At 39.9% G+C, this 121,896-nt stretch overlaps 2 protein-coding genes across 4 annotated transcripts; both read right to left on the bottom strand.

Annotated features, from left to right (window-relative positions):
- Positions 1-5,180: 5,180 nt before the first annotated feature.
- Positions 5,181-23,767, bottom strand: ctcf (CCCTC-binding factor (zinc finger protein)). 2 transcript variants are annotated; one of them, XM_022198625.2, is made up of 17 exons: positions 23,592-23,767; positions 18,821-18,852; positions 17,186-17,366; positions 16,898-17,043; positions 16,697-16,816; positions 16,325-16,504; positions 15,239-15,454; positions 14,981-15,143; positions 14,018-14,188; positions 12,449-12,582; positions 12,238-12,358; positions 11,806-11,955; positions 11,551-11,711; positions 10,968-11,150; positions 10,684-10,816; positions 10,346-10,585; positions 5,181-8,541 (listed from the first exon to the last, which is right to left on the bottom strand). In XM_022198625.2, the coding sequence occupies exons 3-17, from the start codon at positions 17,352-17,354 to the stop codon at positions 8,294-8,296; spliced, it is 2,535 nt and encodes an 844-aa protein (XP_022054317.1). In that variant the 5' UTR covers positions 17,355-17,366; positions 18,821-18,852; positions 23,592-23,767; the 3' UTR covers positions 5,181-8,293. The 2 variants fall into 2 exon arrangements, with proteins under 2 accessions (XP_022054317.1, XP_022054318.1); XM_022198626.2 differs by lacking the exon at positions 18,821-18,852.
- Positions 23,768-24,386: 619 nt separating this feature from the next.
- On the bottom strand, positions 24,387-86,230 carry ripor1 (RHO family interacting cell polarization regulator 1). Of its 2 annotated transcripts, none has more exons than XM_022198623.2 (24): positions 85,769-86,230; positions 55,494-55,617; positions 52,730-52,882; positions 52,029-52,107; positions 51,918-51,941; positions 51,625-51,678; positions 49,341-49,490; positions 49,171-49,234; positions 47,275-47,318; positions 46,768-46,893; positions 46,248-46,396; positions 45,931-46,063; positions 42,326-42,451; positions 41,008-41,171; positions 40,122-40,821; positions 39,247-39,383; positions 35,756-35,876; positions 35,439-35,574; positions 33,110-33,259; positions 32,874-33,032; positions 32,572-32,768; positions 31,942-32,025; positions 31,630-31,720; positions 24,387-29,205 (listed from the first exon to the last, which is right to left on the bottom strand). In XM_022198623.2, the coding sequence occupies exons 2-24, from the start codon at positions 55,589-55,591 to the stop codon at positions 29,108-29,110; spliced, it is 3,237 nt and encodes a 1,078-aa protein (XP_022054315.2). In that variant the 5' UTR covers positions 55,592-55,617; positions 85,769-86,230; the 3' UTR covers positions 24,387-29,107. The 2 variants fall into 2 exon arrangements, with proteins under 2 accessions (XP_022054315.2, XP_022054314.2); XM_022198622.2 differs by lacking the exon at positions 85,769-86,230 and adding an exon at positions 66,307-66,611.
- Positions 86,231-121,896: the final 35,666 nt, after the last annotated feature.

Here is a 121,896-nt window from a genome sequence, read left to right as displayed (position 1 = left end):
ACTGTGCTTCTCAATAAAGATGCAATATGCTCTGCAGTCAGTTGTGAAATTAGTCAGAAGTAATAATAAGCTCTAGGCAGCACCTATTTTTGTGGAATGAAAATCCTACTTTTGAAACATTTAGCTTATTTTTGAACAGTTGTCCAATACTGGATCTTCTTTCTGTGGTTTTGGCCATTGGAAGACAAAGCAGTGAAGGTACCCACCTTTACTGGAGCTGAAAATGGAAAGAAAACACACCAGAGGGCTGTGCTATGAAACAGGATAAACACAGCCAGGCTTTCTGTGGGGAGGGCAGTTTGACTAAACTTAAAGGCTCAGTCAGAGATAATGGGAGGTTATGAGCTTTCTCTATTAACTCAGGCTTACTGCTTCAAAATCTGTGCTAGTTCACATAAAAGAGTGTTCAACGTGTCCAAGACTCTTCTTTTGCATGAAATAGACCAATTATGTGCATAGACTGCAGAAGACAGATGGACAGTAACTGGTCATGAAAAATCAAGAAAACCTGGAAATGTTGAAAAGCTCCAAAAGCTCTGGCTCCAACACACATCAATTCAAAACCAAGTCATGAGAGGTCACGGAAAGACATTTTTTTCCACAGAATATGTGGATTCTTTTTTGCTATTTTCTTGGCCAAAACCAGAGATGTGGTGGTCCATCTGAAAATAATTCTATAAGGAATTTGACAAAAGGCGTCAAAGTTTGTGATGCTCGGGGGTGTGGCTGCTTGATTGACAGTCTGGTCTGGAGTGACTGACAGGTAGCCACATACAATCACTCACTCAGTGTGAGCTTAAGAACTAATAAACATGAGCTCTGACTTCAAGTACTTTGATTTGAACTGACAGGTTGAACGGATGTACAGTTGTCATTGCATGTTCAATTAGAATGTGGCTGTTTCTTTTCCTTTGATGAACTCACCACGATGGTCAGTGTTTCATTTTGGCTTCTGTGTGTTTATTTCAGATGTCCATGGGAGCAACCTGACATGTTGTCACTGCACTGACAAATGAAGGGAAAACTCCTAACAATGAGCCATTCTGTTTATAATGACTGTCCAGTTTACTTTAACATCATACGTTGATTTAACTTGTCTTCCCCAGTTAGTTTTCCATTTCCTGATTTAATCACACAACCTTTTAGTAACCAATAAAGTAATAATGGCCAATAATGCAATAAATCTGGCCATTTTAAATGTAACAGAGCCAATAATGTAATAACTTGCCAAAAATCTAATAAAGTTTTTGCGACAATAAAGTAACAACAATTTGTCAATAATAGAAAAAGTTAGTGAACTAGATAATCATATATATTGTTGGATCCACAAAGGATTTCTGTATGGTGAAGCTGAACTTCCTGAAATACTTTGCTCCCAACCTTATTTATAGATTTAACTGGATATTTTACCAATAAGCTACAACATAATAATAATGTGAAAAAAGCCTGACTTTTCTGATCTCATGCTGATCAGTTTAGAAAATTGCTAACCGCAGACTGAGTTGTTTCCTTCTCTTTGTTCTTTGGAGTTTCTGACTGTTTAAGTGGAAACACGGCCGCTTGCCAAAAGCAGAGTGACTAACCTTGACCAAAAAATGCTCACATTTTGTAATGGAGAAAAGTGAGCCTGGTTCAGCTCTGTGGACAGTTTAACTGGTATTTGAGAAGCCAGGCTTCAGTTCAGTGAAGGGGAAATCAGTGACATTAAATAAAGCATGAATTACTCCAACAAAAAAACCCAGAACACTGTGAAAAATGTGCTTGTTTTCATAATTCAAATAAGAAAGACTTTCATATATTCTATACTCAGTGAAATATTTAAAATCTTTTTTTTAAACTGTATTTTGATGATTGCAGCTTTGAGCTCATAAAAATCAGACATCCAGTGTCTCAAATTAATTGAATGTTTTCTAAAATCAATCAAAAAAAGATTTACAATACAGAAATTCTTCATCTGAAAAGTGCCGGTATGCTCATTTCTGCACTCAGTACGTGGTGAAGGCTCCTTTATCACCAGTTACTGCATTGATGCATATCAGCCCGTGGCTCTGCTGAGGTGTTACTGAGGCCCAGGCTGCTGCGATAGAGGCCTTCAACTCGTCTGTATTTCTAGGTCGACTGTTTCTCATCTTCCTCTTGACAAACCACCACATGGGGTCCGATGGGGTTCAGGTCAGGTGAGCTGGTTGGCCAGTCAAGCACAGTAACAACACAGCCAGCAAACCATTAGGTAGTAGTTTTGGTAATGTGGCCAGGTGACTGGCATCTCCAGCCTATTAAAGCATGAGGGGCTCTAAAATCTGCTGGTAGATGGTGCTTTGACTTTGGACTTGAGTTGGACCAACATCAGCAGATGACATGACACCCAACATCACCAGAGACTGTGGAAACTTCACGCTGGGCTTCAGACACCCGAGATTCTTTCTCTCTCCACTGTTTCTCCAGATTTAAGGACCTTGATTTCTAAATGAAATGCAAAAAGTATTTCATCTGAAAAGAGGACTTCAGAGCACTGAGCAACTGTCCTTTTTCTCCTCAGCCCAGGTAGGACCTTCTGATGTCGTCTCCGGTTTAGGAGCGTCTCGATATTAGGAACATGACAGTTGTGCACTGAACAAGACTGAGAGATACAAAGTATTTAAAATGTAATTTACTCAAACTCAAACTGAAATGCTCTAATATATTGAAATAGAGGATTTTTCAGCTGTGAGCCATAAACACCAAAATTAAACAAAAGGGCTTGAAATATGTCACTCTACGTGAAATGAGCCTACAATATATTTCACTTTCACTTTCCTATGAATAACTTAAGGTAAATATTTAACTTTTTCTAAACATAGTATTAGTGTTCCAGTATTTACAGATTTATTCTACAATAAATTAACCATTATCCCCCTTTCAAATGATTATGTCTCAAAAGTTTTTACATACTAAGATGAAAAACTCTCCCACTTGCATTTTTGGTACGGACATTGTAACTTTTAGGATCATATCAGTACATCTCCATGTTTTACACTATAAACTATCAAACAAATATAGTTCTAAAACCCGCTCTACCCTCACTAACAGAAACAGGGGGTAGAAACACCTTTCAGCATAACAGTACAACAAACTACAGTCTGAAAATGTGCAGAAAGTTAAGTGAGCACCCCTCGCAAGGTCGAACAAAAACTGGATTGGTAGCTTTCTATTTAAATACATTCCAACTGCCACCAACATGAAGGAGACCGTGACTGACTGTACTGCTGAAATCGGTTTGTCTTACCTTGTAGGTTCTGAGAGACGGAGTCCATATTGTAGAATTTAGTGAAACATTTGAATTAATGAAAAGATGCGCAAATAGTCAAGCGGTAATCCTCTTTTGCTCTTCCTGTTTGCACATTATCTATACAAAGGGAATAAATAATAAAGAGAAACATGGATGTAAGTATTTGACTACAGCTAATAAAAATATTAAGACAGACTGTTTATAAATTAGACAACTGCCGCAAATTCTCCAGTGCCGGCTGAAAAGTAGAGACAGGTAGACACAGACCATCACCGTCATAGATCATCATAGATCATATCTATACAAAACCCACTCTCTCTTTTCCAATGCGCCTGTGTGCACACACTCTGCTCGCTTACCATGCACACAGTTTTTGCTCATGAACTTTAGCACACACATCCTGTTCTGAGTTGTAAGTCATTGTTAGAGTGAACACAGAACATGAAGCAGGCAGGAACCTCATCTAACCTCCTACACTGACACACAAACCACGATGAGGAAATCTGCTGTTTCACACGGTTGAGCATCGAACCGTATGCGAAGACAAAGCATTTGTCAAAATGTTCATTGCTTTTTGGGGATTTCACGATAGACGAATCAAAGCTAGCAAAATGCTACACCTGTACACCACAGAATCCTATTTTAGGACAAACAAATCTTCAAACTGCACAGGCATCAATGATGTTGCAGCCACTGCACAGCTGATTTATTAACCTCTAACCACCAGGGGGCACCTAAAAATGACACATTACTATAGAATGAAGCATGTCATACAATTTGTTGGCACCAGTCAGGGATGTACTGAGTTGACCAAGCAAACATCAAAATCTACAATTTAAAACTCCTCGATTACAAGTCAAAGCCCTGCATACTGCATTGCTACCAGCATTCTGATGTAGATGTTGATGGACTATATAGTACATGTGTACTTTTCAGCTTTATAAATATTAAAAAAACCCAAAACAAAACATGACATCATACAGATTGTATGATGATTGTATGTATTGTTTTCTTGCTTTATGCCATAAACAAAAATCTGTTTTTAAACACAGAGAATAATTTAGGGTTGTACATATGTTTAAGTTTTTCTTATTGCTCTTTTGCTCAAAGGTTTTACCAGCATTATACAGAATGTTGTCACTATATTACCTCATTTACCAGCTAAAGCAGGCAACTTTGTCTACCAACTTCACAGTAGCTAGTTAAGGTGTCCGGCATATTTCTTTACACAACTTAATGAAACAGTTTGTGTCCTCAAGACTGTGAATGCATCTGCGGATGTTTCAAAGAGCCACGAATGGAGCCACTCTGAGATGAGAATACCAGAGGAACATGTCAGTGTGCATGCTGTGTGCTGCTGGTAACAGTGTGGCATTACTAACTGTAAACAACACTTAAAGCTTAGCACATTGTCACAAATGTATTCCCATGAAGCAAATACACCTTTAACCATCACATTTGAGCAAAGTGATAGTATTAGCATAAAATACTTACTTGTGGTCCTTGATTTGAATGATCTATGCTTGACAGTGATCTACTGACATCACAGTCCATAAAGGATGCTGTAGTAAAGAAAAAAAAAAGCCACTGGATTCCCTCTTCTCCTCTTAATGGTCAGCCAAATGTGTCAAATATATGCGGCTATTACAGGAAATAAATAGGACACTGGTCTATGAATATATTAAGTTAAATTCACAGAAGGACCAGGAGAGTGGGATCAGCTGATCTGCACTCAAGAAGGGGCTGTTTGAGAGATGGCAGGGTTTGAGGGACAAAATTGTGGAATTTGATACCTCCTTAGCAATGGTGCTAATTACACAGGATTCATGCTTGTTTAGACGTCCCCCTCAGACCATAACGCCACTCCACCATTAAATAACTCGCTAACAGAAAGAATACAAGGATACACGGGTACATTAAGATGATTTTATTTTTCCATCAGCTGTACAGTGTCACCTTCCAAAAATGACGTGGCAATGGTTTCTTCTGTTTTCTTGGTCTTAAAACAGGGATGTGCTCAAAACGATCTTAAACCATTTCCTTCAATTCTTCTTCCAAACAAACAGGCAATATGCAGAAGTAAAAACAATGCTGTTGCTATTAGAATAGTCAAACATCCGTCTTCCAACCAGCCGTCTGCAGAACAATAACATGGTAGACTGATAATGAACAGTTTTCTTGTTTTACAGAAGGAGTTCTCAGACCACAGCTGTACAGTCACAGAACTGATTGGTTTTACAACACTGGGCGTCTAACCACTGTTATATTACAGAATTGGTGGTTCCATCTAGTAGTAATAGGTCTTGCTGCAATAAAAGCAAGGTTACAGTTGTCATAACCTGTGATTTAACGGTCACTGAGAAGTCAGCTCCCTTCAGAACTTGAAACCCTAGTCTATTAACATCTTCAAAACACTCAAACATTGGTTGAGATTAGGACCATAAAGACTCCTGGAATACGGCCTAGGTTAGGGTGCAGACAGACAATGACTGAAAGCTCAGGTCTTATCAAACTGCAACTAGCAAGGCCTCAGTCCAGAGGTTGCTTAATAGGGTTTTTCCACTGTGGTGCGTTCAGCTGCCCTAAACCTTGTACGGCTCAGGCTCAGTCCAGTCACCCCGGCTGGTGCGAGCACCTTTCCAATACACTGCACAGACAGGTAGTGCAGCTTAGTGGAAGCACAAATGAAGCTCTGCCAACTCTGTAACATTTGCAGTGCATTTCCTGTAACTTCACCAGTGGAACATTTTTAGAGTAAAGCACATGTTCAGTTCGCATTAGCAGTAGTTTCACACAGCTTTCAAATGGCCAAAAGCCGTCAATAAACAGTAAAATAAGGCGGATATGTGAAAGTACACACAAGGACACAGGAGCAAAAGTCAACTCCAGAACACAGATACTCAGGTAAAACTCTAAACTTTTAGAGCAGAACACAGAGAGACTCTTAAAAGTAGCTTATACTCAGAGAGGGGAGGAGAACGACACAGGCTGGCCATGTTCAGCCCATTTCTCATCCGGCCTCACAGCGGTGCAGCTACACACTGCTGTGAGGCCGGATGGAAATGCATGCAATCGTATCATTGCTCAGCAGAGCACGACTAACAGGAACCAAGCTGAGCTAATGGAAAAACCCTATTAAGTATTAAACAAAACACAAAGCTTCCAAAACCCCAAATGCTTTCAAAATGATGAGAAAATTCGTCAAAAGAGAAAAATGTTTTAAGACGGCTGCCCAACAGACACTCAAAAACCTCTTGTTCCTTTTTAGGTGAACTAGCCTAACACCTAGAAGGAGACACTGAACTCATTCAACCGCATACAAACGCCGTAGGAACTACCAAACCCCAGAAATAAAAACAGTAAGACAGCATCAAAGCAGACTATGTCTATCAACAACAGAAAAGGACAGTGGTTAAAAATGCATTCGCTTCAATTTGTTGGGTTGGGTATGACTGATCTGTGGAAGGAATGCACGAGGATGTTGCTTTACGAACCAACTACAGGCTCAGGACATTGTGTACCAAGACCGGCACCACTATATTTAACAAAGAAATTCAAACATTGAATCTTTTAACAGAAATCTCTCCAAATCATCTATTCAAAAACATTAAAAAGGCTCACATAAAACCAAAAAGCCAAGGGATTAAAACGTGTATTTACATGCAACCCACCTGCCACAGTCTGCAATTACTGATAAATTGTATAGGGGGTGTTTGAGTGGCACACTTGATTCACAATCTGGTCTTTGATGACTGTTGACGGAAACATATTTAAAGGAAAATATAAAGTAGGTGTTTTACCTGACAAAACTCAGTGAAATGATACACGTGCATAGTCATAATTCCATACTGACGCATTTGGAATGTTCAAAAATCACAACTACAGTAACACCTTTTCCAATCAGGAGGATTTATTTTCTCCAATCATTAGGGACCTTTCACTTATGTGATGTATACCGACTACTTTGTCTTTTAAAACGTGGAATCGGAAGAGGAGGAATCCCAAACATATTTCATCAGTGATAAGTGAGAGACAACAGGAAAAAGTCAAAGTATAATTGCAGCTCAACATATGTTGGTGCTGGAAAACACATTAGCAGCTCATTTAACCATTTCATTTACATGAACTGAACCAAGGCTAGTTTCAGTTCAGAACAAGGATGGGTGCTGGCGGTTTGGATGTCACACAGCTGAACTAGAGAGCTGACTGACAATACTGACTTTGAGTGCTTTGAATGCATCCCTATGTATAAAGAAATCCTCCGGCGACGACGTCATATAAAAGCAGATTCCCCACTGTGGGAGGAATAAAGGGTTACCTTATCTTATCTTCTCTTGAAAGGCTTAACGCACAAACTGAATAAAAACATAACCAAGTGGACCATGAATTTACACGGGCCAAGAACGGGCATAATTACAAGAACAGCTAGCAGGCCAGCATAAAAAATCAAAGTGACTCCAAGTTAAATTAAAAATGTCTTCATAAGGTCGGGCAACAGGGAGAAAAAACGTTTCCGGCCAAATGTGTGTGGGTGGAGACTGACACAGGATGTGGCTTTGGGTAGGAACATACAGCGAAACACTCATTCAGAAGACATTCAGACTGAAAAAAAAATACATATTTAAGAGCAGAGAGCAGTCTTGGATGATATCTGATTATGATGAGACGGATGACACAAGCATGTGCTGCAGGATCTTGTATGTTGCGTGTGTGTGAGACTCACAAACATCAGTTTGCAGGCTGATGTCCATGAGTGTGAAGATAAGCATCTACTTATGTGTGTTTGTAAGTATCTACATGCAGCTTCAACTCTTTGTGCATGGTTGTTAATGCTGTCACCGTTTTTGAAGCCATTTCGGTTGAGGCAAAATGGCCACCACTATACACACACGCGCGCGCACGCACACACACACACACACACAAACAGACTGAACATCAGGTGAAGGCCAAGTATGTGGAAATATTAATGTGTATTTGCAAATTTTAGTCTTAGTCCAGCTACATGTGTGATGCTGTGTGTTGTGTTCACCGGTCCATCATGCTGAGGATCATCTCTGGTGTGAGATCTCCATTAGCAGTCGCTGCTGCAGTTTCATCATTCACAGCCAGCTCAACAGTCTCCACCCCTTCATCATCTAGCCCCACCCCCTCCACAGTCAGGGCCACTCCCTGTTCCAGAGGAGTTGCTGCAGAGGCATCACCCTCCTCCTTCTTCACTATGATGTTCTCCACTGCTCCGGTGCTTTCATCCTCCACCTGAATGATGGCAGCAGCTAGAAAACCAAACAAAGGCACACTTTAGCACAGCATGTAGGGGTTATGGGAAATAAAAAACTGGCCTTATTATGTAGGGCACCAGACTAACTTTTACACTGATGGCACAAATGCTACCTTTTTCAGCTGGTCATATGATTTAGTATGGTATCAGTGGCATTCATCAACCTTGAATGCATGCTTAGTATTTGTCTCTGCATACCCTAGTGTTGTAGATGTAAAGATCGATAATGACTGAGAAATCAAACGCATGCAAAATATTTTCATCTGAAAATATATGAATTTTGCCACTGATCTATCGCGAGATGGTCTGAAATCCCTCCTATAAACTGGGCACAGGCAAAACTCCTGACTTGCTGAACATATGCTTACTGACAGAAACTACACAGCTTATGCAGCTGAAGGCCATGCTGACATTCACGGATTTTCTGGCTGCTTTACCACGGTTTCAGCTCTTCCAGCAACTGGAAGAAAAAACTAACCTGGGAAACTATTTTGCTGACAGTTCAGACAGCTCTACTGATTAACAAAAGCCTACATAAGTTAGAAGCGCGTGTCTACATAAATGAGAAACTGTTCCTGATTTAATTGGCTGCCATTCCCATCAAAGTACTTTCATTGTGCAGGAATACAGCATTGCCAGTGTTTCTACAACACGCATAACCTTCCCCTGAAGTCCTGTTATGTAAACATGTCACGTGCCACCTGTGATGAGCAATGAATCTTATAATGGGACTTCATTATAAGAGAAAAGAAAGAAGTCTAATCTGGTGAGTAGGGTTGGTACGGAGAGGTAATCGGCCGTTATCTGTCCGACTGATTGTTACGCAGGATACTGATTCTTGGTATCGTCGTCATTACCTACGAGTGCCAATCTCCAACGCATTTATTGTTTGTCAAATGTATTGTTGCCCATTCTCCATCTGTTAGCCCCACCTCAAGCATTCCCCCATCCTGATTGATCGAGGCAGACAACCAATGTTAACATTTAGTTAAACTTCCCTTGAATTTTCAGTTTTATGTAGAAATTTGGGTTTATCAAATTTTCCAAGTATCATGGTTTCTTAACTTTTTGCAAGTGATTACGATTGACTACAGCTGCTGATTGCTCTGACCCAGCTTAAATAGGGTCTTTGTGACACACTCAGACTCAGCCACAAACACTACAGTGGGAAAATCTGAGCAGCTTACAAAAGAGATTTGAAAAAGAAAATCAGGTGTTCCAACAAGACAATGACCCAAAACACACATTAAAAGTGGTAAGGAAATGTCTAAATCAGCCTCCAGTTCCCATTGTAGACTGGCCTCCCAAAAGCCCGGACTAGAACCCCACTAAGACCATACAGACTGTGAAGAAACAAGCATGTGTGAGAAAGCCAACAAATTTAGTTTAGGTGCTCCAATTCTGTAAAGACGGTCAACAGAACAACCAGAAGCTTGTGGACGGCTACCAAAAGTGCCTAATTGAGGTGAAAATGCCCAAGGGAAGTTTCACCAAATATTAACATTGCTGTGTGTATATTTTCAACCCAGCAGCTTTTGTCATATATTCAGAAGACCAACAATAAATCCATGGAAAACCAAAATTTTCTGGTCAGAGATGCATGCTTCACTGATTCCATCATAAAAAAAAAAAAAAAAAAAAAATCAGTCACAGGAGTCATTGGAAACTCAAGTTTGCCATGCTACACGTGGTCCTTTCAGGTATGAAAAATTAAATATATTCCATTTTATCCCCCATCATTATTCTTAAACGTTGACTGATCTGATTTTTCATCTAATAAATCCTGTCAGTCTTCTCACCAGAAGCAGTTGTTTTGGCAGCCACTCTGACTGACTTGCTTGGTGTTGGAGGCTTAGGGGCATTTTTCGGGGGTCGGCCTCGTTTTCTCTTGACTGGTGGCTCATCAGGAGCTGGTAGTGGAATGGCAGCGGGGGCCTGGTCCAGTTCCATACTTTCTGGCTCCTCTTCTTCCTGTAGCAGTGATGCATCTTCTTCACCCTCGCCTTCCTCATCCATGTCCTGTTCAACGTTGTCCTCCTCTGAATGACAGATAAAACCACGAAGCATTAGACAATCTAACCAGAAGTGACCAAACATAGCGTCATGCCTACATTTGAATGCAAAGTCAAATTCTCACCACTATCATCATCATCTCGTCGGCTCCTCATCTTCCTCTTTCTTCCTCTCCTTCCTTTCTTTGGGGTTGGAGCTCCATTCTCAGCATCGTCCATCTCACCGCTGCAGTTTTCAGCGTGGCGAGCCATGGTGTTCTAACAAGAACACACCATCAGATATTCTATTAACGCCAAGAAACTATTAGTAAGTAGCTGGCTCAAGTGTCGAACCACCTAAGCCAGCTACTTACTGGCTTTGCTAAGTTCACCTCAGCTGTGTGTGAACCAGAAAGAGAAGTGTCCTTACTCTGCGAGTGAACGTCTTGCTACACTTGGGGCAGACAAAGGCGGTGGGGACAAAGTTGGGGTCATGGTAGCGTTTGAAGTGCATGTCTAGGAGCTGCTTCTGTCTGAAGGTCTTTTCACATTGACTGCAGGCATACGGCTTCTCTCCAGTGTGGGTTCGACGATGCATTACCATGTGTCGCTCCTGAACACAACCGCATGGGACACAGTTTGAGAAGAAAACAAAAACTAAAATTAAAGTAACAGCACTTTAGTTCAGCAGGAAAAATCTCAACTGCATGATGGATTACGATTTTAATTCATTATTCCCAGAGAATAAACAAAGTGACTTGTCCTTTAATGCCGAGAGGTTAAAACCTTTCACTCATGGGTCACATTAGTTAACACCTTTCAGCTAGCAGTATAAACAGCTAGAATGGCAGTGAACTGTACACTCTTGTTAATAATAATTAATAACATAATGATTTTTTTTTATTTTCATAGCACTCTCTTGAGTGAGCCAAACCCGGAATTAAAACGAAATTAACTATTTGTTAGAAGTATGGTAGTCATACATATTACAAGATATTAGTGTGCACACAGACCTGGCGACAACAGTAGTCACACATGTCGCATTTGAACCTCTTTTCATTCTTATGAGACTTCTGATGCTGGATCAGAGCATATCGCTCATGAAAAACGGCATCACAGTAACGACACTTCTTTCCAGTCTCAATGAAGGAGTGCTGTTTGCGAAGATGGACACCTGGAAATATGCACAGAGGAGAAGAGAAAATATATTAAGGGTGTGATACAGCATTGCAGAGTATACACTCTGTGTGAGTGTGTGTGTGTGTTACCTAAGTCACTCTTGCGTGCAATGACAGTGTCACAGTGTGGACAGTGGAACTTGGCCACATTCTCAGTGTGTTTCTGCAAAATGTGCATCTTCATTGTGCCGCTCTGGGTGAATCGGGCATGGCAGATATAGCACTCATAAGGTTTCTCTCCTAGGAAGAATATTGGAAATGCATAAACACTGTTGAATGGTCTTAGTATTGTTTCTAATGTAGCAGAACTACAAAAGAATACAAAACAGGCCTAAGAGATAATAATGGCTTAGGAAATACAATTTTAACAATACTTTATCAATCAGTACAGCCTAATCTCCCCAAAATAAAACCAAAAAATTATACAAGTCTCTAAAAACATATCTGTGAAGCCTGACACACTACCCTTTCCTACTTCAATACTTAAAACAAGCAGCAAGGTAGTTAAAGTGTCAGTTTTACCTGAGTGTGTCCTCATGTGTCTCTTTAGCTTATATGTGTCTCTGCTAGCGTAGCTGCAAAGACTGCACTGGAATGGACGCTCGCCAGTGTGGGAACGGATGTGACGCTTAAGTTTGCTCACCTGTTCAACAGAAAAAGTCACACACAGTAAGTATGAGCTTTAATTTTTGAAAGACTGCAAGAACATAGTGCAGACAAAAGTTTGTAATACCTCAACACTGGCATAGTCACACATCGAGCATTTGAAGGGTTTCTCGTGCGTGTGTTTGTATCGACGATGACGAACCAGCTCTCCACTTGTCACAAAAGCCATATCACAGTCTGTGCACTTATGTGGACGAGTTCCTGCATAAACAAAAATAAGAAACATGTGAGCAACCCATGTGTTAAAAACTGTCTTTTGGCTTCTCAAACTGCTGCAATTGTGCTATAAAGTTTGTGAATCCTTGAGAAATGTAAATTTTTTGCATGCATAAATGTGGACTAAAAGATCATCAGATTTTCATACAATTGCTAAAAGTGAAACCAAGAGACCCCCATTTAGCAAATTAAACATTACACACTTAGCTATTGGAGTGGTCTCACTTGGGGAGGTAACGATCGTCCTTAGTATCCTCCATTTGTTTGTAGTGGCAAAGCCTCTTTCTTTTTCCAGCCATGATACACTTCCATAACAGCGTACTATAAAGATCTGGCATTTAACGATCCCAGAGTTTCAGAATGCAACCGTTATCATTTTTGATCACGACTGCAGTCTGCATTCTGAGTGAGTACTGTATTTCAATGTGGCCCATCCATTGCAGAGAACTCTAAACATGTGGCGGGGTTAACACCATTTATGTTTTAAATTCTGAAGAATTAAGAAACACAAAACCTTCAGGGATCAATGAGTCACGCAAAACTCCATTATAATATAAAATGTTCATCAAGCTCAACACAAACTATAACAAAGCAATTGATGACAAAAATACAAATATTATCAAATTAAAATGTTTTGTAACATCAAGTTTCGAGTCACTGTGAATCTTGACCATTAATTCAAAACAAAGAAATGCAAATTAAGCAAAAAATAATCATCAGGAAATCATTTCCTGTGTACCAGTTACCAGTGCCACCAGTGGAAAAACGAGCTTGAAGCTCTGGAACCCTGGTCCTGTAATGAAACGGCAACAATTCACACCTGACTGTCACGCCACTGGTTGAGAACATACTGCTGCCACTTACAGACAGGTAATTAGGGGTGGGGGCAATTGCTGATTTTTCGATGCATCGCGATTCGGACGTGGACGAATCTGAATCGATTCACAAACGTCCAAATTTTTATTATTTAAATCTGTTAATTCAAATAATACAGAAGGTTCAAAATAATGTGGAGCAAAGAAGCACGGTACGTTTTATCTCCGGGACACTTTGGGATACGCACCCGGAGCGGATGTGCCAACACGCACACCCACCTCGCCATGAGATGTGAACAGCTCCTTCTAGTTTAAAAGCAGACGTGTGGAAACACTTCAGTTTCTACAACATTGACGATGGAAGCGAACTGGACAAGAGCCTCATTATATGTAATCTATGCACTGCTGCATACATTGGAGCCCAGATACACCATCCCATCCCAACGCTATTTCACCGACACCTGATCTGATGATGTTTATAGTTATATTTATGCAAAAATCTAGAAATGTCTATAGGGATCACAAACTTTCAAGCACTATTGTTACGTTATTTTTCCATCTGGAGTCTAAATTTTTTTTTAATGAAAATGTGGATGCGTGTATACCTGTGTGTGTGTTGAGATGGTTTCTTAGCAGGGTCACTGTCCTGAAGGCTCTTCCACACAAGTGACATTTGTGAGGTCTTTCGTCGGTGTGGCTCTTCATGTGCCTATCCAGGTTGGAGCGTCGAGGGCAGGTGTAGCTACACAGCTCACACTGAAACGTCTTCTTTACTCCTGAAACACAATAATGACATCCGTAGACCTCACATTTAGGAATAATATTTGGATCTCAAAGCAACAGACTCAGTGTCAGCCTTGGTGCAAAACAATGAAACACTACAGCTGGGGCACAATTTCAAACTAAATTCTTCATGCATGTAAAACAGAAACGTGATTATTCATAAGTGTTGTAGATTTTTTTCTCTTCAGTTACAATTTCAGTTAAATCATTAATTCAGACAACAGTCATAAAAACAATACGAACTTTTAATCACACCAGAATTCCACTTGAACTTGACTGTTTTTCTATTCTTTGCAGCCTGTACGCTAGTTGATGAATAAAGCAGATAATATTGGAAGTAGCATTATAATTAAATGTTTTGATACAGTATAACATTGTAGAACATGTTTCATATAATTCTGTATCTTTGACCATCAGTGTTTTTTACATTGTCACTCTGTACAAAACTCTCATGTGGACCACAGAAAGAAAGCCAAAGCCATGGGAGAACAAACCAAAAATGTATGGCAATGTATTGTGTGTCAGCAGTGTGCTTTGCAGTTTTTAATCACAGCCTGCTGCGGTACTTTACCTATAGTTAGGCGTGATGAGGAGAATCCAGTGGACAGCAGATGCAGCTTATGTTGTACTTTGACAAAAACTTTATTTTTTTTTGAGGCCAAAAAATCCTGGCCATATTCAAAGCCAAACCAACTTCAACGAGAGGATCTATATCAACTTTCACAAACCATAACTGACATTGTGACTCATATATGCAGTAGGGCCATTCAACAGTCCTGTCTTACCTTTCTTCTTGATCTTTGTTGGTTTGGGTGGTTTCATGTTGCCAACCACTTTCTCAGCATTGACCTCAGACAGAAGGCCCTCCTGCTGTTCCTCTTCAAAGTCATAGACACTGACATCCATATCTTTGTCTCCTTCAGCGTATCGCAGACGACTCTTTTTACCCTGGACAAACCGCAATTTCAGTTCCTTTACTGAAAGGGGTCTCATATCCACCCCCCAAAAGAGAGCAGTATCACACACCTACTTACTTATCTTACCTTTTTTGTTTTCTTAATGATTCCAGATGGGGGCTGATAGTCTGGGTCTTTAGCCCAGTTTGTGTCGTCATTTTGAGGCTGAATGGGCTCATCTTCCCCTTCTTCCAGTAACTGGTTCCCCACCTCTTCATCTTCCTCTTCTTCAGGGTGAGCTACTGCTCCCTCCTCCTCCTGCTCGACGGTCTCCACCTCTCCATTAGCACCAACCTTCACTACCTAAACATCAAATATATTAACTGTTTAGTCGGTTCACCAAAACAGTCAGTATCAGTTTACCGCCACCTGACACGTGTAAGCCATTTGGCTGTTATGGTGTTCAAAAGATGTAGCTTAATAATTTAAAAAAAAATGTGGAGAGAAGTCTGACTCAGTTAAACAGAAAAAGCAGCCCACTACGCTCAATCACGGTGGCTAAAGACGTGCTAGGGCAGAAAGGTGAAACTAATACTAACAGAAATGAACGCGATCGAATGCAGCACTGACGTTCAAAATGTGGTCAGCTTGTATAAAAGTCAGCCATGTACATAAAATCACTTCAAGTCAGACAAATCAGAGTTGAAAACATTATTTCATTCTTTTTCAACTAATACTTGCTCTCAGTGAGGTGTGTGAGGTGTAACCACCTGGCTAGTATGTACCACAGCTTGAAGGAGACATTTAAGGAACATTGGTAAATAGTAGTGTCCATCAATAAGCAGATGACATCAGAAGTTTAGCCTGACCAGTTTATAGGACTGTTATCAGGAAGAGAGGGGTGGAAAAATTAATTTATTTTTAAATTAAAATATTTCATAAACTTCAAGTCTCAAATCACTGACAATCTTTACATCATTGCAAAACTAGGTTGTGCAAAGATACGTGTTCATCCGCATGCAAGTTAGATTAATAGTTGTGGTGATGTATCAAAACAAGGGAATGGGGGTGACTAAATCATGTGCTGGTGTGACCAACTAAGTTACTAGTGAAAAAGTTCATCTGGAGCTCAGATGCAAATTATGCCAAACGCAAAAAAACCACACGAGGCAACAGGAGCTGCTTACAGATCGGGTTGTAGCACTGTGGCAGTGTCAGAGTATGGATCTGTACCTGAAAGCCCTCAGGCAGTGGCAGGGTGTGGCAGATAACTGGGTCTCCATCCTTTGGCATTGCAGTTGTGTCTACAAAGGTGCCTTGCTGCAGGGCCTCAACAGTGGTGGCAGAAACAGGGACCTGAACCAGTTGGAGCTCTCCAAGGCCCAAAGCTGCTTGTTCCTCCATGTTTACCACCTGAGGACAGAGGAAAAGACAGAGGGTAGCTACTACAACCAACTGAATAGTTATTAATAAATCCAAAATGTATTACTATATAACTTAATAGAAGCCTACAGATATCTTGTAAATCCAGATTTTCTGAATACTCCAAGAGAACCAAACATTAAATAACTGTTAAAACATGGAATGGCTTTAAAGAGTACTTACCTGTAAGGTGATGATTTGTGTCTGGTCCACTGTCGTCACAGTAGCTTGATGTGCAGCACCTGCTACTCCTCCAACTACACCCACAGTAGCAGATGACCCCCCCACTGCAGCATCAATCACCTGCAAATTAACTTCCTTTTAATGGCCATTTTGTGTGACATCACATACTCTAGCAGGCATGTTCCTGAACAGTGGGATTACCTCAGTCTTCATCTGTAACAGAGTGGGATCCAGTGAGTCCATAACCATCATTTCAACTCCTGCTCCTCCTTCCACACCAACCTCCACTCCAGCTTCCATCAGCTGCTGCTGGGACTGGGCGGCTGCTACCATTCCTTCCCCATGACCTGAAAAACAACATCACCAGGGAATAGCACACATGACCACACTCTCCACTAAAACACTCTTGGTTGCAAAACAAATTTGTACTACACTGTGCGCTTTTTACAGATCAATACTTGGATAATTTTATAACCAAGAAGCAAAAACCTTGTTCCAAGACAATTCCTCCTTGTCCCTCAACCACACCTCCGGCCTCTGCTGCTTGCTGAAGGAGGTCAGCTACCATGGCGTCCTGGCTGTGAACAGCCTGGATGGATGGGAAGTCTTTAGTGGGGACCTCCACGACCCCTACACCCTCTGAAGGCCCACCGTCCATGTCAGGTAGGAACTGAAATGTGGTATTGCAGAAAGAAACATTATCTAGGCGTGTACTGTGCAATCCCTGCACTTGTTCAACCATCCACTAGAACCATGTATGCGTAATGACAGAGGTGGCATCTTATATTATAGTAGAGTATGCAGATTGTCCCTACAGCTCAACACAAAAGAGTCGACCTTCTAGGGTTTAAAAAACATCAAAGAACTAAAGTGTTTGCTTTTTTTTTTATTTCCATCACATTAAATTGCATACCAGCATGCTACACTCCTAACTCAAAATGTGGAATTGACCCTCAACACATACAGTAAGCCTCTGTCAGACACACAGACATTTCAGCTGGAAATACCTCTTGGTCAGATGGACAGTTCCATATCATTTTCATGCACAAGTCTGAACTAAACAGCGTATAGACGTGCACAAACAGGGGTACTGTGAGGTCTGTGAAGCGATTTAGGGAAAGCTTTTTTTTTTTTTCATATTTAATACAGTCTGTGTGCCAAAATCACAACACACCTTTTCTATGCACTTGGCTCTGCAATCTGAAATCTACTGGGCAACAAAATGAAATGTCCACCATTATAAAACTGTACTGAGATAAAACGGATGCCAAATAGCGCTAAGATTAATGACATTCACCAACGATAAATGCAATCTGTTTTTTTTTTTCAACAGCTTAAGTCCTGAGCTTTCAGTTTCACTGTTTAAGAAACTATTCACGGTTTAAACTTTCTCTGGCACTGTGGGAGGCACGTCTAAAAGCAGCTGTAAGAACATTAACAGAAAAGTGGCCTACGTCTGAATGATTAGAAAGCCACCACTTTATGGACTGTTTAAGCAGCAATGTTCAATGTCTGAAAGTGGCTTATGCGTCTAACTCAAAGTTCTCCCATTTCTTATTGCTGCTAAGGGCTATTGTGAGTTAAAAATAAACAAGACAAAACAGTTTGTGCTCTAATACATGTTTACACTGGCTCTTCCTCAAAGCTAACGCATGTTACAACAAACACAGCACTGAATAATTCCATTGCACTGGCTGGTGGACTTGGTCCTAATCACTGTGAAAGAAAATCAAAATGTGACCACCATAGTGCCAATAATCTGCAATTCTGCATTTTCCAGGATTTTGTTTGAACAATGTGAAAGAGCTACAAACTTGTTAGCAGTGAACAATACTGCTGTTACCTGGAATAGCATGGAAAAATTGACTTTTGGCATGATTTCTGTCGACTGGGCTGCAGTCAGCAGGGCTCTGGTACTGATGATCTCCCTTTGCCTTGCCTGTGAAAGCTCTGAGCTTTGCTCAATCAACTGTCTGCTATCTGACTTTCCCTGCCAATCTGAGGGGAGGGAAAAGGTACATGTTACACAGCTTCACTTCTAACAATTCAGAAAGGGACTTCAACACTAACAGACTACACATCTGTGACAATGTTAATTGTTGTTTTCAAAACACTTAGGCTCACCTGAAGCACCAAGCAGCTACCTTACTTGATACCTGCCAAAAGGGAGAAGGAAACATCATCAAAATATGTTGACGAGATTCAGTCATTCTATCACTGAGTTCTTCCATGACAGTGACTCTTCTCTGCTTTAATATTCAAGCTCAGAAGCAAAAATTCTGAGTTGTTTTGAGTATGAAATTATGATCAATTTATAGTAAATAAAGTGAATTTGTAAATGGGCCACTCAATATACCAATCCCCACAAAGACCCTGTGAAAATGAACTGTTTAATAAACATCTGAAAGCTCCAGTACATTATTTAGCTCCACTAACAAATGTTCACTGCATCTTTTGGTGCTGAACAATGTGTTTTTAAGTGCTACCCATGGTGATTCTAATACATAGGGTGTAAACTGTTTAAATGCCACATGATTGATAAGCTATGATGATAAGGGTTTGCTATTGGTACTTTAGAAAGTAAGAAGAACAATGTGTTGCACATTCCATCTCATGTCCATAAGACGATGTCTACGATGCAAATTTGCTTTGCAAATGTTATTTGTGTCAGAGCCTGTCGCACTGACAGAACAACTGGTGTGTGTGGGGAGCAAAGCAGTTCTGTCATTAACCTGTAGCTTCCTGCAGCAAAAAACAAAGGTGACGAGGAGGAGAGAAGTGAACGTTCAACAAATGACTGATGGAATATGCAAAATACTAAAGGCATGGAACTCAGTCTCCAAGTCCTGTGATGAGGAGACATTGAGAACAGCGCAAGCCAACTTGAACCATGCCGCCAGGCTAGAAAAGCATGCTCATAGTCAAAAAAATCCAGGACTTTCCCCATGACACCACAAACACCAGGAATATATGCATACGGGCTATCACAAACTACAGGACAGCCCTTCCTGCATGTGATGATGAAACAGACTTCCTCAATGAAGTTAATAACTTCTTTGGGACACTTGAAGCCTGAAACAGCACTCCTGCAGAGAAAGCTGTTACCCACCAGGATGAAAAGGCACTTGACATCGCTGACATGCGGAGGACTCTGAAGAGAGTCAATACACAGAAAGCCCCGGGTCCTGATAACATACCTGGGTGGGTGCTCAGAGATTGAGCAGACCAGCTGGCTTATGTTCTAACGGACATTTTCAACACCTCACTGGATCAAGCTAAAATCCCATTTTGTTTCAAGACTGCCACCACTATTCCAGTGCCAAAAAAATACTCAAATAACATCACTAAACGACTACCAGCCGGTCGCACTCATTCCCATTGTGATGAGAGGCTGGCAAAAAAAACAGATGACCTCGAGACTCCCTGCCACATTTGACCCCTTCCAGTTTGCCCCTGGCCAAACCGCTCCACTGATAACGCCAGCTCCTCTGCTCTTCACCTGAGCCTTGCACATCTGGAGGAGAAGAACACGTGTGTGGATGCTATTCCTGGACTTCAGTTCAGTGTTCAATACCACCAACTGGTACTGTGTGCACTGCTGTATACTGAATGACAATAAAGTCTGCTTAAGTCTAAGTCAGTGATCATCAACTGGCGGCCCGCGGGCCGAATACGGCCCACCGAACCGTCCAATCCAGCCCGCGACTGGATTCCAAAATTGTGAGGATCAAAGAGAAAATATCATGTGGTCCACACTATTAAAGCAGTCAGTCCAGTCATTATTAAAGGATCTGTTTTCCACATCAACTTTTCGTTTGGTGGCCTTAGAGAGTGCCATTTTACCCGTGTTAAGAGGCCCTTTCCTGTCACTTCTGCGGTGCTTCTTTTTCAAGTGCTCTGTGAATAAAGTTGACTTGAGATGAGGCAAAATATCTCTATCACTCCTAGTGGCTGACTGTGGTACAGGTGATAGGAGCACTGACTCATAAAGGCTAAAAATGCCTTCAGTTTTGTAATGAAATGGAAAAAATATAAAAAATAAACATCAAATAATAATGTTATGCCAAAATTCAATTTTTATTTAATTTTTGTTTGAGGGTCCGGCCCCCAAAGTGACTGTCCGGTAAAATTCTGGCCCTCTGGCAAATATAGTTGGTGACCCCTGGTCTAAGTTATGATTACACTCACTACAGATAACGCAGAAAATGTTTGCTGTCACAAAAGTAACTGGTTGTTTGCACTTGAGAGCAGAAACATGATCAATCTGTTGAAACATTCAGCTACGGTTGTTCATATATAGATGAAGCAATGCAGTTTAACTGATGGGCTTCTAGTTTATCCCCAACTAACCAGATATGTTACGTATGCGAGTAGCAGAGCCAAGGAGAATTCTACAAACATGGGTTAATGGCTAAAAATTTGTATTCTCGGGCCATTTGTTTAACTGTGGCAGCATCCATAAACTCAAAGGATCATCTAAAGTGCTGTGCTGTATTTCAGATTCACTTTCAGAGCACAGAGCAGCAGGACCTAGTGATTTGTGGGCAGCAGACAAACTCTGCCTTACTTTCCTTTCACTATTTGTCAGACAGAATTGATGGTGTAAAGTTTACTTCAACTGTTTTCTTCATTAAAGTACTGATATCACACAATAACGATACTACCAAAGAAAAAGCCCTGCATACATTTTACATTAAAAAGTGAAAAATGAAAGATGTTTTATCAGCACAATGTACTGGCATTTACCTAATATCTGTTCAAGGTGAAGCTTTTAATTCTGATACAATGCTGGAAAGCTTAATGAAACAGATTACACAACATTAGATTTTGTGAGTAAAACCTGTGATGCTGTCCACAGCGCTCCTTTGATTCCTCCCACCACAACATTAGTGTCCAAACAGTGAAAGGCTCGAAATGCTGTACATAGTTGTATGTATTTTACATTTCAATTACCACATTTTTAATAGCAGGGCCTGGTTCAAAGAATGTTTTTGCAGAGTTCTACTCAAAAATATTATTTTATCTACAGTACACATAAGAAAATCTTCATCTTAATTCTGTTCTAGTTTTTTTTCCTCATACCCATCACTACACACACCAGACCGTCAATGTGTATCACTTATGGGAATATTCCCAAAAACTACAGTTAACTTCCTTAACATTACTATACTGAAGAGCTTTTTCCACTTGTGTAGAAAGGGTGACAGCCAACCACAGGCTTAGACATAATTTCTTCACGTCACACATTCAAAATCTCCTTGATTCCACAAATACTCTGGCGATTTTGGTTGCTAAAATGCAACATCTTAACTCTTGTCCAAGAAACTAAATGTTCAGATACCATCTTGGTCAGTGTTCAAAACCAACTGAGTATTTAGTCAAACTGTGATCACTGTCTTTGACTTTGTCGATGTCATCTGCAAGGATGCAGGATTCGGCAGCTCTTTATATTAACATCCTGAGTACCTCATAAGACAGACTCTTGAGTGCATGTACTTGATATAAACAAATGACTTGTATGCACTCTGCTCATTTTAATAACATCAATGCTACATTCTGCTTTTGATTGACTTAAAAAACAGCTTGGCTATAAACTATGTTTGACACCACTGACGATTACTATTCCAGCTACATGATCATAGACAGTTTGTGCGTTAAACGTCTTTGTAATCATCCCAGTCCATTTGTGTCCATGTTGCTAAATGCTTAGAGGCTGGGAAGGTTCTGGTAAAGGCCTTCGTAGATCCTTTAACTCATGGTAGAACAAATTTACCAAAACATGGCAATAATATGGACCAGGGCAGCTGTCGCCTCCTTGCACTGCTTTTATATAGCGGTATTTTTGTAGCTCTCCAAGCCGAGTCGTAGAGGGAGCTCTCTGCTGTAATATATATCTGTGGCTATGAGGCTCTAGGTGGGCTTAGAATAAGAGACAAGCGGGCGACGGGTGCAACAACAGCTGCCAATTCAGACCACGTCGCGATGACCTAAAAAGAGAAGAGAAGCGCAGTACTTGATAATGGAAGACAGCTGATTTTGGGAGAACACAAATCGTGTATTTGATCTTTGTGAATCCGTGGCCCGTGATCACTGAGGATCATTTTGCTGGAAATGCCTCGTCATTCTTTTTCCGCGCTGGCTTCAACGTTCTCGTTTACGTGTGTATGCTTTGTTACCAACAAGTCTAACTAAACTTTGATTTCAGCAATGGCAGATGCGACAGTCGCCCATACGGCCAGACGAAAAGACCAAGGCAAACGGGCTACTTTTGAAACTACCAGACGTACTAAGGGCGTTGGGTAGGGAGGGCCTTAAACCCGAGCTAGGTTAACTTAGCTAATACTACCGATAACTAGCTAGCGCCAGTTGCTACATTGCTTTCTCCAAAAAAAAGCTACCATTATGTAACACGCTAAAACGCAAAGGAAAACCAGTTTGATCTAATACGGCCTTGATATTTTTTATGAAACCCAGTTACAATGTTTTCATGCCTGCAACAATCTTAGTGTTGCACGTACATAAATGCAAACAAGCTAATGTCAGCTATGGACGATAACTTGAACCCGCCAGTTCCATGTCGTCAAGGCAGTAAAGACGGGAAACAAAGAAGCGAGAAAATGGACGCCTTGGCCTAAACTCTCCAACCAAATTTACGAAGTATTCGCAACATATCCAAAACCACATTTTCATAGATACATGTGAAATACAATTGATTGCGTATACATATATTCGGACTTCGGTTATTTAAACGTATTTAGACAGGGTTTTCAATAACGATAGAGGGAGACAAACACTCTCCCACGAGCTGCCCGGACCCGAGCCCCATCGTGACACCTAGAGGCCGACTAAAGATCCTGCAAACTCCCCCCTTACCAGAAAAGTAGTGATACTTTACCTATTTTAGTGTGTTTCTCCTCCCGTTTAACTCGACGGAAAGCACAGAGTCTGTGCTACAAAGTTTGAGCGGCTAGTAAAAAATGCAGTGTTCTTCCCAGTTTGTTTTAATCCCTCTCCCGCTTTAGCAGACTAGCTTCTGCCACAAAATGGCAGTTGGGCGCTCAGTGCGCCTGTGCGACCGCTGGGGGGTGGTGTCGAAGCTGCTGCAGACACCCTGATTGGCCAGGAGGGGCGCCCCGTTGGAATACATTGAAACCCATTTATCACGCTGTTCAGGATAGGGATGCTTTCACAACCCTCGGATATAAGAGGTTTACTGTGAGATAATAAAGAAAAATCAAAATCGATTTCGAAAGTGGGAATAATGCCATTGCATAGTAGGAATACGCCACTTATGAAAACTAATCCAGAAATTTAAGACCCCCTAAAACCTTATTCACTGCCTTTATAAAACACAAAATTGTCGAATGTACAGTTGTGTATCTTCATCAATTACTACTCTGTGCATAATTGTAATGACTTAAGTCATCATCCTCAGAATTTACCCGAACATCTGAGGTGTCACAGGCGTTCTTTGCCTTCAATGATTTCTAAACTTCCGTACATGCCCTGAATGCAGCACACATGTCATTCAGTGTTCTCTGGGTAAAATCATTCACTAAATGTCATCAAATTCTATCTCAAAAATTGTAAATTAAGGAAGGTGCACGAAGCGTCTCACCCAGAATATGTTTTTTGCATGTGTATGAGCAGATCCTCAATTAATTGTCAAAATGAATCGCACATTAAACACTTCTTTTAAAACATATTTTAATAGTTTGCATATATTTGACACAGGAATGCCTGAAAATACATTTTAGAAAAGAAAAAGCAAAACAAAAAACAAGTTTCCAAAGTTGCACAATTCTCAAGCTTGTGGGAATTTTTTTTATATATATACTGTGTTGCAGTGATTTTTCGCTGCTTCACTGTTCTTCATTCTTAAAGTATCTCATCGAAGTCTTATTGCATCTGTTATCACACCTTGAGGCACTTAAAAACTGTGAGATTTTCGATGAATGCAGAGGTATAGGTGCTAATTTGTCTTGTCCTATAGAAGTGGTGTGGTAAATACAGTGAATACAGTGGTAGTCTCCATCTACATAAAACAAGAAGTCCCAACATAACACCAGTCCTAAATTATGATTCTAGTAACACTGCATCCTGTTTCTTTTTATATTATATTATATAGCAAAAATCCAAAAAGAAAACACTATACAATTGTTACATTTTCTCATCTCTTCTTACCTTTCATGGCGGAAATAATATAAAAATGTGAGTTCTTTTCAGCACACAATAGTACATGAATGATTAATTATTGACTTCAATAAATATGCATCAGTGATGCATATGAGAGAATTAGGGCTATGTGGAAAAAATACTTCTGAGATGAATACCTGAGTACTAAAATCTGAGATTAAGCTCATTGAGTTCATTGAGTAAAAAGGTTAGAATTCTTTAACCTCAGATTTCAGAACTTACTTTCGACTATGTCTGTCCAAGTTTTGATGATTTAATTCCTATTTCTGACATTTAATCTTATACATTGCTTTTTATTCACATAAAGGGTGAGTTCAAATAAAGGTTTTGAACCATGGTCTAAATCTCTGCAAAGATGAAGAGATACTTTTAAGCGCAGCTAATCTTGATTTGTCTGTCGGAACGGTCTAAGAAGCAGCTTCTTGGTACACTTGTGTGATGTTAAGAACATCCAAGTAATTTTAAGAGACGTAAACATGATTGGAATATTAGACACATTAGGAACATGATCCCTCCTGTTGAAGACAAAACCCCTTGGCGTACTCAACATTAATTCTAACTACTGTTTACGGTATGTGACCAGGTTCACACATCTGGAAAAAAAAAGTAGTGTGTTAAAACTTGTCAGTCTTAAATTGCTGCATGTTGTAGGATGTCGGTGAAATTGGTGTTATGCTAAAAGTGATTGGAGATAGTGGTATGAAAGCTCACACAACAAAAGAACAAGACGAAGGCACTGCAGCGGTTGGACCTTGATGCTACCAACAGTTTGCTAACATGCTGACATTTAGTAGGTATAATATTACCAACTTCATTCAATGTGTTAGCATGCAAACATTTGACAAATACAAAGTAGAGAGCCGATGGAAGTGTCAATAGCTTTACAGATACGTGGTCATAAATGGAAACATTGAGGTTATGATGTCCCCTTACTGAACTTATTGTGAGTGAGGGATGAATGCCTCAACTATATGTCACTGGTCTATCAGTTTTGAGCTATGTCAGCTGAAACCATAGGGGAAGACTAAGTGACAAAATCTGCCATCACAAGAGCCCAGTCAATACAGTTGCCTTCCCTTACAGAGTGCTTCCTGTCAGTATACATTTCTTTTCTTTTTACAGCCAGAGCAGAGCACTGTCAACACTGATACATCTGGTCTTTATCATAGTATTAGCATACATTCTGACACTGGAACACATCTATATAACCCTAACTCTACAGGAATATTGGACACATTTGCATTTTCACAGACACTGGTCAAAGTCGTTGCAGGATTGCAGGATTTTTTTTAATATGTTGTGTGAATCTGTTCACTTCTTTAGAAATCTTGCCACTGATGAAAAACACACATAACTTGATATTGTACAGTTTTTAAGGTGCAGAGTATGAATGTCAAGTTACATAAAAGTGAAATTTGATTGTTTTTGGTAATCTGTGCAGTGAATATCTGCTCTGTATTTAGATTTTGGTATATTATTGTTTCAGATGTTGTAAATGACAGCATGATCAAGTATGAAAGTAGGAAATCCTGTTTTGCTATTATTGGGAAACCTTGTAATACAAAGTTGCCACATCATAATTGCAGATCTTACAATTGTGACTTACTGGTTCGTCAGTGCAAGACACTCATCTTTCAATTCTAAGATACCAAGTCATAATTATAAAACACTCATTTTGCAGATATAAGGTGAGCAAGTACAAAGCGAACTTAATAAACAGAGTGTACTTACTTTAGGAAAAGGACAGCAGCAGTATTATGGTAGCACTAGTAAACGGCATCATATGTATGGCCCTTTATTGATTTATGATCTCATGTCTGGGGCAAGTTTACAAAAAATTCACTCAAGTTATAACTGAAATCATATTCACTAATATAATTATTTTGGTTCAAACATTGAGGGATGTCACAGTTAAACAACAGAGATGAATGAAACTTCTTTTTAAAATTAATGTAAAATTGAAAGTGAAGTGATGTCAGACCTGGACTGACTACTTTATCTCTACACAATCCTCTGGCAGAATGATACATAAAACACAGTATAGACTGATGAATTGAGACTCTGCTCAATTGATATTGTTTAAAATCACAGAATACTGAAAATAGTTACATATATTTCAGTAAAAATAAGATACAAATTAGAACCATAAAGAGTAATGGCACTGAATTGCTCAAATCATTCTCTATACAGAAACAACTTAAGTTGTCAAAAAACTCAAACTAGTGTGTTAGATATTCTTTTTTATGGTGGCTGAAACATTGACATCATCAAATATAAAGGCCTGATTTAGAAGACATTCTGCAGTCAATTAACAAGTAGCAGGGCTGTTGCAGATCGGGGGGTAAAAAAAAAAAGGCATATGTTTTTTTCATTATATCTGTAGGTCTGTCATATTCTATTGGCTGTGGACTGCAGCTGTTTGAGCTGTTGGGTCTACAGTATCCATGGTCCCCTTTCTGTACCAGCCACCATACATCATCCTGAGCAGCACAGTGAAGCCCTACCTGCTCACCTCTTACAAGTTCTTTTAAAAAACTATTAGCTGAAGTACTCCAGCTCCGCTGACGTATCGAACCCATCTCTTCCCATTACATTAACCAGAAGAATGAAAAAAACGTTCCCCGCTTTGCTTCCTATGGTTTGCCTCTCACACAGTCATGTGACTCAGAGTCAGCTCAGTGAGAACAAGTACAGATTTACGCTAAAAAAAAGATCTTTCAAATTCCAAATTTGTTTCTGCATTTCTTTGGCGATGTTGGAACAAATTGCATTTGCTGTGCACCGAAGGCTTATACTGACCTAACAATGCATTGTACACCGTTTTTCTGTTCTTTTACCTCCGGGCAAGTTCACAGTCCTAACAATCTTGTGGTTGTTCTAGCAATTAAAGAAGAAATATATATGAAGAAAGTTAAAGTCACAGTTTCCATACACCACTGCATCGTGGGCTTGATGACTTCCTCTACATATCTTAGTCAGCTGCTCTTACATGCTCTGCAGCGTTGCAAGTCAAAGCTGTAGAGTCTGAGTATCCTTCCAACCTTTAAACATGTTTTTGGTTATTTCTCAAAGTCGGGCACTTGGCCCATATTTTTAACTATTCTTGCTAGAGCAACAGAGTCAGTCAACTGTCACCTCTCCTTCAGGTCACTGCATTTTAAATCAAGTGCTAATTTTCCAAACTATGTCTTTGCCATGTAACAACCAAGCATCCTCATTTTAAACATGTAGGTAAGTGCATACAAGTGTAGCCAGACATGACACTTTCATAATTAAATAGGAGCAATGTGCAAGAATATTTCAAAATTGATTTGTTTCTAAGAGTGGCTTTTAAAATAATGATGAGCAAGTTAATGCAACATTAAGGCAGATTTATACCAGCTAAAAAAGTACGGAATGGTTACAGTTTCATTTTTTGAGGTCTTGATTTGATATCAGTGGACTTAGCTGTCTCAAAACTGCCTACAGTGGTCTTAACTACAGCTTAGGTTCAAGTACTGCATACAGGTGACCACAGGTAAATGGCAAAAAAAATTAAAAAATTAATCAACAAGCTGCAGAAGAGCATATAACGGTAGTGGAAGCAGAACTGCAAGAATAAGGCCAGTAGTTGTTATTAATGCTCAGTTTTCATCCATGTCAACTCGCAGAACAGGCTGTCCATCTGGAGCGGGACTGTTTCACCAGCCTTTGTCTCTAAACTAGTGACAGCAGGATCTTTTGAGAAAAGCAGTATAATGTAATGGAAGGGGTAGCAAAACTGTGGAAAATAGAATATTTACTCTCTGTATGTCTTCTGGCTCATCATGTAGCCAGTCAAAACTAGTCTGCAAGAGATTCAAATGATATCAAAAATACAAGAAGCTACATTTTGTAAAGTTTTCACCCTTAGTAGTCTATGGAAATGGAAATGATTTAACAATGCAACTTTCAATAGCTTTCTAAACGTGCCTTATTTTGGAGTGATGTGTCTGTGTACTGGGACATGGTAGAATCTTCTGAACATATTTACAACCCATTGGTTTTCTGAACAGTAGTTAACACACATTTAATAAACCTTTGTGTTTGCAGCTTATTAATTTTAAATATTTGACAGTGCATGTGCTGTAGGTCATATATTAGATCTGTCTTTGCACATTTTAGTCGTAGCAATGGGGTATTCAAACTGTGTTTTGTTCCCATCCAGTGTAGACGTGTCTGTGTGTGTGTGCAGTGTTAGAAAGCTGTGCTGGCCATGCTTCCAGGAGCAAAGAGTCTCGGTAGGCTGTCCTGAGACGTCTCCACATGTCTGTAGGCCATCTTCCCTTCCTCCCCTGCTCCACACAATGAATGGAAGAACAAGAAAAAAATTGAAGAAGTGAATGAAAGAATGAAGAAATTAACAAATACATTAATCCTCTGGAAAGACATCTGTGTTAGACAAAGTCAACCGGCAGAAAACAAGAAGTTGGTGTTTAGATTTCTTATATCTTACTTAGTTCTTGTCCATTATCACAAATGTATGAAAGAATGGAAAAAGAAATTAATGAAAGAAATGAGCGATACTTTAGAAACCATAGTTAGAGTAGATACATGAGCATGTTGCATATGGGTACACTAAAACACATCAAAGCTTGGATCAACCCGTCCAGTGTCATCCGGTTATGTCTTTACATCTATCCATTATCTAAACACAGCTTATTCCTCTGTAGGGTCGAAGAGGGGGCTGAACAAGAGACATTACATGGAAAAGTCTAACGTGAAATATTGCTATGCACACTCAAAAGGTTTGCAGCCATCAGAGCAGTGTTTTATCCTTGTAGCACCCAATAATGCATTCATTGACTGGAAAATATTGAAATTAAGTTGATTGAAAATGTAATAAAACATAATAATGTAATAGCTTAACTAATGATTCAATTAAATACCCTGACTGATGCTGTAAATACATTTCTATTGTGCTGTTGCAGCTTTCAAGTAGGTCAGGTGTTGCAAAAAGTTAGCAACAACAAGAATTAAAGTCAACTTCTAAGTAGCATGTCACACATGACTGGTGGAAAAAAAACCAAGCCTTAACCCTCATCAGTACACGTGGCAAAACCTACTTCATCCGCACACTCGAGGTCCAGCTGGAACCCAACAGTATTTCATCTGTTTCACATTTCTGTACCTGTCCACATACTCTCAATGTACATTTTCCTAAAGCATGCGTCGTCTATAGGTACAAAGACGAAAGAAACAATGAAATTACTATTGATGTTTACTGAAGTGTATTGTTTACAATATCAGTATAAGAACTCCTGAACTGAGATGAAACACAATGGAACTGAAACAGTCACAAGAGCAACATAACACAAACATACATAATTATAAGATGCAGAGTCCAGCTGGGGTCAAGCTGGGGTCCCCATGGACTCCAAATGATTTTTCTATATAAATATACCACAAACCTGTTTGGAATCAAGTAAGCTTTGGTGTATGTGATGGAAACCATGGGGGTGACAACGACTTAAAAGGACAGAAAAATCCAACTTACAGTTAAAAAAAAAAGACATTTTTATACCCCTGGGGTCTGCATGGACCCTGGGTGCACTGATGAGGGTTACGTTGACCAGTTTATCCTCATATTCTATCAACATTTTTTTGGTTTTGCACTGAAACTGCTGAAACCAGCTGCTATGACATTTTCTACTGTACCTGCCAACTGATTATAACACCCACATTCTCACTCTTCTCTAAATTAGCACATTATTAGGTGCTCCAATCCATGTAATATTTGTTTTCAGATTCATTACTGCGTCATTACTACAAAATGTGTTACTGTAAGTTTTATTCGGAGTTTTCAGATTGTATAACGACTGCTCAGGATTTAAAACAATTCAGTGTATCGAAACCAGCGTTACGTGTTAAGTATAAAAAGTTATCACAACTGACAACAACGAAAGCACTCAGAGCGCGCAGTGCACCGCCAAGGCTGCTCAGTCATTGTATCATTTCCGAAGGATGAAATCTTTCATAAAAAATTACCTTGAGGTGAGCACAGGTGTGTGTTATGGATGTGTACATTATGTACAGATACTGAATTGCATGACCTAAATATGTAGTGGGTGGTGGGAATTGATGCAACTCGGAAGCATGCCCACAATTTAATCAACTGTTCCTTCTATCATTTCCATAAGTTTCAATAATAAGTCCACAGCAGTGGATTTGTAGTGGGATCGCGATCATGTGATCATCAGTAGGCAGCTGACGTAGTGTTCACTTGTTGTCATAGTTACAGTGACGCTGTGCTGCTATCTCGTAATGATACAGAAATCTTTAGCAAATCAGCGGATCCAGACTATAAGCTGCATCACTGCCAAAGTCTAATCACTTGGACCTTGTGTCATTTCTGATCTTTCCTGAAAATTTCATCCAAATCCATTGATTCGTTTTTGAGTAATGCTAACAGACAAACAGACATACAGCGATCATCACAAAACTCTGCCGCTTTCCTTGGCAGAACAAAAATAAAATACAACAATCAGGTTAGAATAAAACAACATATACCCCTTAATCTTCCGTAAATAAGAAATTTGATGCCATAAAGCCTGAGATGCAAGCTCCACATTGCTGTGTTATTCTTTTCCTTTAAATACTTATAAACAGGTAGTAGGATGATAACATCCATTTATTCTAATCGCTGTTACTTCTGTCCAACTTGACAGAGATGAGTTGTCTTGCTGTTCTACTCAAAGTAATATGAAGGTTATTATTACCAAGCACAAGCAGTGTTTGTTTGGCAGCCTCTCGGACTTCCTCCTTGTCTGTCCGGCAAAGATACACTAACTGATCGATGCTTTCTTTGGCCTGGAATAACAATGGATGGAATACAGTGGTCAGTATGACAGAGAAATACTGTATTATAAAGTACAAACAAGACGCATACACACATACATAAGATTCTTCTGACAAGGGCTCACATTTTACCACTTTCATGCTATAAATTAGATCCATATTGGCCTAAAAACAGTATTTTGACATGATGGAGGAGCTTCATATAGGTGCACAAATTTTGCATCAGTTTGTACCTTGAGACATGCTAGGGCCTTGCAGCCACAGACTCTGGTGTCCACGCTCTCATCTTCTAGGAGCTCCAGACAGCTGACCAAAGCCTGGGGAGGAAGACAAACTACATCGTGTTTATCATTTCTAATACACAAAGTACAAAATTGCTGACTTGCGCGGTAACATGTACTCACTGACCTGATAATGAAGGCCTGCTTTACTTTTAGCACTGATGTAATATGTTTGCACAACGAATGCCTTATGATTAAAGCCAATCTTAACACTCGGCTACATGCAGTACATGTTGATATTAGGTAATGTCAGTGTAGACAAGAAAAAATTGTGCATTTATAAAGTTTAGAAACCATGTCAGAATTACATTGTAAAATGCTGCATTAACTACATATCCTAATTACATGTTGCCCATTTTGTTATAATTGATTTTGTCACACTAAAATATTCAAATATCATCAAAATGCTACTCTAATCATTTATGAAAAACAAATACCAACAATGAATACCAAATTTCCCCCAACTGACACTCTCAGTATCTCAAAATTCTTCAATTCAATTTTGTAATGAATTAACAAGATATGTTCTTTGTACTAATTTGGTTAAACTATGGTTGTTTGATGCATACTGTGTACTCTCACCTGCTCTCTCTGTCTGGGCTGAGCAACCAGGCTTCTCAGTACAGAGCTTGCAGAGGCTAACACTTTGCCCCGTGGGTCTTTCAGTAATTTGGCCACAGCGTGGAGACCTTCTCTCTTCAGGCTGCACTCTGCAGGACGGCGCAGAGCGTGGACGATCACATCCTGATCATACGATGCCAGGCTCTGCACCAACCACACTAGGAGACACAGGCAGATTATTTATAGTTATTGTCACAAATCAGAAGTTTTTTCTGCATTTATTTAGTTACGTTTTGTATCTGTGTGTGTGTACATGTACGTACCCTCTTCTGCCAGCTCAGTGATGTGTGATTCCATGTCATTAATGCAATTGGACTCAAGATAACTCCATAGCTGGAACAATGTCACCATCACTCTGTCTCTGTTGCTGCCTCTCCTTGGTAACCTCTGATCTAGGATACGCTCAACCAGGGAAAAGAACACTGGACAAACAGGCACACAAGTGTTAACTACGGCACACACACTAACATGTACTGCACACACACTGCTCTTGTTGTACCTGTGTCGGCCCTCTCAGGCAGTATGCTGGAGTAGACTGTGGACAGTGTGGCCAGGAAACTGTCAGCAGGGACACTGTATAGGCTGCCATGCTCCACACACTGTTGCCATAGTGACACAGCACTTGGACACTGACCCAGCTGTGGTATCACTGTAATAGGGAGAAAATAGGACATCACAGAGAAAAAGCAGCAGAAGAAATTACTCTTATGTTTAATAACATTTTTCTTTTTTGTTTGAGCAAGAACTTAATTTTTGACCTTGTGTGAGAAACATCTCAACACAAAGGTGCACTTGATAGTTTTTTCAAAGCTAATGACGCGGTTGGAAGCTTAGAAAAAAAAAAGAACTTCCTTAGCATTTACTGAATCTCTTAGTGATTTTCCCACACAGTGTTACGAACAAAGAAATAACCTTTTGCTGACTGAGACTTGACAACAGAGACACTAAAACCAGTCTACATCATGCAGACAAAAGATGCCTAACCAACAAATTCAAACTTTCTAGCAAACATTGTTTAACATGAGATGAAAACCGCTTTGTGAAGATTCATTTTGACTGTGACAAAGCAGAGTTGACTTAAAAGCATAACATTTCAAGGATGTGTCAACTCATTTGGCATTTTCACTTAAAGACAAGTGTTGCTACAGCAATGATAAATAACTCCAACTCCATGGTCTGGGTTGCTTAAAATGATGCAAAATTCATCACTTTACAAAGATCAAGTATTCTCTGTATAGATAATTGTCTATCATGATGACCTAATTGTTCACCCAAATGTATATTTTTGAAACTTCTGAACATTTACAGAAAATTTATAACATCTTCTTATAGTAATAGCACATTTAGACAAATTAGCCTTGGTGGACGTAGGAGCTAAGTCAAACATGCGGTCCGTGGGTCAAAACCAGCCCAACTCTGTCCCGTGGGACGAGTTTATAAAGAGTAAAAATGACAGAGAAGACATTAACTGCAAATTGTAAATTTGTAAAACAATACATTTAAAATAATTTCTAGACCAAAATTGGTTTGATCATAAAGTTAAATGCTAGGTTGCTCATTGTTCTTTTGTCATTTTGTGTCTCATTTTTGTGATATTTTGTCTTTTTTTGTTGCTGTTTCACTTTTGTCATTTGTCTCATGTTTTTGTCATTTTGTGTTTCCTATTTGTCTCGCTTGTGTTGTTTGTCTAATTTTTTTTGACATTTTGTTTCTCCCTTTATCATTTTGGTCTCATGTGTGTCATTTTTTAATCTCGTTTTTGTCGTTGGTCCATTTTCTTGTCGCTTTGTAACTTTTCTCTCAAATTTTTTGCCTCTTTTGTATCGTTTGTCTCATTTTTTGTCATTTTGTGTGTCATTTTTCTAATATTTTGTCTTGTTTTTTGTCTTATTTTTTTTCCGACTTCTCTTATTTTGATCATAAAGCAAAATACTTTGTCATTCAGTTCCAGATAGCTGGGATTAAATGTGTTGTGTTCTTGTAGAAACTCTGTCATCTGTAAATTGTAATGCGTAAATAATAAACTGAAGCAGAAAGTTGTTGAAATTGAACTTATTTTTCTTAAGAAATTTCAAGTTGTTTATTATGTTTTGTAAAAAGATAACTCCTTAAATATGAACATTTTTTGCACTAAAACAAAGGGTTTTATGTTTATTTAAGGTTATTATGCTGTGATTTTACTAGTCAGGCCCACTTGAGATCAAACTGGACTGAATGTGGCCTCTGAACTAAATAAGTTTGATGCAACTGATCGAAGTGCTGTAGTTTCTACAAGAGATTACTGTTTTTGATTGGTTTGAGGGCTCAGTTCCCACAGTTTATATTCGTAATGCTATTAAAAAGAGGCTAATACGACCTAATATAATAGCTTCATCAATTTGTGTCAAGTCGGCTTTAAATGGTTGCCATGTAGAAGTCAATCTACTACTTTGACTTTCTTGACTGAGTAGATGACATCTGAACCCTAAATTTGTTGATATTTAGTATAATCCTTTCTTCCATGTATCCGTGCAATCCCTCCTGTGCTACCAGCTGCCACACAGCCTGCAAAATCAGAATATTCGCAAAGTGAAATAATGCAAAACTACTCCTGTTTTAGCTGAAACCCCTGCAGCTCTTTAGAGTCATCTGCAGACTTTACATTGCTTTATAGCCCAGCAGGAATTGTCTTCTCCTTCCCAATGTTATATTGGTTTCCGCAGTCCCAACACTAACATCATCGTGCATTATCTTTATGATGATCTCCTTTGCATTTGGCAGTGCTTTCTGCATGTTCAGAATAAACAGGCACAAGAGGCCTAGATAGACGTACATACACCATAACTCACCTTCAGCAGGCTGTTTGAGGCATTGTGGGTTGTCCTTGGTGATACGTCGCATGATTTCAAGGACACGGGCCTCTCTCAGTAGTCTGTCTAAGGCATACATCTCTCCACACCGCAGAGGACCAAACATGCCCAGACGCTACAAACACAATGGCGTACGTGACTTGGCACAAACCAGATGTATTCATGTACAGTCATCATCAGAACAACAGCATTGGCACAACAATAAACCTTCCCAACTGTAAAATTAATTCAGTCCACTGCTGATAATCTGGATATGATACAGTCTAAACAAACCCCTAGCGTCACAGATCTCTTACCAACAGTTGTGCACTGCAGTTCTTCAGGTGGGCCACCAGGCAGCAGTCTAGCACGGGGCAACCTGTAGTGAGGGGGGAGGCGGGGAAAGCAGGGCTGTCCAAACCTCTGTCCTGCAGAGACCTACACACATACAGAAACATTAAACTTAAACTTTATTTATTTGTATAGCACTTTTCATGTAAGAACAACACAAAGTGCTTCACAAGCAATTAAAAACAAAGACAATAAATAAATACAATTAGAAATAGGAATAAAAATAAAAAAAACAACTCTCCACCCTCCTTAATATAGACAGCCATTCACATGCACACACATATACAGACTCGCACACCCACACAGGTCCACATCCAAAAGGGATCAACATGACGTCATCATGACATGGCAAGGCACTGAGGCTAGAAGAAAAGAAGGAAGACGCTACCTTGAAGAGGGGGGCAGCCACACTGAGAGGGTCGCATTCAGAGTGGCATGACAGGCTTGTACTAATTATAATTAATTTGGCTAAATGCAACTATATTTAGGACAGCTTATTATACATTTTTTGTGTTCCTCCATTTAAAAAATGGAGAGAAAAAAGGCTCTCCACATTGCTGTCCACATTCTCATAGGACAACAAAGCAAAACAGGGAACACATGATCAATAACCCCAAACAATTAATCACAAGACAGCAAGTGGAATACAGTGGTGGTATAATTAGCACAATCAGGATATTGAGGCACATATAAACATAATCAATGTGGAAGAGACTTGATTGAACTGCTGCCAATCATATGTTTAGTGCTTAACGTATTTCTGATGTTCAACACAAGGAGCATCAGGGCATCAACTGTTAACATTAAAACTAATGACATATGGAGGCATACTATATTATAAACAACATCAGGTGATGTTTGAACTGAGAGACTTTGGAACCTTTAACCAAGAAAACGAAATGTTATTTCAGTCAAGCTATGTGAGTATTTGGTTCTTTCAGCCTGCTTGAAACTGTTACTGTGATTGTAGCCTACCTCCACCAGGTGGCAGCAGCACACAACAGCAACAATCAGACTCCTCAACAGTAACAAGAGTGCCTGTATAACCAGAGTGGCAACATGAGGGGTCCAAAAAATTTTGGTCACATGATCTATGGCGCCATTTTGTTTCCAATTCATGAACGCCGGGTTTTCCTGTTAACATTGTTTACACCACAGAGAGTAATTCTAGGTCCTTCGCGCTTCATAAATACCTGAAAAATGACGGGCTGTTGTGCCTTTGGGTGCACAAATCGATTGGAGACGGGATTCCACATGTTTAGATTTCCCAGCAATAGTGAAAGAAGGAAAAGGGGGAAAATAAAGTCTGGAGAGTGGGATGGAAACCGACTTCATCATTGTTTTTGTGCCAGGTTAGTCCCATATATGTACTTTCATGTTATGATGTATGGGTGAATGACAGATAGAAATGTTTTTATGTGATTTTAGGCAGTTGTGGTTATTTTGACTTTGACCATTTTCATGCATGGAGATGCATGAAATACGGGCCGCTGAAGTTTAACGGTTTACCCCGTTAAACTTCAGCGGCCCGTATGTGCAAACGTATTTTACTAAATTGACCGAAGCTGCAAACTCGATGATAGAAACATTATACACCCATGGAAAGCTTAGATTCTCATGAATCCGCCGGTATAAACCACTTTCAGACGTGATTACCACAGCGGATAATATAAACACATTTGTCCAACAAACAGCAAATAACGTAAACAGCACAACTCACCTTTGAAGGCTCAAAACTAGTCACAGATGAAAATATTCCACTAAAAACGGCCATAATCCAACCTTGGACATCCAGACAAAACAAGCCAGTAAAATATTTTGTCCAAAACATGTCTTGAAATCAGTAAACAATCCATAGTTTTCATGAATGTGCACCTCGCGCTGCGCGTCCCATATTGAGTGAATGGAAACAAAATGGCGTCAAATCCCCAGTTGTCGCCACTCTGATTATACAGGCACTCTAACAGTAACAATCAGACTCCTCAACAGTAATTATATGTTATTTGATGATTGCTATGTCCTCTCCTCACAAATTAAGCTTTGCAATAACGGGACGTATACTAAAAATAGGAATGTGTCTTCTGGCATTATCACAGTCCACAACAGAAGTCAGTAAAACCTCATGGAACACCATTTAACACTGAAGTAATTCAAAAATCTCTAATCTCTCAATAACATTATTTTGAAGTTAAACAGTGGAGTATTCCCTCTTATAAATAAAAAATGAAGTAGATATATTAGACAAACTATATTAAAAATACAGGAACTCAGTACCAAAAATTAATACAACTGTGATCACTAACACACAAGTCAGAAAAGCCACAAACATTACAATAAAAATTGAGAGTACACTAGTGATGTCAATTAGCATGACTGCATGAACATGGATATAAAGTAACTGGAATGAAAGTCTGATGCACAAGTTTCAATGAATGCAACTACAGTGTCTGAATGCAAGTAAAAGTACCAGTACATGAAAGTACCGGCAGTACTTTCTCAGATAGCTGAGCTGTCACAGACTGAGCCTCTGTTAATCAGCTGTAGGCCAATCATTAGTTATACAGTTGAATCCTGAGTGCCATCATGGTCAGAATAAATGCTACTGTAAAAGTCTGCTCCAAATACCTAAGTCAAGATATTTTTTCTGTCATATCAAGTCTTGTTTATTAGCAAGATTTTTCCATTTCACAGCAGGGTATTTGCAGGAGTGTTGTTACTGTGCGTGCATTAGAGAACGTGACCTCTCAAATCAATACAGTGATGAGTTGTCCAATACCAATGAAACCCATCTTCCTGGATCATAATTTATTGTAGTGTGATAAATTATCTTCATGCATGCATAGATATTTTTTGTGTGAAAATGATCTTGTCAGTGTATAAACCTTTGCCCTTCAAATACACAACAGAACCAAATGCTAACAGCACCTGTGCTAACCTGTTTACATCACATAATTACTGACAGTAACTATACAAGAAAAAATATATCAGAATGCAGTTTCTAGCTTAACCACAAAAGAGTCATGGAATTCCTGAAATTCAGTAACGCTATTAGCTTGTGTGCACCACCTGAATATTCATTGTGGCCCTATTTGGCCTCCTCTATGAAGAATTTAGGGCAGCACCAACTGGTTCTTACTGTAGGACCTATATTTTTAACATAATGCATGATCCCGTGAGTTTAGAATTATCCATACGAGCAAAAATTACACCATTTAACTCAGAGGTGATGGAGTGACGATGCTGAACAGGGATGCATTCGTTTCTTTTGTACGCAATAAATCATATCAATTATGTTTAGCTCTTTCCATTGCGTTTACAGACTGATGAAGATTGTACTCAATGTGCTACTATGTGTTCATGACAAATCATAAACCATGAAAACAGTGGGAAGTGGGAAACATTTGTTCTCAACGTGAAGAGTGCAAAATTAGCTTTATTCCAATGTGTCTGCGCTGACCTGACATTTCGATTCCTCCTGTCACCCTTCTCCTCCTCCTCATCCTCCCATTCAGATGTGTTGAGGAAATCAAAGCTGCCCAGAGCCGTTTCCACTGTGAGGCTGGCCACGCTGGGTGAACGGCTGTGCCTGCCACCCTACACGCACACACATATGCAAACATTAGCCAGTAAAAACACACACAAACACACGGTACCAGCCAAAAGTTTAGACACACCTTCTCTTTCCATGGTTTTTACCCATTTTATTCATTTTCTACATTGTAGATTAACACTGAAGACAAAACTTTGAATGAACACGTATGAAATTATGTTGGGAAAAAAGTGTTAAACAAACCAGAATATGTTATATATTTTAGATTCTTCAAGCAGCCCGCTTTTGCTTTGACATTCTCAATAAAGTGACAATAAAGTGATTCTGATTCTCTCAGTCTTGCCTACAGGTCACCAGTCTGTCATAGGGTCACACAGACAACCAAGCACACTCACGTTCACACTTACAATTTAGAATCACTAATCAACCTCGGCATGCCTTTGGATTGTGGGAGGAAGCCAGACAACCTGGTGAGAACCCATACAGGGAGAACATGCAAACTTCACACAGAAAGATACCAGGCTGAGATTCCAGTCCCAGGACCTTCCAGCAGTGAAATGGCAGTGCTAACCTTGTGCTAAATACTGTATAATCAGTGGGGTTCATATAGAAACATAAAAAAGAATTTGTCACAGTCACAGCTATTTAAAATTAAAGAAGTGGAAAGTAAACTTGATGGTCTGTTTCTAAAAAGTAAGTACTTTTATTTGAGCTCAGTTTTTGGTTAATCTAACAACCCCAGGAAACAATTTTCTTGTTTCTCCCACAGCCCTCAATCTCACCTTCAGTGTAACCTGCAGCAGCTTCAGCTCTTGTTCCAGTAGCTGTAACTCAGGGAATTGTCCTCTGTAATCATCCAGAGAGGAAACTACAGTTCCCAGGGCATCCTCTAGCTGATTGTCCACCACACTATCACCGTTTCTGGACAGACAATCTGCTCCTGCACCCAGCATATCCTCTTCCACGGGCACTCGCCTGGCTATATACGTCCCCTCCCCGCTCTCTAGGAGGTGAAGCATGTTCATTTGTGTCATAGTGTCAGGATCCTCTCCTTCAGCGCTGGGAGAGGAGGACGTAGGGACCGAGGTAGAGGTATCAGGTTTCTGTCTGATTAGTTTTTGATCTGTGACATCATCAGCTGTGTTTGCTTCCAAGACACAGGGCCTCCTCGGTGACATGTCAGTGTCTGTGGCAGCAGAGCAGGGTGGCTCAGGAGTTCTGCTGGGCATCTCCATTTCAATGTCACTGATGGAGATGCCAGAGGCCGCAGACATCACCTCTCCTGATTCATCAGCTGACTTGTCTGTCAACACAACACCATCAGCGCTGCTTTCACTAATATGGCTCAGAGAGCGCGAGTAAGGGTGTGAGGTAAGGCTGCTGGTCACCGCATCTGCTGCTGCTATGGGAGACGGTTTCCTAGCAGCCTCTTTCTCAGTGTCAGGTGGGGATGCCACAGTGGTCGTCTCCTTTTCCTGGTCTCTGCAAATTAGTCCATGTAACGGTTAAAACACACAGCATACCAGTCATTTAATGGAAATTGTGCTCTAATGAGCAAATGTCATAAGTAATCAGCTTATACATCTGATTTGGATAAAATGCTAACTTCTTAAAATGTAGAGTATAATTCAGATGAATGCTACTAAAAGCACCAAACTCGAACACTACCTGCTGCTCTCTTCTTGGTGTTTTGCTGTGCTGGGAACTTCAGTGACAGTGGTGGTTTTGTGATTGGAGTTTGGTGATGAGGAGAAGGAGTATCTCGAAATGTCAAGCTGTGGGGAGATGGTTCTTGTTACACCTGGGGGGTTCTCAGGTGTCATCAACATTGCCTGGAGAGAAAGAGAAAGACATGGACGCTATAGATAGGACATTGGACATGTTGCTTTTAGTTGTTGCTTAGCAGGTCAGCTGTACAGTGGTAGAGGTTGTGAACAATGATGGCAACTCAGCATTGATTGACGGCAAAATAATGAAAGTATTGCAATATTTACATATTTGCAATATAATAAATCAGTTATCCGAGGTGACATTCCCAGAAAAACACTGGCTTAAGCTAGTAGCACACAACTCTATGGATGTACTCTACTGCAGATAGCTGTTGCAAACAGAACATTTCCTACTATTGCAGCTGTGACTGGTGAAGCACGAGCGGACTTTAATTATGGAAAATGTGTTTGTGAGTACACTTCCCCCTTGCTAGTGGTATGATTCACTAAAAATATGTCTACGAAAAAAAGACAGTGCCTTTCCGCATTCTTTAGGGGCAGCAGATCAGTTTGAAACATTGCAGGACGTAATGGAACAAGAAGAAACAGCCAGTGAGCTGTTAGATGAAGAGCTGAAGGTGACAGGCTACATACTTCTAATTTCTCAGTGAGCAAACAAAGTTCTTTCACTTTGCTTTGTTGTTTACAGACTTATGCCTTTTGCAGCATGAAAACAAATTACGGGTGTTCACAGCATGGCTTCCTGACTTTTTTTTTAATTAAAGCAGTAATAGTTTTGCTGAACTCAGAATTCTGTTTTGCTTCTTTAATAATTATTAAACAGAAAGGCTTTGCAATACAAAAATCAATTGAGAGGACAACCATAGACTCTGCATTCAAAACATGTTTTAATGGAAATACACGAAACCTGCTAAGGTGTTCACCCTGGTTCCACACTCCCTCGATCCAAATCTTATTGAGCATGCGCCAGGATAAGCCTCATCTAGGTAGGTCCCACCCTGCAACCCACACGACCCACAGAATTCACTGTCACAGGATATCCCCAGAGGTATCATGCTTCACTTGGTCAGAGGAGCTTTAGCAGTATAAAAGAGACCAACACAATATTAGGCAGGTGGTCATAATGTTATGCCTGATATGTGTGTATCTAATCGTGTAAATACCCCGAGAGATAGATAGAGTCATTAATGTAATCAGAACTATACAAAAAAGAAATGCAGGGTGTAAATAACAGCAAAGTTTCTGCTGTGGCTCACCTTTTGGTGTTTAGTGTTGCGCAACCCTTGCACAGATAGCTGTGGGCTGGAGGAGTCGTCAGAAGATTCAGAGGAATTCGACCAGGCTGTTCCATTCTCCAACTCCTCACGGTGCCGGAGCATGTTCTAATAAGAGGACAGCATTGTTTAAAAGACTGGAATGATGCAAAATGATTTGCATGGGGACAGAGATCTGATATAGAGCCATCCATTATCTTTACACTACTTAATCCTCATTAGGGTCATGGGGGGCTGGAGTCTATCCCAGTCTATCACAGGGCTACAGACAGAGACAAACAATCACACTCGCATTCACACCTACAGACAATTTAGAATCACCAATTAACTTCAGCATGCTTTTGGACTGTGGGAAGAAGCCAGAGTGCCTGAGGAAAACCCACGCACGCACAGGGAGAACATGCAAACTCCATGCAGAACGATCCCAAGAAGGCGGGGATGCGAACAGGGATCTTCTATCTGCATAGCCTAGCTTAGCTAGACTGTATTCCCGTTATAAGGGATATACGGGAATACGGTCTAGCCCTCCTCCATTGACACATTTTGACAGGTTTTCAAGCTCCGAGCAGATCAAACCGAACCAATCAGAGCACGAGAGGCGGGAGTTAACGATGCGACCGCAACAGAGCGAGGTTTCTCTCGTGCGCTTTCCTCTGTTTTGCACGGGCTGAATTCGTCCTAAAAACCTCAACAAGAAGCAGCTCTTAAAGCTTTTCTTTTTAAAAAGGATGTATTTTTATTTCCGGCAGGCTGTACGATAGAATGCGTAATGCTGCCCTCCACTGTTGAAAGGGAGAGCTTAGATTTTCCTCAGGACCCCTGTACGGCAAAGGAAGCTGTTAAAACTACAAAACATCATGGCGGAAAGGCAATTGTTAGGTCGCTTAGTGATTGCGTCACACATGTGTTACGGTGATTGGCTCTCTCCAATTCAAGCTGTGATCGGTAGTCCCGCCTCTGGGCTAGATTTGGTTCAATGGAGCAGTTCCAGACTGACTTTATGGGTATTTGTAATACACAATATAAAGGCTGTCTGGTCCCCAGGCAACTATCTGCAAGGCCACCAAGCTACTGAGCAGCCCCAGAGAGATCTGATATCTGTTAGAAAAAAAAACTGCACAAAGCTGAACTGCATGCAGTAAAACTCATGGACTCACAAAAGATGGTACTGTGAGTTGTGTGCAGTGATTCACAGTTTACAAGCTGCCGTTCAAAGTTTTTCGTCAGAGTCCTGAGCTCTGTCACGGTTGTCGGGATATTTCTATTTTACTGTACATAAAGTAGGAGTTAGACTATCATCACATGTAGACAGACATTTCAGTGTTTAGAATATAAGAAATAAACTAGGCTATTCATTATTTTCACACTTTGATATGCTTGCTGTTAGGTTAGATGTAGTCTTTAGTTTATAAGTGCATTATTATTGATGTACTGTCCAATCTCAAATGTATGACAAATACTGCATGTACTGCGACTCCTTCTGTCACTGCAGTGGGTCCATCTGATTGAAGCTGTGAAGAACGTTAATGCAAAAGTGAAATTTGTCTAAATGACACACTGCCATCACTTTAACAGACAGATGAGGAAGCAATGGATCAAGTGGCATGTCCAAAGAGGGCTCAACAGGCCAGCTAGCTGCTTAACACAGCTCACACACTTCATCCGTCGAGATTATTTTCACTGTGTATGAAGATGGATTCTGTCACTTGGCTGTCAGTTACTTATTCCAGACTGTTTGCATTTGTTCAGATGATTTGTTCTGCACATGATGGCTTTTGAATTGTCATTGTTTATCAGATTCAACAATCTGGAAAGCTCAGATACAAGCCCTTAACCCCCATTTATAATAAAATAAAAACTTTTTTGTGTGTGTTTTTGCTTTCCAGCTGAGGCTAAAATAAGTGGAGAGTGTTAATTTATCTATTCCACATAGAAAAGATGTATCATAATAATAATCACAGATATATAATAATTAGGTCCCACTCTGACTGGTCCTATGAGAAACCAGTGCTTACTAAAGGTTCCGAGGTACGTACTGAATATGCGCAAACCAGCACTGGTGGAGTGGATACACTATCTCAGCTGTAGTCTGAATGAAAGTGGTATGTTGTGAATTTGCGACAATAGGAATCAAGGGATAACAGTAGAGTCCAACGCTGCTTGGTTCCTCTCTGTTCTGCTTCAGTGATCTTATTTGTGGAACACTGGACACACTGTGCAAGGTCCAGTGGCAGATAACTGATATGTCAGCAGTGATGATGCCACGTGGACAAACTGACATGTACAGCAAGGTTACGTTTCAGAGAGTATGCCGCCCGTTTATTATCTTTTTATTTTTGTCATTGCTAGCAGATGTGGCAGCACATATGTCATTCAGCCATGAGTGTCATATGAGTGCAGAGCTGCAGCGTGACCAAATACGATTCGAGCAGATTTCTTGTCCCTGCTGTTGAATGGGAGCCAACAAAGGATTTAACTGTAGCTCAACAATTGCAGCTCTACATGTAGCAGCTCACCTGTGTGAGGTGAAGTAAAGCACAAGGTGTGAGTTGCCATTAGCTCATGATTGATCCTGTCTCCATGTCAGGGAGAGTTTAAGGCTACAAGTAATTCATGAAGTTACTGCTGTGTTCCACATATGTAAATGTGTGCAGTTCTCTCACTTTGGTGATATTCACATAGATCCTATCTAATATAGACTTCTAAACCTGGATTGCACTAATTGTTGGTGAGTGTAATTATAGGAATTAAGTTACTGAAATGTAGAATCAATTTTCCCCAAATTGCTTCACACAACTCAAAGTACTGTCACTTTTGTGTGCCAGTCTGTTACATGATGCACGATGTTCAAACTGTCAATAAGTTCCATATCACTGAAAACGGCAGCCATCACATTACTGGAAAAAAGACCAGGGTGCTCATTCAGACACGAAGATCTCAGTTGTTGTCCTACTAATGGAGAGGAGGGCTTGTTCTACTCTACCATCACTAATACACTAGTGGGCTCAAGGTTTCTAGTCTTCGGGGTTCTATGTCATCATGACTTACTGCAGTGGACTCTCTTGTTGGTGAGTTGTCACTACAGGAGCAGCTCTGGCTAAGTGTGCCTCTGAAAAAGCCCGGCAGCGGCCAGGGCTGCCGTCTGGCCAGACTCCGAGGCAGAGACTTTACACCAAAAAGGCGACAATTAAAACAGAGGGCATCAGAATGGATAGTAGCTCATGGCTGTTGGCTAAATTAAAATGCTTTACTCAGGATGAGCTGTAAATCATTAGATCTGAACTCAGACCAGAAATGTGTTGAGGTCAGGAAATTCTTTAATGAGAAATAGGGTAAGTTTTTGCTTCTCCTGGTTGTTTTAGATCAGTTAGCTTTTATCAGAATCTACACAAACTCTACCAGATCAGACAAGGCCAGAATGTAAATTCATTAGCGTGTAGGACAAAAAAGGTCTACTTCCTCTTCAGTTGTCTGCTAGGTACACATTTAGATAATATTCAGTATTCCAGTGTTACTGCCTTAGAAAGATTCAAGCAAATGTTTTGTTTTTTCTGATCAGAACACAAACAGAATAAAGAAGAACTCACATAGAAGGCTTGTTCACGTAGAGACGGTGTGTCTGGTGGACTCTGGTTGAAGATTGTTGAAAATCTCTTACTGACGGACGGTGCTTTATTGACACTGCTTGAAACAGACCCTTGGTCATCTTTATCAAATGGACTATTAAAGGGAAAAAGGAACAGACGATAGGAAAGACAGAGACAAGCAATAAGATAAACACCAAAATATAAAATTTCAGTCAAGTTCTGAATAAGTCTTCACTGACTCAATTAACCAAAATTCCAGCACATTTAAAGATCAGTGCAATTTTCAGCACACTACCAGGATAGCTGGCAAAGCTTACTTCCAGGTGACCTCAAGGCTTAGCTTAATAGTCCCAAGGTCATTAATATCCACAGCAACTGTCCGGGGTAGTGCAGCAAACAGGTCCTTGGTTTCACAGGAAACACTTCCAACAACCACGTGATTGGCTAAGCTCTTCACCTCTGTCACCTGGGAAAACACAGACATATTATTTGAGTTATTTGATCATGCTACCATTGTTTTGCTGCCGTCAATGGGTCAATCACTGTTTTACTGGTGTCTTTTGCAGAGTAATAATATTGTCCCCATGAAGACACTGCAGTACAGGATACTTAATTCATGGAGCACAAAAAGTGAAAGATAAGCTAGACTGTCTAGAATGCTGAAGGATGCACATAGCCCTAAAAAAAAAGCCAGTAAAGTGCAATGTTGTGTGTCCGGTTACCAGAAGCAGGATTTCAGGGCTGAATGATTTTACTGAGCAAAATCCCAGCAAAACATGAACAGAAATAAATCCAACACAATCAAAAAGGTAACCAAAGACACTGGGAGGGACAGACCTTCACAGAGAGGAAGTCATTAATGAGTGGCAAAAACACCATCTCTTCACTGTCCCACACTTGTTTGGCATTGAGCTCCATTCTCCCCCGGAGCTTCCACCGCTGTCGACCATACTTCATAAAGATCTGGACGGACACACACACACACACACACACACACACACACACACACACACACACACACACACACACACACACACACACACACACACACACACACACACACACACACACACACACACACACACACACACACACACACACACACACACACACACACACACACACACACACACAGTGATACACTAAACAAATAGAATTACAGTATATACATATCCTAATGTTGCAATGATGTTCATATTGATATCGTATATCGTCCAAATATCTGGACAAATGTCCCTTTATCTAAACTGTTCCTGAAATGTTCATGCAAATACAAGCCCTATGATCTGAACTGACTTGAATTCAACTGAACTGAACTGGACTGAGAAAGACTGGCAGACAAACCTCATACTGGTCACCAGCACACAGTCGAGCAAATCCAGCCAGACCTGAAAGACAAGAAACAGATTTACCAATCAGCTGTTCACAAATATTAATATATTATGGCACAAATAAGAAGTGCAATGTAACGAAAGATGTATTTATGTATATAGTGAAACTGAAAATAAATAAAATTCTAAGTGGGAATAAGGTGCCACTTTAAGAAGCAGGCGCACATAAGACACGGGTAACAAATTACAGAGCCCACAGTGTGCTTTTTGGGTTTCTAACTTTCCTTTATGTGCTACATAGCTCCTTTTCTGCACGTGTGGCATGTAAAAAGATGCCAAAGTTGTAGAGCCTCAATATGATGTCAACAAGAGTTACACTCTCCCACAGAAAACACTGACTCCAAAACTGCCTTGTTGGCAGTCCAGACTGTAGAAGTGTTTGGCCAGTGGTATCACCTTGTTAAACAGATGCTGCTTTTCTTTTCAAGTGCAAGTGGAAAAGTCCCTTTGTATGAAATTCCAAAAGAAGATAAAGCTAAGAATAAGAGAAGAAAATGATGATATTTTTAGTGTGACAGGTTCCTGCCTGAAGGGTTGTTGTTACCCATAGTGAAGAATATAATGACACATAGATTGTGGGAAGGAAGGACAAAGCTGACTGAAAGGAGTGGTGGCGTGTGCCCAAATCCTAAATGTAGTGAAATTACCTGAGCTGGACACAGTTAAATGCTGGATTTTTGCAACAGTTACTCCAGATAGACTGGGAAGTCCCATTTTGCTGGGCCAATGTCAAGACTCATGATCACAACCAGTTAGTATGCTTTTTAAGTTGTGGATTTATGTTTAAAACAAACAAGGAAGCTACCATTGTTGAATTTGTTACGCTGCATGCCCAGCGGTCAGCTGTAGATAGAGGTGACTAATCAGGTGACTAATCAGAATCTGGGTATTTCAGGAGGGGCCTGAAGAAGACAGGAGCTAAAACAAAGATTTTCAGACAGAGGGTAAGAAGAAGTCCTGCAGCAATGTACAATTTGAGAAAATAATTGTGGTTTATGGACAGAAAAGTTTGAAAATATATACTCATAACCCCTAAAAAACAAAAATATGAGCCTTTAAATAAGCACAAAATGGCTCCTATTAAGGAAAAAGCAACATGTCATAGTTAGATGTTGGGCTCTCATGTGCTACGAGAACAGATTCACTGTGCCTTGGCAGTGATTCTCAAAGTCTATGGAGGAATGGAACAGCATTTTTCCAAGAGATATTTTATCATTTGGTTCATAGATGATGGTGAGTGAGAGAACTGTCTGTATAGGAGAAAACATCTGCCATAGATGTTTGATGCGGCACGAGTCACGTCATTTCTATCAAACATTCAGTGACCCCTTGTGTCCTATGGATGGGGACATTGTCATCCTGCCTTATTTACTAATGTCTTTACCACAGATAAATGCAAATGTCACTTTTGTAACTGTTCCTCTTGAATCACTAGCCAGTCTCTGTGACTGGAGCTCCTGCCATCCATGTCTGAACAACAACCTTCTTCCAAAATCATTCAACACATTTAATCTTGCCATCTTGAATTAAAATCAGAATCAACTAGGCCTGCTCTGATTTTTCCTACATGGCACAAAGCATGATTGCTCTGCTTAATTGCAAGATACTATGCAGCTGTTTGCAAGCATTTGTTGTGTTTCTCCCTTCATATCTTTGGATTTTATCATCATTCCGTCAGCCTGTATTATGAAAATGAAATATTTGTACATCAAATGGTTTAATAAAAACACAATTGAAGATCCATGGTGCACCATGGTGCTATAGATTCTTCATTCTGTAATAATTGTGGAGCAGGCAGTTTGAAGTGGAATGGCCAAACAGTACACCATCAGTGCATCCGTAATCTTACCTTTCATCTTAATGTGGAACTCTCCAAGTTGATTCTCCAACTCACTCTCCAACACACACATGTTCTACAGAGAGGGTAAAAGAAGAATACAGTTACCATTTTCTCTATTCCATGTTCGTGTTCTTCACTTTCCACTCCACCCTTCCACTCCTCTGTCCTCTTCCTCTTACCTCCGTGTACTCTTTGTATCCTTTATTGGCCTCTGCTAAACTCTCCCTGGCTTCCTTACTTCCCGGAGAGGCTGTATATGCCTTTACCATCTTGCTGGCTCCATCCCTGAGTCTCCTCTGCAGACAGTAGGCTTCATATAGCTCCTCAATCTGTGAAAAGAGGGCAAAAGGTCATACATTTAATCTTTTTCTCCTATGCAAAAATAAACACACACACACACAAAACAACATCCATCCATCCATCCTCTTCTGCTTATCCGGGGCCGGGTCACGGAGGCAGCAGGCAAAGCAGGTCGGTCCAGACGCCCTTCCCCTCGGCAAAGCTTTCCAGCTCTTTCTGGGGGATCCCGAGGCGTTCCCAGGCCAGACGAGATAAATAATCTCTCCGGCAAGTTCTGGGACTGCCCCGTGGGTCTAGTCCCACGTGGACATGTTCGGAAAACCTTCAAAGGACGTCTCCCCGGAGGCATCCAAATTAGATGTCCAAACGACCTCAACTGGCTTCTTTCGATGCAAAGGAGCAGCAGCTCTACTTTGAGCTCCCTCCGGATGTCTGAACTTCTCACCCTATCTCTAAGGCTGAGCCCAGCCACCCTACGGAGGAAGCTCATTTTGGCCGCCTGAATTTGTGACCTTGCTCTTTCGGTCACTACCCAGACCTCATGACTACAGGCGAGGATTGGGACGTAGATGGACTGGTAAATTGAGAGCTTCCCCTTACGGCTCAGATCCCTCTTCACCATGACAGTTCGGTACAACACCCAGATTGCCACTGATGCTGCACTGATCCGCCCGTCCATCTTTCGCTCCATTTTCCCATCACTCGTGAACAAGATCCTGAGATACTTTAACTCCTTGAGAAAGCAACTGCCATTCCCTCCCCCAAAAAACACCTTCACAAAAGTGGGGAGTTGATCATTAAAGTCAGAATTACATTGGTTCTAGACATTAAGTCAATCAGTGTCTCAGAAAGCATTGTCTGCAGTATGTATTTTTCACAACACTCCTGAAACTACAGTACTTGTGCTGTAATCATAGCCTAGCCGCGCTAGACCCATGTTCTGAAGGCACAAGGGTCTAGGACCGCTCGACAGGGAGGGAGGCGGGCTAAAAGGTTGTCTTTCAAATCCCTCTGCAGCAACTGGGTAGGTATACAACCAATCAGCACAACGAATAGGCTGACGTAGTTCCTCGAGCGCCGGTGGATTGTGGCTAAGTCCCATTAGCTTCCCAACCAGCGGAGCCAACTGGTATATTAAGGATTTGCCATATCCCGTCGGCATAAGTCCAAATACGTCTTTCTTCTCAATGAAACACTTCAGTGCCGTCCTTTGTTTATCTTTCAAGTTGAATTTTAGCTTCAAATCTTTAAGGGCTGTGGCCAAAGCTGAGTCGAAAGATAACTGTTTATTGTGCGCCGGTTGTTTCTGTCAGAATCGTCGCGCCTCTGTCTTCACTTAGTTACGCCCGCCTTCTGACTCTACACTTCATGGTGATTGGTCCGGCCAGTTTTAGGAGAATCCAGCCTCGAGCCTTATGGAGGGTAACTAGACCCACCCTGGCAGAGAATTAAATTCGTTGCCGTGGGTTGTCTAGCGCGGCTAGGCTACTGTAATCAGACAACATTCTCAAAGACACTTAGAAACTCTGTGTATGTTGAGCAGATTAATGAATAAATAAAATTCCATCAGCCAGTGGTAAAATAGTGTGTAACATTATATGGACCCCTCTGGCAAAGAACATCTAAAAAAAGTTGTGAAAAATGGCAGACATCCCAGTAGAAATGAATTTTTAGCTTTGCTGAGGAGCAAATACTCTATTTGTCGAACTAACTTTTTTGCAATCACTACATAGAGTTTTGAAATATATTAAATGTAGGTGATATTGCTCACTTCTGCTGTATTCTGTATAAACAGAGCTTTATCAAATACATAAACTCACCCACACTGGCCTGCCACCGATAAATAACCAATAAGCTGTAACACCAAGCAGTATCAACAAAAGGCCTGCCAAACAACCTTTACTGCAAGACCAATGGGTTGTATCACAATGTTCTTTTGTTTTGTCCATCCTGTGCACAAAAAGTAACTAATCAGTCATCTATACAAAAAGAGATTCAAGAACAAATAGAAATGTCTGGCGACTGTTCTGTGGCACTTATCTAGGTTGTTTTCTCCTGGCTAGATCATTGTTTGTGTTTATCTACTCTCATTTGGACATTGCTTTAAAAAATAAAAGTAGCTGCTGAATGAAATTATAGAATTGCAGATTGTGTTGGTCTTACCTTGCTGAGATGAAACTCCAGCCGTCTTATGTACCTCTCAGTCACCTTCACTTGCTATAAAAGCAGAGTAGAGTTACTGGTCTGATAAAACTGTTTTCACAAAATGTCCATTCAAACCTAGCGAAAGACTGAGACCAACACACAAATATTCGCCACAATTTTTTTTTTACAAATTTAAAATCTAGCAGTAAAGGTAATAAGTGGTAATAAGTGTCTCACCAAAATGTAACCATTTTTTAAAAACTGTCAAAATTGAAAATAAAGACCCCTTTCCAGTACAAACAGTTGCTCACCTTGTCCACTTCATACAGGAAACCCTAGAAGAGGCAGAAAACATCTAAACATTAGTATCTGACATCTTTAGTTTCTGCTTTTTACTTGAACAGTGAAACGCCACAACATACCAGTCTGGAGTTCCTCTTTGACTCTTTCATCTGTCTACTGAGGCTGTCCAAATCCATCTGATGAACCTGAAGGTAAGACCTGAGGGAACACAAACACATCCAGTACTATAAGTAAGTGAGGCCTTTGAAGTATGGGACCATGTAGAGTAAAAGACATTTTAACTCTGCCCTCTGCAAAACCTTATGTTTTCCACTTGTGCTGCACACAAAGCATCCATCACTTCTGACAGAAAATGGAAAATTCTTTTGAATTAAAAAGCTATGGAGAATAAGCTATTTAGTTCCATAAAAAGAGCAGAAAGGCTGAAAAACTAAGAATGTTTCACTGTCTGTAGTTCACTGTTTGACTTTGGTGGTGTTGTAGAAAGTTCAACTGATCATAGGATCTTTCAGCCTCATCTGAGCATTAATGAAACACAGGTCTGCCACTTCCTGTTTACTCTTCCTGTGCAGAATGTAGTTTCACTGCCAAGTTTGGGACATTTTTTTGTACATAGATGGACATATAACAGGGCCTTTGCAACATTATTTCACTAAATCAGTCAGATATTCCACATTATACTAGTAATACAATGAAAGAGCACATTACACTTGACAGTTACAAAAATAACAGTTAAAATTTAGGTGTCACTACTGTCAAAGACACGATCCCTCATGGAAGTCAAGCTGCTCTCTGTATGAGTGAGCAGCAGTATACTCACTGAAGGCCGTTCTTCAGCGCCTCGTAGACTTCATTCAGTCGCTCTGGTTGAGGAACTTTGGGTGGTGGGTTGGACTTTGCAGACATAGTAAACATTCTGCTGGCTCTGCTGGGCTTCCTGCTGACACCTGGAGTGGGGAACACTGAGAGGCTCCTGTAACGACACAAACATCTTATTGACATCTGATTGATAAGCCTGATCAAACTCTGTTTAATCTCACATCACTTTCACATACTGTAAGACTCATACCTTCAGAATTCACACTCAGTAATTCCCCAATAGTCCGTTGGCGGATCTGTTTGTCTCATGTTCACATTAAAACTTTGTTTTTTAATCAAATTCAGGTGTATGTTAAGTTGTATCTATGACTTTTTGCTTCACTGTTTATTCCTCACATTTCATCTGCTAAATTGTATTGATTCCAGTTACCTAGCCTTAAATAATGAATTTTCCCCTTTAAATATGTTCTGAAATTCTTCTTGACTGCATGTCAAAAAGAGCCACAGTGTTGTTTTCGTAATCTTGTATCGAAACATCCCGCTTGTCAAATGGTAAATATAAATTACGAACTAATTCCTCATTGGTATTTATCTAACAAGTGTGATCATATTTCCCTACAAATAATACCCGCACCTGCCAGACTTCAATCCTTTGTTAATTTTGCAGATAGTTTGTCTAAGAGTGTGTTTGAGGGCATAATCATGATATTAAGAGCACTGTCATCTATGGCAACCTTAAGTAGCACCATTCTTGAAATGCAATGTACATCAGTCCAATAATTACTCTTTGGAGTAATGTGATGATCGCCATTGGTTTGTCTGTTTGTCTGTTAGCAACATCACTCAAAAATGGACTAACAGATTTGGATGAAATTTTCAGGGAAGGTAAGAATGACACATGGACCAAGTGATTAGATTTTGGTAGTAAAGCAGCTTATCATCTGGATCCACAGATTTGTCCAAGATCATTGCGAGATAGTGACACGGCATCAGTGTAACTAGGACTACAAGTGAACATGTCATTATTGCGATCCTACTACAAATCCACCGCTGTGGACCCATCGGGACTTACTGATTAAATTGTGGGAGTGATTCCAATTCGCATCAATACCCACCACCCGCTACATATTTAGGTCACGCGATTCGGTATCCATACACAGCGTACACATGCATAACACACGCCTGTGCTCAGTGCAACCTAATTATGTTTGTGGGTGCATCTATATTAAATGGTCACATCCTATGTTGCTGTGATTTCTGAAAATCACTAACTAATAAATGGTGCTGGGCAACGATTACATTTTTTAAAATCGCGATTAATCGTACAATTTTTTTCTGCGATTAATCACGATTAACAGCATTGTTATGCATACAATTAAAGAATGAGTTTAAAAGTAGGGTATTCTGTATTTTTATTTTTAAAGTACTGCTATATTAGCAAAACTACAGTAACATTTGGTTTGGAAGCACTTTAAACAAATAAAGTGCTTTTTAACAGCAGTATTCCCTTCACACAGCAGCAGTTAAAATATTTCTTGTAAATCTCAACTTAAACATAACTATAATCAAATCTAGCCAGAGCTACTTGCCACTGCAGTGGCATTCATGCTTTATCTGGTTTGTTATATATAATAGAAAAACAATTTACCCTCAGAGTCCAGACCCAAGATCATAACATTATAACAGGAAGCTTCCCAGCAACAGCAAGTTAACATTTATAAATCTGTGTTCTTATTTTTTTCCAAACAGGTACCAGCAGAAATGTTTTCTTTCATCGGGGAACAGCAGAAACACTCTATGTTCAGTGGTAGCTGTCCCTGTTAGGGGAAGGTGAAAAAGTCCACAGCTGTGCGTGACTGCAGAAGACTGTTTAGTCTGTGAAGACCATGTTTGGACTTCTTTTTGGCCTTTTTAGGCTTTATTATATAGGACAGTGGAGAATGACAGGAATCATAGGAAGAAGAGCAAATGGCCGTGGGTCAGACTCGAACTCTGCATGGGGGACTCTCGTCCTGGTTTATGTCATCACACAAAAAATCTTCCAGTGATGCAGGTTGAGGAGAATACGTGCCACCATTCGTTGGTCCTCTGACTGATATCTTTGACAATACGAATCAGAATGCAGTCTATAGCTAACTACTTCTCTGTGGCTGTTAGCTTGTTTTGTTTTAGTTTATCTCTATTTCTCCCATACGCTGAATGCAGCCAGTCTGCCAAAGCCTCCCTTCACTGTTAGTTTGGGTGAGACGTGATGACGCCCCTCTGTGACAAATGAGTGAGACTTTATCTCGTTCTCTGGTCGTTTATTGAACCTTTACACAGGTTACTGTGGGCCATGGCCAATGCCTAAATAACTACAAAAACCCAACAACTTAGCTTCAGAATTAGCCGCCATTTCCAGCGCTCTATCACTCGACACATCGGCACAGAGTAACACACACACTGCTGACTGTCAGCCAATCAGAGGTAAGCTAACTAAACATGGCACGTTCACTGACAGTAGGCAAATCTGAAGCTTAACAATAAACATTAAATCTCAACATCAACAACAATACAGGTCCATTACAACACTAATTTTAAAAAACTGCGTTAATGATTGTCGGCGTTAATGTGGCAATAACGCGTTAACGTGCCCAGCCCTACTAATAAACAAATGTTACATTTCTAAAAAGAAAAATGCTGCATTTCTGACAATGCCATACTGAGGAAAGAACAGCCTTCTCGGAGCTCTCTCGGTGTCCTTCCCTGCAAAACGTATGATGTACCTGTACTGTTTGTCGTAGGTGTTGACTCCAGCGAAGCTCTGGCTCCTAGTGATGGATCTGGAGGTGATGCGTCTGACTGGGCGAACAGACAGAGACATGGTGGACAGAGTTCGGGATGGACTCCCTGTGCAGAGCAGAAGAAAAAACTAAGTTAAAAACGCTACAAGCACCACAGCAAGACAGACTGGTGGGCCAAGTTTTTTTCTCATGCATCTCACCCTTCATTTCTATCTGGTAGAACAAGTTTTCTGCACCTGAAAACCCTCCTAATATTTTCTTAGGCATTGGGGAGAGATTACGCTTGGTGCTGTGCACCAGATGTTCCATTGGGAATTGAACCAGAGCATTAGCCTAGTCACGCTAGACCCATGTTCTGAAGGCACAAGGGTCTAGGACCGCTCGACAGGGAGGGAGGCGAGCTAAAAGGTTGTCTTTCAAATCACTCTGCAGCAATTGGGTAGGTATACAACCAATCAGCGCAACAAATAGGCTGACGTAGTTCCTAGAGCGCCGGCGGATTGTGGCTAAGTCCCATTAGCTTCCCAACCAGCGGAGCCAACTGGTATATTAAGGATTTGCCATATCCCGTCGGCATAAGTCCAAATACGTCTTTCTTCTCAATGAAACACTTCAGTGCCGTCCTTTGTTTATCTTTCAAGTTGAATTTTAGCTTCAAATCATTAAGGGCTGTGGCCAAAGCTGAGTCGAAAGATAACTGTTTATTGTGCGCCGGTTGTTTCTGTCAGAATCGTCGCGCCTCTGTCGTCACTCAGTTACGCCCGCCTTCTGACTCTACACTTCATGGTGATTGGTCCGGCCAGTTTTAGGAGAATCCAGCCTCGAGCCTTATGGAGGGTAACTAGACCCACCCTGGCAGAGAATTAAATTCGTTGCCGTGGGTTGTCTAGCGCGGCTAGGCTACCAGAGCATTACAATTGGATATGACATGCCTCAGACTACTGGACTAAAGGGATGCTCCTGTATTTGAATATCTGACCGTGATCAGAGTAAAAACTTGTTGATGCAGGAGTGCCTGTAAATATTGTTCTGTGTGCAGGATCTTTATCCACGGTGGTAGCAATTAACAATAACCTAATACTATTTTAGCATGGAATTTTTAAATTATGAGGACGTTTTAGGAAGCCAACTGAAATTGAAGTACAAAGAATAAAGCATATCAGAAAAATGAGTAGCACATTGACAAGTGAGAACAGAAAACGAAAAGACCAACTGTTGGGACCTTTTTCTTGTTTTAAATACCATGCTGGTTGTGGTAGCACATTCCACAGAGACAACATGTTAAAATTTGGAGCGATACAGTGAAATCCAAATTGAACTGCACTGAATGTATATCTGATAGAGTAAGTATCATTGGTATGGCAAGTTAAGGGAACCCCTGATGTCACACAGATCTGCCATTTAAGCAGTGCTTTTGAATTCAACTGTATCAGTTATTGTGACTACACTGAATACCCCAATGGTCACCTGAAACAACATACTGCATTATTTCAGTTAACATCTTTTCAGTGCTTAAACAGAAACTGTTTCTCATTGCAAGGCTAATTCATTTGGTTTCTGTGGCCTCTGAACAGCATTTCAAGTCTGAAGCCTGAAGCAGTGTTTTGTTATTGTGCCTTAAATGAGCGGATAACTTCTGTCAGCTGAAGCAGTACTTTCCTGCTATGGCCCATCCAGTGTCCTGTATCCTGTTTCTTAAAACAGCTAAAAGACCTTTACAAAGCGACTGCCCAAGACTCCCTCCCACAGCACAGGAAATGTCTCACTCCAACAGGAAATCAGATTCAACAGCCTCTTCTGACAGGAAATTTAACAAAGGGAGATATTCCTGAGGGCTGTAGTCATTTTTCTGAGGAGAAAAGGTGGTGGAGCTAAACTAAATCACTAGGAATGGAAAGAATACCTGACAGATAATTATTGAATGAAATTGACAGTACAACTATCCTCTTTTTATGGAAAGCAGTATTGCTTTAATTGTACTGTGAGTAAAAAGGAACAATTCACTTATTTTTAATTTAAAGTGGTAAACAACCTGACATCCACACTTGAACTAAAAATCAAGTATGTGTGTGCAGGACCTTGTGGTCAACCATTTGTTGACTTAACCTAGTTCAAGCACTCACAGAGGCAGAGTTGTGGAAACAGAGAGAGACAAATAGAAAACACATTTCAGAGGGAGAAACTGAAGCCACCAGATATGCAGGGTGCAAAAACAGTGCAAGTGGAAAAGTCACATGAGTCATCCCTCATCACATTCAGCCACTTTCCTCTTTAATTTCCTGAAAAATCACCATGTTGTGTTGTCACAGCATTTCACCACCTCTATAAGGAAGTCTACATCCTGAGTGCATCAGAGCTAACTCTAGGTACATTTTCTACACTGCAGGAAGTCTGTATGCGGGCGACCTGATAGCCAAGTGGATAGGCTACTACATGTTGTCAGCAGTGAGTTAGCAGGTCTGATTTTCTTCTTGCAGGGGGGCAGCAGAAAGTTCAATAATACCCATGAGCCAAGGGCGACCCAGTTGGCTCAGTGACGATGTAAGGAGTGAGACTGAGGCAATGGATATCTTGGACAGGTCACCAGTCCACCACAGAACAGAACACCCAAACACATACATTCACACTCATGGAAAATTAAGAATCACCAATTAACCTCAGCATATCTTTGGCCTGCTAGAGGAAGCCAGAGAACCCGGTGAAAACCCACGCCGCACAGGAAGAACGTGTAAACTCCACACAGAAAGACCCCTGGCCAAGATTTCAACCAATGACCTTCCTACTGCCCTACTGTGTCACCCCCTGTACCCCCTGCAAATTGACAGTGTACTTTAATTCACAGTATACCTCATTCTTCCTTCCCAGCATTTTCTGAGTATCTGACTGTCACTGTCTAATTAAAAAAAAAAAAAAACGGCCGAAAAGGATAATCTTTAACAATTAAGTCTCTATGAAACATATTTAAATTATAAATATATTCCATGAATACTGTACACAAGTGAGTTACAGTATGAGTCTCTGATTGGAGTCAGTGGCAATTAAAGGAACATGTAAAGGTACTTTCAAAATGACGCCAGCTTTACTGAGGTATCAGGGAGTCAGAACAAAACAAGCACTGAATTCTTAAACCATAGCAGTTAAGTGGGGCTGACTTACTTGCTAAACCTGGTTTTTGACATATTTACTTTCGGTTTTATCAGTGGTATGATCACACACATGGATCTGATGCAGATAAATTTACCAGGCCTTTACCCAGAACCTACATCTGGTGAGTCAGACTATGTGGGTATGTTGTGAATCTGGCCAGAACTACCATAGTACTGTCATATTTCCAGAAAATCTATAATAAATGTATGAAAGAACCAAAATGCATGACTGTTTTTGGGACAAAGACACACTGGTTTCAATAATTTCATCAGTGAAAATTGAGAGCAATAGGAATCATTGGAAACTCAGGACTACCATAATATACATAACTTAGAATAACTAGAAAACACTCAGAGAGCGCAGTACTCCACCAAGGCTGCACAGTCGTCGTATCATTTCTGATGGCTGAAATCTTTCAAAATTTGTGGATTCAGACTATTGGTCTTTGTGGGATTTCTGACCATCCCTGAAAATTTCATCCAAATCTGTTCATCCGTTTATGAGTAATGTTGCAAACAAACAGACAAACCAATACAGATCATCACATAACTCCACCGAGGCGTCGCCTCCTTGGTGGAGTAATAACAAACAAGAAAAGCACTCAGAGAGCGCAGTACTCCGCCAAGGCTGCTCAGTCATCGTTTGATTTCCCATGGATGAAATCTTTATAAAATTTGTGGTTGATTTGTAGTAGTATCACAATGACGTGATCATCAGCAAGCAGCTGACATAGTGTTCACCTGTAGTCATGGTTACAATGTAGCTGTGAAGCTATCTTGCAATGATACAGAAATCCATGGATCCAGACTATCAGCTGCATCACTGCCAAAATCTCATCACTTGATCCTTGTGTCATTTCTGACCGTCCTTGAAAATTTCATTTAAATCCGTTAATCCATTTTTGAATAATGTTGCTAACATACAGACAACCAACGATGGTCGTCACAAAACTCCGCTGCCTTCCTTTGGCGGAGTAAAAAGTTACAATATGCTGTCTAAATGGATATTTTAAGAACATTCTGTTGACAATATGTAGGTTTGAATCTTGTAATAACAATGGGACATTAATGACTAAAAATGATCTGCTGTTATTTTTTTCTAAAAGATGTCTGTCATCTTATAAAAGATTGTGGCCAATGAGCCACAAAACAAAATGTTAACAATGCAATCTTACACATCTCTCTTGTTTTCCTTATTTCATCAAAAATGTATTGAAAAATAATCTTAGAAATAGGGTAGCTAACACACGATGAAATTTAAACAGCCATCACACCTCTAAATTTTAATAAAACACACACCTTGATCGGGCTCCAGGTCTCTGTCAGAGTCTGAGTTCAGACAGGTCAGTGGTAGTCGGCACATTTCTCCCTCAGTTACATCCCACTGTAATCTCCTGCTTTCTTATTAGAATCATATGAGCTCATCAGTTTAATGACCCATCAACTTCCATTCAAACTTCAAAGGGTTCATCGAGACATTGGTCAGTTAAACTCAAACTGAAAATGTCTGTCACCCTGTTTCACATTTGTGTTCCCCGTCTGTTCCAAACAGTGGTACAGTCTTGCCCAATGATAACAACAGATTCCAGTCACACCACCTCCTCTCCTATTGATGTTCTCATATAAACATGGGGACTATGGCTCTATGCCACACACTCAGCCCTCCATCCTCTGTGCTAGTCGAGTGTGTGACACCACACCTATTGTTTGATGCTTTCAGATCCCTCTTTTCCAGATCATTCTGGAAAAACTCCGCAATGGAAACACACACACACACACACACACACACACACACACACACACACACACACACACACACACACACACACACACACACACACACACACACACCTCAAATCAACACAACATTTAGTCCATGTCTCCCTTACACAGTTTTTTCCCCACTACTGGAATGATCTGAGGATGGTGATGTTTGGAGTAAGATATAGTTCACATTAGCCACATCTGTACTGCTACAATTGCTACGTGTACATAAGTTCCTCACAGGATAATTCATGAAATTTGAAACCTACAGTTGCATACTAGGGCTTAATGACAGGAATGATTAAAGCACTTGAGACAGAATCATTTTCTCAATAAGAGAATGATAAGCTTTGATTTACTGCTAAAGAAGTTAAAGATACTCTACCAGTCAAAAGTTTGGACAGACCTTCTCATTTAACGTTTTATCTTCATTTTCATGACTATTTACATTGTAGATTCTCAGCAAAGGCATCAAAACTATGAATGAACACATATGGAATTATGTAGCAAACAAAAAGTGTGAAATTGGTTAAAATTATTTTATATTTTAGATTCTTCAAAATAGCCATCCTTTGCTTTGAAAAACCATGAGATGAGAAGGTGTGTCCAAACTTTGACTGGTAGCGTATATCTAACTAAACACGTAAGGCCTAATTAGATGGGAATAACACAAGGGGTCTCTTTGAGGAATCTCTGAAAGCTGTCTCAGTAATATTGTTGCAGTTAATGACTGAGTTCCAGTATGCAACAGAAGTGAGTACACAGCAGAGAGAGGGCAGCAGAGAAGCAAACAGATGTAAAGAGCCGACACCAGCTGAGTATCGGTTGGACTGGAGCATAGTGGGCTAAATGAACACCCATCCAGTACTTGTTTATTGGTTTTAAAATTGTCTTGTTATAAGATCATCTTTGTTTTCTTCAATTTCTTGTTCATTTCAATGCCTGGTACCACTACAGGCATATTACCTGAAGAATACAATGAACACAACAAAAAATGCAGCTAAATCCATAATACTTTACATCCTATTTGATATGCTTAAGCTTAATTGTATTCCCAGGGTATATAAGAGGACATTTCATGTCATAAGCAGCACTGCACATGCAAAGGCCGAGAGTGGTTTCTGTTCAGTGAGGAATCCAATTTTCAGTTGATGCCCACTCCACCCAGCTTATTGGTTAGGAGGAAGCCTGAAGAAGCCTACAAACCAGACTGTCTTGCCCCTACAGTAAAACATGGGGGTGGATCCGTGATGATCTGGGGTTGTTTCAGTATGGGTGGAACAGGGCAAATGAACCAGGTCATGTACAGGGCTACTCTTGAAAACAGTCTTCTTCCATCAGCTTTAAAACTCTGTCCTGCCTCCAATGACTGGATTTTCCAACAAGACCATGACCCTTGTCACACGGTAAGGTCAGTTAAAGCCTGGATGGAGAACCAGAACATTGGAACCATGCCTACAGTCTGCTACAGTCAAGCAGACTGTAGGAAAACCCCTGTGGGTAGTTAATCAGAGGAGCAAATCCTGCGGATCCAGAGGGAAAGAAGCCGCTGAAGAAAACAGAGCCTCCAGAACCACCAGATCCCACAGATCCTCCTGAACCAGATCCTCCAGAACCACCAGAGCCAGTTCCTCCACCAGCTCCTCCAGTTCCTACACCAGCTCAATCACCAGATCCAAATCCAGTTGAAAAGCTGTGGAAAACCATCAAACGCAAAATGGAGAACCACAAGCCCAAAAACAAAGCAAATTAGTTTGAATTTGTGCAAATGTATTTTCAGTTGTACCAGACATTAAAATGAACAAGAAATCGAAGAATACAAGGGTGGTCTAATCATTGTTTCCATGACTGTATATGAATTTTCCTGTTATTTAGGGGAGGTAGTGAAGTGCATGAAGACTTGGGTGCCCATTGTTGCAGCCAATAACAGAAAATTTGGAGTGCTTTACTTGTTGACTTTACAGTTATTGTGAGTAAATAAACCTGGCAGAGTATGAGGCAGCTACTCACTCTGAGTGGCAGCAGGTAGTGAGAGGGCAGGATTATGCAAATTGCTAGTTGATAACTACTGGTAACTCACTTTCAAGAAACTTTGACCTGGTGTGCTGATGCTCCACGACAATGTGTTTGTCCAGACAGCACAAGTGGCAATCAATCAATCAAATGTTATTTATAGAGCACTTTTCATACAAAGAATGTAACGCAAAGTGCTGTACAACATTTAAAAACATTAAAAACAAAAGACCCATCCCACCCTCCCTCCATATAGGCGCACAACTGCACAAGCGTACACACACACACAGACACACACGCACACCCACTCTCACCACTGACTGTAGGGAGACATGGCATGACACTGACGATTGTGGGAAAGTGGCAATCAGTCAGTGCAAGATGGGTGAGTATGGAGCATGAAGCCACGTTTGGCTGCTTCTGCCACCAGTGCTGTGTGGACGGATGAATTGTCTTGGAGCAACAGCAGCCAGTTTGAAGTTCTTTGGAGCTCTCTTTTATTCTTTGATTGCTTTATTCATTTATGTTTTTGTGGACAGTGACACAAGGCTTTATAGTATACAGTTATGCCAAGAACTTCTTTTAGTACTCTCATAGACTCTGATACATGGCCATTTTGGGACACATTTAAACAGGTTTCTGCTCCTCTTCCACTATTTGGACGTTACGGTTTTCAGAATCCCTTCCACTACAGGAAACAACAGTGACAACCTCTGAGCAGCAACCTAACACACTGGAAATTTCAAGTGCTGCCCAAGATCTGGATTGTGCAACAAAATAGCTCGGTTCGATTTTTTCAATGAATTTTCCATTTTATTGACGATGCTTGCCTCCGTGTAAGCAAATGTTGCGGCCAAGCCACGCCTTGTCACTGTTTTGCTGGGACAATGACATCCTGGGTCTCGCGTTGTCCTTGACAACTGTAACTTGTTTAAGGAAATACAAACACACCACCGCCTTTCCTCTCCTCTATAAGAGAATGGTAACGGGGTGCAGCTAGACCATTCTTCTGCACTGACAGCACCGTGGAGATGGATCTGGCTATTTAAGACGATCACAACCTTGAATAAATCACTGTGAATTCAAAAGCTCTCAAATTTGTGAGGCGCTTGTTTTGTTTTAGTGTTTGAGATTCTCCAGGTCATCTCAGTCGATTTCAGGAAATTTTACTATTTCTTCGGGACTGTTCTAGGACAAGAGCTAGGACTAATCTCGAAAATTCTGGGATTTTTTTAAGGACACATGGAAATCCTGTCAGTGTTTTTAAATCTCATATTAATAGTTTCCTTTCAACACCACTGTTTCATACACTGTCCTCTCATATTCCCACATACTGTACATACAGTTTAGTTTCATAACTCCAGGCACTTCCCTCTCTCACATCAATGTATTAGGGTAAGGAAACCCAGGAGGGAGTAACATCCTGCAAGAAGGGCAGGGTCAGGAAAAGACTGATGCAGCTTCAGTCTGTAGCGACTGAGTCATAGGAATAACCCAACTGCACTACTTCAGAGACATGCTTGCTCCAAGAAAAGGTCACTATTGTGTTTGAAAAATAACATTTTACAGCTGAAAGGATCGTTTCAGTGAGAATCATATTTATAGTAAAGCAAATGAAAGAAAAAAATCTTAATTGTGTTTAAAGCGGAGTGCTCTCCAGAAATTAAGATCAAGAATCAGAAAAAATATTAAACACTAAGATTAAGATGACACAAAACAGAGGTTCAAAGTAAAACATCACAAAAAGGACACACACACACACACACACACACACACACACACACACACACACACACACACACGTAGAGATATAGCTACATATATATTTATCAATGTTTAAATGAAAACACTACTTTCTCACGCTGTACATTGCTGCAGCACCTCACCATCGGTTTTAAAGGTTCTATGTTAGCTCCTGTTGCTTTAAGGATCCCCACGTGAAAAGCCCAGTCTGCTCTGATTGGTCAGCTGGCTCAATGGGTCATATTGATTAAGAAGTATTCCCGCATATCCCTGAGTACAGGTAGAAAGATGTAGCCATGGCACAAATGCTCTATCAAGGAAATATTGGCTGTTCATTCGTATTTTGAAGGCACGTTAAACTAGGCTAGACAAAGATTATGCAAATATGTCACATAGAGATGCAGATGAATACTGGATAAACAAGTTTGACTTTAAACAAGGTGCTTTAAGCAGCTAAGTAACAGACAAAACAACTGCCTTAGGCATAGACTTTTTACATGCACAACAAAGCAGCTACAGCCATGGCCATAAGTTTGGACACAAGTACCATGACGCTTGTGAATCTTAGAAAATACCACAAAATTGTCACTTACAATACAGTACACAACTCCTGAGAACTATATTAAGTTTCATATTTTAAAAAAGACATCAAAAGAGTTTGGTGTCATTTTGTTATTCTTACCAAATTCAGTTGTGAAAGTACTGCATTTTTTGTTATTTTCTTCTAATATTATGTTTTGGGAACAAAGTTGTTCCAATTGTTGGAATTTGTTGATAATATTATATCCCTTGTTGATTTGTTGACTAATTAAACTGGTGCTGTCAAAAAATATTAGTTATGTTCTGTAATAGACATCAAAACAGACATAGTAAGTCATGCTGTGTCCAAACTTATGGCCATGGCTGTATATCACACATTTAAGAAAAGGGAGGAACCCCAAGATGCATAATATGGATTCTTTTAAAACTGAGAAGAGAAAGTTAAAGTAAATGAGAAAGAACTGAAGGAATGAATAACAGTTCCCCAACTATATGGTCGCTTGATAAATAAAATACTCAGTTGATCGAAAAAGGATAGTGGCAAATTGAACAAGATTTCTTTGCTTCCAAGTGATATGTTGGGAGTGGGAACCAGGATCCCATGATTTCTAGATTACTTTTTGATAGCAGACATTCATTTTTCAAGGCAGCTTTAAAAATAGAAAATCTCAGTCAAATTGTTGCTGTGGGTGTTCATAAAAAATGGAAACTTATGTCGTGTGCTTTAAAATATCCTAGAGGTAGGTAGACAGACCCTAACCTATACAGAAAAAACAACAACAAAAATTGTGCTGTACCTTGAACCCGTATTCCAGGTTAAAACAGCATTACTCCTGCATCTTTTAGAGACATCACACATCTTCACAGACCAAATATTTTAGGCTTGAGTAATATCATAACTTGCCAAAGTTTTGACTTTAGCCTGGAGTGATAGAGGTGCACAATGGTATCATGGTAGGTCAACCACTGAACCTTGAGTCACTCCACAAAGCAGCTTTGACTTATGATCTGTTGTTGCCACCACCAAACTGTCACAGCGTTAGGACTGAAATCAGTCCATGGATATGCTTCCGATACCTACACACTTCTTAGGTGGTCAACTGTGTCAAACACAGTTATGAGACCTAAAGAGTAAAAAAGAAGGGCGGTGTCCCTCAGCTGGCAACCACTTATAAATGCTGTTCAGTGGTGACCACTAAAGCCAGACGACACACATTCAAACCCAACATTGTTCTGTTGATTTGTCACCACTTTCTTTCTTAGCTCATTGTTGTGTGGACTGCACTTCATTTTAAGTGCCACTAAAGATTCCTATCAGTTTGAGTGGTGAAGGGAAAGTGAGCTGATCCGATGCAGTGTGTGAGATACACAAGTGTGTATCAGTCTTAGTCACGTGATATGACAAAGTTTTGTTCCAAACAAATCCTAGGGTTAGTTATTTTTTGCTGTTGGAGGGAACTTTCTGACCATCACATCATAATAAGTTACACATCTGTTAACCAGCAACTGGAAGTTCATCTTGACAAACACAGAAAGTTAATAATTACAGATGAGTCAGTCTCACTGAGCTGCACCACATTTGTCCATACCTCCATATCCACTGTACATGGTAGCTGAAGTGGTCGAGGTCAAGGTGTCCTAGCGATGGATCAGCCCGATTCCAGAAACACGTGCTCAATCTTCCTAGTTGGTATAGTTTTCAGTCACTTGCTTCCTTTTCTCTCTTAATTTACTCTTGTTGGCATCAGTCTCCCTTAATTCTTTGATCAGTAGGAATAACCAAGCTTTTTCAGGTGCAGTTCTTGTCTATTTCTCTTTTTATCGTTCCCCATCACTGTCACAGTGGTCAATCCTGCGTCCTCTCCCCAAATGATTTCCTTTCTCGCGACCACACCGATTACAAGAAGAGGGGGAGGAGAGAGAAGGAAACAGGAAAAAGCAAGGCGGTCCTCCCTTGTCTTTTTCCCTGCTGACATAACTATTTTTCCTGCCCCTCCTTCTCCCTGTTGAACATATTGTTTCCGATAAAAATACGTAGTCTGTCATACTTCTGCCTTTTTGATGGAGTTCATCTGAAATGTGTAAACAAAATGAAGAACCACTACTTCAGCCCTATATGGCTGGTACAACTCAGTACTGTACAGAGTAATACTGTCAGGACCTCTTTCTATTTAGTTTTCAACTGAAATCTTTTTCTGCGTACATGCGCATATAAAAGTACACAAACACATGCCTCATGCTGTCCATTCCCTACATATTTCTAATATCCTGATTGACCAAGTATGTTTGCTTTAACGTCAACATTTCTACATCATCCTCCTCTAATCATTCTGTCAATTGTATTATTTGTGGATCTTCATGAAATAACATTAATTTCTTCATGGCAACACTAAATTGTCTATTGGTTAGAAGATCGTGAGTCAAACAACACCTTCATCTGTAAATTCACTGTTATAATGGGAGTTAATTGTATGTTTCTGTAGTTCAACAGAGAAGCAGCTCTCATTTTCATTTTGTGTCTACAGGTTGTCAACATTGTTAAGCTAGCCTCATTAACGCTAATGTTGATTGATGATCAGGTTGACACAAACAAGACTCCTAATTAATGCATCCTTTAGTTAGGCATGAGGGCTAAGTTGATATGGATCATAAATTAGATCTCAGCCTTTTCAATACATACACAGTGCAGCTGGAAATGTGCTATTCAGTGAGCCAAATGTTCAGTTATTAGTCAAATTTCACGATTACCCATCCAAAAATTAGTTCACGGGCCTTATTTAAAAGCAGCTACTTTCTCAGTCAGCATTTGTGACCATTTTACCGGGTGTATAACCTATTTTCAGAGTCTGCAGTCATCTAGTTGATGTATTGGGAGTGAAGAGATGCACAACAAAATCCACATGACAGCTGGATGTAGTTTGATGTTGACAGTTCACGTGACCACAATACTCTCAACTATGTTAAAATCTACAAATCTACACATCTAGGAATAAGAAACGATTCACATGAATTTCCTCATCTGACCAAATCTGTGAGCATCTTTGTGGATCTCCTTGTGGCCATCTTCATGCAGCCTGGAATTTGTATGCGCATACAGTCTGCACAATACTACCCTGCAACAGCAATACCGAGCATGCCTGATAGTGTTCATATGCAAAACACGCAGACAGCGATCTACAGTGCATATATAAACTAATATTTTAGAAGCATCCAATATTTGCTGTGCCATGCTCTCTTTCCTTGCACTTCCACACATACAAATGATTTTTTTCAAAGCCTCTCTCCAGTTTCAAAACGAATAGTAATACTCGCAGAATAGTCAAGTTAAGGGGGAGCTTCACCCGGCCGAGTACTAAAAATGACCAATGTTGAAAGTTTCATATTACACACACTTTTTGAAGATAAAGTATGCAACCTGTACATTCGCTCCTCGCTCTTGACCAAAACTTCTCATTTTTGGCATGCTGGTAGTATAGGCTATGTAGAATGCACCCATTAGCCATTTTTTGACAACTTCATTCTATGCCGAGTTATATACGAAAATCTTTGTAGCGATTGTTTCGTAAGAAGTGTAAGAAGATAAATTAAGAGGCAGTTTATCGGTGTCCGAAAATCAAGTTTTGAGAAATCGGCACTTAATTTCAATCCAGTTGTTCAAAATGAAAAAAAAAATGGTTTCACAGTAAAGTTGGCATTTAGAGGTCTCTAAAAATGTACAGGTTGCATACCTTATCTTCAAAAAGTGTGTGCAATATGAAACTTTCAACATTGGTCATTTTTAGTACTCGGCCGGGTGAAGCTCCCCCTTAAGTATTGTTGAAAATTAATCAACAAAGACACACACAGAGAAAAGATACTGAACTGTGTGCAGGAAGTCAGTCGATTCAATCAGAATTTGATGTTATTTGTACTGCAGACAATGTGCTGCAGTAACGCAGCGGTGAGAAAGGGCTGATCTGATAACTCCCTCTACTGGTTCAAGATTGTTCCACCTCCTTAAACTCTGGCAGTATTCTAAACTACCAGGTCATCTGGACATTAAATTTATTCCGATGTTACTGTGATGGCTCATCTCTGTATGCAACAGGAAATATTCGTTTCTATGATGTACAAATCCCCCCCCAAAAAAACATACTGAGAGAGCACTGGAGAGAGGACATGTACACTATTGTTCAAAAGTTTGATGTCACTTGGAAATTGCCTTATTTTTTGAAAGAAAAGCATTTTTTATATATATATATATATATATATATATATATATATATATATATATAACACTAATGAATCAGAAATACAGTTTAGGCATTTACAATGTGTTAAATGACTATTCTAGCCGGGAATGGCTGATTTTTTAATGGAATATCTACATAGGGGTACAGAGGAACATTTCCAGCAACCATGACTCCTAATGCTACATTGTGTTAGCTAATGGTGTTGAAAGGCTCATTGGTGATTAGAAAACCCTTGTGCAATTATGTTAGCACCAGAACAAACGTTTGAGTTTCCATGGGAAACATGAAATTGTCTGGGTGACCTCAATTGTTTGATCAATAATGTATGGGGCCAATGACCCCAAACTTTTGAACAGTAGTGTAGAGATGAAGCTACTCAGGAGTTGCTAGATGTGGGACGTTGGGCCCATTCCAAGATGGATTACATGGGTGAAGACAAAAAGCCCCAAGTCAAGGTCAGAGCAACATCAGAAATGATAGAATACCAGGAAACATCAAGCCGTAGCACTAAACTGAAAGCTGCGTCCCAGGCAAAGAAAGTCAATAAGTCTTTGGGGGGTTTCTTTAAATAGAACGAGGAGCAAAGGATTCATCTATTACCCTTAATAATACTGTGGAAGCAGAGATAAAATCCCTGATAACACCCTCAAGGGACAGAAGAGGAATGTACACACGCATGATGGAAAAACACACGACCTGCCAAGTCTGCCCTCAAGCATCTATGCAGTTCTGCTAAAGAGGGGTTTTATATGAGGACTTTTGACTGTGGAGTGGTGGAGAGTGTACTGACTGGAAACATCACCCAGTGGTACGGGAACAGCACTGCTCATGACAAACGAGCCCTGCAGAGGGTGCTGAGGTCAGCAGAGTGTACTATGGGTACAACACTTTCCACCCTCCAGGTTAACAACACCAGCAGGAGTGTAGCCAGAGTGAACAGGATCAAGAAGGATCCTCTACACTCCCACAACAAACTGTTCGAGTGGCTGCACTCCGGCCGACGCTTTTGCTTCATCAAGGCCAAAACGGAGGTTCTCAGGAGGAGCTTTTGCCCTCAAGCTGTCAGGACTGTCAACTCTGACCTCCAGTCAGCACTTCACAAACAAGGATTAAAAACACATGACTGCAAATATTGCAACATTGCGCATGCACATCATACAGACTGCTATTTCTCTGTGTGAATGCACATCCTCACTGTTGCCATTACCATTTTACCCGTTTGTGTTTCTTACATTATGGTTCTACCTATTTGCATTTTGTTGTACTTTTCTTTTATAGATTCTATTTTTACCTATTTGAACATGTTGCATTTATAAAGCCTGGTGAACAGTCACCGCATTTCACTGCCATACTATATGTGCTTGTGACAAATTAAAAAAAAAAAAAATCTTTTCTGTACAAGTGGCAACATCATTACTTGCTAACATTTTGGTCTCAAGCCTGCAATGGTGGAGAGACTGGCATGTTTATTCATAGATTTGTGAGCTTTAGAGAGGAATGCATACACATGTATGAATGTGAAGCCAAAATATTGTATTTGCTAAAATAATGCACAAGTTGAGAGAAAGACATGTTAAGATGTATTCATCTGCTAGGTACGCTGTTAGGAAAGAGACCTGATTTTACATAATTGAAAAGTTCAATTTAGCATTTGTTTACACACGATGGCTCTTTGCAAACCAAATGTCTGTGCTTGATAGCATTTATTCAAGCTCTCTAACTTAACGAATTACAAGTTATTGTGTGATAATGAAGTTAATTTAAGGATTTTTTTGTAAGCTAAGCTGGAGGCTGGTGTTTAACTGTTACTGTTATTTTTCAATTTATGGCAGTACTACTACTATATGTACTATTTTAATATTTACAAAAAAGAGACTTCATTGTTGAGTAAAAGGTTAAATTAGCGATTTTGTCCCTCATGCTAATGTCCTATTATGATAGGGAAGCTTCCTTCTTAGTTTAACGTTACTTTAACTTAGTTTTAATCTGGAATATGGGTTAAAACAGCTTTATTACTGGATCCTTTAGAGACATCACACATCTTTACAGACCAAATATTTTGGGCATAAATAATATTATGACTTGTCAGGGTTCTGACTGTAGCTTGGAGTGATAGAGGTGCACAATGGTATCACGGTAGGTCAATCAGTAAAGCACCTAATGTCATGTCCCTTTTACAAAATCACTTCAGAGTAGCTACAGCTTTCACCTGCTTTTTTTGTTTGGTGCATTAAAGGAAATAAAGATAAAAAACTGGAGTTCAACAAAGGAGAGTTTTGAACTGAAACATTTTATTCATTTGAAAATGCTTTCCTCTCCAAAATCACCCCAACCAATCAAAATTATTATTAATTCTTAAAGTGAGAGAATGCGTGTGTTTTGTTACTAGCCTGATAAATTCAATGGTCCCTCATCTATCTTGGGGGTTACATTCCAGATTTCCCCGCGATAGACGAGAATCCGCAAAGTAGCGACCATATTTTAATTCCCGCAATATACAAAAAAAAATCTGCAATATCAAATGCAATTTAAAAATCCGCAATACAGTGAGGATGCGAAAAGTGACCCGCGATATGGCAAGGGACCACTGTATCACAAACAAAAAACATCACACTGCCAGTTTTTCACTGTATAATGCAGTCCAACTACAAAGTGCTATGTAATACTTCTCATCTACTATTCACACACTAGAACAAGGTTTTAGACTGCAGCTGAGAGCAACTTTTGGTTCAGGCACATGAAGATGCTGGGGATAAAGCCACCAAACCCCTTGGAGAACAACCTGCTCTGCCCTCTGACCCACAGTGACACAGGTTTCTGTAGACTGCTGCTCTATATCGTGGTGCTACATACAGACATCACAAGTTTGCAGGAAGTCCTTAAATGTTGTCGGAAGAAAGCTGGCTGCTTGTCTTTGCCCTGGTTTCTACTGTTATTAAATGTTACTGAATATACACAATATCAGTGAGCAAGTTAGAGAAAAGAGACAGAAGGACCAAAGAGTGGTGCTAAGGGAGGAATTTAAACAGAGGAATCCGGAAAAAGATTCATGGAGGCTGGTACCGTATGAGGCTGAAACACACACTGTCCATACCAAAGGCAACACACAGCTGTAAGCCAACATGTTCTGAACATAGCCACACGGGCCTAGTGGTGCAGACACCTAAAAATGATTATCACATGGCAAAAAGTTACTATCACTCAGTTTACATGTGTCCACAACTACAATCATCAGGATTAAACAGTAGTCACAACATGCAAATACATAAGAGTCAATGTATAATTGCGGGACTTTTTGTAACATAGTGGACAGGTATCATAGTTGACATTTTTGACAAATTTCGACACAGATTACAACGATTATGTAACGCCAGTGGACAGCTTAGCCTACAATAATTCCCAGTTGTTTTCAGAACAATGACATAACACTGCACCAGAACGGCTTGCAGATTCTTTGCCACTTGTTTTTACTCCGCAACACAGTTTGACAGAACCTCTATCCTATGTCATGGAGCCACGCCAGCCTACATATAAGAAAACTGATGCGAAGTCTGGCATCATCAATCATGAACGGAGGTAATTAAGAAAATACCCAATGCATTTTATGTCACTGCGAGCTGCCCATTTGTTAAGTTCTGTCTCCTGACAGTAACACTGTCTAATCATAGCTTTAGCCATCTACAACAGCCACAGCAGGCCTGTATCTGGATTTTTCCACATAGTATATAAGGGATTCCTGTAAGAGTGAGAGTCATCAGCAATATAGAATATATATAATGGTTTTAGGGTTGTTTTCTTACTTTTTTGTCTTTTAGATATACAAGAACAAAAAAAATACATGAACATATTTGTACTTTTCTTTCACTTTGGTAAATATTTTATTAGTAGTTTCAATTTTAAAGTGACAATATATACTGAAAATACATTTTTAAAGACCATAAAACCTCAGCCCAGCTTGCTTGTGCTCTCCAGTAACGCTTTATTCCCATCATGCATGCACAGGTATTTTTCTGCAGTACAAGTTGCACACCTTTGATTTAGTCAATCAGGGACAAACTCTGCACTCTACTGGCCAATGGAACAAATCATTTTAATCATTCTAGTGGAGTAGACCGAGCTCGGTAATGAGCTGACAGACTGTTCCTACTTCTCTAAGCACCACATGACTCACTGTGTGTGTGTGTGTGTGTGTGGACCCCTGTGAAGTGGGGACTTTCTGGTTAATCTCCAGCTGGCCAATAAGCGGCTTAACTGTCACTGGAGTGCAGCGGGCTAATTACTGGCTTGTTGTGAGCCTAATATTGTTCAGTGCCACGTATAGCCAAACAGAAAGTAAACTCTACATTAATACTCATGTTAAAAAAAAAAAAAACATTTAAGGATTCAATTTATGCCCCTAGTCAGGTTGGAAAAGTTGCAAAAACGTTCTGCTATCAGAAAAGAATCCCTCCTATTGGACAGCACTGATTGAATCTAAGCCTGTAGCACACTGCTTGGCCAGAGAGCTGCAGAGAAACTGTATCACTATGTTAACCTTTCATAGAAAACTGTAAAGGTTAAGCTGCTGTATGGGAAGGTTAAAATACATACAAAGTAGATTTTGAACTGATAGTTTAATCTGTGACGACACTCTGTTGATAACATCTCAGATGAAGACCGAATTAATCACGGAGAATCTGCTACTAAGTGTGAACATGACTAAGAGCCAAAAGCCCTGATAGCAGCTCTGTGAATCTGCACTGAGGCACAAGACTGATTTAAGTTACATGTAAAAATACCAGGAATCTCTTGGTTTAGTGCTACTGTAAATGAGCAAAGTAAAGATTTTGTTAAGAATCTATTCTTATATTTATACTGAGATGATTCCCCTATTTTACTTTTTGGAACTCGGTCAATGTGGCTGCTCCTGCTTGAACCTAGATTATTTAAATCACTTCTGCAAGTTGGGGATTTGTTAAAACTACACTTGCAACTCGTTTATGACCACAGTCCAAATGATTTATCACCAGGGACCAAACTTAGATGTCTGGTGCTATCAGAGTATACAGTCTTATTCCATGCTATGCAGCTTTATTTCAATATGTAAGACTTGGTCATATTACTGCAAGTTTATGATCCTGGATAAATACCTGGAAACAAAAACACTTTGAAAGCTTTTTAGTTGACACCTGCAGTTCAAAACTACGGCAGCTGCTAATGACACAGACAGGGCTGTGTAAACTGATTGAATCCCAACATTTCAAACTGATTCCCTAAGTGTTTAGAACAAATACAGAATATAATGGCACGCATTCTGATAAAAGCCACAAGCTCTGATTATTTATATCCCCTTATGGACACACACATGGACAGCTGTGGACACCAAAGACATGTAAACTCTCACAGACATGGGCAGACCCTAGCAAACTTGCAGGCATAGATAGTATAAAGTCTTGATTATACTCCCTTGCAGACATGCAAACAAAAGTGCAGCAATCATAAATGCGTTGTTAATATACTATTTCCGGGTCCACATAGAAATCCACATGAGAGGACATGAGCAGTAGCAGAGCATCCACACTTCTGCATAGTCACTAAACAGAGACACACATTTTGCAACAAAGACATTCATGGAGGAGTCCACACAGTCTGTCACAGTGTTGTAAAGCAGACTAAAGTTACATCACACTGACCCTGACATACTCACTGAAGCAGAACACAGAACTCTGACCTTAGTGGAGACAGAAGTAAGTGGCATGATTTGAATTCTACTAAGCAAGTTTCTTCAACATTTTTACAATTTCAGCCAGTGTGATGCTTCATCATACACTACCATTCAAAGTCTGGGGTCATGGGCCTCTGTACCCCTATGTAGATATGCCTTTAAAAATCAGCCATTTCCAGCTAGAACAGTCATTTACCACATAAACAAGGTCTCGACTGAATTTCTGATTCATTTAATTTTATCTTCATCGAAAAAAAACTGCTTTTCTTTCAAAAATAATGACATTTCTAATTGACCTCAAACTTTTGAACGGTAGTATACATATGCAGGACGCAGCTCTCTGTAGTTTTCCCCTTCTGTGACCCAACTGACTCACCCGATACAGAACTTTTATCAATATATCGATCACACACTTGCTTTAGATTACTTCGCGGCTTGCTCTGTGTTCCCACCGCTCCAGTCACATCTGCGGCTGCATTTATTTTTGTGAGCAACATATTCACCTGTTCAATAATCAGCTCAAGAGATTCAGACATCTCTACTGTTTAGCATTTACGATCCGTTTTGATACTTTGTCGCACACATAGAGGCAAAAAACACAGACTTCATTACTATTAGACCTCTAAGTAGCTGCCTCAGAGAACTAAAGCAAACAACAAAGCTTCAGCACAAAATCATTTTGTTGCCCAAACCCAGCTTACTCATGCAAAAATGCATACCAGCTAGAACACACTACAGTGTTTACTGGGGATTTTACAACTCAATGCCTGACACAATGAGAAAATGACAAGTGCTATCACTGCTATGGTAAACTTAGTTATTTAGTCCACTCACAAAAAGTACAAACACATACTTGATAGTCTGGCATAAAATGAGAGTTCAAGTTTGAACATCTGTAGCTTGACCTTACATATCACATTGTTGCTGCAAGTATATTACATATTTTGCACATAAGGATGCATACACTGTACATATAGACGCTTCCTGTCTTTGTGTTGCTATTCTTTAGTTTTTACATGAAAACAGCTAAGTTGGTTACTGTCACGCAATCTCACTCACCTGAACAATCACGCGAATACTACGGAGAGAGAAAGCATGAGGAAATGCGAATGGGGAAGCTGAGTGTACCAGACGAAAAGACGTGCCAAGTTCAAAGAAGATAAATGAGAAGATGATATGACAAGATGAGCAAGGAGTTCTAAACTTTACAAAACATAGCGAGAAGATAAATGCGAAGCAGACAAGCTTCAGGAATGCTGTGGAAGAGGAAGAGCAGGACAGAAGATGTGAAAATCTGCATAGCAAACTCCTGCAACTGCTTTCCCAAACAAAAGCCTTCCATTGTAATTGCAACAGCAATGGCAGGAACGCTGAAAATAACAGCAACCGACTCGCCCAATACAGAACGTTCATCAATATATCTATCCTACACACGCTTATGTTTGAAAGATGAGACAGACAGGAGATAAGCAAAGCGTTAAACATCTGTTCTAATCATTGTAATGTGTGATTAATGCAGCAGCTCTCTTATTAGACGCTGCATGAGTCACTTTGTACAAACGTCCACTGCACAGGTATTACAAAACACTGTGTTCACCTTAGTCAGAGGTCATGTCTGGTAGACTTCAGAGGTTTTCATAATGACAGTGATCCACGTTCAGTCAGGCTGTTTAAAGGTTCCACCCATGTGTACTTATGGCTGACGAAAATCCCAATGTTTCTGACCGCAGAAAACAATGTTTCAATGCAATGCCGACTACCACTTAGTCAGTTCTGTAGATTGTTTTCATAGCTGACTAATTACAAAAGTTCAGTTTCATTTCTCAATATTATTCATTATGTACACGTAGCTGCCTTGTAGTATTGACAGCTCATTACCAGTACTTGCCAAAAGTAGCAGACATCATCATTCACTTAAGTATTTATGTTTACAATAACACATTTTCATGAAATACTTCTGGTGCTATTTTTGGGAGTTGGATTTTGCCTTAATCCTCTAACTGAAATGTTAGACGAGCATGGTTTTGGTTAGAATTCTGAGCTGTAGACTACCATTAACCTAGTACCGTATTTTCCGCACCATAAGGCACATCGGATTGTAAGACGCACCGTCGATTTTTGAGAAAATTAAAGGCTTTTAAGTGCGCCTTATAGTGCGGAAAATACGGTATGTTTCAACAGTAATTTGATGTGGTGGGTAACAACCACCCAGCTAAAATGAATGTGGTCTAATCCAATGTTCATACATATTCTAACATTCAGTTTGTCTTAAAAGATTTACATAAGTGCCAATTCAACATTAACCTCATTTTGGAGCTCATAACCTGGAATGCTGTTTATTCACATCTTGTTTCTCATTTTTAGTGTTCCATGAAGCATGTAAACATTCTGTAAAATACCTTACAAACATTTCTGATAAATGGACAGCTGAGTGTATAATTCAACATGTGACAGGTTCTATAAGATATCCTGGACATACAGCGGGATCCAAAAAAGTGACATCACTAATGAAACTTCCTCTATTTTCTAGTGGTGTTGGTAGCATTTGCTTAACAATTTGAATTAAAACTTAATCCGTACATTCATTTCAGAATTTCTTACTATTTTGGGGATGCTGGCTCTTTTGCTTTAAAGACAGCACACAGTGGAGCTGCATGGTAACCTGATAGCTCCTGTTCCAGCCCGATGTTATCTTCCAAAGAGCTGCTTGTGATGTCAGGAATGTTTGGCTTTCTCAACCTTGTGTGCCCACATAAATGCAGTGTGAATGAAGTCAGGTGACTGTGGCAGGAAGTCAGCATTCTTTGGTTTCTTTAGTATTCAAGTTGCTCTTGCAAATCAGGGATCTTTCTGTGTGGAGTTTGCATGTTCTCCCTGTGTAGCGTGGGTTCAAACGGTGTTCTCTGCCTTTGCAATGCGTTGGCTGGGATAGACTCCAACCCCAAGTTGCGACCCTACAGAGGATTAAGCGGTGTATAGATAACGGATGGATTCTGCTACAGTATAAATCTCTCACCACAGAGATGCTGAGGGTGGAGCACGTCTCTCAAAAAATGGAAAAGTTCTGCTCTGTTCTTGTTCAGGGTTGAGGTGATTTGTTGCAGGTGTAAACTCTAGAGTAGCAAACCCCTCGCACAGGGCTTAAATATCCAGAGTCAAATGTTTCGCTGTGGGTTTGATACACTGCTGTATCATTCATGCTCCTGCTGGTCTCTTTACATACACTCTTAAAACAAGTCAACAACAGCTACAAATGAGCTTACTTGAAGAAGTCAAACCTCATCTACATCAGTTCTAGAGTGCCATCTGAACACCTGCTCCGATGACAAAGAACAACTCAAAGAAGAAGTTAATATGGTCAAAGCCACAAACAATGCACCTGACAATTTCTGTAACTTTATGAAACTGATAGTTCAACACTCATACCTACATCAAACAGTGACTGGTCAGCTGTGCAAAGGTGAGAACGGTGGTAGGATGGAAACATCTCATTTCATTCTTTACATGAATAGTCCTCTTTTCTTATGAACAACTGCCAACGGTGAATTTCATCCATGAGACAGTGTCATGTTTACAAAAGATCTATATATAATAAGTCTCTAAAAGAACCAAAATGCATGACTGTTTTTTGGTGACAAATGACTGTCATCATAGCAAAATGAAGGGCTGTTGGAGTCACTGGAAACTCAAGACTGCCATTATATACATGGCCTTTACAAGTGTATATAACGCTGTTGTGCACTAAGAACCAGTTCTAAATTTCTGATTCCAAATGTATCAAAAAGAAATTTCAACTTCTGTTCTTTTGATAGTTTTCTAAATTAATTTCACACAAATTATTTTCAAATATACAGCGTTCTGCAAACACCTATTGTATATCTATCAGGACCTGGCTATCTGTTAACGCCATTAGTCATGCTTGTTGAATGCAGGCGTGTCCACTAGTCTCATTAATAAAGCATGAATTTAGCAATACGTTCAGTTCTCCTGAAGGATGAGATCATGATTACTTTATCTAGCTCTGTTTTTCTGTTGCTAACGCTTACTCAGGGCAAGTAAGATTTCACACAACTCTGCTGTGAAGGATGTAGGAGGACGCTGTAATAACATTATATGAACAGGGATTCAATATGACTCCGCCAAGGAACACAACAGCCATGTGACGGTGGGCCGTTGGTTTGCCTGTTAGCAACATTGCTCAAAAACAGATTCACGGATTTACATGAAATTTTCAGGTAAGGTCAGAAATGACACAAGGACCAAGTGATTAGATTTGGGCAGTGATGCAACTTATAATCTGGATCCATGATTTCTGTATCACTGATAACGCAGAGTCACTGTAACTATGACTACAAGTGAACACTACGTCAGCTGCCTGCTGACGATCAGATGATTGTGATCCTACTAAAAATCCACCACTCCGCTGGAAATGACACAAGGAATGAGCAGCCTTGACAGAGTACTGTGCTCTCTGAGTGCTTTTCTTGTTTCTCTTTTGTTACAGCAGACACAACACACAGACTTCCAGTTACTTCGCTATCATGCTCATCTATGCAGACTGAACTAATGATATTACCCCTCATCACCAGCCCTACTGTTTAGAGAGATGGCCTGTGTTGGCCCAGCTACAGCTGAGCTTGAGAGCCTGCTTCAGAACTCCAGCTGCCACTCATCTCAGCTGGTTAGCCTGGAGCTGATGATCTGCACTCTAGCCCTTGTTCTCCTCGCCTCCCAACTGATTGGGCCGCCACCCAGTTCCCTCCACCTTCATCTAACCAACTGCAGCCAACATCACACCTGGAGAGTACAAAACTACACCAAACTCCCAGTCAGGGTGGCTGAGATTTAATGTGAACAGTTCACTCTTGTGCTGCTTGTGTTCTTGTGTGTGTCGACTGTAACTTCTGTTAGCTGCTGACGCCTTACTGAAGAAGTTACTTGTCCGTGCGAGTTGTAGCTTTGTGTGACAGGTGTTAATGTAGTGCAGAGGTTACTTGTGTAACTCTTTTCATCACCTCACTTAAAGGGGATGTACAGTCAGGCTGTAGGTGTGCTAATCTACTAATATAGCAACTATATGAATTTTGTGAATAAGTGTTTGTTGTAGCCCAGCAGTGTGGAGACATTGACTATAAGTTGACCCAGAATAAACATTAACTGTGGAGCCCCCAAAAATACAATTTTCATAATCTTCTAGCACAAACCTGAAGAAGGAAATAGTATAAACTTGAGAACTGTCATTAGAGCTTAAATAGTCCAGATTGGCATGTGGATGTACGTATGTTTATGTGTGTCTATACGTGAGTGTATGTCCATGTTTGAGTTAATTGGCTGTTTGTCAAGGAAGTCTCTTTTACCAGCGGAAGTCATTAACTTCAAAGGACCGTGTGTGTGTGTGTGTGTGTGTGTGTGTGTGTGTGTGTGTGTGTGTGTGTGTGTGTGTGTGTGTGTTAGAGCATTAGAGAGAGAGAGTACCAGAGACTCTGCAAAAAACAGTGCATGCCGAGTGAACTGTGTCAGGTTTTATCGTCACATGCCTCAAACAAAGCCAGTCTATCTGCAGTGCTTTACATTTCCATGCTACTTTTTGACTTTGGAAAGGTATTCAAACATGAAACGTGCCATCATTTGGATTTTTTATGGTGCAATCATGTAATGAATCATGTCACATAGACTACTGGCTGCATCAACATAAACATACTTTTTAAGTCACAGATGAAGGCAACGTGAAACGGCTGCTCTCACAGGGATCAGCAACACGACAGTCCATCAAATGGGAATAACGGTGCAACCTTAGGATACAATCTTTTATGTTCTGTCTTGCTGTATGAATGGAGATACTACATGACAAAGAAGGAGGGATCAGATGAGTGAGAGCAGTGTCTGCCTGTTGCTCTGTATCCGTTTTGTTAGCTCAGACCTGACCATTAGCTGAATTAGGTCTTCCAACATTAACAGCCCTGCAACCGTACAATGGACTTACTGTTCATTTGCCTCTGGCAGAGCAATGCAGGGGGAGAGTGTTAGTAGTTTCAACGGAGCATTCTCAAAGTCAGCCTGAACAAGTTTGCTTTTGTCACCTATTACAGCAACATTTGGATTCCACGACCTTCCCCTTTGGAACACAATCAAACAAGACCGTGGTTTTTTTTTTTTTTTCAGCAGGCAAGAGTCCAACTACCGTATGTGCTGTATTACAGAGCTATGACAAGAATGCCATCACTCAATCTGGAAACCAGTCACATGTTATAACTTTGGGGGTGGAAGAATGCAAAAAATGTGCTTCCATTGTCAACTAATTAAGAAGTGATTCAATACCAAATAAACATCAGAAGACACCGCAATCTAAAATAAAATGATGTTTTCTAATGGGATATTTTGTAGGAGCAATATGTAATATTATGGTGGGGAAGCTATCAGAACCCCAGTATTTTTGCGCATGCACAGAGCGCATTCAGGATTTTATCATTTAAATGACAAAAACATACAACTATTTTTCCTTTTTTGATTCCTTTTTTAGTCATTGTCAAATGTGATTATCACTTAGGATAGTAATGGTTTTAACTAAGATTATTGGAGCGCCATGGCAACATCTAATATGACTTACTGCAGTAATAAAGTCACTTAACCTCAACTCAACTTGTGTTTCTGTCACTTCACAAAACATTACATTGACTGGGTTCCAGTGTGTCACCTTTTGGTTAGATAAGCCATCTCCTCCCACCCTCCTCCTTCAACCCAAACTTCTCTTCAACCCAAACTTCTACCTTCATCCTTTCAAGCTTGCCCCTCCCCTACCTACTCTGGGACGTCCATTAGGTCAGTCCCACCTCACCTCACTCCTCTTTCTCTGCTCTCTGTTGTCTTGGTTGTCTAGGTTAACATGCTGCTGTTACAAATTCATTTCCTATTAAGGATCCATATAGTATATATTTATTATTCATTCATTCATTGTTTCATTCAAAGGCAATTAGAAGTCTGTCAAGTGGAACTAAATGTTTTCATTGGCTGGATTGGTGCACCTGCATACCAGTTTTCTATGTGCATCTCTGTGGGTGATCTGCCTGAGCAGATTAAGATCACTCAGTTACCACTAAGGTAAATCTGGCATTGGGATGCTGCATTTCACTGTTTTCAAAGTAATTTCTGGTCACACACCTGTCTGGCTGCTACGCAACAGAAACTGAGAAAAGCCTTTTCTAATTTATGCGAGGTACCACCGGAACATTTGGAAATTGTGCCGTCTAGCAATACTCAGAATAATGAGGCATTACTGGGACATCTGCATGTTGTAGCGTACAACCTGGGTTCACGCTCCGCCTCTAAACTGCACGAGTAAACATCAGCACGCTGTCCACCCAGTAGCACAACCTGTGAGAAAAGCTGATATGATAAAATGGCAGACACTGTGCTTGACTGGGGACAGTGCTTCTGCCATCAGAGCATTGGTTTTCAGAAATGAAAGGTGTTTCAGTGCAACCCAAAGCACTGAGGACTCATGTAACAAGAAAATGAACGACAGCTGATCACACAGCCAAAAAAAAAAACCCCAACCTTAACTAAATTTAAGTCATTCTTTTATTTAAAAAAAAGTTAAATGTTGAAGAGATTTATCTCCGCCTTTATTTCTGTTTATAATCATTTAAATATTATTTTAGAACATTATTTACATGTATGGGAATCGACCACAGTTAGTTGCACCGTAATCATGCATTGGTGCACATAAAGATCAGCAAACTAGTGCAATCAAAGTAAAAAAATTAGTCTAGAGTCTTGACTGACTTGCATGTATTTCCTGAAACTTACACTACATCCACATTAATATATCTCCATTTTAACATTAATAGCATTTGTCCAGACACCCTTACGTTAAGCATTGGTGAGTATTATTCCTGAGTCTCCGTTTTTATCGTTTGTATCCATTTTTTTAGTTTGCAGTCAAATAGAATAGAAATACTTTTTTAATCCCTGAGGGGAAATTTGTTTTGCTACAGTAGAAAGATCACAGTTCTCACCACCATGAATACAGATAAATACCCAAAAATGTGCAGTAAAGAAAAATAAACAATAACTAAGAGGACTAAGCTCTCTGCCAGAGGTGATGCATTGAACATAGCAGGAGTTGAACATAACAGCCAGCAGTCCATACACAATACATGTGAAATTGTCCAACAAAATGAATGAGAAACCTGTTTTGTGATTTTACCAGTAAACTCTAGCTTTTGAGCTCTCTGGGATGTTTTTGGTGATGAAATGTGGACAAACACTTTCCCACAACTCAAACTACTGTTGCTTGTGCATGTCTATCTGTTAGAGCATGTAGTTCAGGGTTGTGCTGTGCTGAAAGTGATACAGAAATGTTAGTAAGTCCCATTAAGTAAAATCATACCATTGCAGCTTTTACTAAAATGTGACCAGGAAGAAGTGCATGTCTGAAGGGGACAGAAAGTGCAACAGTTCCTCAAGTCCACAACAGACAATGACGAGGCTCTATTATCAAGCTTGTTTATGAGAGAATGAGCATGCTCGGAATTTGTACAGGGAAATAAACTTTTTTTTTTATGCTTTTGCACGTTGGTTTGCATTCAATGCATTTAAACGAAACTATTGAACATCTTGTCCAACAGTTTTGTTATTGCATTGTATGGGTTTTTTGAGTTAGTCCCTAAAATTATCCTCAAACCAAGTCTTCACTCTAAGTTTTAAGTTCTAACTTATGAAAGCCCACAGCCAGACCAAAGCACCTCATCTTTAAATGTCAACTGGCTACCTAACTAGCTGGAAATATCTAACTCACTTAAAGCCTCATATGATAAATACCAGGACTTCGACTTTTAACCCTATATATGTTGACGCATTAAAGAAGGAAGAGATCGTGGAAAAATTCACTGCTTTATTTGCTTTGGTGTTTGGATCTGGAAGTAGCTATTATGTCACGCTTATAATCAGATTTAACAGCCATTACCTTTTCAGAATTCAACTTAGTGCCCAACTATTGGTTCCCATGATATCCCCAGTGCCCTCATATTGGTCATCCTTAACCCTGTTGTCCTTACCAAAAAATGTTGTTGCCTTGTCTGAAAAAAAGTCCAAAAATTCAGAAAAAAATTCCCTAAATTTCTAATAATTTGCAAAATCTTCAGGAAGAAAATTCCTGAAAATTCTCCCTCAAAGGTTTTATTTTTTTTAATAAAAAATCCCCAAATTTGACAGCAAAATTCACTGGATTTTGGTTCATTTTTTTTCTGAATGTTCTTAAACATTTTTTAATTTGTTTTTTTCCACCAAAAATGTTCAAAAAATTCCTAAAACAATTTTGAAAATGTGGACGTTTTCACTGTGAAAAAAAAAAAAAAAATATATATATATATATATATATATATATATATATATTCCACATTTTTAAAACTTTAAAACGGGTCAATTTGACCCGCAGGACGACAGGAGGGTTAAAGAACAACAATCCAATTAGCTGGTGAAATGTTATTTTTCTCATATAATCTTGTCTCTGCTATGGTTCTGACACACACACACGATTACAGCACTAGTAATGTCTTCGAGCAGTATTGGGGTGGTACTTCATTCATACATAAAAGAGATCTGTTTGAAAGAATGCTGGAAAGTTTCACCAAAATTGATGAGGGCAACCTGAAAAACAGCACTTTTCTTTCTCTCATCTAACTTTGTTGAATTCAAAGTTGTGAGATCAGGCAGGATTTGGCACATGCAAGTTTCACAATAATTTGTTTATATTTGTGCTAATCATAGAAAGTGAAATTGTGGACTGCCCAGTAAATACAATAGAGAAGGCAGGGCTTGTTGATTTGAGAAGAGGCGTGGAGTTTGTGCATGCAACAAAAGAATGTCCACCCAGCAGCTTCCTGGGCTGAGATCTGTCCAGACAGCAGGTCAGCGTGAGCCAAGTTGGAAGGTGGAAGGAGAGAGTAGTGGACAGCACAGATCTGGCAGCCAGAGGTCAGAGGTCTTAACAAGCAGATGGTGTGATTGTGATCAGGTATTTTCTACCTTAATGTTTCAACACACACACGTTCATGAAACCATGGGGGTCATTCCAGAACTGGAAGACATTTGGGCTTCAAAATTTTTGAAAAACAAACCTGCTCTTTCACAATTTTCTACTCCATATTCATCAGTAAGAGGTAATAAACTATCAAAGGTGTGACTAGCTCAGCTTACACATTAATGGCACCATTTTAATTGCATGTTTTATTTGCTGTTTGCTAACCCTGCTCTAATCACAGCAACAGGGCTGCTAATCCATGCTAATGCTACCTTTTTCTCAGGAGAAGAAGCTAGATATGTAGCTAGCTGTTACTGCTGACCAAGAGGACACATTCATTAATGGAAAAAAGGAAGAAGAATTTGTCTTGTCCTGATAATATGAAGTAGAGTGAGACATTCAATCAAGGCTGACAATGTTATGGAAAAATGAAAAAAATAGAAAACAGGGCATAGTTTTGCTCCATCTGTTCTTTAGGAAAACTGTTTGATGATGTAAATTCCAGCATATGTGATTCACTGTTTTCTTCTTCTACCAGCTAAAAAGGTTATGGAAAAATGCTGTGGGACACACATTCCATGCATAATAATTATCATTCAAAGTATTATGTTGATTTAAAAATGTTCCCACAATTCCAAGAGACATCAAAGAAAAAAATAAGTCCAATAAAGGAGATTTAAATTTCATTTTAACTGTTTTATTTTAGAGTCAACTTGGTCATCAGGGGGTGGGACAAGAGAAAAATGGCATTTTAGGGGGAACTCCACATTTATTTGGAAAATGTTTTCAAACATTTTTTTCCTACTTTTTTTGGATTTGGTCTCAAGACAAGCACGTTTATATAACAACTGCATGTTTTAGTATTTTGTACATGGACTATTTGAATTATTTGATAGGTGGGATGTAAAATGTCCTCCAATTCTGGAATGAGCCATGGACCTCTCTCACACAGTTCCCAGTCCAGTGACAGCAGCGGCTCATTACAGTATAACCCTTCCAAACCCTGACAACACTGCGGCCATGACACACTCGCTGGAACTTTTCTACGAACACTGACATCTACTACAACAAGCAAACCAACAACTTTTACTCACCGTGTTGGACTGAAGCTGGAGCTCATGTTGGAAGAGGAGCAAAATGAAACGCTTGTAAACACGGCTCGGCACGCTGGTTCTTCTCGGAGCTACAGAGGACATGTGACGGACTGACTGAGCACCTGAACGGCTCCTGTGCTACACTAACAGCTTACAGCTCACCTCCCAGAGCTGGACGGCTGGCTGTCACCGACCTCCGCAAGGCAAACTAGGCGCAGGAGGCGAAACAGCTACTTAGATATAAAAAGATTTCCATGAGAAACAGTGGAAGTTATTCTCTGCTCCAGCTCTCTCATTATCCACGCAGACGCCGAGGCTTTGAGCCGAGTAGAACCGAACCGGTCCTCTGTCAGTCCATCAGTCTGGTACCAGCGACCTTTCCACCGTCAAACATCCGCTACGTTACTGCAATGAACAGATTTGCTCCTCGCATCGCTGTAATAGAGAAACGTCATTTGCACACAGTTACGCGACAACTTCCGCTCGACTTTTTCAAATTAAAATATAGCTCCCTCCAGTGGCGGAAATAGAAAATTTTACTACACGGGGTGTCAAGAGGGTACTTGGTAAGCCCCATAAACTACTGTTCATGTGTTTGAGGCCACCCAGAAAATTTCATGTTTCCCATGAAAACTCACACTTCATGGATGTGCAGCTAATAAATCTGCAGCAGCTGTGTGATGCTGTCTTGTCAATGTAAACCAAAATCTCTGAGGAATGTTTTCAACACCTTGTTGAAAGTATATCACAAAGAATTAAGGCAGTTATGAAAGCAAAAGGGAGTCCAACCTTTTACTAGCAAGGTGTACCTAATAAAGTGGCCAGTGAGTGTATAATGGATGTCAAAAGCAATTTTTCCTTTAACATAGTACTTGATTGCCATCTGCTGGACATTCAAAATCAGTGGTGGTGCTCTCCTTTATAGAGAACAAGTAGACAGTTGTAGCAATTCTCCTGCATGCACTGCTTTGTCGACAGGCAAAAGAGTACCTAGCTGGTGTTTACTGGAAATCACAGAAATCAGTCATATGCTTACTCACTGCATTGTGACAAGCTGTCAAATTCCATAGTTTTATAGACAGCACTGCCTGGAATAACCTGTTGGTGTGACCCGGGGGTAAAAATTGCTGCTGGATGGAGATTTTTTTTTTCTTGAAGTTCCAATAAAGCACATTGCAGAATATGTGCATCAGCTTCAGTACACACCCATTCACCTAAAGGCTCAAAAACTAGACTGAAAACATCCAAGAAACTCTATTTTTGGGGTTGTTGTGTGAGCAACTAATGATGAAGTGTACTCCAGGACAGATTATTAGATGCAACAAAACAGCACAGCAGTTCACAGAACCATAAGAAATGACTTTTATTTAACACTTGTATTATTTCCTGCTGAGACCAGTTAAAGTATTCTAATAAATGTGGCAAATAAAATCTAAAATCCTAGAAGCACTTTAATGTCACCTGTAGCTTTGCGTTTTCCAAATAGCTTACAATGCGCTACAGTTGGATCTGCTGTTTTACATCTGACACTTATATGGACACTGCTGCCTTTACGACCTCACTACCTGTTTTTGACTGTAGTCTCGTAGATTTTTATTACCCTGCCTCACCCCTAGAGGGCCACCTAGTCCTGTATAGCTCTGTGCTTCACCCAGAATTCCTGTATTTAAATAAATCATTGCAAATATAATTCTGTCTGTCGTGTCTTTGTCGTCGGCATGTGAGTCTTTGCTTCAGCACTGTAACATTTTTATAGACTGTCTATACATTTTGACAAACAATAATCTACATCTAAATCCTGAATTTTTTAGATTCAATAATAAGGTAAGACTAATTGAGTTTGCAGAGGGACTTCTCCACTCACCTCAAATTTCCTGCATGCAATTACACTGTACATATCTACCCAGAGGTTGACTGATTCAAGTGTTTTTTTTGTTTTGTTTTTTTTTACATAAAGAAAATTGCAGAGAAATTTGAAATTAAGAATGTGTGTGCGTGTGTGTGAAATTTGTCAGTCAGTTTAGAAAGACTTCATGGTAGATTGCATTGAGGCATTGTCTGACCAGCTGTTCCTCACCTTTTTTTATGCTCCGTCCTTGGAACTTAGCTTGTTTTAACCAAGATTTAACCACACATTTGTGATTAAGCGGGTCTTGTGCTTTACTTTTTTTATTTTTTCAGAGGGTCTGGAAATTTTGGGGCTTTTTGTTTTCTTCACAAACAGACGTAGGTTGCTCTTCCTTTCAGTGGCCTTGAAATGATACCTTTAAAAAGCAGATATCACAATGAATGTTGATGAGTGATGCTAATAGAAATATATAAATAAAGAAAGAAAAGTTATAGCAAATATTATGCTTCACTTCTTAATAACAGTTCTTCTTTATGATTGAAAATGTCATTGTGTCATGTATGTATGCTACTTGCCAGTGTTAAGTTTTAAATATAAATTTATAAATACATAAAAAATTGATAAGTTGACTTACTACAAATTTAAAAGATTAAATGTTTTGATTCATTTCTGTTCTAGGATCATATTGCTCAACAAAGGCATGTAGAACAAAGAGATGACTTTGAGCTTGCGGCTTTAAATCCTCCCCTCTCAATAATAATACAACCTGTGAACTCTTTGGATTTACGTACACAAAGAATGCATTTTCAGAAGTTTTTACACGATGTCATGAGAGGTGAGTTGAGATGTCATCTTCTTCCACTTCTCCTTTAACTGTATGCAATTAGGGTTCTGCACTGCTATCTGTGTGCAGACGTCCATCAGTGTGTAATTAATGTTCTGATATAGATAGAACTGTCGGCAATAATTACTGGATATATATATCAAGTTGTGTGCACGGTACATGCTGTCTTATTCTGTTGAGTGTCTGTCAGGCGATGTCATAAAGATGTTACGTAGATGACAGTGAGAGGAGAGACGAAGACAGCAAGGGAAAGGAAGGGAGTACAGTGTGAAAATACAGAAAGGAGTGGAAGTATGATGATGAGATGATGAGAAGGGTAGGAATGAAGAAAAACAGGGTCAGATGGGTGCATATGTGTGTTTGTGTGTGTCAATGTGTGTGTGAGTGCACAAAAAGTTTGGGGTCACTCAGACAATTTCATGTTTTCCATGAAAACTCACACTTTTTTCATATCCTAACATAATTGCACAAGGGTTTTCTAATCATCAATTAGCCTTTCAACACGATTAGCTAACCTGATTAGCTAACCTGATTAGCTAAATGTTCCTCTGTACTCCTATGGAGATATTCCATTAAAAACTGCCTTTCTTTCCAAAATGAGGTAATTTCTAAGTGACCTCAAATTTTTGAACGGTAGTGTACATTATTGTGTTTTGAATTACCACTGTATTCAGATAAACCCATATGGTGAGAGAACAACAGTACACAAGCAATATTTGTCATTCACATGAGTTTAGTCAATACACCGAGGGATTTATTGTACACAATAATGAAATAACAGATTAAATGTAAACCAAAAGCAGCTGATCAAAGTGCCCAGCTTATTTTTGCTTTTTTTCAATTTTTAAAATTTTTTTTATAACTCACCTCAACCTGATGGCCACAGTGTAACAAAACAAACTACATAATTCATAATCCTTAATGCAGGCCTATCCATCCATCCCTCATCTATACACCGCTTAATTCTCATTAGAGTCACGGAGGGCTGGAGTCTATCCCAGCTGACTGAGGGTGAAGACAGAGGACACCCTGGACAGGTCTTTGGAGACACTTGCAGATCGCTGAATAGTAGAATAGCAGAAACTAAACTGCCATTCTATGTGTGACAGTTCACCTGTCTGATGTGAAGACATCTTCACAGTGTCACCTGTTGTTAGACCCTGACCCAGACTAGTGTCTTCTACATGCTACAATTGACTTCTAAGGACTTATCAGAACCTATCCGTTGGAAATGATGCAAGGAACAATTGATTAAATTGTGGGGGTGTTTCCGAGTGTCATCAATTTCCTCTGCCCGCTACAAATTTAGGTCACACTATTCCGTGTTTACATAATTTATACATGCATAGCACACGTCTATGCTCAAAGGGTGGAGTCATGCCAGTGGGGTGTTCTTACTTTACATTTTATTAGGGTCCGAGCACCGAGTGGTGCGAGAACTCTCTGACAATGCAATGGATTATTATTATTCTTTCTTTTTGGGCCGGTACAAGTGCATTTTTTTGAGGACCTAGATATACTCAAACAGTCCTGAAAAACTACACATGCAGCAGAACTGGTAAAAAATGTATATTTGGTTTTGTGTGATATTTTTTGTTGTTGCTGAGTGAAATGATCACAGATCTTTGCATGCCCAGTTGAACATTTTATATTCTGATAATAAAAGCTTGTGGAAGTTTTTGTCCTTGCTGATAAACTGTATTCTTTTAGTTGCTGTACATTTGTACATAATTTTTTTTGTCTTTTCAACACCAAAAGAGGACTCCTGCAGGTATCAATCATGCGTGATTATTAAGGCTGCTGAATGGACATCATGGATAGCATGAAAAATAAAGCTTCTGTGAGTGCTTTCTGCAGCAGCCTGCCTCCAATTCTGGCCCGGGCCTGAGGGGCCATCCCCTCCCTGCCTCTCTCCTTTCTTTTCAGTGGTCTCCATAATAAAGGCAACATGGTCTTAAAAAAAAACATTTTTTAAAAAATCAATAAAGCTTCTTCACTCTCAAGATTGCTGGCGAGTCCCTAAAATAAAATCATTTTCTCTTTAAATTAATCTCAAACTGCAAGGTCGCCTCAGTCACATAACGAAAACTCCAGCCATCGTCAAAAGCAATCAGTCTAACGATCAGTCGGTCTAACATCACATACTATAAGTTATCTACCGCAGCATCAAATCGTGACTCTAAGATGATGACTCTCTTATGACTGCAGATGAAAAAATAACTAATGTTAAAGCTGCTCCAAACTGCGCACACCCTCCTTTTACAAAATCTGTGAATGACCATTGACACCAATATGTCAGCATGAGGGACCCATAAAAACATAAAAGATTCAACATTTAGGATTCAGTTTAATAATCATTCTGTTCCACAACATTGCATAATGAAATTACACGTGAAGTCCTTTTCTGCTACTCACAAAGAAATTGTTATTAAAAAATAAATGCATACGAAATATACAATTTCTTTTGGTCGGCACATCCCATGGATTCCAATGATGAATTACATGGATAATAACAATACATATTACTTATATAGTGCTTGTCAAGGCAGTCAAAGATGTTTTATAAAGTAGGTAGGAACACAAAATATAAAATTAAATAAAATTCATAAAATATAGTGCGGATAGGAGCATATTGAAAAGAGGGATTTATGAGTGTTAGACACTGTAAAAGAAGTGTCTTTATGGTTTTCTTGAATATGGAGAGTGAAGAGGATTCTCTGATGCTTTTGGGGAGTGAGTTCCAGAGGGTCAGAGCAGCGATGGAGAAGCCCTGTGATCCCAGGTCTGATATCTGTTCTGGATGGTGTTAGATAAGAGGAAAGCATCAGCAGAGTGGAGGGTTTGAGTGGAAGTGGGCCAGTGGATGAGTTCAGTCAGGTATGAGGGAACCAGGTTATGGAGAGCTTTGTAGATGATGCAAAGGATTTTGAAGCGGATTCCCTGGGGGACAGAGAGCCAGCGGAGGTTCTGAAGGATGGGGTAATGTGATCATGGGTGTGGGGAGTGGGTAAACAGGCGAGCAGCAGAATGCTGGATGTACGGAAGTTTCTATAGTGTTCTGGATGAGTAAATGATGAAACTCAAAATTTTCCTCTTAGTTCAACCCTTTTTCATCATTTACACATTTGTAAAGTCAAAGGTTATAATGTGAAGCTGTATGAGGAGTACATGTATGGCAGGATAACACAACACATAGACATAGTATTGGTGATTGCATGGCAATAAGACAAAAGCCACAGTCAGAGTACAGTCGATTCAAGCACACAGGGTTTATTATTAGGTCCATACCGCACACCATCTCCAACATGAGACAGGGCTTTTCTTTTTCACATGGTGTGGCCCTGCTCTGTAACTTGCATGTCAGCAGTGGGTGTAATTACATTAGCAGGGGGAGTAATTCATTGCAGAGTGACAGGACTCTGTCTTGCAGCGCTCTCAGTAGCTGCATCTGCTGTGGCATTCCCCTGCGACATCAGATCAGTGTCAGAACAGCATATACACACAGCAGTTTGCTTTGGAAGCAGCACAGTATCAAGTAAGTCAGCCACCAGCTTGTGACGTGTGATAGGTTCGCCTGTGGATGTGAGCAGCCGTCCTCACACAGTTCCAGCTCTATGTTTTTAAGTGGAGTGTTACACAGATCTGGCCTCAGGGAACAAACCTCTGTTATTGCAGCAGTACAATCATGTGGTTCCCCATATTCTGCTGTCGGAAGAAGTGTAGCTGTTTAAACAACAGGACATCTTTTCACAGTTATATTTGGCAAATCAAGCAAGACTGTGTGATATCTCAGCCAGCGGGAAGCCGACAGGTGGCCGGCTTTCGCTCAAACAAAACAAACACATGTGGGACTAATGGAGTTAAATCCTGACAACCAGTTACTTTACATGATGGCTCCTTAGATCAAGAGAGCATGAACAGGACCTGCAATGACTCTGAAATTGTGAATTGAAGACCAAGAACTGCTGTAGCTGTTTGTGTGAATTAGATTGTGGCCACTCAGGGACCAACTGACCTGAGAAGGATGTCATCTGGATGAATGCAGTCACCACACTGAAGGCCAGGAATGACACTATCTGCATTTGGAACTGATATGTTCTGATCGATCAAGCAAAAATAAAAAGTCTTTACTTCACTGTATTTAAATCTCCATTACTCTCTGCCAGTAGCACTGACGGAGTAGAGTTTTATCTTACACAAAACAAACAAACAAAAAACAAGACCACTGATGCCATCCAAATGGTTCAAGCACAGTAGTAAAAGCAAGCAAAAGATGAGTGCATCAGTGGATAGAATAAGGTGTACTGGGTGCTCTTCAGGATCTAGTAGAAAAAATCAATTTAAATAGCAAAAAGAAGAAGAGAGAGCCGAGGCACTCCGGAGTGCCTCGGCTCTCTCTTCTTCTTTTTGCTATTTAAATGGTTCAAGCACAGTTTTAGATTTACTATTGGATATGTCTTAGATAGACAAACTTAGAAAATTTTACAGAAATGGTAAGGGGTTAATATCCTTTACTTTCTGAGAACCTGATGCACTGAAATATTTATCACATCTTGCTGATAAGAATAAACATTTACCTGAGTCGCACCCAGGGGAGACAGTGCTATGCTTTATTTGGGACTTTTAGGATTTCTCAGTTAATCCCAGGCAATGGATTTCAGGTGAACAAAACAAAAAATTTGCTTCGTATTTTATTTGGAAATGAACAAGCTGATCGTTTTGTTTTTTTGTTTGTTTTTGCTAATGAGATTTCATTTCAACAACACTGACATTTTATGCAAAAAAACACTTTCACAAGGAATGGCCCTTCTCTCCCTCAGAGATTCACACTCACACAAAGCCAGAGTTTTCCTCCTTTTCCCTCCCTCTGAGAAGACTGTTTAAAGATACTTGCTATAAATGTGCTGACATTCCTGAAAATAGCTGAGCTGAATCTGCCTTATAAGAAAACATTTTAAATGTCACATCTCAGTGATTTAATTGCTTAACTGTTCTGTAAAAAAAAAGAGGATATTATTCCTTATAGGTTGTCCATTAATGTCATGTTGCCTCTTTTGTTAGACTAGTGACTCATGTCATTAAGGTTACTCTGAATTAATACGTTCTTCTCAGATCAGATCAGTCCAGTCCAGTCTTTGCTTGTTTGCCATTAGAGTGCCTGTATGCAACACGGTCTCACGGGGATTCGTGAAACTGTCACGTCAGTTATTCGTGAAACTGTCACGTCAGTTTTTGTTTCGGTTTCGTGCGCACCAACACGATGTCGTCATGTTTTTCGTGCCGCTCACCACGAGCGAAACCCGCTGTGGTAATCACATCTGAAAGTGGTTTATACCGGCGGATTCATGACGATCTAAACTGTCCATTGGCGTTTGCGGCCGCCGCTGCGGCCGCTGCTTTGGCCGCCGGACATTCTTTAAATTCCTATGCAAATTCGGCGGATTCATGACGATCTAAGCTGTCCATCGGCGTTTGCGGCCGCCGCCGCTGCTGCGGCTGGATGTCTGGCGGCCGCAATGGCGGATGGACAGCTTAAATCGTCATGAATCCGCTGAATTTGCATAGGAATTTAAAGAATGTCCGGCGGCCGAAGCGGCGGCCGCAGTGGCGGCCGCAGCGGCGGCCGCAAACGCCGATGGACAGCTTAGATCGTCATGAATCCGCCGGTATAAACCACTTTCAGATGTGATTACCACAGCGGGTTTCGCTCGTGGTGAGCGGCACGAAAAACATGACGACATCGTGTTGGTGCGCACGAAACCGAAACAAAAACTGACGTGACAGTTTCACGAATCTCCGTGAGACCGGGCTGCTATATAATGAGAGTGGCGACAACTGGGGATTTGACGCCATTTTGTTTCCATTCACTCAATATGGGACGCGCAGCGCGAGGTGCACATTCACGAAAACTATGGATTGTTTACTGATTTCAAGACATGTTTTGGACAAACTAATTAACTGGCTTGTTTTGTCTGGATGTCCAAGGTTGGATTATGGCCGTTTTTTGTGGAATATTTTCATCTGTGACTAGTTTTGAGCCTTCAAAGGTGAGTTGTGCTGTTTACGTTATTTGCTGTTTGTTGGACAAATGTGTTTATATTACCCGCTGTGGTAATCACATCTGAAAGTGGTTTATACCGCCGGATTCATGAGAATCTAAGCTTTTCATGGGTGTATAATGTTTCTATCATCGAGTTTGCAGCTTTGATCAATTTAGTAAAATACGTTTTCCCGTCCGCCTGTACGGTGCTGCAGCTGTAAGCATATGACTAACAGCATCCTCATGCTAACGGCGGCTAACAGCCCAGAAACAGGTGAACAACACGGAGCCTGTTCGGGTCATATGAGGCTGATAAGTGACTGCAGGTTGGACGGAAAACAGAAAATAGGAAACAGAAAACTGTCAGCTGTTTGTTGAATTGGAAATCATGTGAATGAACAGGGAGGCTGTTGTCGAAGCTCAGATGGGCCGCTGAAGTTTAACGGGTTACCCTGTTAAACTTCAGCGGCCCGTATTTCATGCATCTCCATGCATGAAAATGGTCAAAGTCAAAATAACCACAACTGCCTAAAATCACATCAAACTTTTCTGTCATTCACCCATACATCATAACATGAAAGTACATACCTGGGACTAACCTGGCACAAAAATCATGATGAAGTCGGTTTCCATCCCACTCTCCGGACTTTATTTTCCCACAGTTTCATTCTTTCACTACTCCTGGGAAATCTAAACATGTGTAATCCCTTCTCCGATCGATTTGTGCACCCAAAGGCACAACAGCCCGTCATTTTTCAGGTATTTATGAAGCCAAAAATGACCTAGAATTACTCTCTGCGTTGTAAACAACGTTAACAGGCATAACCGGCGTTCATGAATTGGAAACAAAATGGCTCCTATAGATCACGTGACCAAAATTTTTTGGACCTGTCATGTCGCCACTCTCATTATACAGGCACTCTATTTGCCATGATATCACAGTGCCATCTAGTGGTACAGGATAATTACATTAAATTAATACAGAGATTTCTGCATTAAACACTACCTGACAAAAAATTTGGGGTCATTTAGAAATGTTCTGATTTTTGAAAGAAAAGCAGTTTTTTTCAATGAAGATAACATTAAATTAATCAGAAATACAGTCTAGACATTGTTAATGTGCTAAATGACTATTCTAGCTGGAAACGGCTGATTTTTAATGGAATATCTCCATAGGGGTACAGAGGAACATTTCCAGCAACCATCATTCCTGTGTTCTAATGCTACATTGTGTTAGCTAACGGTGTTGAAAAGCTTATTGCTGATTAGAAAACCCTTGTGCAATTATGTTAGCACATGAATAAAAGTACGAGTTTTCAAGGAAAACATGAAATTGCCTCGGCGACAAAATAAAACACACATTAGCTGAATCAACAGGTTTGGAACACAAGTGTTGAACAACTAAACTGTAGACACTTGAAAAAGAACATGTTTAAGGTGAACCAGATTTTTAGTGCAAAATAACAACGACCCAAAGTTGAGTGTAAATACAGTTATTGAACAATTAATGCAAAGTAACTGGCACCTTACATATAAGAAGTAGATTGTTGGTAGTAATGGAAACGAGAGCAGCATTTCTAGGATGAAATATAAACTCATATGTGATTTACAGTATGCACAGTATATACAGTGGGTCAGAGTTGGGAATCAAATCATCAAGTTAGTCAGGTATTGTGAGGAATGACTGATGTGTTTAAAAGGTATTCAGGAGTAAGTTGGAAATAATTGTTTTCGCCTTTTTGGTTAATTCAATAATATGATAGAAATTTATTATATTTTTTCTTTCATTGTCAAATTATTACCATTATATCAAGGCACAGGCTAGATTTTATTTAGTTTTATACATGGGTGATGTTATTAAATAGGTATTGGGGTTAGACAACATGCAAGTTTGTGTGCAGAATATAACCCGAATCGAATAGTGTTGACCCACAGTAAGCCTGTTCTTTTAATGGACGGCAACACTGGCATTCCTCTGTTGAGAGAAAGAGCATCCCAGCTGCACTGGCTCCTCTGGAACACTAGGGGTGGTGGTGGCATTCTGGACTGCAAAGAGTTACAAAGACCATGTGACAACTAAGTGGTGAACAGCTCTGCATATACACAGTGATGATTAAGTGGATAACTGAACAAAACTGCCAAGAAAACACCAAATACAGGTTTTAAAACAGACAGTGATACAGAACAGTGAGTGATAACAAAGTGTTATTACTTGTCGCTTTGATATTTGATAATATCTAATGAGGCTTTTGGCAGCATTAAGCTGTGTCTGTGTGAGCACACATTAACTTTACAGTGGTCAAACAAAGTGATGTGTGAAAAGAGCAAAAATGCTGCAGATGCTAGCATGCAGGAAATCATATCAATCATTAAAGGAGCAAAGAATTTGATTTTGTGGAATTGCTAGCACACACAATTAACTACAATAATGAAACCTTTTTGTGAATGTAATAAACTGTTTAGAAATTTGATAGCTATTTTCTTTCAAAATATGATTTCTACATAAAAAGTATTTGCTCAAAGCTAAAACATGTTAAAGTAAGAAGGAATCTTTGCCAGATAGGAAAGTGAAAGTTTTAGCTTCACTTGTTCTTTGTGCCTTGTGCTGAAAGAGATCTAAGTGCAGACGTGAAGGAGCCTGACACTCACTCACTCACCGGTTGCATTGATCGTGTGTTGAGGTTTTTTGTCATGTGATCGCTACTCATTTGTTGAATGACCACAAATTGTTGCGACAGCAATCTAATTACAGCCTTTGTCTGTGCTTCGCGTTGCAACAAAGTGCTTCAGAGGGGCTTTTCAACTCCAAGAAAAGCTCCACTCCACTCCTGGCAAATAAACACATTTATTGACAGCATAATCACCCAGTGCTCTCAGTCTTTGCTGTACACAAAGACACGCACAGACATGGGGGGTTCATAGGGCAGATGGGAGTCATAAGGTCCATGATTGGATGTTTACAGAGAGGTGGGCGTCACCATTCATCACTCGGCTAAATATCGACCTGTGGAGACATCTTCACCAGTGGACAGCACAGAGCGGGAAACGTTCAGACAGACAGGAGAGACAGCCAGTTGTAGAGAGATGGAAACAGGGAAAGAACTGAGAGCAGTGAAGGGGAATGAGATTAGACCTGTCAATATTATGTACACCAATCCATCCATCCATCCGTCCATCCATCCGTCCATCCATCCGTCCATCCATCCGTCCATCCGTCCATCCATCCGTCCATCCATCCATCCATCCATCCATCCATCCATCCATCCATCCATCCATCCATCCATCCATCCATCCTTTCCCAAGCCTATCCCTGAGCAGGCAAACACTAAGACATGAAGGCTATTACTAAGGTTTCAGTTAGCTGAATATTCTCCTGTTCCTGAGTGTGTGTCTGCCAATGTCTTCCCTGTTCCTGAGTTGTCCCCTCCACCTGACCTTTTATCAATGTCAGTTGTTGCTGTGGTCTTTCAGCCCTTGGAGGGACTGTCTGCCATGTCCACTGGTTGTTTTCCCTGCTATGCACTCTGCAGGTCATCTGCCTGAGCTCTGGATTTGTCTGCTCTTAGTTGCTTGTGTTTGTGTCATTATCTCTAAGACATAAATGAAATAAGCAATTTTAGCCAAATCAGATTTGATATCATCCAGAAAGTTGGTGTTACACAAACTTTCAACTTTGGAGAAATCAAATTTTGCAAGGAAAGACAATTTAGAAGACTGTAGCTCTAAGTGACTTAAAGTAACTTGCATGTGCATTGTGGTGATGGAGCAGTTATTCTGATGATTGACTGATCTGTTGATGGTGGAGTCGGCCAGTTGAACAGTGGAGGACAGAGTGGAGAGAGTGTTCTCTTTCGTTTTGGTCACAGGAGAGCTCAAGATTCAAAAAGACCTTGAGAAAACCTCAAGAAGAACTAATGAGAAACTCAGCATGGTGCTTTTAGTGAGTGAGTGCTGATGTCCAGATGACCCCCATAGAGTTTCACTTCTAAGATATTTACCAGTTGATTATACAAATATAAAATGGTATCACATTGTATCATGTCATTTACAAGTGTGTAGCCCTATATAAACAATCAAGACTAAACACAGTATATGAATATGAATTTTTATTAAATTTCTATATGACAGGTCTGGAAAAAGAGTGCTGTGTAGCTAATCATAAAGTGCTTGTGAGCATCGCTGTTTAGCAATTTGTAAAGTTACCGCAAAGAAAACCTGAAGACAAGAAAGTAGAATGATCCTCTTTACGATTTGGATGTAAGTTTGGTGTGACATGGAATTTTCAGATAGAGTGGAATTCTTTTTATGTGTTTATCGAGATTTTCAGCCCTGCTTCCAGCAGCATCAAAACTGGTCGTAGGTTTTCTGGTGGCTTGGATTTTTCCAGTACACAGTTTGTTGGCCCTGTGAGTCGCGGTGCCTTTTAAAGGTGGTGCTTGCTTTGTTGGATGTCAGTTGACAAAAGAAGAACACTATCTCAAGTGTGAGGATTGCTAAAATATTGTTGTCAGTAAGTCGCCAGGACAGTCTGTTGGCACCAGTGGATGTACGTTTTAAAATATAATGGCATTTTTCCCTTGTTCCCTTTGAAACTCGGCCTCTAAAACATCATCCTAAAGGAGAGACAGGAAGCTCGCTGTACAAAATGCATTTTTGTTTTCTGAAAGAGCTTGGGGAGTGGCACAGCCGTCACCGTCACCTCACAGCCAGACAGTCCTGGGTTTGAATCTTTATGTCGGCTCAGGCCTTTTTATGTGGAGTTTACATGTTCTTTCATGTCTGCCTGGGTCGTCTCTGGGAGCTCTGGCTTCCTCCCGTGGTCCAGAGACTTGTATGATGGGTTATTGATTATCCTAATTTGGTTGCAGGTGTGAATGTGAGTGTGAATGGTTGTTTGTCTCTTTGTGTGAGCAGTGGCAACCTGTCCAGGGTCCACCCTGTCTTTTTCCTTGTGTCAGCTAAGATAGGTTCCAGTCCCTTCTCATGCCTCAGTAGGAAAAGAAGATGGATAAATGGACGAAGAGCTTGGGTTTTATAGATGTTGCTAATTGTGTCTTGTTTAAAATCTATTTTTTGGTTGTCAAGTAAGTGTTTCTTCTTGGCAATACTGACATGGCTAAGTAACATAAAGGAGTATGCTGGAAATGGACCTCTTTTTTTAGCTTTAAAAACGGGCCTCTTTATTTTAGTTTTTTAAAAAACCTGGCTTTTTAAAAGCTTAAATCCGTGGTCTGGCTTTTATAACAATAGTTTGTGTTCTAAATGTATATTGTACTTTCTATTGTTCAATTTATTTTTTCATTTAACTGACTGAAAGAGAGGATAAAGCGGTGTATAGAGGATGGATGGATGGATGACTGAAAGAGAAAGTAAAACCAATTTTGTGTTTTCTTTTGTATTGTTGCATCTGGTAAGAAATAATACAAAACAAAACGCGAGACATGTAGCTGATCCGTGTTCGCTCAGCTGTCCAGTGCCAAATGTTACATCCAATAGTAACATTTTTAAAACAAACTCTTAGACGAATGACATATTCTTGAAAATGTCTCTGAAGATTAAATCATAGCAAAGATAAAAGCTATGTGTCTACAGTTGTAGACATGTGATAAGATGATGATGTTGACACTGATGATGATGATGGAGACGGGGAATTAGTTTTCGATTAGCCACAGTGCCAGGTCATGGTGTCACGTCCCACATCTCTGTCAGTGTGACTGATCAATAACAACATCACACACACTATTAGCAACTGCCTCGTCTTTCTGTCTCCCTCTCCCTCTGTCAGAAACACAATTATCAACTCCCCCTCCTCCTCCATCACTCTATCTACCACTCTTTTCCATCTCTCTGGATTCTACCACTATTTCCCCTTATTTCTTCACACTTTTTGTGCAAAAGTTTTCTGTTTTGTTCACTACTGTGCCTGTCTATGTGTACTGTGTTCCTTCTGAGCCCTTGTTGCATTCAAGTGACTTTCGTTTATACAGAAAGTTGGAGCCAAATTCAAATCAGCAGCAATCACGGATATGTTCCTGCTAAAGGGTGGTGTTGAGCTTCACTGTCCAGGAGAGGTCAGAACCAAATACCTTTAGAGCTTATTTTCAGTTCATTCCTTAAACATACAAATCCAATTGCTAAATATCTGTGATGATCACAGATCTAAAATACCACTAAAAAGGTGATTAGAATATCACCAAACATAACATGTTCATCTCATATGATTCCTGCGATAATAATAAAAGATGTAAACATAACAAGCATCTACAGTCAATAATAAAAAAAAACAAAACCTAGGAAGTATATACACTTTGAGTAAAAAGTCTCTCTGTGTCTTTATAGCTGTGGTCTGTGACAGCCTTATCAGATTCTGGTGGAGGTAGAAGGCATCCTGTTGTGTCCAAGAGTGTCGTTAGTGGCTCTTTATTAATAAACACCCCATCAGCAGATGCTCCATTTGGAGGTGAATTTTGGGTTAGCTGTCTTCTGAAATGGTTTCTTACAAAATTTACAGCTATGAGAAAGGGTCTCTGGATTCTCTGTGCATTGTGCTGGAATGTTCTGCTCCTCAATCCACTACAGTTACTAGACAACAGCGTGGAGCTGAAAGATACTCTGAGCCTGGGATTTATGGAGCAGAGTGCTGACTGGAGACAGGTGAGCGTCCTCCTGCACGGGTGTATTCACTCCTGTTGATTAGACCCAGGGTTGCACAGCGGAGTAGTGGTTAGCACTTTCGCCTTGCAGCAAGAATATCCCTGGTTCAAATCCCAGGGTGTGCCTGGGATCTTTCTGCACGGAGTTTGCATGTTCTCCCTGTGCATGCATGGGTTTTCTCCTCCCACAGTCCAAAAATATGCTGAGGTTAATTGATTACTCTAAATTGCCCGTAGATGTGATTGTTTGTCTGTATATGTAGCCCTGTGACAGACTGGCGACCTGTCCAGGGTGTCCCCTGCCTTTGCAATAGTCAGCTGGGATAGACTCCAGCACCCCCGGCAACCCCAGTGAGGATAAAGCGGTGTGTAGAGAATGGATGGATGGATGATTAGACCCAAGTTCACTCCTCATGAGTGGAGGAGAGAAGCTGCCAGCTAAGCAGAAGTGGAAGCAGGGGACGTGACAGTGACATGAGATACAGTGAAATTTTTATTATTTTTTTTAGAAATTTTTATTTCAAACTTGGATAAAAGAGAAAACAGTACATGTATACATATACATATATACATATATGTAACTTTAGATGGTATTTTGTTGTATATGTATGCATTTATACATATACAACAAACTAAAATAAGATTGTAGCTACAACAACATTTTTTTGTACTACCAATAATCAATTTCAAAACCAGATTTTGTTCGAAAAGGGTGTAAGAAGTAAAAACAACTTATCTAGTCCCACTCCTTATTCCTTATCAAAATGTATCACTAAATTCACCCTGAAGCACTGTTCAGGTCATAGCCAGTCATTTAGTTAACAACAAAAACAGCAGTGAAATCAAAAGAATAACAGCATAAAATACAAAATTTAAAACAAAAACAAAAATAACGTCACAGGATACACACCACGCCTGATGTTACTGATTTTACCTTTGTTTTTTATTCTTTTTCTAGAAGAATGAAGTTGGAATAGCACAAATGGTTGCAATCACATGAATGGCTTGATCAAAATTTAGATTTTTTAAAAAACTATTATTGTCCAACTTACATAAAAGCCCTTTTATGTTTTGAGGTGTTGTGTGTTTATTCAGGTCATGCCTCAACATTCATGAAAAGCTTCTTTTCACTTGTTGGGGTCATCACTGTGCTTTGCACCCTTTCAGAGCAGTCAGTACGTTTACATGAGGCATTTAATTCCTCTTTAATTCGGAATAAAAGTAAACTCCGCTTTAAAATCTCCTTATAAACACTTAATTCCGAATTAAAAAGTCAATTCTAAAAAAACTTAATTCCGAATAAACTGGATAGTTTAGTCATATATTAATTCCGAATAAACTAATTCCTGTGTACGTTCTATTCCTTTAACTAGTTTATTCCGCTTTAGTTAATTCCAACAAGTCCTCAAATTGATACGACCGCATCGGTCGTATGCACCGTGCACCAGAATACGACCCGTGAGAGCGTATTTACATTAGCGCCCCTACGGGGAAAAGGAATGCATTACCGGATTTAATTCACGAAACGGCTTTTCCGTCTCAAAACGGCTTTTTCCTCACTTTCCCAACACGGGTTTAGGGTTATGGTTAAGGTTAGGGTTAGGGGTAGGGATAGTGTTAGATAAAAGTTTGTTCATGGTGACGTTTCACCTGCGACTCTGGAGTGTCGATATTTACTCAACCGCTAGAGGTCGCATCTGTCAAAACGTAACACTGGGTCGTAATATGGGCGTGTACAGACGACCTATGTGGTCGTTTTTTGTTTGAGGACAGGCTGGTTAATTCCAGTCATTCTGCGCATGCTTGGCTCCTCACCTAGCGATGTAGCAACGCGACCTTACTGGCGCAACAAAAGTAGTACGCCATTGTTGAGTTGTTGTTTCAAAGCGACAATAAAAAGCAAAGCGAAAAGCGTGCTTATTAGTTGTTCGTCTGTGTTGTTGGGGAAAAGAAATGCCGCGGCAAATGGAGTTTGTTTTCTTGCGGTAAACAGGGATACGTCACGCCCACTCCCTGTCCAATCAGAATCCTTTCCAACGCCCAAACGTGTGGTCCGTGGAAACCTTAATTTGGAATTAATATTTCCATGTAAACACACAAAACTTTAATTCTGAATGAGTTAATTCTAAATTAACAATTCCGAATTAAAAAAAAACATGTAACTGTGCCAATTGAGACCTGGGATTTTACTGGGATCCAGTAAATTTCTCTACACCCCTCCGGCTTATATTGTCCCTCCTGGCAGTGCTTTGGCATTTTACACTGCTGAACCTAAATAAATCAAAACCTTAGCCATTTTGCAATGGACCATCATAATGTTATTCACATGTATCCAGTACCTTGTAGGTCAATAACCATTGTTTAAGAAACAGAAATATTTAACAGTGGCATCTAAATTACATCACTAAAAACATACAGAGAACAGACAACCGGGAAACATAACCAACAACTAAGACAGGAGGAGACACTGGCGAAATATCTGTAGAGGCAGAGAGGGTGATAGTAAATGAAGGATGAAAAAAGCTCATTAGCTAAAAGCCTTCCCTCTCACCTCCTACTGTGACATGTGGATGTGTGTGTTTGTGTTGCTCCATGTGTGTCCACAGGATTTCATTCAAAAGAACAAAGAGACTTGTCAAGTCAACGTGTAGCCAGTCAAGGATAAAGTATAGGTCACTCGCTCACACTGAGAGAGAACAGGAGATCGGCTCACTATATGTTCAGATGTGTGCATTGTCTGAGGGTGCTGATGCTGTTTCCAAGTCATTTAACTTTAGATGGTATTAGGCTGTCCAATGATTATCATTTTGTCTGAAATATAAACACAGACAGACAGACAGACAGACAGACAGACTAAAGAACAAATGACTCAAATTTAAGTAGAACTAATGTCCATCCAAGACGAAATAAACTTGATGCTAGTGCATCAACTTTTTTTAGGGGAGGCATTCAGAGCTGTCTAACACACAGACAAGGCTAAGAAGATGACAGCTTGGTGAGAGAGACTGGACGATGAATGAATGTGGCTCACAGGACTTGACTATTTTACACCAAGAAATGCAACTCTTTTTGACTGAGAGTGATGGCTGGTTAACCCAGGACTACATATGTCCCCCTTCAACACTAAGTCAGTTCAGTCAGGTGTTCTTCAGTTGGATCAGATAAATGGAGGACAAATACCTGTGTGAGAAAACAACACTGTGCATGTGTGCGCACACTTACATACACACAAAATATCGGCAGGCAGACAGTGCACTAACAGCTTTGGAGGTGAAAATGAGAGCATCTGGTACCAGTTCACACACACACACACACACACACACACACACACACACACACACACACACACACACACACCCAACAGGCCTGGTGTTCCTTGTATGGCCAGGAGGGGATAGTATTAGTCCAGTTATTGTCTTTCTTTTCTGGCCCTTTCTCTTTAACTCTCTAACACAAAATGAACTCCTGATCTTTTTCTTTATTTCTTGACAATGGTTCCTTCTCTGCTCTGTCTCTTTTCTGGGAGCTGTCAGGGTGAATATTCACCTTGGTTACTGAAGCGGACAAATGACACCTTTTAAAGCTGTGAGAGGTGTGTGCATGTGTGTCACATGTTTCATAAAGTGCAAATTCCATTTTTGTAGCAATGGTCTGGAGAGAATATCGTTTACACTTCATTAGCTGTGTGTGCCTTTCTGTGTGTGTGTGAGAGAGAGGGAGAGAGAGAGAGTATGTGTGGAAAGAGGAAAAAGAAAGAAGAGAGAATATGTCTTATCAATCTCTGTCTTAGTGTTTCAGCACCTGGAGCTGTCAGAAAGTTTCAGTGTGTGACTGAAAATTCAACTACATTAGTCTGGAAAGACTGGTTGCTGCATTTGTCTTTGCTAATTTAACAGCAAAATCTCAGAAATGATAAAGACTGTATCCTACATCTATTCACATTATGATATGATGGCTCTGCGTGACATCTTCACCCTTCTTGAAAATACAATAACTCAGCTCGTGTAAGGGACTGAAAAATGACAACAAACATTAGAAGATAGTTTCAACAAGAAAACTTTTCATCTTAAAAATATATCATCATTTGCATTGTGTCATGTTTGAAAAGTCTTCCTACAAAGTTTTAACTTATGTGAAAGCCATATCACTAACAAAAGAAACTATTCTCTACCTCATGATTAGTTGGTTTGTTGTTATGAAACAAAACCTTCATTGGAAACATTTCCAGCCAAAGCCTAAAGAGATGTTACACCTTCTAGAAAAACTTTCAGCTACTATAGCCAAATCTAGTTGTATCACTATCCTGAATTGACCGGCCTTCAACCTGCTAGCACCCTGCCAGCACCCAGCCTAACCCAGTTCAGCTGCCAGCCAGTCAGCACTAACCAGACAGTTCCCTGTCAGTTCCAGGCCACATGCTGGGAAGCCTTCCAAAAAGAAGTGTGGCTTGTGCCGACATCATGCCTCTCAGCTACCCAGTTCCTCATCCTCAACACTGCCTAGTTCCTGGACCTCACTGCTACTGTCCAGTGCTGTAGAAGGTCCAGTCCTCCTGCCTTAATTGTTCCTAGTTTGGCAAGCAGCATGTCTGGCTCTGTGTTGGTCGACAGCCCGAATGCAAATGACACTGCTCCTGTTCCCGAGCGTTTCTGAATCTCGGTTAGTCGATGCCTCTCCAGTTGCTGAGCCTGGTATCCAGTCTGGGTCGAGTTACACCTTTTCTGTTCCCTGACAACTTTGTCAGCTGTTTGTGCATATCTGTTGGTTTGGGTCCCTTAATGATCACTACATGACAGTCAGACTCTCATTTAAGATGTCTATGAATAACTAACAGCTCCATCAAATACAGATTTTACTTCTAAATTTCTGAAATATTCAAATGATGCAATATCTCAGCAAAAATCAAAGATTAGAGAATAATTTTAAAACCTGACAACAGATTTGTCAGGACCTCTGCTTCAGCCCTGACTGGCCCTCCTGTTTTGTTAGTTTAGTTTATTAATCTGTGGTTTTTGTAGATTTTTCCCTTAGAGGAGTATTTCAATTTTTGTTGTTTTTTTTGTAGTTTGCAATTTTTTTGAATGAGGTTTGGTTTAGTTTTACCTGAAGTTTAGTTTCCCTGTCTTTACTGGTTTAAGTTTGTTGTCTTTGACAAATAAATGTGTTGATCACTCTGCCTGACTCCACTTCATCTCTATGTCCACACCTGGGTTGTCTGACCTGCCGTGACAAGACTTGCAGATCATAGCCTTGTTTTTTCTTCTTTCCTAGGCATGAGATATATATGCTGTGCCTCTGTATAGAACTGGAAATAAACCAGCTCCACCTGCAGCATCTGCAACAATAACAGTGCTTACACGCTGATTTTTCATGACTAATATTTTAATGATTTAATATGTGGTAATATATGCCAGTGACCTGTACAATATTTTTATTTTATTATTATTATTAACAAGTTTTACTGCTTATACTTTTACTCATGTACATTTACTTGGGTAGCATGCAGCAGGTCTGAGCAGCTCTGGGATGAACTCATAACTTGACTACGAGCATTTTAATGGTATGAGCCTAACTAGTGCTTTAGCTTTAGCCTGTAATATTACAAATAATATTTTAATTTCTGAAAATACAAAGTTTTTTTATTGTTGCACAGCTCCCAAAGGTAACTTGAACAGACTCTTTAAAAGAACATGACATATGCAGCCTGCCTCTGGTAGCAGTAGGAACTGACGGAAAGATTAAGTAGTGTAAAGAGAAAATGTAATTATTCTATGATTATTCAACAAAACATACATTTGTTAATACATCTGTCTGCGGAATTCTGTTGTCTTTTAATTTGGAGTAGAAACTTCATGAAATAATAAATCAAAATGACAAAAATTCAATAAAAGTGAATGGGGTATTACAGCTAACATGCAATAAAATGATATATTATGTAATATTATTAAAGTTCTATTTAGGGCTTTCCAGCTCTCAGAGGACTGCAGTGCCAAGATAACATGATTTTGAGCAATCAAGGACATAAGTTCATTTAATTCATTTTGGTTATTTATTTAATTTATATGCCTTCTTTAGTGAACCTATAATTGATTTGATTTAAATTGCAATGATTTGATTTTGCAAGTACATTTTGACATTTTAAATCATGGTGTGTCCATGCAAAATGACATACAGTTGAAAATAATAGTTGAAATTTATCTTATGGGATGATAGGCAGTTTGACACTTCAGCTAAGTTAGGATTCCAAGACATTCAGCTAAGTATGTAAAATACACCTAAAATGAAGTTAATATTTGTTGTTTATAGAATCTCAATTTGCTCCCGTGTAACCTGTAATGTTCCTTCTTCATGAGAAAAACTTTAATGTGAGCAGTGAATCATAAGTGTGTTTTTATTAAGGGAACTTAAAATAGAACTAATGAAATGGACACAATGATTTTCGATCCATTTCACAGCACAAAGTGATTAAACTTCGAATTGACATTTTCCACAGCCCTGCTCTCTACATAATTATGATGTGAAGGCAGGTCATTCACTCGCAGTAACAATATTGTAGTCAGATAAATAATTATAAAGTTGGACACAAACTTTTATTTACTGCAGCTCCTATCAGAGACGGATTTGTAATTAGAGAGAGACAGTTTGAAGCCACCTCAGTGAGCACAGTGATGAAACAGTCGAGCAGAAAATTGCCAGTTGCAGAAGTACGGTACAATTATCTGATGGTTGACAAGTGCTTCATTAGTTGATTTGTACTCCAGTGGTCATTTTGAAAGGCTGGTGTATTTCAAGACTTGGTCTAGAGCTTTGAAAATCATAGTCAGTATACGCTGATCTGCCACAGCTTTGAATCTACATGTCTAATATTGTAAAGATCCTACTTATGCCACCAAAACAGGCACTAATATGTGAGAAGCAGCTCCTTGAAGCCATGGTCAAAGCCCAGCCAGATTCAGGACCAAGCCATGTCCAGCCTCTTCTACGCTTGTCTGCTGAGTGAGGTGAATAGCCTTAGCAGGCCCACTTCTGTTCACAGACTTCACCAGTATATTTTTTCTAAAGTTTCCTTTTATTTTTGTGTCCTGCTTGTGTGCTTCATGTTCTGCGTTTGGATCCTCTTTCCTTACCTCAGTGCGATAGTAAACTGCTCCACATCAGACAAGATATTGGCAAAAGAGTGCAAAGCTGTTTTGAAGCGATTTGGTGTGTAAAATGGGAAATATGTTGGTTTGTGTTCCATTTTTTGTTTGCTAAATATTCTTTGAGTTAATTCATAGTTTTGGTCTCTTGTCTCTTTGGTTTGTCTTACACAGTGATATAACAGCAGATGTCTAAGGTGTTTGCATTGCAAATAATATGGGTAGAAGTATGACTAATACACACGTGGACAAAATTGTTGGTACCCCTCAGTTAAAGAAGGAAAAACCCACAATTCTCACTGAAATCACTTGAAACTCACAAAAGTAACAATAAATAAAAATTTATTGAAAATTAAATAATCAAAATCAGCCATCACTTTTGAATTGTTGATTAACATAATTATTTAAAAAAACAAACTAATGAAATAGGGCTGGACAAAAATGATGGTACCCATAACTTAATATTTTGTTGCACAACCTTTTGAGGCAATCACTGCAATTAAACGATTTCTGTATTTGTCAATGAGCGTTCTGCAGCTGTCAACAGGTATTTTGGCCCACTCCTCATGAGCAAACAGCTCCAGTTGTCTCAGGTTTGATGGGTGTCTTCTCCAAATGGCATGTTTCAGCTCCTTCCACATATGTTCAATGGGATTCAGATCTGGGCTCATAGAAGGCCACTTTAGAATAGTCCAACGCTTTTCTCTCAGCCATTCTTGGGTGTTTTTGGCTGTGTGTTTTGGATCGTTGTCCTGTTGGAAGACTCATGACCTGCGACTGAGACCAAGCTTTCTGACACTAGGCAGCACATTTCTCTCCAGAATGCCTTGATAGTCTTCAGATTTCATCGTACCTTGCACACTTTCAAGACACCCTGTGCCAGATGCAGCAAAGCAGCCCCAAAACATTACTGAGCCTCCTCCATGTTTCACCGTAGGGACAGTGTTCTTTTCTTCGTATGCTTGGTTTTTGAGTCTATGAACATAGAGTTGATGTGCCTTACCAAAAAGCTCCAGTTTGGTCTCATCTGTCCAAAGGACATTCTCCCAGAAGCTTTGTGGCTTGTCAACATGCATTTTTGCAAATTCCAGTCTGGCTTTTTTATGAGTTTTTTTCAGCAGTGGTGTCCTCCTTGGTCGTCTCCCATGAAGTCCACTTTGGCTCAAACAACGACGAATGGTGCGATCTGACACTGATGTACCTTGGCCTTGGAGTTCACCTTTAATTTCTTTGGAGGTTGCTCTGGGCTCTTTGGATACAATTCCAACGATCCGTCTCTTCAATTTGTCATCAATTTTCCTCTTGCGGCCACGTCCAGGGAGGTTGGCTACTGTCCCGTGGGTCTTGAACTTCTGAATAATATGAGCCACTGTTGTCACAGGAACTTCAAGCTGTTTAGAGATGGTCTTATAGCCTTTACCTTTAAGAGGTTTGTCTATAATTTTTTTTCGGATGTCCTGGGACAATTCTCTCCTTCGCTTTCTGTTGTCCATGTTCAGTGTGGTACACACCTTTTCACCAAACAGCAGGGTGACTACTTGTCTCCCTTTAAATAGGCAGACTGACTGATTATGAGTTTGGAAACACCTGTGATGTCAATTAAATGACACACCTGAGTTAATCATGTCACTCTGGTCAAATAGTTTTCAATCTTTTATAGAGGTACCATCATTTTTGTCCAGGCCTGTTTCATTAGTTTGTTTTTTTAAATAATTATGTTAATCAACAATTCAAAAGTAATGGCTGTTTTTGATTATTTAATTTTCAATAAATTTTTATTTATTGTTACTTTTGTGAGTTTCAAGTGATTTCAGTGAGAATTGTGGGTTTTTCCTTCTTTAACTGAGGGGTACCAACAATTTTGTCCACGTGTGTAAATGGAATGTCCTTGGACAAGGACTAAACTACTTACAGAGTTTTTTTTCTTAGTTGACTGTTGACCATCTCAGGATGTTTTTTCCTGAATTTCCTGAATTATTTCTCAGCCGCTTGTGATAGTTTGCGTTTTCTTCCTGATTGTGGCAGTGAATCTACTGCACCAGGCACTTTGTACTTACAATTGTTTGTGAAGATGATTTTAGGATCTGTAGATGCTTTGAATTGGCTTCATGTGACTTTCCTGACATGGAACCAACTGACTTGAGTCAGGAGCTGTAGTCAGTTGTAATCACTTAAGAGAAGGTAACAGGTCATAGTTTTCCTCATTATGGCAGGAGATCATGGGGTAAGAATCTTAAAGGTTCATTTTATAGAAAGAGCTAGTGTCACCAAGTGATCAGTAAAAAAATGCAGACACACAAAAGAGGCATCCCAGACAGCAAACTATGGGTGAATCAATGTTGAATCTATGTTGAGACCTAACGTAGAAATTCTACAGAAAGCGCAAGGTTGATAAAATGTTGAGTCAACGTTTGCTTTTCAACCATAAATCACACTTTACCCAGATAGCAAAAGATGTTAAATCAATGTTGAATTAGGGTTAAGAAGGTTGAATTGTGATTACGGTTGAAGATTGATGGTTGGATCAACGTTTATTCAACAACATTTTGTCAACATTGAAGTTTGTGTTTAAAAGATGCCATTGAATCTACATTGTATTTTGGTTTAATTAAAATGTTTGACAGGTCAATGTTTAATTAATGTTGAATCTATGTTTGCAAACATGTAATCTATGTAAGCAAACGTTGACTCAACATTTTATCAACCTTGCGCTTTCTGTATAATTTCTACGTTAGGTCTCAACATAGATTCAACATTGATTCACCCATAGTTTGCTATCTGGGTATGCTGTGGAAATTAAAAAAGGAAATGTAATGGATGAACAGACAAACTGGCAACTAAAAGAGGGAAAGACACAACTATCCCCTTATCTCATTTCAGTAATTGTACATCCTTGATTCCTTTCCTTGATTGCTCTCCTTGTGTCTTAGTCCTTTCCACCAGAGATTTGAACAAAGGAGGTGGAGAGAAGATGTGGGAAGAGGAGTCGAAGCAACAGATTTTTTTTTAACCAAAATCAGACATCTTTACCACTGAGAAAATTTGGTGTCAAAATTGTCACTGATAAATCATGTATGGCCTCACTCCAACATTTTGTGAACTCACCACAGGTCTTTACTGGTCTGGCCTTTGACACTGCTCATTCATGCAACCCGCCTTATTCCAGTGATGCTGACTTCTCTCTACAACCAATCCTCAGAAGTGGAGGAACCTTCCAAGCTGGACTCTAACAAATCTGTTGGTTCTGATGGGATTGACCTCTTATTTTTTCAAAAGTAGCTGCTCACACTATTGCTGCCAGCATTATGCACTTGTTTAGCCTGTCCATTTGTCTGTCAGTTTTTCCTTCTGATTGAAAATCATCCACAATCATCCCTTTCTTCAAAGGCGTCTCTGGGTCTGACCCCAACTGTTATAAGCCAATCTCCATCTTGCCTTGCCTGGCAAAAGTCATGGAGAGGCTAGTTCACAAACACCTAAGCCGTTTCATTAACTTGACTCATATCCTGTCAGATTTGCAGTCAGGTTTCAGAACTGGCCATGGGTGCATCACCACTATCCTGAAGGTCCTCGATGATGTCATCACCACTATAGACAATAAGCAGACATGTATAGCCACCTTCATAGATGGTTGTTTGCCATCGATGGTTTGCCAGCTACCTCAATAATTGTATACAGTGAGTAAATTCAGAGAACTTAATGTCAGAACCTATGATCATTGTGAAGGTTGTACCTCAAGGCACCATGTTGGGCCCAACTTTGTTTTCCATCTACATAAATGCTTTATCTACCCTTCAACTCAGCCTTACTTCAAATGAGGAATGTTTTTGTGACCTTCATCTGTGCCTTAATTCAAAGAAAACAAAATGCATGTTCTTCAACTGAACAAACAGTGCCTCCAGCCCCCCACAGATCACTTATGCAGATCTGGACTTCATCAATGCCTATGCCTTGGTCTTTGACTGGACTCTTCACTTTCTTTTATTTCTCACATCAATATTCTACAGACTAATGTCAAATCTAGACTGGGGTTCCTTTACCATAATAAGGCCTCCTTCACATACTCTGCCAAAAACACACTTGAGAAGAAGACCATCTTCTCAATGTTTGACTACGGCTATGTCATCTATATAATGGCCCCCAAGTGTGCTCAGACACTCAGCCATCCATCTTGCTGTTAGCTCTGTGGCCACTTAGTGGCAGACTTCTTTTTCCTTTCCCTTCCCTCTCTGTTCTCAGATGGACACGGCATGTGGTGTGAGGACAGGTGCTGTCAATGATGATCAGTGGAATTGGCACGTGAGGTGGGAGTGATCATCAATCTTCACTCACCTACCATAAAAGACAGATGCTGCCATCACCGGTTGCCCAATCATTGAACTACCTAGTCAGTACCGACCTCAGTTCTCTTCAGCCACCTTGTTACTCCTGCAACTCACTGTTTTCTCCTTTGTTCTCAGTCTAAATTTCCCATCTGCTCATCTGTTCATCTGGAGTGTCGTTCCACACCATGGTCTGCCTGAATCCCTCCATCTTCCACCAGCCCTCCAACTTGTTAAATTCTTTGTTTAGTGAACCAAGTCTGGGTCATGTTTCCTGCTGCTCCACTAAGAGGCTCTGTTGATCCTGAACTCTAGTTATTCACTTCTGTTTGGATGACCTTTTGTGAGGTAATTTCCTATTATAGGTTTTGTTTGTGTGATTCTGTAGATAAATCGTACTTAAACTACTACACCTGTGCCTGAGTCTCTGAGCCCTGGTATCCGCAACACTTGCTACCGGTACACCTTTCTCCACTCATGTGTGACCTTTACAAACTGGTGGGTTGGCTCTCCCTTCATCCTATCAGGAAAGACACCTCCTACATCCCTCCCATAACAACTACCACCTGAAGTCCAGTGATCTCATAACACTCTCTATCCCCAAGGTTCGCACTTTCTTTGGCCAAAATTCCTTTCATTTTGCTGCAGCAAATGATTGTAATTCCCTTCAAAAATTTCTCAGACTGTTTGTGCTTCCATCACTTTACATGTTTAAGCAGAAGCTGCAGCAAACCCTAGCTAACTGCTGCACTTGCTGACTGTTTGTCACTGAATTACTAGCATTAATCTAGATTGTTTTTAATCTCTGTTCAAACACTTGCATGCCCATTTTTGTATATGCATTGTTTGTTTGTTATTTTGCTTCTGGCTGTGGCTTCTTGCCAGGTCATCATTTTAAATGAGAATTTGTTCTTAACTGATAAAGAAGAAAATGTTTTGTATGCTTTTCAGTTGATGTAGAGATGGAAACACTTTCAGTATACACAGATTACAAAATACCAAAAATAATAATAAATATTGAAATGTTCATGTTATGGATGTAATTTCTTAGGCTTTAGCAATCTACACTTGCACATGCATAGCTATTAAATTTCCATTTAAAATGTAGACATTGATCAGATTTCTTTTTGATACATCATGCAGTAGATAGACAGGAGGACTTGAATCTTTAAGTTAGTCCTTGTCGGAATTTGTGCAAACTTCAGCTCTACTTGAATTCACACACACAATTAATATATTGCATGCTTCAACACACACACACTTGGAATTAATACATTGCATGCATGAATACATACACGTGCCCCACATTTATGCTTCAGCACACATATTGACACATTCATGACACCCATGATTGTGTCTGCTGCTAACACGGTCCTAGCACACACAATGAGGTAAACACAAACAGTACATGCACACTTTAGTGTACAATTGGCAATACAGAAATATACTTCAGAGCGTAGTTCTGTGAACCTTCACAGACCTCCCCTCTCCTAACTCTATTTGCAACTGATCAGCCGCTATGACTTTCTAACAGTGATCGGAAGCAGATTTACACATAGAATGTACATGGGTGCATTTTTGAGATATTGTGCTTTACTGGAGTATTTCCATTTCATGCTACATTGCAATACCAATCCACAACAATTCATAGGGAAATATTGTACTTTCTACTCTGCTACATAATGACATTAATTACTTTTAAGACGATTTGACACAATGGATAATATAACAAGCTTGTAAAATACATGGCATTGTTTAAGATTAAACAAGTGGTTTCCTTTTAATGCCTGTATCAATGAGAGGTTAACAGATCTAACCGGATCTGAATTTTTTCCTGTCTCCTTTGGCCAAGTCCACTTGCCTTGAAAGTACACCAAACTCAGTAAGCTACTCTGCATTGTGCATTTGGGGAAATGTTTCAGAACCATGACAACAAAAAAGAAAATGAAAGTGAATCCTCTTCTTTTTGTTGATTAAGTAAATGTTCTGTACTGAAATTCTGTCAGAAATAGAAAAAAAGACAATTTAAACAAAACAAAATCATTACGAATCTGATTAAAAATGTGTAAAGTCTGTGATAAGGAAACTACAAAAACAACACAAATAGCATTTTTACTAAATTAGGAACCCAGGCACTAAAACTTTGTTGTAAGCAAAATAAAATGAAAATCATTTGGCTGGATGTTTTTTCTTCTAAAAGGTCTCAAGGCATTTAATGCAGCCGTAAAAGACGGGAAAATTCAACCATCATAAGAAGAGGCTGCTATCTTTGTTCTATCCAAGAAGGAGACGACAGACACCATTGCAAGACTGTCACTGAGTATTCAGATGACAAACCAAGTGCAGACACAAACACAGTGGACAGATTGTGGCAAAAAAAAGAATTAATCTATAGTTAATCCAGGAAAATCCAGGAAAAATAAGAATGACTGAAACAGAAAAAAATTATCCAGTAAAAAAAAAAAAGACAAAATATACAAAAATTCATATCTGGCAAGAATCCGCTAGCAACAAGGCTGGGCCAGTACAAACCCACTGGAACCTAGCAAGCAAGCAACTGGCTGAAACAGAGACAGTCTGGAAGCTTGCAGGCTCAAGACTGGCTAACTCTGGAGTTAACAGGCTGGTGACTGGTTAGCTGTGAAGCTGGCATGGGGCAAGTAGGCTGAGAAGTAGGGTGGTAGTCAACTCTGGAGCGAGCAGGAAATTACCAGGTTCATGACTAGCTAACTATGGAGCTGGCAGAAAAACAGCAGGCTGGTGACCGGCTAACTATGGATTAGTATGCTCATGACTGACTGACTTAGAGTGGTAGTGAAGAAAATGGCTAGCAGAGTTGTAGGAATTATGCCAATCGACTAAGCTGGAGGTTGGTTGTTGAGCAGGGTCTTATTTATAGTCCTTAATATACTTGGATAACTACTCTTGTAGCCACGACTTGTAGGCACCTTCCTTGGGTGCCACCAAGGGCAGTCTCCTGATATGCTCCGTAAGTGGCCCTGTTCCATTCCCCATATAAACAAATATCTCCACTATTTAGCATGCTTTATATAGAACCCCTGCTCAGTGGATAAGACAGATCCATAGCATTAAAGACATCCCCAGAAATGAGGCACAGCGCAATGCTGCCGTATGTGCAGATACTTTTTTCATATATATGTGAACCTTTCAAAATATTTTCTGAGCTTTTGGATTCTTCTAATACATATGTAGAACTGACTAATAACACATATGCATTGCAAATTTCATCACACAAAGACAATATTTTCTTTGTACAACTCAAATAACCTATTTATTAATTATTTGGACCATTAAATAAGCTTGTTATGAGTTTGCTTGTAGTCTTTTGTTAATTTGTTATTATGTATTACACATTACTTGATTTATTGTAAATTCTTGTGTGACAAATATCGTGCACAGACTATGGTTCTCTTGCCAGGTTTGTGTGTATGTCTTATTGAAGGTGTGAGGAGCACTAGTGTCAAAGTGACTGAATGCTGTCACATTTACAGACAGATGAAAACAGAAATGTTACATACCCTGTGTCTGAAAAGGGTTGTTGGCATAACCTACAGCTCTCTCTATAGAATGTAAATGGTTATTAAAAAATTGTACTGGCCTAAAAAAGCATAATAAGAATGGACATGTCTCAGGTCATGCTGTTTTCTGGTTGCAGACATGTAAAGCTTCCTGTAACTAAAGCGTAATTCTTTGCAGTTGGTGAAAACTCTTTAGCTAGCTGCTAAATAAAGAACAGAAAAAAAAACAGATTGCAATAAAAGTGAAGGAGTGGAGCACAAAAAAAAAACAACAACAAAGAGGGTTTGTCGGTTTTCTCAAGACATAATAGACCAAATCGGAGAACAACAGTCAAATGTAAGATGTTTGTCCTGGTAAATTTCATACTAGCAGTTTTGTAGTATCTTTACAAGGGGTCGTGCATTTTGCTGTGCAATACAAATTGAAATATGTACAATGAGCTGAAAATGTGTAAAAACCTGCTTAAATAGTTGGCCAACTGGATGGCTTTTAAATCACACCAAAGCTTTATTTAGGAAGCAGCTGCCAAGGAACTTCTGTTGACCAGCTGTGTTCTCTGGCTCAGATTCACTGTGACACACCGCCACTCGCTGGTTCAGCAGTTTAAATCAGTGAAGTGTTTCAGAGCACAGCGAGATGTAACCCATCATCAATCACACACACAAACACCGACACACGCACACACGCACACACTTCTCGACAACTGAGTGTGTCACCAGGCCAAGAGAGGGAAGCAGGTGGTGGGCAGACTGTGTGTGTGTCACCCTGTCACACAGCTGTAGTGAGGATGGGATGCGGTCTTTCTTCACTCGAGTGTGTTTTCATACACTGGTAGCTTGCAGTTGATTGTATGTGTGCGTTCCCGTGTGTGTGTGTGTGTGTGTGTGTGTGTGTGTGTGTGTGTGTGTGTGTGTGCTCAGGTGCTGGCTATACTTGTGAGGAACAAATGTCCCCACAACTGGAAAACCAAAAACAATGTCAATTGTGGGGACCTCATTTCGGTCCACAAAAGTAAAAGTGCAAATTTATTTCTTTAGGGTAACGCATTGTTTTAGTCTGGGTTAAGGTTAGGGTAAGGGTTTGGGGTTAGATATGAATGGGAGTCAATGGTAGGTCCGCACAATGATAGAAAAACACAGTGTGTGTGTGTGTGTGTGTGTGTGTGTGTGTGTGTGTGTGTGTGTGTGTGTGTGTGTGTGTGTGTGTGTGTGTGTGTGTGTGCGTGCGTGCGTGAGTGAGTGAGTTTAGGACAGTGTATGCAAGCTGGGATGTATGAGGCTGGGTTTCTTGGAAAGCCTCACTTCTGAAGAACTAGATTAGAAGATTAGAACCACGAGAGAGGACATCTAGTAACAGTTAAAGGCAAAGTATGTGATTCTATTTCACATTCAAGCAATCTATTTACAGCCAGTGGGCGATGATAGTGAGAGGGATGGTTGATATGGTACAAGCTATCTATGTAAATATGCTTAGTAGCTAAATATTAATGTTTTTATTCACTTTTGACAGCCATATTTCAAGTCACATAATATCAAGTGGCCTTTTGCCAAATTTATATGAGCCAAATCCATCATTACATGGGCATGGCAGTTTGTAGAAATGAGCAGGGCTCCTTGGGGTAATGGCCAATCAGTTAAGTTTAAATCTTGGTGGAACCTGCATTACCCTACTTTTCTTGCCATCATTGTTGTACACTTTGAGTAAATTCTAATTATCTCTCATTTATGAACAATACAGAGACACTTTGTCTAAAATGCCTTATTCAGTTTCTGAGCCAACTAGCTTCCAGCTGGAATCCCTGGTGGTCAGGCTGGGCCTGCTTCATACACAGCTAGTTTTCCAATTTGCTGGCCTTCGCTTTACCAGGTCCCAGCTTACCTCCAGCCTGGTAGCTTAAAAACGCCATCCAGCACCAAACCTGCTAGCTCTCTGATTCTGTCCCTCTAAATCCCCAAGAACTATCTTTCTGGGGAATGCAGCTGGCCACTTGGAGTCAGGGCCCAAAGCAAAACTGGACTCACCCTCAGTTGTCTCGTCACCTGAACTGCCCATGGCCTCAGCCTCTTCGCTGCCAGCACAGTGGAGGTCCCACCACCCAGTGCCATGGCAATCATGTTGCACAGTGTCTGGGCTGGTATCTCCCCAGCCCCAAGTTGGCCACATTTCTTGACATCTGTCTAGACCCTGGGTCAGAGAGACACATGCAGCCTCCTTCAGCTTGCTCCTAAATCAACCCTCCCATTTGACCACCAAGCTGCTCCATACTTAACCCTACTGGCCAATATCCAGCTTGCTCTTCAGTCTCTGGTTTGTCTGGCCTCTCGCCACCAGGCTGTCCACTGGAGATTTAAGGGTCATCTGCTCCCTTTTCCCCTGAGCTGTTTGGGCTTGGTGGATTAACTACCTGAATGACATTTCCATCCCTAGAACCATGGTGCTTGTGTGACTAAAACTTCAGTTCTATAACACTCTTTTAAACGAAGAACCAAGAAAACTTGGAATTTATCTATTATAGACAACAACTGCAACAGTGCATTTAGTAAATGAAAGAGCTCTACGTAGGGTTGTTTTTCTTGTATTGTTGATGATTATTTGCCGTTAACACCTTTGTCAAGAACAGCTGTTCTCCATTTGCTGTCAGACGGTCGCAGAGAAATATCTGATGTGTAGGTCAGTGCTTCTGACTGACATGTTGTAGCTGCTTATGTTATTCTTCTTGTTTATCAGATTTTTATTGTCGTACTTGATTAACAACAGATTTATGATCACAAATAGGGAGACAGGTATGATGTGTGTCGTGTCTGCCTGGTTGTTCTTTTCTGTCTTTAATGAGCCAGAGATCCCTTTTATTATCTGCATTGTTTTTTTCAGCTCACACATTTCTAATGAACAGCTGCTCTAAATCTGAAAGTGCTAGCCAGCGCACATGCACACACGCACACACACACGCACGTACGCATGCACGCACACAAACACACCCACGCACACACACGCACACACACCTTTATAATCTTTTCTATTCTTTCTCTCTGAAATGAGTTGTTTTATTTTATGTTTTGCATTTTGAAATTGTACAGTAACACTTTGCAAGAAAGCACAATAACACACAAAAACATCAGTACTTGAAAAATGAGAGTGGAAAAAATCCAGAATTATAAACTTTATTATAAACTTTATTTCAGACTCCATTGGTCCATAAAAAAACAAAAAAAAAAAACACAGAAAACATTACAACACTAAAAAACATACAAACACTTCATCCAATGTTTCCACAAACTGGATGTATACCTTGTGCTACTCCTTATAGGCTCAATTAAAGACAAAATAAGCTCATTTTGTGACACATTCAAACGACAAATAAAATTATACATAACTTTCCTAATCACAGCATGCATAGTGAGAACATTTCGATTCACAAATATCTGGCTAGCACTGGTCCACCTGGGAAGTCTCAACAGGATCCTGAAAGCATCATTATAAGCCACCTGAAGCCTCCTTAGCTTTGCCCTGCTATAGCTACACCAAAGGTAGGCAGTATAAAGTGGCGTACAATATGCTTTAAAGAGAGCAACTTTAACATTCTCAGAGCAACTGCCAAATTTCCGACACAACATGTTGGCCTGCGCATATAGTTTGCAGCACTGACGCTGAATATCATCATCATCACATAAATCGTCCCTGATAATGTGACCCAGGTACCTGACCTTGTGCACAACACTAAGCGCTTGGCTGCCCAAATAAAACAAAGGAAAATGTAACCTCTGGTCTTGTTTTGCTTTAACAATCATCACAACACTCTTCTTTTCATTAAACTTTATATTATATTCCTCACCATACTTCGAGCATATTCTTAATAATTGCTGCAGACCAACGCTATAAGGGGACAATACAACGAGGTCATCAGCATAAAGTAGATGGTTAATCAGACTTTCTCCTATGACGCATCCAGTCTTACAAGTTTTAAGCTCTGAGACAACCCATCCATATACAAATTAAACAAGGCTGGTGACAAAATTCCACCTTGTCTAACCCCATTTGTCACTTGGAAGGGTGCAGATACACAGTTACCCCACCGCACCTGCATTTTCTGATGTGAATACCAAAAGAACAAGATCCTTATTATATATAGGGGAACCCCACGCTCTTGTAACTTTAAAAACAATTTGCCATGATTAATACGGTCAAAAGCCTTGGAAGCATCCAGAAAGCAGATGAACATCGTGGAATTGTGCATTCTATATGTACTGACCATTTCCTTCAGCGCATAAATGCATAGGTCTGTACCATGCTTACTTTTAAACCCAAATTGATGATCCGAGGTCACAATATATTGTTGAAGTCTTTCCAACAGGATCAATTCCAAAACTTTGGAAAACAGACTAGCTAGCGCAACAGGTCTATAATTTTCCATGCTAGATATTCTAGCAGTCTTATCCTTAATTACAGGGACTAATAAAACAGCCAGCATCGAATCAGGTAATATACCATGCAGTAAACATCCAGAAAAACACATTGCAACCAAAACAAAAAGTCTGTGACTAGCATATTTAAGATGCTCCGCTGTTATTTGATCAAGGCCACAAGCTTTATTCAGGGCCAATTTCTCAATAGCACAAAACACTTGATTAGGTCTAATCACTGCATTCACATCATCAGGAACAATACCAACATTAAATTCATCACTTATACCACAATTAAAAATATCACTATAAAGTTTTCTCCACAATTCCACAATGTTTCCAGATCCACTAGTCCCATCAATACTAGCTGGCAATGGCATTTTACTGTTACTGATTACCTTCACTTCCTTCCAGAAATCATTTATGTTATTATATTGTAGGTTTTTAGCCATTGCGTTTGCTCTCATTTCCTGCTCATTTCTTTTAATAAAGCGCACAGCATATTTAAATCTAGCATTAGCCTGTTTCTTAAGCTCAAATTCTGGACCATGCCTAGCTTTTCCAGCAATAATCCAATTCTTAAAGGCTTCTCTTGCCTGTCCATGCAATTCCGACACATTCATTCCATCCTGGTCGCAAATTATTTAGCTTAGCCCTCTTTTTACAGAGAGGTTTGCTAGCATTATTTAAACTATTGATCATTTTATCATACATTTTACAGAGGTCACTACTATGATTCTGATTTTTACACCTTATATTACGGCATGAAATAGCTTCAAAGGGTATTTCAATATCACTCAGTTCCTCTTCAGAAAGAGCATTGTAGAGGCCCAGGTCACCTTCTGTAAGCCTTGACCAGTCTAATTTACCACTATATCTATGGTTTACATCTGTGGTCAGCTCAGGTACACTTTCAACATTCATCGTAAAACAAACAGGTATATGATCACTTGTACTAAGTTCATATAATATCTCAGCTTTCTCCACACAGTCATGGGCATCAGTTGTACTTATACAATGATCCAGCCATGATGTTGTATCCCATGCTTCACTGATATATGTGTAGCTTTCAGATGGCAACAATATTTTACTAGTGATAATTAACTTGCTAGTTTCACAGAATTGAAGCAGATGTCGACCGAATAATGATTTCTTATCAGCGATATCAGCTGATAAGAATGACTTGTCATTTGATGCAATCATTGAGTAGTTCCTCAACGGTGAACATACAGTAAATACTGATGAATTCCTAAAGAACAAACTAGGAGACAATATTTTCATGGATTCTTAGGTTATGATTAGTTCCTAAATATCTGTAAATTGGAATAACGACCAGGGAGA

This window comes from Acanthochromis polyacanthus, chromosome 8 (assembly GCF_021347895.1).
Source record: "Acanthochromis polyacanthus isolate Apoly-LR-REF ecotype Palm Island chromosome 8, KAUST_Apoly_ChrSc, whole genome shotgun sequence".
Classification (NCBI taxonomy): domain Eukaryota; kingdom Metazoa; phylum Chordata; class Actinopteri; family Pomacentridae; genus Acanthochromis; species Acanthochromis polyacanthus.
This window is presented reverse-complemented; position numbering and strand designations above follow the sequence as displayed.

Coding starts and splice junctions, on each gene's coding strand:
- ctcf (XM_022198625.2), bottom strand. CDS start 17,354: ATGGACGGTGGGCCTTCAGAGGGTGTAGGGGTCGTGGAGGTCCCCACT. Junction 12,359..12,448: donor GTGACTATGCCAGTGTTGAG/GTATTACAAACT, acceptor TCTGTTGAACAG/GTGAGCAAACTTAAGCGTCA. Junction 11,151..11,550: donor GTGACTACTGTTGTCGCCAG/GTCTGTGTGCAC, acceptor GGTTGTGTTCAG/GAGCGACACATGGTAATGCA.
- ripor1 (XM_022198622.2), bottom strand. Junction 52,108..52,729: donor GCGCTGAAGAACGGCCTTCA/GTGAGTATACTG, acceptor GTGTTCCCTCAG/GTCTTACCTTCAGGTTCATC. Junction 51,679..51,917: donor TCCTGTATGAAGTGGACAAG/GTGAGCAACTGT, acceptor CTGCTTTTATAG/CAAGTGAAGGTGACTGAGAG.